The sequence below is a fragment of the Danaus plexippus genome, chromosome 15 (genome assembly GCF_018135715.1).
Source record: "Danaus plexippus chromosome 15, MEX_DaPlex, whole genome shotgun sequence".
NCBI classification, from domain to species: domain Eukaryota; kingdom Metazoa; phylum Arthropoda; class Insecta; order Lepidoptera; family Nymphalidae; genus Danaus; species Danaus plexippus.
Genome location: NC_083547.1, coordinates 5,588,549 through 5,732,727, shown reverse-complemented (window position 1 = coordinate 5,732,727; position 144,179 = coordinate 5,588,549). Strand labels below are relative to the sequence as shown.

At 31.3% G+C, this 144,179-nt stretch overlaps 5 protein-coding genes across 5 annotated transcripts; 3 read left to right on the top strand and 2 right to left on the bottom strand.

Annotated features, from left to right (window-relative positions):
- The first annotated feature begins 36,505 nt into the window (after positions 1 to 36,505).
- Positions 36,506 to 85,370, top strand: LOC116766179 (teneurin-a). Its single transcript, XM_061522766.1, is given in 26 exon segments — positions 36,506 to 36,654; positions 44,886 to 45,170; positions 49,559 to 49,618; positions 55,359 to 55,606; positions 63,292 to 63,411; positions 63,498 to 64,178; positions 64,266 to 64,460; positions 64,536 to 64,745; positions 64,814 to 64,999; positions 65,175 to 65,321; positions 65,422 to 65,629; positions 71,675 to 71,794; positions 77,681 to 77,845; positions 78,305 to 78,479; positions 78,757 to 78,999; positions 79,080 to 79,307; positions 79,398 to 79,588; positions 79,688 to 79,923; positions 79,995 to 80,723; positions 80,856 to 81,259; positions 81,352 to 81,811; positions 81,814 to 82,359; positions 82,362 to 83,235; positions 83,306 to 83,459; positions 83,534 to 83,888; positions 83,987 to 85,370. Coding segments are annotated over 25 exon segments (8,055 nt in total). The 5' UTR covers positions 36,506 to 36,654; positions 44,886 to 45,042; the 3' UTR covers positions 84,979 to 85,370.
- Positions 85,371 to 86,188: 818 nt separating this feature from the next.
- On the bottom strand, positions 86,189 to 98,330 carry LOC116766449 (transcription factor SPT20 homolog). Its single transcript, XM_032656290.2, has 18 exons — positions 98,151 to 98,330; positions 97,808 to 98,056; positions 96,938 to 97,093; positions 95,548 to 95,787; positions 95,126 to 95,344; positions 94,451 to 94,603; positions 93,873 to 94,182; positions 93,472 to 93,611; positions 93,334 to 93,395; positions 93,186 to 93,246; positions 92,888 to 93,106; positions 92,655 to 92,780; positions 92,407 to 92,539; positions 91,864 to 92,075; positions 91,088 to 91,258; positions 90,076 to 90,274; positions 89,695 to 89,859; positions 86,189 to 88,758 (listed from the first exon to the last, which is right to left on the bottom strand). Exons 1-18 carry the CDS (start codon positions 98,184 to 98,186, stop codon positions 88,667 to 88,669), a joined length of 2,943 nt encoding a protein of 980 aa, XP_032512181.2. The 5' UTR covers positions 98,187 to 98,330; the 3' UTR covers positions 86,189 to 88,666.
- A 4,422-nt stretch (positions 98,331 to 102,752) lies between these two features.
- On the top strand, positions 102,753 to 116,018 carry LOC116766513 (brain tumor protein). The gene is given in 10 exon segments (XM_032656393.2): positions 102,753 to 103,001; positions 104,923 to 105,096; positions 105,460 to 105,604; positions 105,684 to 106,863; positions 106,866 to 107,042; positions 107,113 to 107,393; positions 107,463 to 107,651; positions 107,771 to 107,939; positions 109,119 to 109,351; positions 109,526 to 116,018. Coding segments are annotated over 9 exon segments (2,592 nt in total). The 5' UTR covers positions 102,753 to 103,001; positions 104,923 to 104,983; the 3' UTR covers positions 109,631 to 116,018.
- A 49-nt stretch (positions 116,019 to 116,067) lies between these two features.
- On the bottom strand, positions 116,068 to 119,124 carry LOC116766514 (N-acetylglucosamine-6-phosphate deacetylase). Its single transcript, XM_032656394.2, has 6 exons — positions 118,697 to 119,124; positions 118,241 to 118,515; positions 117,726 to 117,944; positions 117,406 to 117,541; positions 116,812 to 116,988; positions 116,068 to 116,396 (listed from the first exon to the last, which is right to left on the bottom strand). The coding sequence occupies exons 1-6, from the start codon at positions 118,899 to 118,901 to the stop codon at positions 116,215 to 116,217; spliced, it is 1,194 nt and encodes a 397-aa protein (XP_032512285.2). The 5' UTR covers positions 118,902 to 119,124; the 3' UTR covers positions 116,068 to 116,214.
- A 22,057-nt stretch (positions 119,125 to 141,181) lies between these two features.
- Positions 141,182 to 143,261, top strand: LOC116766229 (chondroadherin). Its single transcript, XM_032656011.2, has 2 exons — positions 141,182 to 141,325; positions 142,131 to 143,261. The coding sequence occupies exons 1-2, from the start codon at positions 141,182 to 141,184 to the stop codon at positions 143,178 to 143,180; spliced, it is 1,194 nt and encodes a 397-aa protein (XP_032511902.2). The 3' UTR covers positions 143,181 to 143,261.
- The last annotated feature ends 918 nt before the right edge of the window (positions 143,262 to 144,179 follow it).

Below are 144,179 nucleotides of genomic sequence, written 5' to 3'. Positions count from 1 at the left end.
ACTTTAATTAACAATAAATGTTAATTTGTCCCGTCACTTGTGACTATCTTCTGTTTTATATATAATTATACGATAATATTTCAGAAAGGACATAAATATGTTTTTTTAAAGGTCATAATTTTCTGTTTACTATGGATCAAAACTTTAAAAATATTGGCAGTACCGTTGTGAAATCGCCTTAACATTGTTTGAAAGCAATTGATCATTGGGTGTCATAACATGATGGAGTGATATTTTCATTGGTAATTGAATATATAATATCAATGCTTTAAATTTATTTCAGATGAGATTTTACCTTAAAAATGATATCCAAGTTATCAGTTTCCATTCCAACAAACAAGTTCTGAGCAGTAAACATGAATAGTTCAGTCTAAAGCAATGGCGCCTGTTCTCGAAGGAAAGGCAAACGGCAACCTGCGGTGGATATTGCTTTGTAATATTGTTTTGTATCTGTTTAATCAAGTGTCAAATTCAAACACTTTAATAGTTTATCGGTATTATGTTTAACGTTAAAATGGAATATAGGAACGAAAATAGATAAATGTTAACGGAACATATAAATATTTATTTATACGCGATTAATCAAACTTCTTGCTTCTTAGACTTTTGGAGCTATATATAATATATTTTAATAGCAAGTATATATTTTGTCCAAACTTTATATTTTCTTATATGGCCTCCTATATTTATTTTATGTACTTGCAGTATATATTGTTTTAGCATGATCAATAACCACATCAATTCTCAACGAAGGGTAAGCTTTAATGAGAACGGCTGTAGAGGCGTTCAAGCGGAGTGCCAAGCGAGCCGTGGCAATTTCGTCAACCTAAACATTCGTAGTATATATCAAACAAACCAAAAATTAATAAGATAATTTAATCTAAGCACCCTAATTAAATTACTATTCGCATAACAAAAGCCCTCAACTTAACATCCCGCCATTGACTAATACTTGATTCAAATTAGCTTGTTGAGTGGCTAGTACTGCTAGTAATAATCCTATCTACTATTTAAATTAAATTTAGGAGATTAATTAAGCTGGCGAATGAACGTACACCGCGTTCTGTCACAACCGTCAATGGCAGCCGCCGCACTGTTTTATTCTCGCACTAACGCCATAAATGGGAGACGAAATCGAATTTGCCAAATGACGCTCACACTAAACTGGTGAAGAGTGATTGATTGAACGCGCCACACTAAAAGCACTTACAAGGATATTAATTTAATCTGAAAATTCAGATCGAGAGACTACGCATACAAAAAGGCCTGCCTTTAATTCCTTTAACCATATCAATAGAAAGTTAATATTTTTTTTAGCATAATAAATAATTGAAATATATATTCAGTCAAGTCAATATTTATATGCCGCCGATTTTTTTTAAAATTAAAAATTCGTTAACAAATATATTCCTTGGAACCATTTTAATTCAATGAACCTGCCAGCCGTAGTACCCGTGACCTGACACGCGATATTAGTCTGATTAGAGCACCTTTTCAAATAGCTTTAAAAATGTCGCCCAGTTTAAACTAAGTTAGCTGTGAAAATGGTTTGCCTCTCATACTAAGCTCTTCTACTCACTTAGGATGACTATTTATTTAAAAAATAAATGAGGATTTTTCTATATGCACATATATAACATCCACAGTTGTAAAAATTGTAAACAAATCCTTTATGAATTATTAAGAATCTTATAATTGTAAAAATTATATATTTTTTATTACTAAACAAAAAAAATTGTTTATATTATCCATTGATGAAACTTGCATTAAGCGAAATATATTCGAAGGGTATGAGTAATTTTAGGTACATTCAGTCCATGGTACGGCCAAGCAACCCGACTGTAATTAGATACGGCGCGCTTTTACAGCAACGCGACGCTGAATACCCACTAAATTGCCGCCCTTCCAATCCTGTTTATGCCGTGATGCCACTCTGAAGCTTTTGCCTGTCATATTTTGTTTTATTTCGTTCGCAAATCTATGGACTACGTTCTGTGAGTTGAGTGTATTATGAAAATTGGACGGCTGAATTCAATTTTCGGATTTTATTTTTAAATATTATTAGCACCTTGTCGCTTATAAATTAATTAACAAAGATAAACTCTCACTTAATATCACATGTTCCAATGATAGTGATTTTGATTTAAGTAAGTTTAACAAAACTCGTTTTGTAAAGTAAGATAAATCTAATTGATATTTTCAGTTTCCAATTAGTGAAAATCTTGACCTCAAATTCTCGATTGCTTACCTGCAGAGGCGATGCAGATAAGAAATAAAAGCTTGCAACTGTTGTAAATTTGCAAGTTATTGCATTTGGAAATAGAGGTGTATTAATTTCCTAGGAATATATTTTATGCAGCTGAAATGAAAACAATATATTTTTGCTTTAAATTATAGCTTTAATTGGTGTTTCGTTATTATGAAAATGCATATGACTTCCGTTCTTGAAATATAATTTATATATATAAATATGATATTAGAGCTCGGCTATTTGCTTCATAATATAAATTCAAAATGAAACTTTAATGCACAACAATTGTGGGTACAATATAAAATAAAGAGCCTGACTACAGACAAGTTTTCTATATCGTGACACATCAGGTCGTAAGAGCGGAGTGAATCGTCGGAGGCGCGTCACGAAGCGGCTGTATCAGATAAGGCGGTAGTTTGTATGGGAATCCTTGAATCATTTGTTTACTTACGGTGCAGGTAAAATGTCGTGACCGCGTAGGCGCAACACGTTCATTAAACGACGTCTGGATAGCGTTTATAGTTGTTTTTATATGTTTTTAAATTATTATAATGGCAGTTCATTACAAAATTACCTTTAAATGAATGTTAAGTTGTCACATTAATGTATAAAAATGTTTTTTTTTTTTATATTGCTCTTCTCTTTAAGGTTTTATATATTTCTGTTTTTTATGAAAAATTTAATTAATACTTTACTTTTGTATTTCTTTACATTGATGTCATATCAATGAATGGCATTGCTGTTTTCGTACACTCCTGTCATCACCCACGCACGTTCAATCCTCTAAAGGAGCAAATTGCGTTGGCGCATGCATAACGTATTTTAAAGTTGTTTCACTAACTTCGTTTGCTTTCCCTATATCAACTGGCGTACATCAAAATACCTTAAAAGGAATTTGAAATTATAGCCGTATTCTGTACCTTCTAAATATAAGGACAGTTTATATAATACATTGCATTGCGTTGTGTTAGTAAAATCCGCAACAATTTAGTAATTATATTGATATTTTATTAAATAGAGATATTTCTGAATAGGACAATTTCTTGATGAAGATTTTCTATAAAAATATTTTTCTTCCAAAAAATTTTGGTTAATAGTTAACAAAATTATAATGTGGGAAGATTTTAAGATTCAAACAAACAATGGTCGTTGGCTACCGAGTCTCATAAAGAGGTCACCGTTCGCCTGCCTCTTCAACCCTGACAGGCGACGGATCAAGCGACATACAGACAAATGGACAGCAAAGTGATCAATGGAGGTTTTCTTTTTTACAGACACTTAATTAACCATTTTTATGGCTATATACATATATAGCTACATAAGTGTAAAGATAATAAGTAGGTTTGTTAGATTAAAATCTTGTAAATTATTCTCAGTGCGTTATTTCTGTAAAACTAAAATGTATCTTAAAAACATTTCAACATTTTTACTATTGCGATTTTTTCTGATTTAGTCTGAAATTAAAGCTATCCTTGATACTTGACAATTTATTCATATGTAAATAAATAAAAATATACTCTCACAATATGACATTATTTATCCGATTCCGCCGGTTAGGAATCCCTATAGGACTAAAAGCATATGCATCGTCTTTGCACTTATTTTAAACAGTATGCGGTTATTAGCTGCTAATATCTAAGTAAACTGATGTTCTAGTGAAGATAAGCAAAGATGATGATATTAAATTAAAGGCAATCTTATACGGGTATCGTGATTTGGTACATTATCTAAGAATTTTTGTGATTTTTACGAGCAATTTAATCTCCATTTTTTTTTTAATATTAAAGTTTAAATATGAGTTTTTTTTTTTGGATTAAATTTTAAAGTAAATAAAGTCCATTATTTTAAATTAATTTTAGGATCTTAAGACTTAAGATTATTTTTTTCAGATTAAATTTCTTTTACAATACAATATATCTGTATATACTTTTAAAACATGTAACATGTTGTTTTTTGTACTTTGCTTATCTAGAAATAAAATTGTAAACCACGACACATTTGTTATAAATAGGAAATATTTATATGGTGAAATATTCTTAGAACTTCTTCTGCGGTCTGAGTTTACTTTAACATTATTCACTGCTTTCAAATATATTTTTAAAATAAAATGGACATAAAAATTCTTGGGAAACTTCACAAAGTTACTGCTAGGTTGTTATTTCAAAAACCCCATTAACGTTACAAACGCATCTACAAAGAAATTCATTTTATTACAGGTACGTTAGAACGAAGGTCAGCTTCATACAGCGATGTTATTTAACTAACATCAAAATACGGTAAATTCTTTTGATATAAAATTTTCAAAGGTTTTTTAGTAGAACGTACAATTAACTCGCAAATTGACACAGGAGACACAAGTGGCGATTCTATCATATTGAATTTCCATTTAAATTGCGTATGAAAATCACTCCTTTGAAATGTGAACTTAAATATCTTTTACAACTACTTTAATTATAAAGCACCTTATGAAATAATTTTAACATAATCATATCTTAATTAATACAGTACTTATCGCGGCCACTTGCATAGCGCTGATTCGTGATTTTAATTAACAGCAGTGCTTCCTTAATTCCATAAGCCGCTATAACAAACGCAGATATGTCCAAAACGATAGAACTTTCACCCTTTACTTTTAGCGGAGGATTCTCATTACGAACTTTTTTAATCGTCCTTTGTGCCAGTGAAAAAAAATAAATCCGTTGTGATGCGAGAGACGGCGTGTCCCGCTCTCGTAATTAAACAGACACCGTCCCCCGGGACGAGTTTTGAATGTTATTAGAATTTCTTTCACACCGTCGCCTCTGATTGGAAATACTTTATAATACAATTTGATATCTAACAGACATTATAAACATTCAAATGCACTCTAATATTTTATAGGTATTTGTGAAATAGATTTGCAACAATAACAGCAAAAACACAATCGGCACAGGTTAAATGTTAAACGATGACAAAGAGGGTACAAATTTTGACTACAATTTAGGTCAAACCAGTGAATCGAAACAAACGAACGACATTCTACTGATTGAAAAAGTGAAAAGAAATAATAGTTTAATATCATTATAAATATAGAATTGTACAAAGCGAGATTTGTTTACGTATAAAACATAATATAAACATCTTATTCCAAGTCTATAACTTAAACTAATAGATTATTTATATAAATGACAATAAAATACATACAGAGGCAAAATCTGTCATTAGGGCGATAAGGACTTTATATTAAAATGACTGGACTAAATTATGCTCTATTTTATTTCAATCACAAAAACAAAATTAATTTAATGTCATTTTTATTCATGATTGACGGAGTTACTTACATTAAACCGAAATTCGTCCGTTTATTTTTCTTTCAAATGAGCGATCTATTTTTAATGCTCCCGAAAGCTTCAAGACTAATTTCAAAGAACAACAGATCATTTATCGGGAGAAACTACAGCACTACTTCCTCAGTCATATCGTGTCCTTATCTTTCCCTGAAACATTAATGAAATTGTTGTGACTGAAATTTAACTTGTATATGAATGTATATAATGTCTGAAATATATTTGAAAGAAATCCGTTCGTCTTAAAAGATATCATTATCTTCAAGGTTATTTCAATATAAATAACAATTCTAAAAGTATATATGTAATGTATATATTTTTTCTAGTTAAAAGCTATAAAATTAAACGATTGTGTGGTAATCCTTTCGACGACAAAAATGTTAATTATTGCTTTGAATATCCTTTCACAAATTAGGCGGTATTAATAAATTTAGAAGCTTTTTGACGAGTAGGAAGCTGGCTCCGAGCCAAAACGTACCACTTTCTCCCATACTCATGGCTTCTCTTTCACTCACATCTAAAATTTCTCTATTCAGGACTACATAACATATTGCTTCGGATTCCTAGAAATTGTATATTCTCAGTAGCGTGTTAGAAACGGAGATCGGAAATATTTTATGAGAGATAAATTGCTGAGAAATTGATAGATTTCACAGAGTTCAATGATACAAGGAATCCTTTTAATATTATGTTGTATTAATAAGAAGTCTTTAACAGCATGAATTATAATAGAAAAAATGTATAGCACCAATACCTACAAATTTAACAGAAACAGATTACTATGAACCATTATTGGAAATATTTTGTTAGCTTTCGCGTCCGTATTAGCTTAGATAATGTAATGCAAAATCATAGCCAGGTTCAGTTTATTATGTATGCAATGAATAGTGGGACCAGGACAGCTATCACTCATTATACGTAAAGTGAAATTAAACATTTGCTATGATGAACGATCTCGATATACGTAATGGCGTACATTTACACAATTGTTTCGCTTCAACAGCTGTCATAACATATGAAACAGTACCCTACACCTGTACTCAAACATTTTGTTTGTTGTTTCGTGATTTTAATTATTTAATTAGTGCCATTAAAACAAAATATGTATGATTCTGTTTTTCCTTTTTTTTCTGTTGGAGTTATTTAGTATTTTTTTCTTTTTTGGTATCGATGGATTTTCGTTAAACAAAATATCATACATTTTTACTGTGATTATGTATGAATAACATTTTAATCAAAACTTTAGACCACAGATTCATTAAAGACATCTGAGAACATTGAGGAAAGCTGTTTATTATTGAGGAAGTCAATAAAACGTATCACGGTACAGACAGAAAACTTTCCACTTTCTGTGTTTCTTTATTATATTCAACGTCATTACATCTTGACGGGAAACAAAAACAATTTTGTAATTCATTCCGTTTTAATAAACAACTTTAGATGATTTAGAGCCGAAATTAAGAAAGGGGAGCATTGTTTTTAAAGAAACCGAATTATTTCTCGGTCACATATTTTCAATCAGAACTGTTACAAGTGAAAAAACAATATAAAGCGATCTACGTACGAAAAATAGAAAATAATAAAAATCCTGTTTAAGAGATTTAAACATAACATAGCCAGGAATCAGCTAGACTAAATGTTGACAACGCATTTGTAAACCACATCATATCCTAGCGAAGGTCACCACTTATCATCAGTTTATCCGTGTGCTTATATACCTAACGTACATAAAAACTTGTAATTTTTGTTATTAAATATATTATTTCAAAATAGCATAATTAAGCTGTGAAAATTTGTCATAACAAAAATGACGGTGGAGTCAGTGGATCGGAAGCTCAACGTCGCTAGCGGATATTGCGTAGTTCAAAATTAAATTTCCAGTCTCGGCCACCTAATAAATTCATTCATGGAGTTTATTCGAACAGATTTACATATGATATACATTTAGTATGTAGTTTATGCATTGTAAAAATCAGTACTTAAGTTCATATTGTACTTAATAAAATTAATTACATATATAATGACGTAAAATGTAGTGACAATAACATTAAAGACCCTTTCTATGTCGACTGGGATGATCTTATCCTCTCATAGAAGATTGATGAGTCGTAGGTATGATTTCTACGTTTCTTCTAATGAGCGTTCAAGTCCATTTATCTAATTCCCATGTTCCCACATCTTCTGTCCTCTATTCAACACTGAAACAATAACCTACAGGGTGTTCATACACCAGGAGCTGTATTAATGATGAATGACGATTGTCACCACTAGACGGTACTCTTATTCTCATTCAATATCATAAAAATAAAGATCATTTGTCTTGGAAGAAGTTTTAATCATTTTGATGTTATTTTACACAACAGGAATTTTAAGAACTGTTAGTGCAGAATTTATTACTTTTCATTACTCATTACGCAGAATTTTCAGTTGATAATTTAATGTAAAAAGAGGTTCTCAGTTGGTCAGGAATAATAAATATTTACAATACTTTTCTTATGTTTGACATAACCTGTATGATGCTCTATTTAATTTATTGCCATTTACATACGAGCCTAATATTTATTATCAAATTCTAGGGCTAATAGATTACTAAATAGAGGAGACTTACAATCTACAATACATTGCTTTTATTGAAACATTGATATTTTCCCCTTTCAAGCCTCACACATAGTATCAATTAATTATAAAAAATGTAAATTTATAATTTGTTTAGCAAACTAATTCTTTGATGATATATTCTGCATGATTCTAAACATATTTTTTTAAATCTTGGTTTTTATTTGTAAATCTTGCTTTTAGTCTATTTATTTTTTTTTTTTTTATATTGATGTAATGTAATCGATACACTTTAATCCTTTTATTTTTGATGTTTGACAATTATTTTCTTTACATGAGTTTCGAAAATGTTCTATTAAATAAGTAATATTTAATGTTATTTGAATCGTTCCTGTGCCACATTTAAAATATTACAACTGAACCAAACTGCTAGCGTTGTGAGTCATCTCTGAATTCATTAAAACACATGCAACCGTTACCAGCCAGCGTCGGAGTCTCGCCATACAACGAAGACTGTGGATGAGAGAAACAAAGCACCCAGCTACGTAATTCAATATTCTTAGGTTGAATGATCCCATATCAACTCTGAGAAGCTTCATTCAGCTCTCGCGACAGAAACATAATGCACTTGGGCGCAAATAAAAAGTCGAGCGTCGTTGTGATGACATTGAGGAGACAATGATGATAAAATTGTTTGGGAAATTTCACTATACAGTTCATAACTTAAAACTACTATGTGCATTTTAACATAATTGCCATGACATACTATCTAATTTATAGATTTTGCAAAATATCACTATCGGAACGGCAAAATACACTCGTAGTCTTTAGCAATAAAAAAATGTCTTATTACAAGACCCTTGCTTGACAAATTCCCTCAAAAAATATGTTTTACCTTACCTATGTGTTCATATTTTTAATTAAATTTTATAAAAATACTGAATCTCTGAATGAGTATTCAAAATGAACTGAAGTTTAAAGCAATAATTATTTTGTCATGATGTCTCCTCTCAAACAAGTTACGACGTATAAATAGTGAAAACTAATCAATGAATCCAATAGATCGAGCACACTTTCTGTATCCTTCAACTGGATGATTTCAACAGATATTAGCAATCACAAACCAAAAATTGCCAATGACAGTTAATCGTAAGACCCTTACATAATTGGGTTCGAATTCGATCTGTAATTTTTGTGTGAGAGTAGATTAACTAATACAAAATGAGATTTGTGCGAAGGGGGAGGATGTATTAATAGCGGACGCGTAATAAATGCGACACTTACACGGTCCGTCGGGGGCTGAATGTGACGATCCCACGGAGCAAATCGAATCGGCACTAGACTACGCTTCGCACGTGCTGAATTTACCGTTTGACCAGGTACAAAGACAAACCGAAAACGTAACAAAATAAAAGAGGTAATTGAAATTGTTGAAAGCTCCCAGTTTTTGATGAATTAAATTGTGGTTAACACAAAACTAGCCAATAAATTTTACTTACGGTATGAAACAAAATTATACATTTATTTAAAGATAATTTCATAATATGATTGTATTTTATATTGTGAGCGTAGAACAAAGACGATAGGCACATATGAATAGATATTTATACATAGTATGATTTTATAATGGCTCTTTGTTTTGATTTCCCTCTATAAATCACGCCGAAGAAAACAACTTAAAGATTGTTTATAATGATACGTATTATCCTAGTACAACGACTAAAACGTCGTTGTCTATAGTATGCAAATCGGTGCACTTTGTTGAATGCCATCGATAATCGCGGCTATTATCTCGGCGATCTGTTTATTCGCAGGGCCAATCAAATCAAACATTTAAAGCTTTGCTTATAGAATAGCTCTAATAGACTGTCTTATTATACTGTGTTTGTCTTTTTTGTCATTTAATTATTCGGAAATTAAAAATATCATTATTAAAATTATTCTCAAGACAAATTGAAAATATATAATTACTATATGGACCTCGAAGTTGGAGCGCTTATTATACTACATCCTAGTTGCATTTTTAAATGTAATAAATACTTAATAAAAATTCAAGTTTAATTATTATTTTTTAATAGAAATTTATAGTGTTTTCACAATGAAATGTATTTATTTACAATTTCGAAATACAACAAAATAAAGATTGTTTCCTGTCCTACCATGTGCAAACTCTACTGAAATCTTCAAAAACGAATCATCACATATAACAAAATCATTCGAACACTGATATAATCAAATGGATATTATACAAGTTTATTCACCTATTCTGTTTGTCATTGTTTGGAGTAAATGTAGAAAGTTGTCCGAACGAGGAGTTCCATTGAAAGTCAATTTTCGAAGTTGTCCGTAGCGGAATGCGGGGCGCATCTAGAGCAAGTCGTGTCCGCCCTTTGCATACGAGCATCCGCACGTGATCCTGAATAACATACTCGTACATGCGACGAAATGGCCCTGTCTATCTCGCTGCGAATCTATCAAAGTATTAACAATCTTATCAAACAAGAAGCAGAGCTTAGTTTTGATAGAGTGTCACATGAATATTTATTATATATTAGCCTTAACTAAGTAATAGTTTGCGTTCTATTAAGAAATCAAAATGGTATAGTTGAATATACATACAGATTATAGAGTATATAGTGTGTCTTAGATCGCACCCCAAAATGAATTTGAAGAGTAAAACTGCTAATTCATTGATATCGTTTTTAGAACTGGTGATGGTACTGTGGTATTACTTATCAACTTTAATGTATTGTAACCATTAAAGAACTGAATGTTGATATAATCTGAAGCTTTTATGAATTAAAATTGTCAATAATACTTAAACAAACAAAATTTTACAATTTCATGCAACCATTTGGAGTCGGACTCATTAGATCAATAATTAATATCAGTAGGTACTTAATTACGTGATAAAGATTACAATAAAATTATAACAAATATTAAAACATTTTGATTTATACCGAAATTAAATATCAGAATACTGGAACTATATTTTAGTTTCAACTTTTAAACTCTCATAAAATATTCATCTCCAAAACTATTATGATCAAACGTTGTAATTAATTTCGAAGCCATTATAAATTTAGTTAATGCTTTAATATTTTACGGGCACTATTAATCGGTCTTTTCATCTAAATGATATTTTTACATACATTCAAAACCTAACTGACCGCTAGTGTTTACATTTCTAAGGTTTATTGAGGATGTGTTGGCAGTGGCTGGCAGATGGTTAACGTGTGTGCTTCCGTTTCCGAAATCCGCCTTGACTTCCTCGAATAAAGACAGGTGGTCGACTAATCAATGAGCATTCAATACGACAACGTCGTCGATGTAATCCTTTTGTTTTCTATAGGCTATAACTATCGTTGTGTATTTATGAACTATGAATATTTATGTATTACGAAGGATATCTGGCTTTGTTATAACATTTTATTGTCTTCGCGTTGATATGAATAATTTAAAACAATATTGTATGTATATCACACATTTCACATTTCATTTGACGTCTGAATTAAATTGTCGTACAATTTTACTTAAAGTTTTACTTAGTAAAATTTACCATCGTTCTCTGAATCATACGTAGATATTTATAAACATTTTTTTAAATAACGCTAACATTTTTATAAGTTGCAGTGGCTTTATTATGATTTATATGATAATAAATCCAAATTACTTTACAAAACAGAATTTCCGAGGCTAAATTAATGTCAGACCAAATTAAGTCTAGCAGAAAACGAGCGTATCCGAAAAGATAAATACCACCAACTTCATCATTAGACTTAACGGTAAAGTTTGACACATTAAAAACAAAAAACATAGTTAAAACATTTTTATTAGTGTTGTCATTATGTTAAGAAACCATTAATAATTTGAGCACTTTAAGTCACTTTTTATTTGAAGATGGCTTAATTTATAAAATTAAAGGCAAAATTACTTGTAAATTTTAAATCATATGAAAGGAAATTAAAAAATACTGTTGCACTTTATAAATAAAGAATGAGATCCCCGCTGTTACTCATAAAGACAGAGACAAAAAGAGCAAATATTTTCAGTCGCCACCGTAGCGACTCTGCAGTAAGGGAATCCGTGTGTTGTTGCAATTTTGATGTTTTTTATTATCGTTTAGCGTTGATGAGAACAGCGGAGATGGAGGAATAAGAAACTGAGGACAATACTAACTAAATGTGTGCTTAGGGATGTCTTTTAAGGAAATAATATTATGAGATACTATCGACAATGGCACGTAGCAAAAAAATCATAGTTATGACTTATTAAACGAAGCATTGCAGTTTTTACAAATAGATTTTTAATAATTTAATATCCTTAACTATATCCAAGGCATTTGAGATGAATATATAATTTACGCTACCACCGTCGTTATATTATAATAGGATAACTTTGTATGAAAAATTATGAAACTATTATCTCATATAGTGGTAGCCCTAGCTCTGACCGTGATGCAACCAGGCAATGTTCAACTGTAACTTCGACAAAGTAGCTACTAATAATGTCCGTGGATGAATATCGTGCTTAGATTAAAAGGACACTCATTTGCCTTCGTCATGACTGGGCGCAACATTAAGCTACTTTAAAAGCTCATGTAAAATTAAATAAGAATTTTAGAATAATACTGACTTTAGCAAAATTTATAATATATATTTTTGCATTATTGTGGCTTTCACTATCTGCAGTTGTTTCAATCAATATCCTTAAGTTGTTTTAGCGTTGTCTTTAATATGTTTTGGGCAATCAAATCGGTAATATTCTTATTTTATTATCATATGTAAATAAATTATATTAATCACCCCTACTGAGTTTCTGTATGGTTATCCATCAATAGTTACATTTATACAACTTAATCAGTTACATTTATTTGACGTTTCAATTTAATGTACCACCATATTTTTTTTTTTTTTTATAACAATAATAACACGTTTTACATTAAAAAAATACAATTATCCCGTAATATATTCTAGACTAATTTTCCATTAAAATTTCTAAGAAAAGCACTTACTGAGAAATCAAAAACTCTGTGTACAAAGAAACAAGTATTGTCAGGCCAAATAGGCAATTTATATAAGACGCCTAATTAATGCCTCGAGGACGATATAATGGGCAACTATGGGCAGTCAAGCACCTAATGGCCACGTGGCGTGTCTAAGGAACGTAGCGTATCGATGCACTCAGTTTTGTTAATATATATTTAAATAAATTTTGTTAACAAACTCATTTATATATTAAGGCTAATTATAAAATTTTGGTTCAAAGATTTTTTCACAAAATATGTTCCTACATGTTAAAGATATTCAGTTTTACGCAAAATGATTTATTGGAATGCGTTTTTGCAAAAACCATTTTTATTCATGATCAATTCAGTATTGCGAGCTTTCATAACATTTCTGGCGCGATATTTCAAACACCTCGATAGCAATGTACATCACTTACTGACACAATGCTACATGCACGATTTATTGTGTACAGCTTGCTAAGATAAAGCGGAGACAATGGCCTATCAGATGGCCCAACTATCGGCAACACGTGTATGCTTTTAGCTCTAAACTTCGACACCAAATTACGTTGTTACTGTCGTCACTATAATTCATCACCAGCAAACGACCTGTTTTTATTACAGGAGTAAAATCTTTCCTTCGGACAACGATTATAAATTATATCGTTGGTAGAGAATTCGTATAAAAGTTCTAATACTAATTTATAGATTTAGAATGTAAAAAGGTTTCGTCTATTTTATATATAGTATCTATTTATTTCAAAGCCAATTACAGATAACAAGCTGGACCAATGGAAATTTGAAAGCAACACACTAACTAACACTTATGCATAGTTTATAAGAGACATTCGAATAGTGTTAATTTAAGATGCGTCTTAAATTAGACTGGTAGCAGTAAAATCAAAGAATTTATTGCATTAAAGCGTCAGGTTTATTTTATTAATTACATCCGTCACAGTTACAATATAACATGCGGTTTTCAAATGTTCGTTTAGGGAGGGTGAGAGTTAATTGTATGAAAAAAAATCTTAGGAGCTATAAAAGTCGTATTGTGTCTAAAGGTGAAGTGGAAAAAAAACGGAGTGTCAACGGGGGTGTACTCCCGCCTGCAGATATGGACTATGTCATTAAAAGACGAGCTCTCTATTGCTCGCGTTTCCTCCATTTTTCACGCATCACTAGTTACGTTTTATACGGTACGTGCATATCTTACATGGGTATGTACTGAGACTATTGATCAAGGAGCGTAAACAGCAGACTGAGTAAAAGGCTTTTGCTTTACTTAGATTATAAGAGCGTATGTGTAAGACTTTTGATTTATTAACGCCTGAAATAATTAAAAACGAGGGTGAATGTTTTGCAAAATTAATACACTTTAATAATTATGGGTGTCATTTAAGAAATCAGATACAAAATTTGTGTATCTTCCTAAGAAACTGTCAGGATATACATTGTATTTTTAAAATGTATGAAGAAACAATAGACAAAATAAATGAGAAAGGTGAAAAGGTATTTTAAGCGAGAGTAAACTGTCATAAAAAATACATAAAATATGTTTTATTCGAACTGCTTTATGTAGCAGAGAAAGTGTAGCATAGAAAGCAATTACTTAAAATATAATTGATAGCGTATTCAAATTACTAGACATATTGTACGTCACGTAAAGAACAATCAATTTTGTTACAAAAATAATGGGTTCGATGCCACAGTCTCTCCCTTGCGACATATATTGAGGCCGCATCGTGTGTCACAATACCGATAGACATCAGTTCCCGTCGCTAGGTAATACTAAAGTGATTTTTATTATGTTAGATACGCTCTGTTCACAGAGATTTTTTATATCAATTTATAAAGCAGGTACTATTCAGAAGCAAATAGGTTATTCATGTAATTATGTACTTATATTTTATATAATAATTTCCACATGAATAAAACACAGATGTGCAAGTAACGTAACCCTGTATTTGATAAGGTTTCATAGTGATATGCTCGCAACCTTATGTCGTAAGGGCACGCGACCGCAACTTGCTTAAGCGATGGCTTCAATGCGGCTAAGGTTTTAAACCATTTACTTACAGAACTTAAATGTCTTCCAAAAACGCAATACCAACCACACCTACAGATTTACAACAAACTTACAAAATCATTTTATATTAAAAAACACAATTTCATATTTAAGATTAATTCTATACTTTCACCGATAAATATACAAGCAATTTCATCTTTATATTTTAATTAATAGTATCATATTCCAATGATTATTCCTAATCAACATTTTATATTGAGCTTAGTTTGAATGGGCGTCTGAAAACGGCAGTTCAATGTAGAGCTATAGAGAACGTACCTCGAGATAGGCACTCTGCAGGTTTGTAATTTTAGATATCAAGCCTCCCTCGGTAAACCCCCGCCTCATCCCGACTCCACTACGGATTACAATGAAAATACAACGCTTTATTATCTTCCCTTTGACCGTATGTCTTACCTTTACCGACCCACTCTTGTTCTTTTTACGGATTAAAAGATAAAGGCTTTTATCGCTATAATCATAGAGATATTTGTTTCTTATTTTGGAAATATAACGTTACAGGCTTTTTTAGGACATTATAATGCTTATATTGTATTATTTTTTTACATTTACATTACATTACATTTATTGAAGTGTATAAAAATGAAAAAGACTTCGTTTATCGCCTGAATTTTATTATAGCTGCCTTTGTCGAAATTATTAAATTTTTTATTCAATATAAGATTCTTTATCTATATTGACAACATTTAAATATTTTTTTTATTTTACAATAACAAATGTTACACTTTTTGTTTTACTTATTTTGTTTTCTGTTCGCCGAAAATGAACTTTCAACTACGAGGAATAATACAGAATGGCAATACTTTATCATAATACACTCGTGTGGTATGTGGCTTTTTGCATTATTACACGTTTATGTTTCAATAGCGTGAGGAACCACATAACACTATAATAGATAAACACAGAATTGATACGAAGACTTTTTGTACATCATCAAATAGAAATAAGTTTCATTAAAATGATATTCATAATGACATTATTATTCAGATTAACGTGAAGGATTTTTGTTTAAACTTTTTAATTATTTTGGTAGTCATTTATTTCAAACGACAAAAATGATGGCATACTTATCCATTTTTTCAAATGTTGATATTTGAATTATTGTTGGATCAGTGTAAATTTTCGTCGGCGATGTATTTCTGCGACAGCAGATAGCTCTATACGCGACATTTATCTGCTTCGGCATTGGGGTGTCTCTTTGTTAAACGTTTGTGGATGAAAGATTTTCCTCCTTTTATTATTTCACACGTAATTTATGGCACTTCTTAGGTTCAACGTTTCCTCTTGTAAAGGCCCTTTACATACAAAAGCAATTTTATTTTTGTCCCGACTTTTCGACGACCTCGCGAAACACGGTTTAAAGTAACTTATTTGTAGTTTCATTTACATGAAGATGAGTATAAGCGGTGAGAGCGATATAATCATAGGAGATAGATTTTGATTCATTCTATTTTTAATTATATCTCAGTGATTTAATACGAACCAAGTGGGAGATCAAAGGGGTGTATGTATTATATTTAAGTTTCATTCACGCCGCGCGGCTACCAGCCCGGCAATTTCCTTTTCAATTACCCCTACTTGAAATAAAAAATACAATTTTTATTTGTGCCGTGGTAATTAAAAAGGGATTCCATAATAAAAAAAGGTATACCGCCAGTACTGGGCGCTCCTCTCAATTTCGCTTCCGTTTGTTTGTTCCACGAGAGCCACGCCTTCGGGGACTAAAGCAAAGGGTTGCCATCAACTGTTTTATATGCGACGCATGTCAACAAAATTAAACCGTTGATGAGTATACGCTTGTCGCTTTTAGAATCTGTGTTATTTATTGAATTGTAACACATTTAATTGTAAATTTGATACTTAACAATACTATTTCATTAATTTTCTATATTATAAATGAAAACTTTCGTCATCACATTAATTTAATTATATTATCAAAATTTCTACATTGCCATAGGGTATATAGGCTATATAGGTGACAAAAGTAAATCAATCTTTATGAGAGTCATAACAAATTTTAAACGGAGTAACAAAACAAGGATAAATCCATTATTTAATTGTACTAGAAGTTGTATACAAGGAATAAACAACACCTACGTAGATTAGTAGCAAATGCAGATATACAAAGCCGCGTCGGATGTACGCCGATTGCCGGCTCGATCGTGCTTCCTGCGCCTCGGGAAATACTTGCTTTGAGAATCTGCAATTGCACGCCGGATTACACTACCGACTTAAGACACTATCGACTATTTAATGCCATGCGACTGAGTAATGTTATATACAACTGAAATATTAAAGTCTCGTCTAGTTTCAAAGATTTCCAAAATGTATATATTTTTCATGTAATGCTTTCACTTTATATCTTTTTACAATAAATTAAAATGTTTTTCTATCATACTTTTCTATAAATGACATTTTCAATTTTTTTCTTAATTGTCACCGAGCCTTAGGAAGTAGAAATTCATCAACGACAGGTAATATTATAATTTCAAATCTATCTTCCTATAATATTCTTTTGCTGTTGTAAATGTATAAAATTCTATGTTTAAATTATTCTTCCCTTCCCAACCATCTACCTTTCTAACTTAATGGTTCGATGTGTTTTTCGTTATGAACAAAGTTTATTAGCTCCTCCTACATTCTGTTTCATATTCGTATGAAAGTAAGCGCCTCCGTATTAATTATTAGTAGCGGAGAGCATCCCACCCGGTTATATTTTATTCATTTTATTACGAAAAATGCGGTGTATCTTAGAGCAAGAAGTGACTTAATCATAATCCACCCGAATAGAAGAGTCAACGTACTCACAACTAACTTGTACTTGTCTATATAAATAAATATTTATCTTATGAATAAATGTTTTAGTGATTCATATTATATTAATAATAACATAATGCAACTTAAAACTGTAAATATAAATTGTAAATAAAACTTGAGTAATCGTAAGTATTTCTGCTAGTATAGATACATATTTTTTATTCATACATACAGATAAAACTTTCTTCTAAGTAGGATTTACTCTAGACGTTGTTGACAAGCAATTGACATCGACAGCTAATCGCTCGTTCTTAGTGACATCCCGACCTAAGTCAATGCAGCCAACTACAATAGGATGAACATGAATAGGGTTTTTAAATCATACGGAATTTCATTTAACAAAAAATATATTATACATATTTTAAATAGGTTGGTCTATAGTCACATGATTTATCATTCCTTTCCGAACAAATGCTTTTTTACATATTTAAATTAAAAGTTAAAACAATTTTTTTCACAAGCCTGACTCTTAGGATATTATCTAAAAGTGTTATACTCTCTATTTGTATATAAAAAATATTGAACTTAGTTTTATATTTATTTATTTTGTATGGTTTTATGTAACTATCACAAATGAGATATTTGGATGAATGGTTTTGTGTTATTCTATGTCGACCAAGCAGCTGAACGCATATGGCTTAGATATTGAAGGAATATATACATACGTATGGATAAGTAGGGCAAACAGAACTTTTTGTCAAAAACAATATTGTAATTTGTAACAATTATACTAGTTTCCAAGCCCCAAAAAATAAAGCATTTTTACAAAAAAAAAAACTAAGCATTAAGACATTAAAAAGAAGTATTAATAAATCAATTTATCTAAATATTTGTAAAATAAAATGAAATGAAAATATAACAAAATGTAAACCTAATAATCACATCTACAAGTTCATAGTAGACAATAAAACATACCCCCAATTAAAGCCTATTAATTTTTAAATTAAAATTTTCTTCTTATTACTACTTGAATCTTGAATTTTATAAAGAGATAATACTCTCGAAACACAAGCGACCCTCTTGAAATATTCTAAGAAATTTGCGATTCAAATGCGTAAAGCCGTTTAAAACGCCTAACAAATTAAAGGCGGACGTCGTTAAAGCAATTACTGATTACATTATGAAATAATACGCAGATATAGCTATTTATAAATTATAACATAAACATAAGCCAATTATTACATCTTAAATCAAATAATTATAATACACAGGTGTATTAAAAGTATAAAATTCTTACTTTAACAAATTTATTTATTATTTACAGTTTTTTTTTTTTGCTGCTATTCATAACGTTCGTTTAATATAAATCGCAAACATAAGATTAACCTTCAATACAATGTTTCTCATTTGATTTATTTGATCATGTTTTTATGTAAAATATAAGCATTCTTTGTATGTTTATTAAAAGTATAATATTTCTAATTCGGTCGGTTTATGGAAAACTTCATGACGATACCCGCATTCAACGCATGGTGGATAGTAATATGATATGACATAATAGAGCATAGTTGTATACCAACCATAATTGAAAAGGGGTCTTCGCTTGGATATGAGCTGTATTTTGGACTTTTATACTCAACTTACGGAAAGATCTAATAGAATTTAACGTACGAAGTTTTTATTAAAAAAATATTCTTTATCAACCTCCTTATAAAAAGTATATCACTTAAACAAGTACCATCTTATTATTAAAATAAAAACATATCTACTATTATAACACATTGTTATAAAATTGAAGCGAGTATATGCAGAAACAAAAACTAAATTCATAGACATTTCGTCGAGGACTCTCCAGTTTTAATACTTAACTGAAAATTCAATCTGAATCGCGGAGTGTATAAAAACAAACCCTAATAAATGTGTTGCGAGTTTTAAACCTGTTTGCACCGCTAAAAGCTTATACAACCTTAGTAACACTAAAAGAAACGATGCTTACAAAATCTAGTGGGAAAAGAATCCATTATATATACAAAGATAAAGTGAAGTAAAGTTGTCATTTTAGTTCTAGACTCATTTATAATCCAACGAAATGTAAGGAAGTAAAATAAACATTGAAAAGATTTAATCTGTAAGCGTTTCTCTGACTGTTTAAATAGAAGTCACAGGAGACATCGTCTTATCGGCAAAACCGTTGGATACCTATTTGGCGACCGCGCCCGAACGACAAACGCGCACCCAACGGTTACTACCCTTGTTTGCGAACGGGTATTACATCTAGCGTTCTACTTTTCATCAGACGTCTGTACCTCGATATTGTCATATAAAATTATCATATCACAAGACACCTTCAATTGTGGTAGTAGATACAAAAATTGAATTTTATGATATCATACGTCTGGCCCAAGGGTAAGTTAATACAAACACTTTTCTACAGTCCTAAGATATTCAAATTTATTTAAGAAACACAAAAAAAGGTTAAACCAGGCGGAAAGGTAGTGGATAGCGTCATCGGACAGGACAATAGCCTTTAATCCATAGCACAAGAACATTCTTGAAACGACTTTAACCACTTTATTTTAATATTGATATACTCGTATGTATGAACTAATTCTTTATTAACTGTTCAAGACGTACTCGATCCACATAGAAGATAAAGTACGTGACTCACGAATGTACAAGCTATTAAATCAATAAAAAGGGAATATAATTAATGAAACTGTTCCAAACATTTTTTATTTTTAAACGATGGTACGTCGAGTGATCGATTCGGGAGATTTATTTACCACTGAAAGGTCTATACTCTATAGCAAACAGTGAGAACATAAACAAATGCACGTGTAGACATATGCTGGAACAAGTGCAGCGGGTGTTTGCAGTGGGGTGGTGTCGGGTGAGGGAGGGAGAGCAGGACGCTTGACGAGCCTTTGTTTAGAACATAAAATTATACGACATCAATAAATTCTTTGTTTACTCGATTAAATGAATGTGCCTGCCAGGATAAGGTATTGATCACACAGGAATAGATTTAAAACATTACTGAACGGTAGGAAATATTTTTGAAAATCGTCGATGTTTCCTATTTCTATATATGTCGTTTGTATTCTAAAAACTAAACCATTATCGTTCTGTTAGTAAAATAAACAATAGAATATAAACAAATCCTTTGCGTTAACGAACTTCATATAAATACTTGACATCATAAAGGTCAGAACGCAGAGTGTCAACTCTACGGATGATTTCTATTACAACATGATATACCTGAGATCCCTTCTAACAATGGCATCGTTAGCAGATGTCTCCTCAAAACAAACTCTGAAGCAAATCTTTATGGTGGCGAGAATAAAAAATGAGGGATTAATTATACCATGTACAGTCGGTTGTACACAACAATAAATTGTCATCAATGACATGAAACGCGGTACAAAATGTTAATGTCTGGTATTATGTTTGATAACAATGAGTTATTGTGCGAAGTTTTAGGGACCACAGCATGTTGCCGACGAAATGTTGATGTGACGTTATTTTTTTCTCTAGAGAAGTATAGATGCACTCCTTTCTTTAAAATTTAAGAGGAACATGTCCTTTATTCTCAACCGAAGCGAATTAGCATTTTATCATTTTTATTTTCTCAGTTACGTCTACAATTTCTAAGGTTTGTTTTCTTAATACATATTTGATGAATTTAATTTTCTTTAGTCAAAAAAGATGTTGATCATTTTATATTATATTTTATTGAGAGAATAAATTTAAGTAGCAAAAACCTTTTCATCCGACATATCAAAATAATAAAATTATATTAAAAAAATATATGATATATAAATAATTAAAAAAATGTAAAAAATATTATCTTGCAAATACTACAATGATAATTGTATACATACTTCTACATCATCTGTAATTTAAATCTCTAACTTTAATCCCATAACGCAACAATTTACTTTATTTCCAAACATTTAAACTGTCATATGTTTAAATCGTAAACAATAAGTTTAATCCCCATTGGTGGTTTCCTATTACCAAGTACCTGCATCGGATGACAGATCTTTAACAAATATAGAGAAAAAATCTCCTTAGAATCCTTAGCATTGATGTTAGCAGATACCTTGCAGAACTTATCTTCAAGAATTGTACAAAATACCGACAAGATAAATATTTACCTGTTATTACTTACCTTTCTTTTATGCCTTGATAAAAATAGAAAAAAAAATTGTTTAAAGAAATTTTACACTACAATTTTGTTCGGTACATAGTGTTTTAATATTTTAATTTACTTATATATGTATATGACGGCGCGCCGATTTTGAACTAGTTTAATAATAAAGTGTGCAATTATTGCCTTACAATTTATTGTTAATTATAAATCATTTTGACACCATTGTTTCAGTTTTATCAGTAATGTCTGTTATATTTAAGTGTAATAAGTAATTCAGTCAATTTGATTCATAAAAAATATGAGCGGGTAGTTCCGAATAGGGTAGTTAGTGTCACTGAGAGTGAGAACGGCGGACATTGTATGGACAGCCGTCAAACGAAGTGCACATGTCTAACCTATTGACTCGTTATCTGTTTTCATCTGATTAATCGAGTTGATTTTAAAGAAAGTTGTAACGAAATCAAGTAATGAGATATTGGACAGTACAAGTGTGCTTTTATTTTTGAGTTCCGATCGTTACAACACCCATAGTGGATATGAATAGCCAAGACTGCCCTGAGGCACAATTCTGCCACTCTTATATATATATATATCTTCCGTTCCAATACCGTAAGCAAAAACCTTATTACTTAAGCGAACGGTTATAGGTTCGGTCATATGTAACTTGTTTTGGCAGAGTAAAGATTGTTTACGTCGGGGACTTCCCTCTGCTTGACTTCATCAAACCATAGTGAATTCATATTTGTATGGTTACCCTGCACTTCGATATGCTAAACTTAAAGATATTAAACTGACCATGCAACCGCCTCTTTATAATATTACACTTTTTATATAAGCTTTTATAATTTTTACTAATAATTTCTGAAAAGTCTGATCTTGATAAAATATACTTTACTACATAACATATACTTTAATAAACAAACAACTTTAATATTCTTTCCTTTCAAAAAGTCACATGATTGAAATCAAACGAATACAGTTGTTTGCATTCATATATCAAATATCAAAAAATACATCGAAGTTTTGAAATACATATCTTTTACGTTTATATTAAAGTAACAACCCTTCTTGGATAAAAATTTTCTAGCGAATCATTCGGCGGCACTAGACTCTGAATTCTTTTAACAATATTGTCTTCGTATCTACACACAAATTGTACAATGACCTTGTGTATTTTAAATAATACGCAATTTTATCAAAGGAATTGATCTCGATAATTCACGTACATTATTTACGATTCGTTTAGCGTCTTTATCTGAAGAGATGATAAGATCGATACGCCCAATATTGTCTCGCATTACTATTGTTCAGAGAATAATACACCAAATTCTTATTCAGACAGATAGGTACCGACATTTAATATTATTTAGCACTATAAACGGACTTTATCAAAGATTACATATGAAAGAATAAAACATGAGTATGTAAAATGATATTGTATGTTGTATTGTTTTATTTATTTTATAGTAACAGATGTTAAATTACGTAATTATATATTTAAGTAATTATCAATAAATTATTCAAGAAAATAACAATCATGTAATACAATGTTTGGTAACAAGATCCGAATTTCAATATTCCAATAAATTATTTCATTAAAATATATTTATACAGTCCTATATCGTAACTAATTCTGAGAGGTCGCGTCGTCAGTGAAGAATATGGATACAATTTAAACACAAATATTAATTAATACGACTATTCCATCTCACCTAATTCGAGAAGTTGCCCGTATCTGAATAAACAACCTAATTGCAATGTCTCTTCCGTTCGGTTTGCGACATTTACACATAGATCAAATTGAATATTAATTTATACTTTCAGTGAAATTAAATCTATTTACATGCTTAGTTAGCTAACTTCGTTAAGAGATTCTCAGAGTATTGTAAGTAAAATAAAGTAATTTTTTTATTACACGTAGTACATCGTTCAATAGCATATGTTTAGGATGTTTTTGGCTTTAATTAAATGAGCCTATACAGTATTAACTTCTATTTTACAGCTTTAATGAAAGAGTGTTTCGGATGACCATCAAAATATCAAAACAGGAGTAAGCGTGGCTGACGAACCGTGCAAAATGATAATTAAGAGAAACCGCTCGGTCATCATTAATGCTATAGCTGCCATGTAATTTACTGCATAGCGGTGTTTATAACAATGGCCGCACTCGATGGTACTCATTAAATTGAAATACTCCGAAAACTTAAAAAAAAAGCGATGAAGCTGAAAAGTTTTTAATTATTTTCCATATCTAATTGTGGAAATATGATCTGAATTTACGTGATTATATTTACAATTCCTTTAATGAGGGTTACATGTCCATATATATAATTATGATCGCGTATACTATGAATATTTCATATCAACTGATTAATACAAAGAATTTATATATGTATATTATTAAATGTAAAAATGATTGTTCGAAAAGTATAAGTAAAATATCAAATAAATATCTCTCTCCAGCAGTTATATTCTACATTCTTTTATGGCAAATTTCATTTTCAATCATAAAAACGTAGTTGACAGAAAATCTTTCACATTTATTTGTATGAATTAAAGTAGACGGACAAACACTTCCATAACTTAAAAAATAAGTCTAACAGATGTAACATAGTCTAAGCGGAAAGTTGGAAGCAACATACATCGTAAACGAATCTAATGCAAGGCTTAAGCAAGCATATGCAAGGATCTAGTTGACGACTGTCATTCTACGTTTACGAATGTACGGAGAGCACTCTGCATTGTTGCATGAGTACGGCTTATGAAAAGTTATACTCGGCAGACGCTTAACATTAATTAATGAAAAATATGTTCAAGCAACTCATTACGTAGTTTTCAAATCTTTTATGATTATTTATTAATTATATTAACTGAATATAAGTGAAAATATCGTTGTGAGTTTGAGATTTTATCAGTTAACTTTGTGATCTTAATGTAATTTGAAAGAACTATATGTATATACAACATGTAGGCAAGCGCTTTTCAAATCCATACAGATGTTTCGGCGGGAGACAATTATATTATGCATTTACATGACAATACCGCAACCAAAAGCGCAACGCAATACTGTAAAATATAAAATATTTTACACAGCGTCGCATTGAAATAACTGATAAATTGTTTTGTTTGTTTACATATTCCAAGCATACGACCAAATCCATTAAATATTAAATAGGTATGTTTTCAGGAATAATAATAGACTAACCGCGCTATGTGTCATTACTTAAATATAATTTATATTGAATATATAATAAAATTCATCGACAACCATTTTTTTATTTATAGTTGGAAACAATGTATGCTTCTTCGGTTTCTGGAGTTACAATGCACCGGTTATTTATCTTTAGAGTTTCTAACATGACCTAAATGTCGTCACAATATACCTACATACCTAATCTTATAAAGGTTTTACGTCCACTCCAAAGGTTGATTGTGTTGTAATTTTTTTTTATTTCACACAAATATTTAATCTTCTTAATAATAAAATACAGTTATTAATTCATTAAAATATTTTATTATCTGTAAATCCCGTTGATTGAAATGTTTTCATATATTGACTCCCGGATTATAAGTTGTTTCACGTTATTGTTAAAAAAAATATTACGGTATTACCAACTTTATGTGTTAAGATTTAATTTAAGAACCGGTTTGAGTTAATTATAAAACATTCAAACGTAATATATTTGTCCTATGTAACTTACGTGGACAAATGTTCCCAGGTTCCCTCAAGACTTACCAAGTCAAGCACTGTGAAGCAATTTAACCAATTTAATGTTGTTCGCGCCCATTCACCGTTCCCGGACTCTTAATATGAAAATAGACGCCATTGTGCTGCTCTTGCGAAAATGTATCACATTATATATTATTACAGAGACCTTTAAAACGAATTGTTTTCTAAAATAGATATTCAAGAATGTTTTTTACAGCTTTTGATTTACATTAAATAATTTTAATAAAAGAACTAAAAAATGTTCTTATTATGAAAGATATACCTTTCCCCTTTCTTTTTTTATCCGTCTAAAACGTGTTAACGCGGCAAAGATACGGTGCTTTTCTTAGAATATGATTTAAATAACCCTTAAAAAGTCATAACCAGTAGTGAAGACACAATTATTGCTTAATAAAGTTAAACTATAATGTTGACAGTAAATATTATTTATATGCCGAAAGAAATCATTATTATTACCGGTGATTTAACGGTTCACCAACCTTTTATATTTAGAGTTAAAACTATTTTAAGAAACTGAGTATAGTAAAGAAGGTTTCAACCTAAAAGATGTTATTAATTTACTGGCCGTAAAGAAAATTTAAAACAAAATATCGTTTGTAACTTTGCAATAATATTACGTTTTAAATAATTACAGTTATTGTAGTAATGATATATCTTGATATTAACTATACAGTCCGACTTAGTGCTTAAATATTTTAATAGTGGATAGTTCAAAGGACAAAAGAATTCATATTCAAGTAAGCGGTAGGTCGGTATAGTGTATTATAATGGAAGTCGTCACACTCTCATGCTAAATGTTAGTGAGATGCCGTGGTAAATGAAATGTAACTTACATTTATCTCGCTCGTTAAAATATTTACGACTGTTTACCTTCAACCATAAATTTCTGAGTGAATGTTTTGATGGCTATATTGTGGTCTGGATCCTGGAGACATGAATTGTATGAAAAGTTACATAATGTTCATTGTGACCTAAAATATTCTAAGCGAGTATGTTATTTCCTTTTTCGGACAACCACATGTATAAGCTTAACAAAATAGTAATTATGTGACCTTACGTCATCAGTATATTTGTTGTAAATAGCACTTAAATTCGTATTAATAAAAGCAGAAATCACTTTCTATACAATGCTGATAATTAAATGCCTTGGTCAATTATAATCAAACATATCTCACTTTTAGTAAGGAACTCTTTATATTCCAGATATCAGCACATATTGTGGAACTGTAGTATTTTTAATTACTTTAAAAGTTAACATTTTATAAGTTATATTTCAGTCACTTATTTAAGAAATTAAAATTTTATTTTCAACAGCTTATGGCCGTTTGTCACTAGCAAGTTAATACTTTCATTAGCATATTATTTAATACATAGCCAAGTACGAGTACATAACCCTTTTCATGTTACCACTAATAAGATCTTTATAATACGTCAAGATTTATAACTAAACGTAAATATCAATGTACGTACACTGTGATAATATTAACATACAATGGGGCGTAGGCGTTAAAGCCACCGTTATTCAGGTCCTTTGCTGAAATATAATAAATCTACCATTAAAGGCCCGAGCCTTGCCATTACCAAAATGTGTCAATTAAAGAATTGCGTTGGTTTTATACAGGTAAACATTCTGCTTACCCCACACCAGAACTGGCAGCCATCTTGTTTCTAGGGGTCAAATTAAATTGACATGCGGTCTGCAGGCGTATTGTGTTTGTATGGCATTGTACTGTCGCCCCTAATTATACAGATCCACTAATCGTACGAGATTAGACGAGAGGAATCAACGTAATGTGCGTTGCGGATTTAAAATTACCATTAATTGCGTTACATAAATAACGTCAGTTAAATCTTGATTTGAATAGTGTCAATTTTATACGAGGACTTTACAAACTTCACAAGGATTTTGTTAAATATATACTAGAAACAATGGGGCGTGGGCGGTTTGATTTTAATGTTAGAAGGCATTGCTATCGTAGCACGGGTATAAAGGCATATGGAGATAATATCTTTAACGTTGTAAAATTATCGCCATAAAGGCAGCCAGACGCAACGTCAGCGAAGCACGCAAGAAGTTTAGCATATCGCTTGAGCTCGCTAAATCCTACGACATAATACAAACGTTCACCCCCTAACGCCCTGTAAAAGCCATTATCGAACCCTAATACTATTTTAAAAATGGCCATCTTAAACTGAACGCTCGCAAGGAAACTGTTCGCCAAGACAATTAATAGGATTGGATGAAGATGGCGAAGTAACAAAGCGTATTCTATAATAAACTTTTACACGTCTATGGAATCTCTTAGATCAACTTGAGATGGCGTCTGGAGGAAAAATTTACATTTTAATCAATAGTATTTTACAAAGTAAACAAAATAGACTAAATCAAAAACACTCTGGAAGCTAATCACAAAAACTCTTACCTTAACAATAATAAATTATAATCCTAATAACAATCTAAGAGAACTTGTCTATTATCCTCCTCAAACAATAATAAACTAAACAATATATTATATTGTCTAGATGCCATTTAAAGTCAAGCGTCTGTAAAGTTTTGATTTTCTTTATTCCAATTCATTTAAACTTAGTTAATTATTGTAATGGACTATTAAGTTGCGATAACCTAATTCAACAACTAAGTGTCGTTAAAGAAAATTACGTTACAGAAAACTGCCATTTATTGCATGTTCCCGGATATATTTGTAATAGCGACATGAAGGTACAGACAACAAGTTTTACTAAAAAAAATCTACTGAACAGATATTAAATTAATAATATGTTTTTAGCATTTAAAGAACGATTTTGATATTTATTTAAAGGTTGAATAAATACTGATATCACACAGTATCATTACATGGATAACAAAATAAACGAATGTAGATAATGGACGGCAGAATCAATACAAAGTAATCGGGAACGGATCCAATAAGCTGAACCAAAACAATGGGGGGTCGCTGTGGACGATCGAAGTCTACTAGCCGACAACCGAGCACGGAAAACAATATGGCGGCATGCAAATAGCTCGGCCATTATCGCACCTGGGCAGTGCGAGCCGCCCGACGAGTAAACAAGATTACGGGAATTGAATGGCTAATTAGAGGAAAAGAAGCAGCCCCAGCCAGCTGAGTTATCGCACCTCGTCTCAACCATATTTCACGATGCTTAAGTCGCCTTTATTGTTTGGGCGCCTCTTGTTTAGCTAAACAGGCTTGTTAGCTTATCCGTTGAAGTCTAGAGTGCATTAAATACGATCGGGGCGGCAAACCAAGATTTAGTACAGTACAAATATGCTTACATAAATAATAATGACACTGAAAGCGACGATAAGCCACCGTATAATCTCATAAACCCGCATGTTTATACTGAGTAATGAATTATAAAGGTATTTACATTTTATAGTTCATTGCAGGGCCATACACATATAAATTTTAAGAGCCACGCGACTACAACTAAGATATCCGTCGCTTTAATTCAGTAATAATGCCTGCGGTCAAAATACATCATACAAGAAAACTGTTAATCATTGTTCAATTAATTAATTAGTGACTTTTATATATCATAAACAAATTTACGAGCTGGCTTCGTTAATTCAGTATTATCAGTTTAACTGCGTGATCCCCCAGCGATGACGTCGGCGCCTCTGGCGCTTTAGCTCATAACGCTTTATATTTTACTGCCATAACATATTTATGGTTAATAAATATAAATAAAAAAATATATTTCATCCATCATAAAATATGAAATTTAATACGAATAAAACTGTTATGGAACAACACTATAATATAAATTTTTCGGGCGCAACAACTCGAATGCCATATACAAAGTCCGAAGTGAACGAGTTACCAATAATTATACCTACTTTAACTTCAAATACATCTATTAGCAATAACTAGATATCTGAATAGATATATTTAAAGTAGGAAATATTATTAAAAAAAATACCCGATAATATTTATTTTTCGTTCCTATTGATAACAAAATTTAACCACGGATATGATTTATAGATGTGTATCCTGTCCGCACACGCCACCAGTAATTTAATAACAAACATGTAAAGCTTGTCGTGCCCACACGAAATCTATTTTAATGCAACACTAATGAATCAATATTAATATAAGATGTTATGTTGCTAATAAATAAACGTCTTGACTTTTTATTTGCTTTATTCACGATGCATGTAAGAAATATAGAATGTTAACTAATTAAATTAAATCATTGAAATATTTATGAACCAGATATTTATTTCTAACATATAATACCGGTGAAATAAAATACAGAGAATTCATACTGCAACTAGAACGAAAAGCTTTCTGTGACCCATTGCATGGAAAAAAGATTTTTACGAGTCAGTGCCCAGTACGGAAGATATTTTTTTTTTCATATTTTTTTTAATGGTGCACTGCAATTCTTTGTCTTCAAACTTCACTATGTACAATTCATGTATACATATAAGATGTCGTTATTCCATTTTAAATATTTTCTTTAATATTAAATATTTTAATAATATTTTTGTTTCAAAACTTTCAGTGTAACTCCTTAAAACGAGTTCCGTCGGACGTTATTATTAAAACCTGATCATCAATTTTAAAATGCTACCATTGACCTGTTTTACCGAAAAGCCAAACACTTTGTCTAGAAGAAGGCACAAAGTTCCATAATTTCTTTGCCGAGATAAGAGGTGAAAGTTCACGCAGGAGCGGAGATTTATGACATCACAGTCGTTCCTTTCACTAAATAATAAAAGGCCTGCTGTAAAACGCGTCGGAGGCATAAAACTTTTACGTCCATACAACCCGTTGGTGTAGGTAAACGGGTCATATAGGGCGTGCCGTGTTAGGATGCCGAATCTCCATAAAAGGCAATCAGTGTAGGTACAAAATCTATTTTTCGTAGCTTCGATAAATTGTAATGTACTTTGAGCCATCACATTATTAATAATTTGTTTTGACTGCGACGTGAAATTTACAGCTTTTAATTTTCCACTACACAAAATGAATTTTATTGACAGTAAAAACACCCGAGTTGAGATATGTGATTTCTTAATCTAGTGCTTCATTTATTACAGTAGCCAAATACACTTTGATGAACAAATAAAACGACAATTATTTTGGATTAAGAATAATGTTTTTGGAACAATTAATATCACTTGTTTTTTTTTTAATTGTTTTGTTCAATAACGATATACCTTTTAATATTAAACAAATCATATTAATATTATAAATAAAAAGTATTAGGAATATAATTATAAAAATTGTATTGACATAATAGTAATAACTATTTAGGTACAAAACCACAGATTAATAATATGAAGCCAACGATAATTAATATTTATTAGCCCATGTACCATATCACGAGTCAGTTCCCTTATTTAAAACACCAAAGCTAAAAACATTTTTCATTCAAACAACTATCGAAATGAAAGAGGTTTAAGAGATAGAAATAAAACCTTGGACTTTCAGGTTAACGATGAAATCACGGACGAGGCACACCGAAATCCACTTCACCCTTAATTATAATGCCCCTTTGAGACAATACAGCCCCAATGGTGCCGTCCTATTGGATTCAACCAATTGTTTCTTCTTCATCTATAAGCACACATAAAGAATGTTTGTAAATAGAAAAAGGAACTTCTTATTTATTTCTCTGTTAAATTATAATGTTTAGAGACATCAATAGGCTCAATTAGAAAATAAACAGAAGATTTTGTTTGAACGCATAAAAAAATGTGAAGTTGATTTTTAAATTATATAGAAGCGTCGGTTTATTATTTTGAATTAAAATTGTTTGTCTACGTAGTAATTCGAGACTGGGCGAATTTATACTCGTATGAACTTTTACTCTAACAATGCTAAATATAAAATAATCACATGAAAAGTAAAGTTTTTAAGTAGAAATCTATGTGGATACGGATCAATTTTTTCTAATATGTAGTGATAATCAGGAGTGTCTCATACTATACAATGAGTTATATAGTTTTCATAACTATGTTTATAAAAAACAGCACATGTGTCTCAAGCTTAGTAAATATTTAATTTCAAAACATCCAATCTTTAACTTCCGAGATAGACTACGCTTTATTATATTGGATTATAAATACCAGTTTCAAATATCTCAGTCACATTTATTTCGATTCATCTTAAAAAAATATCAGCTTTCAAAAAAAGCCGTCATCTTTTCATCCCGATATTACATTCATTTAAATCAAAAGTCCATTGTAAGTTACAGCTTTGTTATATTTTTTACAATATTAATTATTTTGTGTTACACAAGTAGCTGTTATACAAGAACAACCGCTTGCAATTGTGTTTTCATTCCGAAGAACGTATACAAAAAACGTTGCTACGCTCGACTAAAGGTTGGAAGGTTATTTGTTAAATAAATAATGGATTTAAAACTTTATTTTTTATCAAATAAGGCTCAAAATAAAGCTAAAATTTTTTAAGTACGTGCAAAGTCCGTTGGAACTTAGTGCTAGTCTGCTGCAGCTATTGAACATTGCTTTTATGTTTTATTTTTTTTAATATTAATGGTGGTGTAATACAGACAACAATTAGAAATTTAACATAAAATATACTGGCTGGATATATTACGAGCCAAAACGTGATCATCACATAAATGTATTTAAAACCTTTATCGATTGACATTATTTTTATAGAATAACTTATAAATGAAATAACTCCAAAGTTACGCCTTAAAATTAATAGACTATAATGTTATAATTTTTGTTATAAATTTCTATAAAATAAAAATATACTGCGAGAATATTTTATAACAATTTGTTCTAAAAATATTGCTTACTTTTTTAAAATATGTTGTTATCCAACGCTTGTGTTATCGCATGATCGCTAGAGGAACGACGAGTGACAAACAAAATTCTTACCCGACGTTTATGCGAAGTCATGGCCCCTCAATAGAAATACCCCGATTACTTACTTTTTTATCTGGGGACATTTTTTACTTCCATGTCCAGTTAATGGTGTCCATCCCTTTATATAAATTATTAGACGAATTAACAAAAAACATAAATTTTTCTACCGTGAAATCGACATCATAGTATATCTCTTAAATGTATTGTAACATAAAAGTAGGTATACTTCAGTCACATTTATAATTTAAAGTAATATTCGAACGATTTCCTTAATTAAATTTTATATCGACCACTGAACAACAAAATCGTTTCGTTCAAATTGGAAAATACTTGTAGGAACTGTCATAAGTGGATGTTGTTTGAAGTAGATTAGTAAACACAATATTGAGTGAAGTTTCGGGGTAAATACAGAGGCGATCAGATTGGAACGAAGACAATACTTTCGCAGCGAGGTGTAGGGAGCCATTGGTATGCGTAATGGTAGATCGAATTTCGTATTTGTTCGTGAAGTCGTTAACAGCACCTTCACGGTTGTTTATAAAGAAAACAAAACCCTTTAGACAGAGGGGCCGTCGGGGAGGCGCTACCCTTCCTAACTCAGTAAATCCGTCGTAAATATCAAAAATAAATTTAATATTACCATTGTTTTACCCTAATTAATTCACTGGATATTATGTATATTATCTAATAAACAAACTTTATTGTAACATTAGTGATAGATAATGAAGGCATTGTGTCCGAAACTATTCAATATAACTCGTTTTCAAAACATTCATTAGCTCTATAGTGAATTAATTAAATGTATAACGTACATATTCGTGACAAAATACTATGAAAACTTCATAATAGCTTCCCGGAGCTTCGACAGCTCAATCACATAAATTTGTTAAAACAAACATTATGTCTATAAAATTGAGTATATTATGTAAGCTTCATCAATTCATAAAAATCCGTACATTAGTGATGTGTAAAAAAGAAAAAATATGTCCATATTTTAAAATCTCAATATAAATATAGCAGGTTCGTATTCAAAGAATATAAAATTTAGATAAATAATTTGGAATATTATCTGTATTTAAAGGTCATTTGAAATTATTTGGACCAACATATTTAAGGTCATATTTAAAAAATATGATGTCACATCGTGTTGTAATGAAAAATCAAAAAAGCGTGAACTAGTCACGCGCTTAAAACGTTATATTCACACCAAACAGTGCGTACGTGTTTTTCTTATCCTAAAGGTTTTTTTGTTATAAACTAACCTGTCCCATCTCCTTACGCTCTAATTAACGGTGTAACATTTTCAATGTATAATTAATATTCATCAATATCATATTCAACTAACCAGAAATGGCCGTTAACCCAATTCGAGTGGTTTAATTTTCTAGGAACAGACCTCTGTAAGTCATTAGAAGAAACGTCACATGAGTTAATTAGTTATATAAGGTGTTAATGATCACCACTACGGTCATGTTTGTGAAGGTACCCTCGGGTGTAGTGTTTAATGCTGCAAAGATTTAAATAGTGGATAAGGTCACACTCCCAGATTTAAGATGCTGATTTTCACCATATAGCGGAATATTATTATATTACAAGAGTATTAATCTTAATATCGTGGTAAGGATCTGCTATAGGTTCAAATAACTATTTAATGTTAAAGTTATAAGCCGGCAAGAAAAATTCTAAGACAATTTTTCTAAAAGAAATCATTAAATAAAAAAGTTACAAGGAATAATTTAAAATAAAATGTATAATAAAATCCCGCCTGACATTAGCTTTATGAAACTGATACGCCCATACTTTGAAGCAATATTGCGCTTTGTATCACGCTAACAAAGCAGAAATGGTAATCATTAAGGTATTGCATCCATTACGAAATTGAACTCTAATTTGCATATGCACAAATATTATTTTAAGAATTTTGAATTAAACGTAAACTGTCGAAGTTCGTATTAATTAGAAAACATTCCTTCTAACGCTTAATTTTAATAATTAAAAAATTATTATCTAGTTCTTTCTTTTACATTAAACCCATTACATAAAAGACACATAGTTAAGACAATTTTAGTTGTTTCAATAGTGTAAATATATATATTTTTTAATAACTAATATTAAAGAACCTTTGCAAACAATCGTTAGGATCTAAAGTACCTTATAAATGCAATGAATTATTCGTTTGGAATCTTACCGTCCTCTCCGTAATCTAGCGTTACCCATATCAAAAGGGTTATAAAGAAAAAAGCTAATCCGCTACCTTGAGACGGTTCCTGTGTAGACAATATTACAATATTGAATTATATTTACTATATTCCAACGCCGCAAACTCGTACAACACTGTTTAATCATTAGGAAACAATTTTAATAGTAGGATTATAGTATCATGAAACAACATAGATAAATAAATTGATTCGTATAAATGTTATGCAAAACAAACAAGTAAAATTACGTAAAATTTTGTAAAATATCTTCAAACATGGAATCATATCTATTCTGAAATAGTTTATATTATTTTTCTCTAATTTGAATTTAAGCAGTATAAGAGTCTTGACTGGTATTCCAATTGCCGTAAATTATATTTTTAAGATGCGACTCCTACGCAATAATAACCGAACATGTTGAAATATTAAATTTATGCACATTTTTGACGACGATTGTACAACCTGTGTCATTATCATGGACTGGTTTATTGGATTTTGAGATGAATTGAAAAGTTATGGAGGGATTAACAACTTTATAACATCTTTCTATGTAAAATAGAATTTTGATGCGGCATTTTCAAGGTCTGACATTATTTTTACTTGGGAAGGTTGTCTCATTTATTATCGCTTATGCGAGGGCCCGGAAATGCCGTGTCAAGGTTAACGTTTTCATTTAAAAAGCTACGCTCATTTGAATTGCTGCAATTAAAGTTCCTACAATTTACTGAATTATTTTGCTCACATTAAACTGCAACATAATATGACCCCTTTAGGAATACTTTACAACATAACAAATATGAGTTCATCCTTATTCTGACAGGCAATTTGTAGTTAATCAGTAATTTAATTATTCAAAGAAATTTACTAAAATTCAGCAAATTTCTTTACACCTAATTTTATCTTATCTTATTGTAAATTTAGATGTTGGGTATCAGGTTTCAAATAAAAGTTTTGGTTTTAAAGTCCTTCGAAATGGAAAGTTTTGTTTACTATATATTTTAGCACAGTTTAGTGGAGCAGCATAGGCTTTGCATATGCGGTGTCAAGATCACGTCGTAGCATCGCGCCGCGGGTGACACGCGCTACAACCGCTCCGTGCCCCGTACACCCTCCCCGGACCCCCTTCCAGCCCTATGACTACCCTCAGCCTCGCACCACGCATGCTCCAATTACAATCCCTGTAGGGATGTACACCGTCGATTAAAAATTAAAAATAAAATATCACTGAAACTATTTCCTATATAAATAATATACAATAATAAATTGTATGTTATATAAAAACAAAATTTTTCAATTGCATTATAAATGTGTATACAACTTTAGGTTATAAAGGACGTATGGTTAGATAGTAATGATGTCGATTTGTATGAAAACAAACAGGGTCACATGTAATATCCACCCGTTGAGGATAACTCGATATGTTGAGACGCGATGTCGGACGGCATTAGATGATCGCGTAGAATGCGCGCGCAGCAGCGTCCCGAGGAGGGCTTCAAATCGCCTGCGGAGGGCGAGCGGTCCACGCGCGTTGTGCTGTCTATCGCGCGGTCACTTGACTCAACACCTTTGACGGCGAGGTACACTCGGTACTCAGTGCACGACCTGAACCGGTCACTGACCGATACCGTCGCGATCGCAACGACCTCCGCCCTTAGAAGGCGCCGTCCGACTTTACCACCGTGTGTCCCTTTCGTTTCCCTGTACCTTACTTGCTACAGCAGGTAACACCAATAGCGTGATACTTACCAATTTATCGTTAGGCAATCGTCTTTGATAGTGCGTTCAAGTCTAATTTGTTTTTTATTGTTTGTAAGTGTTTATTATTCCTCTAATATAAACTGTGTTTCGTAATGGTATACCTCGTGCACGGCGCTGGAGGGCTCTCGTGCTAGTGAGTTACGAGCCTCACTGAGATAGCAGCGTACAGTGAGTTTTTATGTACTGATCCAATTTTTCTATGAATGAGTACGTGTCGCAGTAAATCCCAGTAATTAAAACGTATGACTCAGCTCCAGTAGACAACGAACTTTATTTTATAAGCGGTCGGTAGTTTCACTATGTTTCTGCTTTGTATTTTTTACATTTTCACAATGTAGCATTATTAATTTATGTGACTAAATGGCAATTACATATTTACTTACTACTATTGCAAAGTGGAAAGATATTTACGAATCTAAGTAAGGCGGATAATGTTGAAATAAAATTAAAACGCTTCCTTTAACGATCGGATCAAATAACTCGTGCGGTAATAACGTTGTAATATGTCTTACTCTAATTAGGCCAACTTCTTGAAAATTTTAAAATATATGAACTTAATATAATGAAAATATGGAAACACCTCCAAAATGTTTATTTTGATTTTCAACATTCACCTATTTCTTTTCATGTATATATAATCAGGAGTACAGAAATAAAAAAATATCATTTTTATGGAAACTTCTATTCGTTACGTTTTAAGTAGCTTTCCAAGTACTGAAATTCAGTAAAAACATTTTAAATCATTATTTTATTTTTATTAAATTGTAAGGACAGCCAAAAATACATAAAATGAAAAATGGAACTCTTTACTCTTATCAGGTAAAGCCCATCCATCAGATAAGATAATCGGTACCCGCACACTTTTTTAAAACACTTTTTCTTTAGACAACACAAGCTCTGCAACACGAGCAGACAAATTGCACCCTGAGGGAGCCATTTAAAAATCCGATCATTATGTACTCGTTTCTCTTTCGTGATGTATCGCATGTGATCCATTGTAGCGAGTTCCTTTTAAACACTTCTACTAACATTAACATTAAAAATATATCAAATATCTAGATTCAAGGATGTTTGACGATAAAAAGATCGTACTCAGAATCTGGGTTTGTCAAAAACAATACGAATTACTCTTCAAATTTTGTGTTTCAAACCAATTCGCGATAAAAATCTCAAAGAAAAATATATAGACCAAATTGACATCATTTCATCGCAGCATAATTCAAAATATATTGGCAAACGGGAACTCGATATTGAATTTTATTTATAAATGCGACGGAAACAAAACTACATATTTCTTATTGCGACTTGACGTGTACGTTTTGTTTGAGTTTTCCGTGCCATGCACTTTGTATGCACGAATGTAACCCACTTCGAACAACTAACGATATATTGAGAAACTATATTAAAATATTTATTTTATATAATCTTCGTTCTGATGATTTCGCATTGAGAATTTATTTTAATTAGCATTTTTTTCTACAACATTCAGGGAAAAATTTTTGAGGTGTGGGAATAGTCGCGATAAGTACCGATTTTATCGTACCTTAATTGTTTTATTCCGACGAAAGAAAGCAAGCATTGAAAGATAAATATAAAATTACATGGAGTTTTTTTTATATATATACAATAAAAATATTTTTTAACTTCATATTTTAATAAATTTCATACACTCGATATATATTTTAAAGAATTTACTACAGAAGAAAATATCGACGAGTTTGTTAAAATCTTTAGTATTTTAGAAATCGTTTGAAAGATAAATGTTCACCCTATAATTACAGTATTTTTTGCTGTCAAAGGACGATTTGGTGCCAAATGACAGCATAAAGACTATATGCACCGTCTGCTACAATTATCCTTCATACGCATACCTACATAGAGCCGATGGCAAATGTAAATGGAAGGGGAGTCGACGAATCAAGCCGTGATCATTATCTTTAACCGTATTTCAAAAGATTCTTTTTATTAATTTTCACTTGATAAAAAAATATGTGAGATATAATCACAATATTTCAGTAGTTACACACGACATATATCAATAATAATTTTGGATAATATCTTACGCGTGTTATTCGTGCTTACATTTCGGGCGACAGAAACCTGTTTGGACATTTAACGGCATCTTGAACTAAGACCCGAAGTCAATTAGGTTTGACTTGTACGCAATTATGTACTCAAACTAAATTGCTGGAAAATTTGTCGATATCTAATGGATAAGTCATAACCGTGACACAAGAAGATTGCATGCACGTTCACACGCAATTACTAAGATAAGGTACATGTTCTTCTCTTAAAGCTAAAACACAAACAAGTAAACATAATTTATTTCACTAAACGTAATATGCAATCGGATTTAATTGATTTTATTAAAGCAAATATAAATAACATGTTTCAGTATGATGATTTCAAGTGCACGTTATCATATGTTTATTTTTAAGGTACAATTTCTATGTTCTTTTGTATAAACCACTTTAAATTTTTTAATAACTTTATAATATCACAATTTCCTTTTTTTATACGTTTATTAACATTGTTACAAATGAAATGCCCGCACACATTGTTTGCAAAGGCCGGACTAATGTCCTCGCCTAATGCGGCGGTGGCTTGACAAGAAGACAATTTCCGGACTAGCCCCTACCTTAGTATACGTGCTAGAAACAATATTCAAACAATATAATCATTTATAACCCACCCACCAAGATCTGATTGGGTAAACCCATTCAAATGTACCCTACAAACGTGTTCTTCACAATAACTTTTATGAATTTATACTGCAAAAAGAAATATACGTATTTAATAGAAATTATTAAATCAATATTTATATTTGTTATGAATACAAATTAGATTTAATATAAAAATATTCAAGAGGTAAATTCTTGCTATGATGAAAGCTCTCATCTCAGATATATAACTATATGGATATAGTTATAGATATAAAATGTTCAATAATACATTGGAGAGTGAAACAAGTGCATCAAGAGCTATCAACTCACTATCCTATAGATATTATTACTCTGTCCCTCTCTAAACTAAATCTATCCTTCAATCATATTTTTCTAGCTATTTCATTCCTACGAAATCAATAAATTCATATATTAAAATTTATAAAACATATTAATTCAGGAATATTTTTAAGCTCAAAGTTTTTCATTGTATTTAGATTTGTATTATTACAGTATAGATTTATTAATTATATGTATATATTTAGTATAAAAGCAATATTCTTATTACAATGTAATCCCTACTCCCCAAAATGAAAAAAGAATTTAAATGTGACCTTTTACACCCATGGGATTTCAGTGACAGTAAAATCTTTTAAGTTGACAGATGCAGTGTTAGAGACAAATCAGAGATTATAACTTGTTGAAAGACGGAAACAAAACAAGAAACTTTCATGTATATAGTTTTATTTTGCGTAGACGTTTGTTTTGAAGACGCAGAGTTGAATGTAACATCTCTCCGTTGCCCTCTTCAAAACAACTGCGTCCGTTTCTGTCGGATGCAATATAGCTCAGAGAGCGTTTGATCTCTCCTTATAAAACTCTTCATACGTCAAATTAGAGGCGAATTTATTTCGTTCATCCATCTAGGCCACCGCTAATTTAGTCTTTTTTGAGTATATAAATAACTCAGAAGTCATATTCGACTCTATTTGGTAATGAAATTTTATCACATAATATTGATATACACTTGAATATTTTTAATCGTTACGTATTTAGAAATATATATTTAAATTACTTTTAAAATCATACTGTATCTTCCCTATCTATACAATCAATATAAATAATATCAAAGACAACTTTCCCTTTGATTAATTTAGTATTAAACAGTTACATGAGTGAAAATTTTCGCACGAGATCGTGGCTTGCTCCCACGATAATTACTGTAAGTAATGTGTGCTTCAAATCACATACTCCAAAATGAGGCATAAAATGTTACCGTAGATGCTTTGGAATGAGACGGGAGAACGTAATTACCCGTCGAGAATGTGGTCGAGTCCTGCCGACGGCCAGCCTCAGACCACGACTAAACTAGGAATAAAGTGCTGTCCTACCCTTAACTCGTAAATTAAGCCTGGTAACTTAATTCGCGTGTCTGAGATTCTGAAATTCTGAAATAAGAAATTAAAAACACGAAAATGTGATATATCTTGCCCATTGAGTAATAATGCTTAGTGGTAATCTCTTAATTTTATTGAGAACAATTGTGATGGATGAAACTTTTTTCATTCTTAATCAAGTGTTAATAAAGTTTGAAGTGTCTCATAACACGCAACATTTCCACAAATCGACCCCTTGATGATCACGTACTTGCACTTATCTTGAGTTTTTTCTTAAAGCAATGTTGTCTGAACAAAGAGTGTTGAAGTGCTCGCCTCCTCGGGGCATCTATTAAGCAGACAGGAATCGCTTCTCACAGCCCACTCTCGGCTCGTCACGGAATCAATATCGTCTTCTATTTTATAAAACGTGCTCCACATACACACACATGCTATAAGACGCCAGCCCCCACCGCACGCCGCGGAGCCCGTCTAGGGCCGTAACACACAAGAATATATGAACAAATACAAAGAATATCACGTTAATTAAAGAAAATTTTCTTCGCTCATCGCTGTATTTATTCCTTTCGCCTTTAAAATCTAAGAACGTTTAATTAGTTTTCGGCATAGCAATATTAGTTTTCAATTTTATTATTTCAATCATTTTCTCAGTTATATTAGTGTTACTCCTTTAAAGTAATTTAAATTACTTGAAATTAACGATATTTTTTAGATGTGATTTAAAAAAATGTCTTCTCTTTGTTAATTTATTATATATTATCGGTATTTGTAATTATTAGGTATAGCTTATTTCACATCCCTATCTAGTTATTACCTCTTAAATACTTCTAATATAGCAAAGACCCCGCAGATGTCAAGTGTGCTATTCATTGACATTTTTACGAGAAGAAACTTCAAACCTTTACGCCAATTAAAATAGCTGAGTAATTTTTTTTTGTGGCGCAGCGACGGATGCTAAAATAAATTTAGGTCAGAAGGAAGATTAATTAGGTTCAAACCAAGAAATGCTTTGTTAATGTTAATGTAAATAGACTGAGTAAAACGTGTTTATTAAACTACAACTGTTCTGAGTTCTCTTAAACAGGCTGCGGAGATCTTAAAATGTAAACAATGCAATGTTAATTGCTGCAGTGTTATTGTACAGCATTGTTTTAAGAGAACCGAGCTTGAATTGTTTACAGGCAATAATAAAACGTTTGATACTACATAAATAAGTACTTGATGTGAAACACTTCAGTGATGATGAAACACAGATGTACAGAACAATATTAATGTTATTAAATTTTAACTTAAGTACTTTAGCTGACAAATTGAAATGTTCCTTACCATATACTTTCTTCAATCAGGCTACGATTGGGTGTTTAAATTGTTATTTTTTTATTATTTTTCCAAATAACATATTTAAATTACTATTACCTTGATTTGATTTCAAGAAAAAGTGTTTACACATAAGCAACGGTATCCTTTAAAATTTGAAACGTCTACAACAGAAAACTTTCAATTCATTTGGACCGTACAACAAACTGTCGGGATACATTTATTTCAAAATTTTATAACTTAATCAAAAACAAATACATTTTTTTATATTTTTATTGCCTCAATACGATTTTAATTAAAATAGCAATAACAGTGATATAGCTGTTGCTTTGTTAATTACTGTTTCATATTATTTTTTCACTATATTTTTTCGGTTAAAATAAATAAAACCGGTAACTATTATTTTAACATGTCAAGGAGTAATTTTATCACATCGGTAAATATTAACTGTATAATATCCTAGTTCACAAAAAAGTTTCACCGAAATACTCAACACAACCATAGGATCATTTTACCCATTGCGTTTTAAGCTCAAATTGAACCAGAGCACTATTAAAAGCGTTAGAAATGTTTAAGGGTACATTACTCATTCTTAAGTGCAAGACGTGCTGTAGTGTACATAAAGTATAGCAGTGGCAAGTTCAAGAGCACGTATATCAGGTCAGCACCGACTGTTCGATGGGAAATCTCCCGGCTTCTTACAAGCCTTACAAGTACAAACCGTTGACTAACATCAGAACAATGAAATAACATGCTGTATATACATTGGACGTTACAGATTGATTTATGTTACTTGTATTTTACTGAATGTCACTACATTTGTCATGAATGTAATAAATCGGCTAAAGAGATGAAATTCAAAATGATAAAATTAATTTGTGTCGTTGATAAAAATATTAAAGTTATCGGCAGTCAATAACACAAATAAAATATTAAAATTCCAAGCGGTTGGAACCACGGGCGTTCCTATAATTACGTGTTCATTAATTTTCGAATTAAAGTAGAAAGATCTTTGTACGTTTCCTTTAAAGGAATACTCATAAAGAACACTATGAAAAGAATATTCTAACCTATAAGATTGTACTTTTGAATTTATTGAAATTTAATTTCCCTTAAAGACTTTTCCAAATCGAGTGTTGGCCAAACTTTACGATTTACCTCATAGCTCCACGACAAGTAGCGCTTCAAAGACTGAACAAAGTTTAGTCGCAAGGGCTTTAAATTCCCTAATGTTTGTCAAAACATACTTAAACCTGTCACGAAGCGCTTAAATCAATTTATTATACAGGTACTCCACGACTTCAGAAACATGTATGTTTACTTACATGTGTAGTATATATGTATGTATATATGCAAATCTTGTATTCGCTGCTTCTTTAAAAACGGCGCACGGAAAACTCGAAGGCTCTTTTATATTCTCATTCCTTATCCTTGTGGGATAATTCGGGCCCATAGGACAGGTTTTACATAATTTCATCCCAACCCTTTGCGTGCACGCGTAAATGTTTGCGAAAATTTTTGTTTGTGGCAACGGACGGTTAAATTAACAAACATTCAATAAATCATTATTCATAATTCATAGTGCCTAAATGAAAAACTGATAAAGGGTAACGAGTTTCGGGGACAATTATTTCAATACGTGAGGGTAACTATCGTACTTGACATGAACAACGTGAGGGGGTAATTGTTTAGCATGCAAAGCGTCGAGATCAACAGCCGCCATGCCAGCTTGGAGGGAGTCTAAGAGCGACATACACAATCTACATAAAACCCACTACCCTACTTAGAGTTGCATCAAATATGGATATACCATTTGCTTATAGCTTACAAGAGACTTTGTCTCTTTTAAATCTATTTATATACTACTACTTTAAGCAATCTTTGAAACGGTTTTAAGTTTTATGGGAAAAGAAAATTATATATGAAGATAAAGTCGGAAACTATAATTAATATAAATCTTATTCGCTTAACATCATTAATTTAAATATTACGACTGCAATAACTCTTGAGATACATAACGCTATCCTAATTGCTGAAAACAACTGGAAACCTTCTTGTCGAACTTTTACATAAGATAATTAATCTCTAACACATCTTTATCTGCAAGTACCTTATCTTTGACAGTAATTTAACAGGTAAAATGATACAGTACTGTTAAAGTTATTTCAGTTTTATGGCATATAAAATTGTCAGACATACTAAAATCTTTTTATTAGAACTCTAAACTCTGCTATTCACTGTCGCATTGTATCATTTATGTTTATAACAAGTTAAGTAGCTGCACTTTATTTTAGAACATTTCTCCATTATATAGTATCAAATAAAAACAAAGGAATAATTTGTATACCTTAAATGTAATAATTACGAATAGTTGTATTTACAAACAGATATTTTATTAAATATATTATTTATTTCTTCACTGCGGAAGTAAAAAAAAATCTGTCAATATATTTGCTGATATAAAACTGTCCGCAGAACAATGCCATTGTTCACATTTACAACACGAAGTTCGTAAAATAAATTCAAATTTCTCATATTGAACACGGCAGCAGCGATCGAGCTTTTTTTCTGGTTGCGTCAAGTCTATTACTTACAATATGTCTTTCAATTTTTTGTTTGATCGCCTAATAACTCGACGAGCTTTTATGGCACCTCGGCGCGAGCGCAAAAACTACAAAAGATTAGACTAGGGTCGCGCGGCAACGCGGTATAGCTTAGCAGCAGTCAGACGCGCTCACCCGCCGGGATAGGACGTACGGCGTAACGTGTTAACATTACAACACTTATTATTTATATTTTATATCGTAAATATTACAGAATAAGTTCCTCGCAGAAATTTATTATGGTAAACGTTTAGAACACATCCTTTTAAGTGAAAATGTATATATACGGAACAGTGCAGCGATGTAAGTGTTAAAGATTAGTTGTGATGTTGGGCTAAGACCGGATAAATAGTGAAGTGAACTTAGGCAAAATGACGATGAAATCGCTGAAGTACAGCGAAAGGGAGGATATGATGGAAGGCTTTAGCCCGGTCCCTCCGCCGCTGCCGCGTCGTCAGCCCGTCAGGAATATTTACGCAGAGCCCTTCGTTGATCCTAGGTAAGTTTTAATTAATTATTACTCACTTTTTAACATCTTTTAGGCAATCACTTATTCACTAGGTACAAGAATTTTTGCAGCACGTAAGTATATTGTAAAGTTTTCGCTATATTTCATCGCGATATGTAGAGCTTATCGTATGGATTTTATATTTTATATACACGCTACATTTTATATTTTTGCAGCTCTTCTTTGCAGTTTTTACTATTTCAATTAAAAATAACGCGCCTCTTTTCTTAATTAAGAGTATCAACTAGTAACATATTGAAGTCAATAAACGAAAGATACGATATAAAATGCCGACTGACATAAATTACCAAACTTTAATAAAGCCGGCTTTATACAAATCCTCAGTCGGAACATGAAACGTGAGTGATCGCACAAAAGATTAACATTCCCACCGAACTCAAACTTGTTACACGAAATGTTGAAGCAAACATTGGGTGAAATTAAATTCGTAGAATGAATCATATTAGTGCCGTGAAAATAGTAATTGCACCTTTTGAACGCATATTTTTTAAAATATTTATGTATCAAAAACGAAGAGATCAGATCAAATAAAAAGAAAACGTTCATTCAATAGACTAGTGAAATAAATTAGTAGCACTTGTTTACCTTCGAACCCTAACTTTCCGCCCTTCCCCTTAAAGTTGTACCCAATCGTGACTCTTGAAAGTAATAATAAACTGCCTGAAGCCAGAAAACATCCATTTCATATTGAAACTCTATAAACATAACGTGGAAACCCCACAATACTCTAAAGACCACAGTATTATAAAAGTAAGGCTTTACACAAAACTAATTCCGGGGCACTTATTTGGCATGTCCTTTGGGAGTTTGGAGAACACAATAGGACCAACCCAAGGATTTCGTTTCAAAGCAATTTAAGTTATATAATATTAAACCGACGTAATAAAAATCAACAAAAATAAAACTAAATAATTTTAACATATATTTAAATTACCTTTTCTTTTAAATCGTCTCATGTTCGTTTTCCTCTGATAAGATATCAGGTAATTGTATATACGGTAGTGTAACTTCATATTGTGTCGTAAATCATATTTTTGTACTTGGCGCACGTTCTGGCGACATAGGGAAGTGCCGAGAGCAGTTACGTCCATCTGCTACACCCCTATCGTCTCTCAATTTCATCATTTTTTCGGGGGAAACCAAAAAAAAATTATACCATTTATCTGTACATATTTAAAATCTGTCGGATATTATACATACATATGTAATAAACTATTATTTATTTTAAAAGAGTAACAGAAATGTTTATTTATATAAAATGTTGATCTTAAAATATAACCTGATAAATAATTTTACTTTCAACTCCTCTATCATTCTTCTTCAAATGCCTAAAAGTTAAAGAAAATACTTTAATGTTGCTTTTACTCTCGAATGCAACATAGAATAAATTATAAGAGTTGCTTTCTGTAAACTTTATGCAAATTAAGGTTATTTATATTCTCTTCCTATTATAGAGAACGGTTCTTAGTAAACTTGAATAAATAACGATAACAATCGTTAAATAAAAATAGGTTTAAAGTTAATTTATATCGGCCCTAATGACAGCAATTCGACATGCTAGAGCGGTGATCAATAAAGGAAATGACGTTTGAGCAGTCCCTGTGTGAAGAATGTAATTTCCTTTACGATGTGTTAACAAGGTCTGAATACAAGCTCAAAGTATGTGACGGTTAAGTGCACGCAACAATAGCTAACAGATAACATCGAGGGCGCTCACTACCAGTGCGACCTATCTTTATGGAACAGAAATTTTACCTTCAAAGAAACAAACATCCGCTAACAACAAAGCTACATAGCAAATGCTATAATGATACAAGAATATGTAAATTTAAATAATAACTCATAACCTTTACTATTTCAAATAAACCGGACCTCTCTATCAATATTGAACAGCGGTTTAATATCAAATATTTGTTCATTGAAACGGAAATTCGTCCGAGCAAGAAATCATTTCCATATATCTCAGGTCCAGACAAGGTAAACGCCGTTTACACATCAAAGTCCTCAAACCCACGAACTTAGTTAATAATGTAAAGCTTTTATGTATGGAATCAGAGTTATGTACAATTATTTGAGTAGCAAGGATTTATATATATTATCACTTTCATCTTGTCTACCCGTGATCACAGTTACTGTAAAGGAACCCAGAACGTCGACATAACGTAGTTATAAAATAATAAAAAACGCTGAGTAGCCGAAAAAAAACAGATTTCATTTATCAATATTTATAAATACTAAAATAACTTTATGATGATAAATAAAAAAATATGAAAATAAGTTAAAATGAAATAAAAATCCATGTATTCAAAGAAAATAGTATAAAATGCCATACACGGTAATGTGAATGGCGAATGTGATGAATTTTATCGAACTTTACTCCATAGAACTTTAGAAATGTTCGATTCAAAAGAAACACTCGGCCAGAGAACAGTGATGGATTGTTTTCAAAGTCTCGGCCAGTATCTTATTAATAGTTCGAATAATTAGAGGAAACGCCTCATCAAACTGAACCGTGTGGTCGGAGTGCGGCTTATGAAAGGGGCACTGGATACTGTGATCTGTAGCCAACCAATACAACTCGTCCAGGAAATTCAATTATCTTCTTTCAACGTTAATATATAATATCGACACAATCATTTCATTAAACTGAATCTTCGTGGTTCAAACGATTATAATTGGACCTATAAAATAAACCAATTACACCAATAAAAGCAATATCATTCTTAACAAAAAATTAAGGTATTCTTAAGTTCAAGTGGATCAAGTTCAATACACACATTTAATTTAAATAAAATAATAGTTATTCTATATTTCTAAGACATTCGACGGTTTTGAAACTGACTTTAATTGCAGAAAAAAAATAGTAAAATTTAGAAATTACAATACGAACTAGCTAACTCTGCTTCAAAATAAATAAATGGAGATGTAGTTAATAGTATATCATTATGGTATATTACAGAATTACTTAAAACAATTCCAAAGTCACGAAGCCAGATATAAATCTTTCAAGTCGACATCAACCGACGGTCTGTGTTCCCATGTGATAGATGCACATGAAGTTTGCCGTCACCAATAATCCTTAATAAGTATTAAGTTTCTGGATTATCTGGCTTTCATAACAAACCATTTTTTGTTCAAACAATTTACGTGAGGTGAGGTAAGGGTCTGAATACAATGACACAGCTCTAATAGTTTCCGTTTTGAATAAGAGATGCCTATTGTCTTTATGGTATCGATTGAATAGTCCTCCCGCAATTTGAACACAGCCACAATATTTCAATGAAAGGGGCTTTCAAGAAATAATAGCGTTATTTTATTTAATGAACGTTTTTAACAGGTCCATATTTGTTCTTAATTTGAGAATCCCTAGCACGCATTGTTCTGAAATAATGAACTTCTATATATAGAGACAAATATTTTGTCGCGACACATACTAAATCAGTGGCATGAGCTGTATCACTGTCATCAGCGCAGCTGTAAAGATATATTCTAGTTATGGATCACTGGTCGCTTATCTGCTGGTGTATTTTACCCCAAACAGTTTTAAAATAAACAAACTGTCGTACTGTCCGAATAAATACGAACTGGCTTTGACACTGCCTCCTATAAATAACTGTAATGAATAGGCAGCTGGCATGACCACTACAATGTATGTAATTTCGAAGTATCCTTATTTATTTTTTAAACATTCTCTTTTAAAATTTAAAGTAAAAAGCAATGAAAAGATTAAGATATTTAGAAGTTGTAATATTACTTAACAAGAAAACATAATATATCTCAGAATAATCACGCAGTTTACTCCAGTTCAGAGTACATTAGAGGAATTTGAGATCAAAATGTACATATTTGGTGAGAGTTAGCTAAACAGACCACACAGGATGGCTCCATTTGTCTAAGACCAACTCCCCAAGAGATAACAAACGTGCATCAGTGCTCTTCGCTACACTTATCTAAACACTTAAAGCACATCATACATAAACAAAGCTGCGCCCCAACTCACTTTTTACCACGAAACGCCTTTTCTTTTTACCCCTTAGGAGTTCGCGGTATGGCATGCTTTGCGTGTCGAGTGCCTTTGTTTTATCCGGATATTTATGCATTTTACCGCAATGTGCAGTTAAGGAAGATACATACTTTAGCGATAGAATGTCTTTTTGGTTTTATTTACGACACAAGACCAGTTTAAAAATAACATAAAAAGTGGAAAATAATCTGAATTGGTTAGTAAAAAAGCTTTATAAGAGAGAGCACATTATGCCTTCGATATAGTATTGATCGAACAAAAAACCTTTTAAGACAAGTACCTACAAAAAGCTGCCGACGAAATCTTTCTAATAAAAGTTTTGGTCTTGTCCAAGGTACACGTCACCGGGCGTGACTAACGAATGGCTCGCCCTACAGACCCTAAATTCTGAGTCGTAAGTATCAGTGAAACTTCAACGCCGAAGCTACATATCTACGGAGGTTACCAAACATTACCATAACTCTAACCGAAGCATATACGTAATTAGAGAAACCAAACACTCGGGATACATTAATCCCCTTTGATTTGGAAGGGTTAACGCTCCGTGCCATAAGGCGTGCATCATACATTACGGTCTATTGATTACTGATATATTTTAAAAGTGTAAAAAGTGGAGAATAAAACTAACTGAATGGGGTGCTTTTAATACAGGTTTATTCAAGTAATATTTTTCATTATTTTTAATGTAGTCGCATGTATTACATCAAAACTTTAGCGTTATTTATTGAGAGATTGCTTTCATTTTTTTTACTAACACCTAAATATAAGCCGCTATTTTTTAATGCATCAGCTTTTACGCATACTCATGTATAAAGTATCTAATATTTTCATTTAAAACTTTAATCATGCATCTATTTAATTTTATAAGATATGAAGACCTTGCCAATCTATTTCAATTCACAATGGTTAGAGGTTATCTCTGTGTGTGTGTATAATATGTGTAAGTACCAATAATACGAAATCAATTCTGTCTTTATTAAGGAACCTATGACCCAATACCCTGTCATCTGTGAGCGTAAGTGAACCATAGAACGATGTGTGGTACTTATTTGTTTTCACTTAGATCTCTGATACTTACAGTAGACAATAAAGAAAACTTTAAAGAATTTATTAAGTTACTTAAGGTAAACTATTTATTTCATTAAAACATCACTTGTAACAATATATCAAAAAAACATTTTTTATAAAGTTACTAATACAAAACGGGGGTACAAATACCATGATGTAAAACCGTTATCGAAACCAACCGTGTTTAATTGATAAAATATTAAGCAATGAATTGTCCTTTAATAAATTTCACGCACCATGAATTGTGTGTGGGGAAATACAGATGAAAGAAATTTTCAATCTATTTTAATTCAAAAGGGGGTTGAATACTGTAGAATGAGCTAATGTACTGCAACCATAAAATTTCGCATCGTTTCCTTATATTTAGATACGTAATTTATTATTATTGCTTCATTACTTATTCTCATAAATATTAAAATGAACATTTAAAATTTTATTTCTATCATAGTGAATCGAGCGTCCCTAGGTACTTGAATAACAAAATATTTAATTCAAACTTATATAAGTTATATGTTTCATGCTATTGCACATTACGGCATTTTTATTTTAATACGGCTTTCATTTTAAATGTCAAGTAATTATATATGGGTTATAAAATTTTACTGCTCAATTTTCTAAAACTCCAACTATAAGATGGGACTTAAACAAACCGGCATACATATTTCTTATTTATTATTTTCAAAGTGCGGATTCTATTTTCGTTTAATAAAAATGTATTTTACTAAAATAAAGTTACCTTTATCAGGAAAGATATAAATTCTATTTGATATTTGGTATGGGGGTGAGATGAGATAAAATTTTTCAATCAGACAACCGCCGAAAAATATTTACAGTGTAACTCAAGGCAGGGAGGAGGACAATATTGTTGAAGGATACGAGAGGAGCCCGCGGCGTCGGCACGGGCCATCCGTTTCTTTGTGCCGCGGCCGAAATAATATTGAACCCAGGGTGAAATACGATCGGCCGGGGATTCGCTAGCGAAACCATTTTTCCGTTCCACTGAACAATAGCAACCGTTTAAGTAAGACTTGCGTTTCGCACTGAATCGAGGCGTCGATGCTTATCTCAAATAAAATTTCGTATTACTTTAGAATTTAAAAAAGCAGTTGCTCTTTTTTATTTCCAACTAACAATGGTAAAGTTCGCCTGGTGAATCCGATACTATTACAATATTTTAACGAAATCTTACTGTTCAAGTTGTAAGCCATCTCCTCGAACACGCTATTCTTGTTAAATCTATTGCCGTACTAAATTTGCATTCATTTTGCATTAACATAATATATATATAACTTCAAAGAGACAACTTCGTAATAAAAGGTTATCACCGTCGCATACGGGATTTCCGATAGGAATGGAAATTGGAAGCGTTCTCCCTTCTTGGTTCGACGGTTAGCTAATGGAAAATTGTTTATCACCAGCGGGTTTCTGCGCGTGAGCACGATTATTTACTTGCGTGTCCTTTCGGTATACGACCGAGCTGTAATTGGCTGGGTATTCAATATCACCTCCATCCATTTGTAAGTTATATACTAAGGGCATTAAGATTACAATAACTTACATATATTTTATATTATATGTGTCTGTGCTTTGAGTCCGATTAGTTTAAGCATATTTATATACTACTAAATGCATCTTGGAATAAAACAAGATTAAAATTTATAACATCCTTATACTGTGGAATGAATTTTATTTGTATGTAACTATCTCTGAATACGTTCTGTTACTTAATTAGATATTCCGAATTATTTTAATATATCTGCGTCAAGCAATAATTCATAGAGCTTCCGTTGCAACTTATATTTCCAAGAAAATTGTGTTTGCTAAATATATTCCGGCGTGACGTTCGCTAGGCACGAAGTACGAACCCTCGCCCATTCATGAATCAACTTCAGCATTACCTAACCGTACCCGAGGCGACTAAAACAAACATAGCGCTATAAGAGTTATTAATAAGAGAACCGAGTTCAATGATTCCCGGGGCTGCATCTTGATATCAAGCATGAATTACGAATATCCAAACCCATTACCTACACTGAGCTCTCACAACTTCATATTTGATTGAGTAATCCCACTGTATTTTGAAACAAACATATGTTAGATAAATAGCCAACAATATTTTATAATTTTTATTACTATTCATTTAATGAATGGAATTCCTAATTGGAGAGCCATTTTGACAAATGTTTTTAATTAAATCCATGGGCGTGCTCTCAGTAACACCACCTACCAAGCATACTATTTTTACTTTTGATATTTATTAATTCGATAACTTTTATCTTGTTTTAAAACAATTTCTATCGAGCCGCACCGGTTTTCAAGTGTTACGTCAAACTTCAAATATTCCGTCTGGCAACCACATGTTAGAAAGATTATAAAAATTAGATAAATGTATTTAACAAATAGTCTTATATTTCAAATATATGGTAGTAATGAGACGTTTATTTTTGCTGATGATTGACACTTATTATAATGATGTGATTTAAAAACTTGAAAATTTTCAAGTCTTTTCCTAAATCTGCTATTTTGTGCCCGTTGGCCGTAGAGTTTTTTTTTTGTTTCGTTCGGTAATGCCGAGGGCGGAAATTAGCGGAACAGGGCAACGCCATTGTTACACATTTCGTTTTAAATTGAGGGGCTTTCTTGAATTTACACCAGTGACTTGCAACGGGTGGGGGAAGTAGGGGACGGGTTCACAATCCACTTACAAATTCACGACGATCGATATACTTACCATTTATGAATTCCCTTTGTTTAAACTCAGTTTATTCTGCGTTTTCATTACTAAAAACAACTTGTAAGTCACACTCTCCATATAATTAGTCACAAGAACACAACATCTACCGGAAGACTAATACAATGGATTAATATCAACAATCAAAGACTGCAATCACCATTCAATATAACTCGCCAATCTCTCGGTTATTAATGTTCCCATTCAATTCTTGTAGCTACTCATTACAGTATTATAAGAATGTGGACGTTCTTGCACTCTGTAATTTAGTCTATTCACAATTATGAATTAAGTATTATATTTAGAGGTTGTATACGTAATAATGATTTATTTTAAAGCCGACATTCAAACTTGAAATTATTTTTAATCAAAATAACGTTGCTATGACTATATGTAAAAACTTTTTGAATAATAAAAAGGTGTATATTATTGTCCCAAAAAAGTATAAACTCTAACTATACGGCCTATACGGCAGTCTCAACCTATATTTAAGGGCACGATGCAATAAAAGCACATCGCTGTCGGTCCATTCCAGCACGACTGTGCAAGATAAATGGACGGTACGAAGCGGCCAAAGACGAGACGGTTTCTCACGGCCCGTGCCTGCATTTTTCTCTTTTTGTTTTATCTGGTTTCCGAGTTAGAGGTCGTCCAGACCACTTCAAAACTAGAAGTTACCGCTAGTCGTGCGATTACAACGATAAAAACTGTGCGATTGTGAAGAAGCATGGATGTCTAACGAGTCTTCTACCTGCCGAGACAACAACAACCTATTTTTTTCCTTACATACCTTTTCCTATTGACAAAAAACCTTTACGGTGTTAACTATCTCGCGAATGACATTTTTATTTATTGTATTGTAAAGGCTAAGGATCGTAATACAAGTATTTGTATATAATTTAGTTGTATAAACAGCTAGCTCTCACGTTAATTAGTCGCGGTTCTCTAGCTGCACAACACCTCATTATTTACCGCTTCATTAAGAGCTCACTCACGACAAGAGTCTGTCAAAATCCTAACGAACAGCCGTCCCTCCGCGACGTGAAATATCGCGGTATTCTAGAACATTCCTTGTCGTCAGCTTCGTTAATTGTCTTTTCTACTTCATTTTACTCTCTAATTGCTGATTATAAACTTTAATCATTGATAGTCTATAATTGAATTTAGCATTACAAATCACATCTTAAAACATTCTATTTTCCCACATATTTATATAACATAAAAAAATGTTTGCCTCATTTTAGTAACGCGCGGAAATGATGCGCTCATAGCAATAATAGTACCCATGTAGATTACAACGGCACAAAAAAGCTAATAACTATTTATAAAATGAAATCAATTTTGTTTATAGCTACATTTGGCAAACAGAAAATTATTCTTACAACTTTTAATAAACATATTTCAGTCATATAAATTGAAGTTTGAGATAATTATGAATTAAATATTTAAGTTTTGGAAATAAAACAAAATTTCAATTAGTACAATTTTTGTACACAATTAAGACAGATTTCTGCTCATGACTTAATAAGTCTGCACTCCGCATGTGTCTCGAAAATTACAGTAAAGAGCTTTTCAAAGTCTTTGAGAGTCCCTCTCCATTCTTTTTAAACCTGGACCAATTATTTCTGCTTTTTATTTTATAACTTAATTCTTTAGTTCTTTATAATTGCGTCAGTTGGAAAATACGTTGGACACCATATGCTTTAACCGGCTTTGAAATTTAGTCGTGACAGCATTTTGAGATAATTGATTAATGTTCTACGAGGCGGACATCTTCAAATGCTCGATTATATTTTTTGTCTCACATCCCAGTTAATGATACGTTTTGTTTGGCTAAAACGACCATATGGTGTGGAACACAGATTTATGCAACAGATGTTATATATAACATAACCAGTAACAGGTAGATTGTACCTGCTATAGCTATAGGGAATTTCTTATTAAGGTCTTCTAAACACGAAGGGTAAAATTAAACCATTTTTAAATCACTATTAACAATGCTTATTTGGGATTTGATATTCACAAACATGTATCTTAAATTATTATATTCATTCAACTTAATGAATCTAATAATAATTAATTTTAATATTTTGGTCATAATAGGAATGAACAAAGTACTCCTACCACAAAAAAAATTGTAAACAATTTTTTACAGTTAAATTTTTTTTTTTTCATAATAAAATTGTTGTTGTTGCTGCAAAGTAACCGAAAGATCGGGAGTATGTAGTTATTATAATAATAAAATACGCGTAGTAATCCGAAAAATATTAGTTTCATTTAAATGAATACTCGCGAAATGTTTTGATCTCATTTTCATAATATATTTTTTTCACAGAATGGGTGGAACTGGTATGACAAGCGGAATGGGTGGTGGTACTCTGGGCCACTGTCAGCTGGCAAACCAGCCCCTGGTGATGCCAGGGTTTCCTTTGCGAGCCAGCCAACCGAGCCCTGTTCCAATGTACTCGCCTTCAAGATTCCATATAGACAAGCGATGTCAACACCGATGCACATGGAAATGTCTAGCCATAGCCATGATTTGCCTGTGTGTCATTCTTGCGGCCATGCTAGCCTACTTTATAGGTAAGCTACGTATTTTTTACTGTTATAATTTAATATAAAATTCATTGATTTATTATATTATACTAGTAATGATAACTTAAATTTTTATTAATATCAATCAAAAATTTATCGTCCGTATATAATTTGTAACTGATTGTAACATCAGTGATTGGTAGCAACTGATGAAATGTTTGCCTAATAACGAATAATGTATAGAAGTCAATGATTAGTTATGAAGTCGTTAAATGAAACGTTATGAGTGCAGTGTTCAGTCATACGATGCGTCGATGTGAAAAGTTAATTAGAATGTGACACATAATTATGAGGTCGCTATGATTGGATAGAACAAAACGGGACGATTATTGCACAGAAATAGAAATAAAGTGCATATATAACTGTGTCTGTTTGGTTGAAGAATATATTACTTCTTTTTGACGCGAGTATATTAAAAAGGACAATTAAATGAAATAACGAAAATAACCAATGTTCCAATTTCTTTCATCGTCTAGTATTTCAATATAAGTCTGTTCTATTGTAAAACGATGACCTAAGTATAAAAACTTTATTTATTTAATGGAAAGACATGTCTTAAAGTTTTAAATGATATCTATTTCCTTATAATAACACTTAAAACGTAAGATTCTCCAACCATACATGAAATCTAAAGACCAATTATAATAAAACAAGGTTTGACTATTATATTTTTTCTTCTACAGAGAATGTGACACAAAACAATTTTTAATGTAATGTCATGTTAACTACGTTAGGGTTAACAAGGCCATATCGTATTTCATTTAATAATATATGGAACACTAACAACTTATAACCATTTGTCAATAGAAGGGATCGTTAAAACAAAACACAATATAATATTTCTAATATTTCAACATAAAACCCCAGCGGGAAGTCAGAATCGTTAGGATACTATTTTATTAACTAGCTCGGAATGCAGATTCCTTCTAAACATGAACATTATTCATTTCTTAACATGTTAACTTATGATTTAAATACTCTCATATATTTTTGTTCAATGAATATGGTATCATACATATGTTTAGACATTAAGCGTAGCTTAGCTTGCGTGTTCGAAGCATCATAATTTTGGAGATTTATGACTCAAGAAAATCTATGTGTTGTGCCAGCAGTATAACTACGTGAACGTAAAAGTTATTCCTCATTCCTAATACATACACACTTTCTTGTGTGATTGAGAAACAACAACAAACACATAAGTTCACAGACATACAATCAGTTATTTATAATTAAACTATGACATGTATAACATAAAAATCGTTTGTACTTAACACCGACAGCTTTAATGTAAACGATCAGCTATATGACATGGTCAAAGTTTATTAAGAATACAAAAAATCGTACTGAAATTATAGCTATATATATAATATGCATATAATTCGAATCGTTGTAATAAACATTTGGCAAATATAATTAGTACATTTTTAACAAACATCATAAACAATAAATCGTTTTAGTATTTACATGTCATTCAAAATTCAATGATGTCATTAATGAAATGTAGGGTCGTGAGTGACAATTAAACAAAATTGTACAAGCGCTCTTCACTTTAACACGCTCGCATTGGCAACATTCCTAATTTAACAGACTTTAATTTATGTTTAATTGGAAATCAAATGTGTTCTTTATATATAAACTTTTTTTTTTAATATGCATAAAACGAACCTTTGTTTCAATAAAGACAGTAAGGAATTGTTATACTGAAATTTATTTTACAGCGCTTTGCCATGACGCTTCGATACCAAGTAATAAAATATGTATATATTTTTTAATGCAATATTGTTAGTAAGGTAATACTTAATTTGATTACTCTATTAAAATAAATTTTTTTTTGCTATTGTCGTTATAATGGAAATAAAATAAGTTTGTTGTAAACATGTTAAGTTAAATTAAGGAAAATTAGTCTTTGAACCTTTGTTATAAAAACAACAATTTTCTAACAAAAAGTTTTTAACAATATCATGTCGTACAATTTACATTTAATATACTTTTGAAGTGTGTCAGAACGTATTTATTTGAATCACTAGTAAACCTGCAAGTATGCAGACATATACATCAAAATAAACAAGAGTTTATTTTTGCACATTGCGTATATATTATGTACTAGAACTCATATTGATTCAAGTCGTATCCAGTTGTATTTTCATTAAAAACCGAGTGAGTATGCCCCGCGGGGCGGCTTTACTCCAATAAGGGACAGATTTAATCTTTTCTGATTGGAAATTTATCCAAAAGAAATGGCGGATTATATAACGTTTCGCCTTGCGGCACTCTGACAATCTGCAACAAATAAATACTGCTATGTCTGCTTCTTTTCCTAAATCATTTCTTGAAGGCGATATTAAAAACTGGCTTATCGTAAAATTTTAAATTTTAAAATACTAAGATCCGACGTCGAATGCAAATGAAAACATCAAACATAGCTTTCGCACGGAAAACAGGCATCGTCCATTAGGCTTTAATCATTCTTTGTTTGGATCTCGCAGCCGTAGTTCACAGAGGGATATAAAAAATAAACAAACATCAGAAAAATATAAATGATGCGTCTAACCTGAGGCAGCGTGGTGCGTGCCTCAGGCCCGCTCCCGTGTTAACGTTGTTATAAATTATGCTTGCCTCTACGTCTCGTATAATTTTACTACTGATATATCATCCAATGGCAATCTCTGCTTATATCCGTTGCGACTAATCATATTTTTTCAAAATTTATTTTAGTTTTACGATTAACCATGACATTTTTAAAATCAAGAAATGTTTTTTAACTTTTAGCCTATTCTTGTATACAAGTAGCTTTTACTGTATAATTATGATATCAGTCTTATTTATTAACGCTAATACGTTTTAAAACAACACTGAAAAATGTAAACAAAAACGTTGGCACGTTTGAGATAATCCCTTTATTATTTGGTGTGTGACACGCGGTGACAAATAACGAAATTGAACGTAGAGATAAAAATTTTCGTACTTAATAAATTTTGTGGAACAAAAACGGAGCTGAAATAATAAACAAAATGAATAAAATGTAATACAAGCGACGTTTTTAATGTGACGATGGGAAACGGTTTTGTTATTTTTGAACGTTATTCAATCTACCGCCCGCAAGTTCTTACAATAAAATTTTATACCGCAGACACATTTAAGAGATCGCAAAAATAGCATCAAAGAAGATCCAACCGCCAGCAGTGAGATAACTACATTTAACCTAGTTTTTTCTTGCATCCATCCCTACGATGGAGTTTCAATCAAAACTGTTTCTTGTCATATTATATATTTAATGTACATTAAACTTTGATTTATACTTAAGATAGAAATACATTTTACTATAATAATAATATATATGACCAAGCGTTTTATGATAATGACGAAACATATTTTTTTTCCCTCTTTCTGTTTGCTATTAAAGCATAGGTGACCCAAAAATACACAGGGTCTCATCATAAAACTCTTCCTGAATACAATCAAGCAGCAAAATAAGTATATACTTATTTGCCCTATTTTAAGAAGTGATTTTGAGAAGTGCTTATGTAAGCAGCATATCAAATGGATATAAAATCTATTGCATGATATACGAAACAATTCAGCTCGAAACTTGTCATTTATATCATAAAATACCGCGTAATATATCATTGATTCCTCTCATTTATTCAATATATTTGGATCGTTCATCGTCTGTAATATTGTTTCAATCAATCAATATTATTTATATCGACAAAATGTTTAAGATTATTTTATATAAAATAATAAACCAGCTTTAAATAGTATAAACAACTAAGTATTTCCTTTATTTTGACAACAAAATGTTTTTTCTTTGCTGATAACTTTGCATTGACGTGTTTGTAAGTAATTTTAGCATTTTTTTTACCTTAAAACAATCTAAAAACATTCACTATAGCACTTACCGCTTCTATCACATTAATTGAATAGAAAGAATCATCAATTTAATTTAGCTACTCCATTTACTTACTCCACTTATACGTAACTGCGAAAAAATGCAATTAACATTATTTTAAAACTAGGACAAGTTCCAGCATTAATAATTTATTTCACAATTTAATTACTTTAGCTAAGTGAAATCCATTCTCTAGTGTTGTGTTTAATGAATAACAAAGTCGACTTACTTATCGATTACTTTATAGATACAGGTAGTTGAATAGTTGAATGGAAGTTTTCTTTTCTCGTAGAAATGAACCGGCTCTATATGTTAAAGAAGTTATCGTACTTGATCTCTTCTCATTTAGATAGGCATTAAATTGTGGGGATAAGAGATAAGGAACGTGTCGCATATTGATGCGTCGGCACCAATTTTTTTTAATGATACAAGTATTTTTAATTAAATAACTTATCCCTTTTGAATCACAACGTTTAGATTTTTCTTGATATTGGTGATGTAAAGATATCAAAGGAATACACCGAACCCATTACATAGTACGTAGTGAACGTTACTTTTATGACATTGGATTTTCTAATTTATAGGATTTAGACAGACGGCTATCTCCCAAATCTTGCTTAATCCGTCCATTTGATTAAAATATAAAGTGGCAATTTCATATATTTCATTTTTAAATACTTAAGCCACATGAAAATGCTAACGACTACATCATAACCATCTTAGATTATGCATAAAAACTTAACTGAAAAAAATTAACAATTTCATTATACGACTAAACTTTATTCAACTACCCAAATTATGATAATTAACGTTCCCGATCGACAGTAAATTGTTCCTTTAAATTTAAAACTTCAATATCGAATGGATATCAAATAAGTTCCCCAACAATTTCATAAACTAAAAACCAGGCTTAATAAAACAAAAAATTAAAGCTATTCATAAATCTTATCCGGCTTTCAAATAATAATTTAGACGAAGAACACAATAAAAATATTTGTCGAACACGCCTCCCGGCGTTCCGGATATGTAGCGAATAAAAAGCATTCCGTAGCTTAATCCGACATAAATCTCTTGGTGTACAGTAGTTCTGCCGGTGTAATGAAAAAATGTAAACCATCTGTTGCACCCTTCATTACGTCCAAGCACGATGAATGGGTACGAATATAGCTTTGTCAACTTTTTAATGTAATTGAAATTTTAAAGACCCCTAACATTATTTAAGCGTAAGAGTATCCTAGCCTTTAACTGTAACTACAGTATTGGCGACATATGCAACACATGGCAACAATATTAAATATTGCAAAATACATAAATACAATGGAACACAACATTGTTATCTGACCTCTCTTATTAGTTTCCGTTGTATTATTTACTGGTGCACTTCTATGTGCTTAAACTAAAATACTAATATTTTTTTCGTTTCTGTTTAATACTTTAAGTTATCTGAACTATTATTAGGTACACCACTTCATTTCATATTAAAAAAAACTTTGTTTAAAGCATGTTCAAAGTAATGTTAATAAAATATGTTTCAAAATATAATTAAAACCCGTAGTCATGTTACAAAACTTTTTATAAAAATATTAAATTTGCACTCAGCGGAGATAAATTTGTTCTTGTCCGCACTTCTTAAAATAGGGCAAACGAGGCCTCGACCCTCCACGAATGTGTATCATATTTACACTAAAAAGGGACACGATGATAGACTAGTTCATATAATAGAAAGAGATAGTTTGACGCACACGGAACAGAAGATTTATCACGTGACTAATACCGAGTCAGTGCGACGGCGCGCCTTGTCCCCAGGGACTCCATCAAACGAGTTTTCTCCCCCTTGCACGATGCAATCTATGCTGAATCGTATTACAATAAATTGTATTAACTCGAAAAATACTACAGATAGCAAACATTGTCCATCTGCACACAATCGTCCGTGCATCGCTCAGACATATTCAACGACCCTCTATTTCCTTGACGTCGTTCTGTTGCAAAAATTTATATATTTTACGAGGGATCATTGGGAAGAGACGAAACTTACCACATATCGATATATCATTTTTGTGGGCGGAAATTACGTCATCTGCGCTTGTTTACGTTCAATTCAATGTTGTTTATTAGCTTTTATTCAGAAAATAAGCACCATTTATTATATGTTAGAGTATTTTCAGGATAAACAAAAAGTTATTTTTGCTCTTCCATGTTTTTTTTTTTAATGTTTAAGGAACGGCTTTCGAATTTCTTTTAATTAAAGTATATGAACAGTTTCAATTCGACCCATATGCATAACAATTGCAGCTTATCTGAATTCTGCAGCGTTGGATTTAAAAATCAATATGACTTCCCACTCTTGGCCCATGAATATAAATTACTGATTTATACCCAGATTGTTGTAGCGATAAAAGTTATTGTCGCTTAGTATCGACCCCAACCCAGTTAAATTGTCCAATTCACAAGTCAAATGACCAAATGGCGTCAACGCATCGTGATGCTTATCTCCCACTGCATCTTTTAAACTGTCAAGACTCGATGATAATAAGCTAATTAGCAGTAACTTTATTAAAATCGATACTTTAAAGTAAATAACAGAAGATACAGTCTAATATATTATTCAAACAGATCTCATGTTTGATAATGGAGGCGTTTTAATAGAATGATAAACTTATCACTACATTTTATATTGAGGATTAAAATTTTCTTTGTTGTCACAAGATATATTTAAATAGGGATGGCCTAATATTTCCCACTTTCTTTACCCCTAAATGTGTATTTACTCGAACCTATAAATTACCTAAAACATCCGGCTATTTACTTGTATATCCATCAACAAATTGTGGACCAATAATCAAACCTAAATGTGAGGCAATTAGTCCAATTCCGGCTCGCGTTACGTCAATTAAATCTTATGACGATTGACATATGGCTTTTATTTGAGCCAATGTAACCAGATCCTTGCCTGTGCACGCTCCAAAACAAAATAAACATTGCATCTTCAATGGCGCGTCACTACCTTACTCGGTAGAATTCATAAAACGAATGAAAAGATATGTGTATATCTTAGATTACAAAACAAAAAGCTTGTTTTTTTTTTGTTTTTGTTTAGAGTTCATTGTTTTCAAAATAGTTTTAAGTAAAATGTGGGTAATTAAAATCTAAAACCAAAGATCAAACAATTTTAAAATACTGTATAGAATTCCGGGTATTGATAAATTTATTTTATGGTTGAACAGTTCTGTAATTTATCTATCTGTCTCCAATCTCTAGTTAAAAAATAATGTGGTATAAGAACTCGTGCTCCTGTTACTTTAAAGCCGTAAAAATTATATTATTAAATTGATTTACATGGTTTTCGGTCATTAGTAACAGTCACATAATGAATAGATAGTAGAAAACACGGTATCAAGAAATGATTGGGTGCTTTTGAGCCACCAACGTTCCTGTGTTCTTCTGGGCCGTTGCACCGTAACCAATTGCTTCGTCACACAGCCACGAAATGCGCCTCGACCATGTCTCGGTTAATTAGAAGTCGGTGGGATGTCACGACACTTACTCATAGATGCACTCCACAAACGTCACATTCTTGAATGACATTTACCATTGTATCTTCTATTGAACGTCACTCAAAAAAGATCGATGCACTTTTGATTCAACAATAACGTTTCATTTTGACTTTTTTCTACCACGGATTGCGTGATAACATCTTTTAACAAATTTGTATGATGTAATACCTTTTTATACGAAAATAGAAACGAATTTTTTTATTTATAATATATATTTATTTTTTTAGCATTATCGTCAATTAAAAGTAATATAGACAATTCAAACTGTATTCTGGTACAAGACGTAAAGGCAGTGACCCATTCTCACGGTGTTAGAGACGCTCTTTCGACATCCTCACCATCGGACGGTATGTAATAATGAGTAAAAGAGTTCTATCTAGATCTATTTATTATTAAAACTAAAACTTTTCTAATAATTCTTACACTTTTACAGAATCTATATCAACATCATCATTGGGAGGCTGGTCAACAACTGCGGAGGCTGCACTTGAATCTGCAGTAATACCACAGCAAGCGCAACAAGCAGCTCCACCTCCTTGGACTCCTGCTTTAGAACTTAGAGAATTTGATGAATTACACAGTGTTACAATACCTGCTTATCAGTTTTGGAGTTCTGAATTTCGTAACAAACAACCGGCGTTCGTCAGTCTTAACTTCACCGTTCCTTGGGGAGCTAATTTCGCTGTCTATGGTAGAAGAAACGTTGCTCCTAGTGTAACCCAATACGATTTTGTTGAATTTATCCGTGGTGGTAGAGTTGATCACAGACTACGAAAAAGAAGAAGTCTACACGAATCAGACCCACATGATCATGTTTTTAACGGCTTTGAGTCATTGTTTAGTACATTTAGCCCATTTGATAGATGGAACCACACGATAATCAAGAGATCTACAGATATGAGGGTTAATGTCAGTATTATTCAATATCTTGATACTGGTAGATGGTTCATATCGATATATAATGACGAACTTCAGCCACACCACGTTGAAATGATTGTCTCAGAAGCTGAAGGGGTGACAAACTCTTGCCCTGATGACTGTTCTGGTCACGGTTCTTGCTATTTAGGAAAATGTGAATGTATGGATGGTTTTGAAGGTCACGATTGTTCAAAAAGTAAGTTTAATTATCAAAACTTATACCAAATTTAAAGTCTCAAATCTCAAAATGAAAACGTTACAAATTTTACTATTATTCTTTAAGGTGTATGTCCTGTTCTGTGTTCTGGACACGGTGCCTACGCTGGCGGGATTTGTCATTGTTCTGAGGGATGGAAAGGAGCTGAATGTGATGTACCGGCTCACGATTGTGAACCAGCAGATTGTTCTGGTCGGGGGCAATGCATAGCAGGCCAATGTCAATGTAAAGCAGGATGGAAAGGAGCAAAATGTGATGAAGGTATCAATATTTAATGTGACCCAATTTTTTTTGCATAATGTATCAGAGAATATCCAATCTCATTTTTAATTAAAGAGGATTGCTTGGATCCAACGTGTGGTGGTCATGGATCTTGTGTTCGCGGTCGATGCGTCTGTCGCGCTGGTTGGCGTGGAGCAGCTTGTACTGAACGCGATGCTCGTGTACAACGTTGTCTGCCAGCATGTTCTCAAAGAGGCGTGTACGACTTAGATGCTGGAAGATGTGTTTGTGATCCCTTGTATACAGGCGACGATTGTTCTCAAGGTAATGAGACTCAAATTAAATGTAGTAAAAAAACAATACATTATATAATATACATTCCATACTTACAGTGGTATGCTCGTTGGATTGCGGACCTCACGGTGTTTGTGCTGAAGGAGTATGTCGTTGTGATGATGGGTGGACCGGTTCATTGTGTGACCAACGACCATGCGATATTCGCTGTCATGAACATGGTCAATGCAAGAACGGTACTTGTGTTTGCACACAAGGTTGGAATAGTAAACATTGTACACTGCGTAAGTATTGTGACTATTAAAATTTATGAATCCTATGAATAGTTTTTGTTTTTTGTACAATACCTTAATAGTGAAAGGGTCCTCAAACGAAATAATATTAGTATTAAGGCTTAAGATATCATGAACATAGCAATTTTTTTCTCAAAATGTCCTAATTGCTTATCACAATGTGTAGCCGGTTGTCCAAACGGATGCTCTCGACACGGCCAATGCCTACTGGAGGAAGGAGTCTACCGATGTTCCTGTGCAGATGGCTGGGCTGGCACAGATTGTTCTATTGAGTTGGAACTATCCTGCAACGACAATGAAGACAATGACGAAGGTACCATTTCAGTTATAATCTTTAAGAATTGTCAGACTTACCGAAGTGCCAGCATTAGTAGTACAAACCTGCATATGACAATCGACCTACCATTTTGAAGATGGCATGACGGACTGCTCGGACTCTGAATGCTGCAGCCGCCCAGAATGTTCTGAGCACATTATGTGCTTAGCTTCCAATGATCCTGTTGAAGTATTACTTCGTAAGCAGCCTCCATCCGTCACAGCTTCCTTCTATCAACGTGTCAAATTTCTTATTGAAGAAAACTCAGTACAGAGTTACGCGCACATGGACGAATATTCTGAAAGGTAAGTGAACTCAGTTTTTATGCGAAAATAGGCATTGTTAACACCAAATCACTTCATGTGTGAAAGATATTGCCGATATTGATTCAGGTTATTTCAATTTCTGCTGCAATATCTTTTACCTGTTAGTTAGGAACTGTAAGATTACCCTGTCGGTTTTGCACAGTTATAAGTAATATTTTGCACTTAACGATATTAGTAGCTCTGTAATATCATTGCCATACAATGTAAATCCGTGAAAATGAAACAAAACCTCTAATGACATCTTGTATTAAGGAAATAGCACACCTACCCTTAAATCCTTTTCATCTTCCTGCGCCCCTCCTAGGATTTGGTGTGGTTTTAATTTTATATGAAATATGTTATATATTAGTTTTTCACATCTGGTGGAAGTGTTTTGATTTTCCTATTTTTTTATCTAAACAAAATTATTTTATTAGTTATTTGTAATCCCAGCATGGATTTCAAAAAAAAAACGAAGTTTTAACTTTTTTTTAATCGTTATGTTTTCACACCAGATCCGATGTGTTGTGTATTGTCTAATGTTTATCCCTTGTGTGTGTCTTACCCTACCTGTTTGTCTAACAAAAAAAGCGTCTTATTAAAATACTAAAATGAATATAATAACCAGTCTATTGAGCGCTCAAAAGCTTTCGAACAGTTTTGTTTGTCTTTCGTGAAGCTAATGGTCTATATTTTAATTAGATCCATCTAAATTGACTCAAATTATGATAGACTTTTAACAATGACAGCAATTATAAGATCCTATTCTCGTTTTACTAAGTTAATACGTTCATTCATAGGTTTCTCTCATGATCTGAGTCAGTCGAATATTAGTCGTCAAAAGATTCCTCCTTTTTTCTCATTATTGATTTCAATACGGAATAGAACAAGAGATAAAGTCTAAGATAAATTTATACAATCACATTCAATAACAATAGAAGACAAAGCAAAACTGAATAAATAAAGTAGACAACCCACCTCGCTTTATATGCAAAAGCGCCTCAAAAGTTTGTTTGCATTAAAACACGAGCCGCTTAACTATTTTATTTGTGTTGGAAAGTCTGGAAGGGTTATATTGCGTTCTGGCATTTGTTTCATTAAGCCTAAATAAACTTGTAAGTAAAAGATATTCACATTCACCATCCAGCATGTATTTTTGTTGAGTAAATAGTGATCAACAGCTTGGTGCAACCTGCATTCTAAAAAATTTAAATTCTATATAGTGGTGGTGTTGTAATGCAAACGGGCTTTCATTTTTCGATTAACAACAACATATGAAAGTTATTTTAAATCAATCATTAAAGCAAGTGTTAAAACGCAAGGTAACCAGCGTAGACGATCGCAATCGGCCGCACCGATTGCATATCGGGGTGGGGTTGCACTGAGGGATGTAGGTATCTGTGTAGTAATCTGTCCTGTCTTTCTGTGTCCCTGTGCCGCCGTGTGTCCGCCACTCCTAGCGAGTTCTGGAATTCCTTTACACCATGGTAAGTGTCAGTCAGCCCGCCCTCGCCCCTCAGTGTTCAGTATATGTTAACCTATTCCCTTTTGTTGCAACTCCTGCATATATGTGTGATGCCGACGCCCGCCGCCTGTCTACTAACTGGCACGCGAACGGCGATACTAACGCTTTTCAATTTTTGTTTAATCCTTTGTCTGTATTCGTTTCATTCTCTATGTGTATGTAACATCTGTATGTCTGTCTTACATGTTGCTTGTGGTTGCGACAAACCTGTTTTACTATTTATTATATTGCTGGCAGAAGTGTACATAAATTTAATTTGAAATATGATTTGTCGCATTCACAATTGTGTTTTTGTAATATTTGTACTCGTCTACTGTGCTTCTAATATAGCTCACATATATACTATAATATACTTACTTTTGTTACTATAAAATTTAGGAAAATCATTTACGCTTTCACGCAAAACGTTAAAACACATTCCGTAAAACGTCGGGTTGTAAAAAATACGTATTAAGACGCGAAAAATAACGTCTTCAGAGCTAAAATTTAGCGAACACGCAAATTAGCTTCAAATAAACTTACCCTTTTATGTGTTCCTTACCCTTTGTCTGCGTCTATCATCTGTTAACCAAACCCTTACCCTTTGCCCAAGCTCTTTATGTGTTTAGACCCTGAACCTGTAACTAATCAAAACACGACATGTGAAAATACTTTGGCAGCGAAATTATTGCAGCCTTGTCGACACTGTACATTACTACCATTGCTTTCATATACCGGTAATAGATTACATTTGTTATAAGAAGTACACATTGAAATTGGTGCAATAAATATATATTATACTTTTAACATAAAACTGTATTACATTTAATGTTATTAAATAGATGAACAATATAAAACATGCATACTATAGTCATTGGAAATAAAATTTAAGCAAATTGTCATTTCATATCATATGGACTATATCAAATATTTCTTATAAATCAAAATAGAAGAACATTCCGAAAAAGATTTATATTTTTAAGTGCTTTCTTTAGGTATAGGAACAAAATATCAAGAACTGTGAGGACGCCGTAAGTATATATTTTATAAGTAACATTGTAAAAAGTATACTCTAAGATGTTTTTATGATGATCATAACTATGTTTTCAGGTAACTCATTCAATATTTCCATTAAAGGTTATAATCATTTTTCCATTAATTTTTATCAGTTCATTTTATATTTATAAAACCATTGATACGTTGGTGATTTCTTAGAAATAATAAAATTGAAATTTTGCATAGCAACATATTGAGAAATACATTTTTATATAGAATAATGATTTGAAACACTTCGCTATCAATACAACATTTATGTACAAGTAAACAAAATAATGTTTAGAAGAAAAGATTTAGACAGGGTGGTGAAATTGAACGATATAATTAGCATAGGATCCCAATATAAAACGACCTTCACCGAGATGCTTATTTGATGAAATATTTTTATATTCAGTTTAATATGTCAATAATTATATTGCGTATGGCTTGCCTAATAAATTTCTGTCCAGGATATGAGTAATTAATAATCGAAAAAAGATTTTTTTTTAATATTCCACCGGTTTGACTATTAAACAATTTCCATATCTATCGAAAATATGAAGCTCATAGAATATGCAAACGTTAGGTAGCCTATTCTTTTCCAGTCATAACTGTCGGGTTGCCAGGTAAACAGGTAAATTGCTAGTTGCATTTTGCAACGATCTCATAATTTAATTAAATTTAAATAAAAATAGAGATAACTTCATTATGAACACGTTGGTATAGGGTTGCCTGCGAAAAATTTGTCCTGAATTAGGATTGTCGAATTTTGAAAAGTGAAATATTGCCGCGAGTGAATATGTGCGACAGAGAGGCCTCAACCAACCGTCCCCTGAGACAGAAAAGGAGAGAACATAGCAGCTCCTTAAAGTCAAATTAATTGAATAAAAATGTTTGATCTATGAATTTATAAACTTTTTAATTTGCGTCGATTGCATTTGTAGGTTATCGTGTTACAAAAAGTTACCGTTTTGAATAAAATAATGAAGAATCCGGTAATTTTTGTACAGATTATACAGTAGCAACATAACAATTGAATTTTTAAAATTATCTTAGCTGATACAACTTTATATTTTTTTCATGATTAAATAATTTTCAGTAAAATTCCACTACAATATACTACTTAATAAACAAGGACTTTAAGGAGCTGTTATGTTCTTTCCTTTTCTATCGCATGGGACGGTTGGTTGGGACCTCTCAGTCGCACATATTCACTCGCGCCGGCAATATTTCACTTTTTAAAATTTTACAACCGTATTTCAGGACTGATTTTTCACAGGCAACCCTATGCCAACGTGTTCATAATGAAGTTATCTATATTTTCATTTAAATTTTATTAAATTAACAGACCGGTGCAAAATGCAACTATCAATTTACCTGTTTACATCTGGCAACTCGAGAGTTATGACTTGCAAAGAAAAGGTAACCTAACGTTTGCATATTCTATGAGGTTCAAATTTTCGATAGGTATGAAATTGTTTAATAGTCAAACCGGTGAATATTAAAAAAAAAATCTTTTTTATTTATTAATTAGTCATATCCTGGACAGAAATTTATTAGGTAACCCATATGCAATATAATTGTTGACATATACAATTTAATATAAAATATGTTTCATCAAATAAGCATCTTCGCGAAGGCCGTTTTATATCTGGATCTTAGACCAAATATTCTTATAAAGAAAAATATTTTGTACACATTGTCAAAAATAAGGTTTTCTATCGTATTATTTGTCTTTAACTGTTTTTTCACTGTTAGTGATAGTAGTGGATCTGACACATTATTCTTTTCCAAAAGCAAATTATAATTTATTATAGTTTTATATTTTTATTACATTTATTAAAATGGGTATAGGAAATTCATAAATCCATAAAAATTATCATCTTTACCTTTTTGTTATTTTGTTTACAGCTAACCTGTTCTTAGTAACTTTGTACTAATATATACATTTAGTATTTCACGTAAATTGTTCCTTAACAACTGTTTCGAATTAAAAAAAAGCAATGACAACTTCATTACTATTGCGAATGAACTGAATCTGGCATATATAATGTTTTACATGAGCTCCTGCTTTAAAGCCTTCGGGCTTCCCTCAAAGTGTGGTTCTACATAAAGCCAGTCCCAAAAATAATTTGGTTCGTTTTCCTTCAAAAAAAGATTTTACCACATATGCTTTATTGAGGTAGACGAGCGAATCGAAGTCGAATAATTGAAATCACAGAATAAAAGCAACAGAACTTTTGGAATAATTAAATCAACATGAAAATACTACATTTTTATTATTTCGTTAAAGTAATGATGATCTGTGAATATTTATTTAGAAAGTGGAACAATTATTTTGACAAATAATTAATTGATAATAATGAATAATCTTATCTGTCATGTGTCAGAATACGTCTGAGTCTACTCCTGTAAAAGGTAGTTGCAACATTTTATTAAAATTTACTAAATCCTAATTTAGAATATAATATATGATAACTGAATAAAATCTCAGTAAGTGAAATTTACGAAATCTGTTTTCCAAAAAAAATTTCGAAAAATTATTAAACTACCAATTTACGATAAGAATAAACACAATTAAATAATTTAGAAAAGTTATTTTTACATGATATGTTAAAGTGGAGTTTATTCGATCTGAATTTGAAAACGGTCAGTCGTTACTATAGATACATACCTAATTGATTACATTTCTTTAAAACAAATATGTTTAATATTTTATAATGTAGTAAATTAAATTGTTTTTTATAAATTTTGCATATTTTTAATGCACCAATTTCGTGTGTCCTAAAATGGAAACTGTCATGAAACACTAAGATCCTTATAACAACGAATTATCTGTGTGGCAGCTGTTACATGCATTATACATACATACCTATAGAGATAGTAACTTTTCCGAGTACATACATTTATAACTTATTTATATGTAAACGGAAATTTTTACTATACTTAGCTAAACCTAAACAGAGAATGTGCAATGCTAAAAGACTTCTTATTTTATTTTTCGATTTTTATTTTCATACTTCCCTCTCACAGATTTCATTGCAAGTTAAACGCAATAGCACTTTATCTCAATATTAAATGTATTGAGGTTACCCACACGGCGATATGATTCAAACAGTACCTAGTTACACATTGTTTCTTATATTTTATATTAATTAAATTTAATTCACTGTTTTTAGTTCATGTAACACGTTGAGATCACGAATAAATATAAATGAAAATGAACTACACATCAATAAAATGTAGTCCGTAGTTGCCGCTTTATTAGTTTTATCGTGCAAGAATTAGTGACTAAAACTTTTATAAGGTATGGTATGTATGTCAATGTTATAAGATTACAGCGATAAAAGAGTATGTTATAATATAATCACATAATAATAAGCTAAATCATTTCATTTAAACATATTAAAAATAGTATATCTATTCGTGTTATATGAACCGTAAGAATCATATCGCCGGACGGCTGTGCTATGCTCGGCTCCAACTAATATCGGTGTGATGTACAGTCGAGTGTCGGTGATGCGGGGGCAGGTCGTATCGCCGCAGGGGCTGGGCATCATTGGCATTAGAGTCTCCGTGGATCGAGAAGCCAGGTTCGGATTCACGTTAACAAGACAGGGAGGATGGTAAGTTATACTTTGATTATATTACATTCTATAGCATTTCAAAATACGTAAATGATAATAAAGAGTTCAACATCAATCAATCAAATAAACAACCGTTATATTTACATATGTACATTTATTAACGGTTAAATTTGCAAACCGGTCGTTAAAGATAAGCATACAGCTTTAAAGAATACAACCTGGGGCCAGGTGTAGCAACACGCGCCGTCGTAAAGTACGTAACACACACGTACATTGCAAACAATTAAAGTACACCTTGCACACACTCATTTATCCCGTTAACCTTCCACATTTTAATATCTTTTACGGGGATAAATTAACAAATTAGCATCACAGCTATAAAATAAAGATATAAAAAATATCTGCTGGTACATAATCCTTATACTTCGGATATTTACAGAAAGGTTTTAGTTTAATAAGAAAGTAAGAATTTTCTTAATGGATTATTGAAAATCCTTAACTTAAAATAATATTTATTATTTAACTACCTATAGTTATGAATCATAGTTTATGAATATTTAAATAAAATAATTTTTATTTTTAAGAAATCAATAATAATAAGTAGTTTTTAGATGGTGTACGAATTCTTAATTTTAATGCAATATATCGCCTGATATAATAAACTCGTTATCCTAAGTTTGTATTTCAATTTTCGCTATTAAAAACTAAATGAAAGTCTGTAACAGTTGTGTAATTACCATAAAATCAAACATAAAAAATCACAACTTAAAGATACATACAATAATTCCTGTCATATTATGTAAGATATTAAAAAACACAATATGTTTGAAAACTTCATAGGACATTCATATTAATCATTCATAATCAGACAATCCAAACTCGATATGGATTAACCATTAACCGGTAGCTTTAATTTCTATCATTAAACTGTAACATACTCAGCCACTAAACATTCATACGCAAATAAAAATAAATTTTATATAAATATGAATTAATTATTACTATGACTGCTTACAATGTAACCCCCATGATCTTCGTAACACCTGAAACGTAATTATACTGTAAACACATAATGTAAATATTGTGTTGATGTGTATATACGTTTTTCGTGCAAACACATAATATAAATATATATATACGTTTTTCGAAATAAACTTCGAAAAAAACAATTTTAATGAACTAGAGAAATCACATATAACATGGAATTTAATAAAAAATGTTCATGTAGTTAAGTTTGGTTAAAATATATTATTGCTCACTTTGCTGTAGCTAGGATAATATTTTATATATTGATTTTTTTTTTACTTTATAATTCTATAAATATTTCCTTCTTTTAAATAATAAATAATTGTCGTCTATATATTACCAGAGTAATTTTATCCTATACGGTTATACAATTTAATTGCCTAATCCTTTCACTAAGATTTTTTTTGTATTATAATTATTTTGGTTTTGTAAAGACAAACTCTCAATTATTTTTCTAAGAATAAATTCGAATAAAAAATAGCTTTATTTTTAACTCTCAGACTCTCACGTTTCATGATTACAAGTAGAATATTAAAACAGGTAATACTTACCTTGCTTTAAGTTTCGGCCCTGTTGCATTGTCTGTGGTCGAAAGTTTACGAGACTAAGTGTTTTAGCAACTCGTTAATCATTTCGAGTGCTAAAAAGAGTAATATTCTAACCAATTGATTTCCCTTTAAATAAATTTTTCGTATATAACAACATTTATACATATATAGAAATATATATAGTGAGTACAGTCATATTTATCAAAGCAGACATCACATCTACAAAAAATGATAATGTGGACTCATACAATAGAAAAGAATGTCGCAATCTTCAGACGATTCACAATGACTTATAGCTCTTTATAGGCGTCAATTCATCTCACAGAAATATAACTCGAAGAATTTTAACGTCTGCCTTCTAATTTATGAAAACTTATTATACTTTTTCTCTTTTGAAAATAAAAAGAGCGAAGACGTTGTCACATATACATTTTATATCACGATTATCACGAAAATAGTTCAAATTACATGGTTTCTTATTTTATAATATTTTTATTTAAACATTCACTGTAAATAATTTATAATTCAAAAATGATTTCATTTGTCATTCTGAAAATTTAACGTTGAAATTGTATTTATATTATTATCTGTCGAAACGGCTACAAATAGTTCCTTTTTTATATACGGGTGGCTCGATATTTACTAATTGGTTTTTCTGACTTAACAAACATTTTTTACTATTGTGTATGTATGTATTATTAAAATACCTGTTACTTCATAGCATTAACAAAAGTATATGTTATTGTCCAATTTAAACCTTTGTAGAACGTATAGCAAAAAATATGTAAATGCATCTGTACGAGTATGTGACATAAACACATCATAGCGCATCAACTCCAGTATCCGTCAAATACTCACAAGAACTTAATTGTTATCAACAAAAAATTAAGCTTACAGTCCAAGATCCCAGGGTCGCCAAACCTTACCTATTTTCTAAAGGACAAAACATTTATAATAGGTTAAAATAAATGTCTACAGTAGAGGTAAACATATCTGCTAGCTTACACCCAGGGCCAATTCTCTGGTATCAGATGCTACAAGCAAGGAAAAACTGTACTTATTTTACTTATCGTTTGAATTTTACCTATATTATAGGAAATATTGCAAATCATTTCAAATTGATACTGCCAGACACCTTCCGTTGGCAGGATTTTTACCAGACACTTTAAATATCGACAACAAAAACACAGTCTTACTTACAGTCTCTTACTTGTTTTCCAAATTTAATATTAAGAGGCTTTTTAAATGTAATTTCTTAGGAGGCTATTTAGAAGTTGCCGTCCAATACTAGGGGACAAATATCCATCAGGCATTCATCCACCCAGCTAGCACGCATGATAATTAAGTGCCTTTTTGATACATTTTCATTAAAATTATCTTGTAATTTGTTCAATGAAAGCTTTTAATAATAATTAAAATATTTATTGTCATCTAATTGTCCAAACGATTGGAGAATAATGGTAAAATCATAAGAATATTTGTGATTTCTTGTTGTCGATATTTAGTTTCTGGTAAAAATTCTGTCAACAGAAGGTGTCTTGTGGTATCTATTTGAAATTATTAACAATATCTCCTACAACATACTTAAAAATCTGACCTCCGGCTAAGTAAAGTGAGTACAATTTTTTCTTGTAGCACCTGGTACCTGAGAATAGACTGTCGATATAAGTCAGCAGAAACGTATATTGTATACGTTTAAGTTTAATGTTTTGTCCATCAGCAAATTAGTAAGTTCGAGGGTTTTTGGGATCTTGCTCAATTAGAAAGTCAAATAATAAATAGAACAAATTATCTCTTATGACGTTTCATTTAACTCAATTCCAATGTTTTGGGTAAAGTTTGACATGAACGTTTTGTATACAAGTTTTTTAATTTTGGTTTTGTTATTCTAATTTTATATTGTGATCTTACAATCTCAAATTGAAACATAACGGTTCATCACTTTGATGTTCCTGTTAACTGGCTCATAATGGTTCTTCCAGATAAATATGTTTGAAATCAATTTCTAGGTCGCGGGATGTGTCAAACGCGGAAACGATGATTTTGCTAAGCTATGGCTTCATTCACACCGGAATTGCGGAAAAGGAATTATATCGACCATTTAACTGGCAATTAAATCTTTCATAGTAATGTCATCGTTGTATTTGTCTGTTGTATCTGTTTTTAAATATCTTCCAACTACGACGTATCTTATCAAAATATGTTTATAGAATAAACTAACGGAAAACCGTAACGAAACTAAACAAATGCAGAATCATTTAAGTAAAAGAAATTTAGGAATATGAATACTTATTATTCTATCTAAACACAAGCACACCGGTTTATATCAATAAATACTAAATTGTTTGGGGTCGCAGTTGAATATTCCAATCCATTAAAAAAAATGACGGGACCGATTTCGATACAGATTTATTCTAACCCTCAAACACTCGCTATGAATCTTTAATTTGCTTAAATATATTTGTCTTATAGCCGTATCAAAGTCATCAGATCTTTCTTATTCGTTCTGTAATTTTATTCTTTATATCAATTGATCAAAAATATTTAACTAGTTAGAAATAAAACATTACATTTTCTTGTCTAAATTAGAAACTTTTTGATCTCCTGATGCAATGAGGATGATTTCGATTAAAAAATCATTAATCAGACATGTATCAGCATTTGTAAATTTTCAAAAAGTGTTTAGTTTAATCACTAGTATTCGAGGTAATAATGTTAACATGTTTATACTGCCGGTATCATAATTAATAAGAATTAATCTTACAATTTTCATGCATATGCAAATGCATAGAGGATATTTCTGCTAGAGTAAAGCATATTAGTTATGTATCCGTAGTATCTATATGAGTTACTATTGCAATCAGGACATCTAACTGACCATGAAACTCATTAAAATAATTCAACAGACACATGTCTTGGCCGTTTTATTGAATACACGTAAAAAAATATATGTACACATATTCTGAAATTTAATAGGATCTTTATATTAAGTTTAATCTTACTCAAAGGGTATTAAAAAAACTATGCTGAAACTTCTGTGGCCTTTGTTTCTCTCTCAAAGCTCTATTCTAACATAACGATATCCTCTTGCTAGAGCTACCGCCGCTTCCGATTTTAAAATTTTCACATAAAGTTGTAACATCTAAAATAACTAGTTTTTTATTTCATAAAAAATATAGCTAGTCAGTTCATGGTAGTTTTTAAATGTTAGGTATTTTATTACATAAAGAATAACAACATTTGTAAATTATTTTTTTTGGCATTCAATTTACGCTTAGTTGTTGACGTTTTAAAAAGTTTTCATTGATATAAATTATATTACTTGAATTGTGAAAAATAAAAATAATGTAATTCGTCTGTTTTATGTTACATAACCCGAAAGCTCGACTCTATAGTTGTTGTTACAAATATTTGATCTTAACAACCGCCAAGTCATCGTAAATCCAAGTTACGGTTATTATACATTTTACACGTGTTAACGTTTGATGGAGTGTATATTATACAATAACTATTCGGTTAATTACGGAATAATTTTACGGTATATTATTTTGTTTCAATGTTTATTTAGTATCACGTCACATCCATGGAAAAATATTTTACTGTAAGAAATAAAACGTAAGGCAATAATTACGCAATATTTACATTTTTGCAACTGTTTCAGTACAATCATTGTAAGCTAGACACAAACGTTGAAAAGTCTCTACACACCAATATACATATTATGATATCAATCTTCATAATAGTGATAACAACGTAATGGCATTTAATTAATAATCACCTAGATATTATTTCTACATATTTCCGTAAAGAACATATATAAAACTAGAAAAATCAAGATTTTTAAAAGATTACGAAAAAACTTTATATACTTATCGAGTATATAATTTTCATTTCATTTCTTTGTTAACATTTGTTAACACTGCTTTTATAAAAAAGAAATGATTTTTAACATTGTTTGTAATATAACTAAAATGTATTAAATTTTAACACAACCCTACACATTAATTCTCATTTAATAAATGTGCTGGCACGAGGGATGCTTTTAATCGGGCAATAATACGGAAAAAATGCGTTACATACTCGTAATTTCATAAATAAATAATATAATATTAAATTAAAGACCCCTTCATGGAAACGGGCTATAAATGAAATGAGACCCAACGAATTCTGATTATCTATTTATCTATTTGAGAGCCACGATGCAACACATGCACACATCATCTTTAAACCTATAACACTAATACAATTAGTAATACGCAATACGTCGAAAGTTAAAGTAATAATTCCATTTGACATTCCATTTACATAAAAATTACATTGTACATTTATAAAACCATTCAATTTGGTAAAGGTTCGACGTTTTGGTGAACGGTGGTGGCGCGGTTACTCTCCAGTTCCAGCGATCCCCATTCAAGCCTCTTAGGAAAACCGTCTTCGTGCCATGGAACCAGATAGTTGTACTCCCGCCCGTCCAAATGGAACTCAGTGATGATAACATTAAAGTACCCACACCTAGGTAAGATTTACCGCAAAAGAAAGTCATTAGCCTTTATTATCTCGGATTACTAGTTAAGTCTCACAAAATAATTAAATTCTTGGTTAACTAATTTGCTTGAACATTGTTTTTGATCTTGAATATTCGAGGTAATTAAATTACAGGCTACGCCGTTGAAACTTTAGGTACTAAATATCGTAAATCCTGATAAATAGATTAAATTTCAATAGAAAATTACGTTTACAAATATTGAATATTCTTCATTATTTATGTTCAAATTAAATTCAAAGTAGTCACTCTTCTTTGAATTAGCTTTAAATAAAATAAATTTACTCCATATTTAATCTTCACATTTTATTTAACAATCTTCAACAACATGAGAAATAAATGCTATGATTATCTTTACTTTTGTTTTCAAACAAACGAAATAAACGAAATAAGTTAAGTCGATTTGGTTATATAAAATTATAATAATTTCAGAGCCCCAGTCGGTCTAGACTGGTCTCCAATGCCACAATGGTGGGAGGCAGATATGCCCCCATGCACTGCTCATGATCACGAACGTCTAAGACCTGAGGTTGTGGCTATGCCAGCTCTGGCAGCACCAGCTGCTTCTTCGCCAACAACCTCTACTGTCATATATCCTGAAGCTCAGGTATGTATCATAGTATTAATATATAAAAAGTCCTCGATTGTCATAAATGTAGTTAAATTTCGATTTTTTTAATGGCAAAATATATTCAAATCATTGTCTTTAATATGTTCTTATATTTAAACAAAACTAATGTGATAACAATATTTTTTTAATATAACCTTACATTTATTTAAAATAAAAAGTTTTAATGAAACAAATACTCGTTCTTGTTATTTATAAATTTAACCAATATATTCTGTGATCTGATGTACAGATAACGTATTTATTAACTTACCAGATCGTTAGCGAGTCAATCGGAATACCAGGGTCATCAGTCAAACTCACCTATCGCTCGTCACAAGCGGCTGGCTACTTGTCTTGCGTACATATTCAACTGACGAGACGAGAGGTGCCCGCGTTCCTCATTCGAGTACACGTTCGAGTGGACATCGAGGGTTCTTTACACACTCACACCTATGAAGCGGACCCCGATCTCACTCACGTGTTTGCGTGGAACAAGCGCAATGTATATAAACAGAAAGTATGGGCTCTTACCTTTTTTAGTTTTATACTTTTAAGTTTCTTATAAAGGTTTTATAAACTCTTTTTTCGTTTTCTTAGGTTTACGGCCAAGCTCAAGCAAAAATATCAATTGGCTATGAATACACAACATGTTTGTCAATTGTTTGGGAAACGCAAACTGCAACTCTATCCGGCTTCGATGTGGATATTTCTGATATTGGAGGATGGGGCTTGGACATTCATCATCATTACAACTTCCATGAAGGCATTCTACAAAAGGGAGATGGAGCTCTATTACATTTAAAGCAATACCCAAGAACAGTTCAGGTTAATTAAAAGATATACCAATTTTTATATCTTTGTAATTATTTTAAATATTTAACAAATAAAATAAACCTACAAATCTCATATTTTTAGGTGGTAATGGGAACTGGTTTGCAAAGGCCCCTTAACTGCCCTGATCATTGCAATGGTAAAGCTGCAGATTCCCGACTTCTTACACCAACAGCTCTTACTTCTGGACCCGATGGATCACTATATGTTGGAGATTTTAATCTTGTTCGTCGTATTACTCCAGAAGGAATGGTTACAACTGTTTTACAATTAGAGTATGTACTATTTACTCATAAAAAAATATTAGTATATGGATTGGAAAATTTAATTACTACAAAACAACAAATTGACATATTATTATTTTTTTATTGTAGAACGACACAAGTTGCATATCAATATTACATCTGCATATCTCCAGCGGATGGGTATCTTTACATATCAGATTCAGAAAGACATCAAGTTAGAAGAGTACTGGTATTAGATAAAGTACGTGATCCAGCAGCAAATTCAGAAGCTGTTGTTGGCAATGGGGACCGTTGTGTACCTGGTGATGACTCTAATTGTGGTGACGAAGGACCTGCTATAAAAGCAAAGTTGGCCCACCCTAAAGGTATTGTATGATTTGTAGAACAAAGTATCGTATTAGTATAAAGACTCTTATCAATGTTATAAAATTTGTAGGTCTTGCTATAGCAGCAGATAGAACTATGTACATCGCAGATGGAACCAATATTCGTGCCGTTGATCCAAATGGTATAATTCATACACTTGTTGGTCATCACGGACATCACAATCACTGGTCACCTGTTCCTTGCCGAGGAGCAATTCAACCCTACGAAGCCCAACTACAGTGGCCTACTGGTGTAGCTTTATCGCCACTAGATGGTTCACTGTATTTCATAGATGACAGAATTATATTAAAATTAACAGTTGATATGAAAATTAAAGTAGTTGCTGGACAACCATCACATTGTCGTCTTGGAAGTGATGGCAAACCGATTGCTAAACCTACTAATAGAACTAATGGAGATATTAGGGAAGATTCTACACTTGGGACTATTCAGGCCATCGCTTTCGCTCCTAGCGGTATACTTTATATTGCAGAGTCAGATTCTAAAAAGACCAACACCATAAAAACGATCGATCCCTCTGGTAAAATTTTACATTTTGCCGGAAAATTACAAGAGAATATGAAAGAACTTAGCTGTGAATGTAATACATCGAATTCAGCAACTATTATACCTACAAACAATCGTGAGGACGTCGGAGGATGTCCTTGTAGATTAAGTGTTGCAGCTGGCGATGAACCACCAACCAATACTGAAACATTGTTGTCCTCGAACGCAAAATTCCAAACAATATCTGCCCTAGCTGTAACCCCGGACGGTGTTCTTAATGTCGTTGATCAAGGTAAAGTAATAATTCATAAAAATTTTATGTCTGCCTTTTTATCCATTCATAATAATGAAGACATTGTAAAAAAACATAAAATCACATATATTGTTATTGTTTAGCTATATTAAAGATGTATGTACTCTGCAGGTTCTTTGCATATTTTGGCACTAAAACATTATTTACCAACACATGATGAAAATGGTGAATTCAGAATACCGTATCCACCAACTTCAGAAGTTTATGTATTCAATCGTTACGGTCAACATATAACTACGAAAGATTTAACATCTGGTAAAACCAGATATTCATTCCTGTACTCTAAAAACACAAGTTTCGGTAAATTATCTACGGTGACGGATGCATCTGGAAACAAAATACAATTGCTAAGAGATTACAGTAATATTGTGAGCTCGATCGAAAACACGCAAGATCATAAACTTGAATTGAAAATATCAGGAATTGGCTACTTGACAAAGATAACTGAGAAAGGTACTTCAGAAATAGAAATGGATTACGACGCAAATACAGGACTACTTAATAGTCGATCAGGAGTGAGTATTCAATTGGTACTAAACTAATAATTATAATGAATTCCCATCTTCATTTGTAAATTTTTTGCTAATATATTTTTTATTAATTCCAGGCAAGTGATACAGTTATTTATAATTATGATGAATTAGGACGAGTAATAAGGATCATTATGCCGTCGGGAGAGCAAGTGCATATAACTTCAGGTCTCGCAAAGAATTACGGACTGGCCGTCACAGTAGCCAATCCAACTAGTACCATTCCAGTTGGTGTAGCGAAAAAATGTGAATATGTATTACACGGACAATCCTTCAAACAAATCACTATAAATAACGGAAAACAAATTACAGAAGGTCGCATTTTTACTAATAACTCCTTGATCATTGATACACCATGGTCAGGGAAATTTGAAAGCATAGCGGCTTCAAAACATCCCCTTCTCGAGGCAGCTTTGCCAATTGAAGCTGAAATGTTACACATGTGGTCGCACCAAACAACGACTTTTGGAGACAATTTAATAAACAATATGTACTCATTATATACTCTTGTAGGAGATGTAAGGAACCCACAGCAAACACTAATCGTGAAATTTGGGTAAACGACTCGAGAGTTCTGATTATAGAATTTGATCAATTCAAGAGTAGAGAGACGTTTTTCAATGCAGATCGGATTCCATTATTTACCATTGCTTACGATGTTGCTGGTTTGCCATTATCATTCACACCTCACGGTGCCGGCGTACCTCTCAATATCTCCTATGACAGATTCTACAGAATAAATGGTTGGAAGTGGGGTGTAACTGAGGAAACTTATAGCTATGATCCTCATGGAATGCTCTCAGAGATTACAAGTCCTCAGGATGGTACCAAATTCATTTATTACAACGAAGGTAATTTAGTTTCTAAGATTACATTAGCAAGTCAAAGGAGTTTTAAATACAAATATGACAGCGATGGCGGTTTTACTCATGTCATATTACCGTCCGGTACAAATCATTCGTTTAGTGTCCAACCATCCATTGGATTTTTGCGAGTAACGTATACACCTCCTGGCTCCCCAAGGAAATACTTGCAACATTACTCACATACTGGAGAACTCCTACAAACTGTATTCCCAGGGGATGGTGCAGAATTATATACAGATACTTTACAACCAATAAAATATCCGAAGTAGTTCATGGTGACGGACAAACTCAAATTCACTATTCAGAGAACAGTGGGCTACCGTCAGAAATCCTCCATGTGGATCGTGATGTTGATTATCGTTGGGAGTCAACATATATAGGTGGTTTGCTTGTAGAAGAGCGTATTGACTATGGTGCAAAAACTGGACTGAGTAACGCAAAAATACTATACGAGTATGATAATAACTACAGAACCATAGCAGTTCAAGGTCGCATCGGTGGTCAAACACTTATTCCTCATCACATCATTTATAACAGCAAGACAGGCGCTCCAGATGTTCTAGGTCAATTTACTGTTTCTAAACAAAAATGGAATGAAGCCTCAGTGTATGACGGTATCGCTATGTTTTCTCGTATATTGAATGAACAGTTTCTTGAAAGGGAGATAACAGTAAATATTCATAGAATGGAAGTGTTCAGAATGGAATTTGCATATGACAGACATGGTCGCATATCTCAAACAAGAACACATACTAGAAATGTAGGTGTTAATACATACACCAACGTCAAGAATTACACTTGGGATTGTGACGGACAACTGACTGGGGTAGAAGCCCAAGAGCCGTGGGGATTCAGATATGATGATAATGGAAATATGCTTTCCTTGACTTACAGAGGAAATACTATTCCGATGGAATATAATGATATGGATCGCATTATTAAATTTGGAGAGGGTCAATATCGTTATGATAGCAGGGGACTAGTTTCACAAAATGCTAGAGAAGAACGTTTCCAATACAATGCGAAGGGATTACTTATAAGAGCAACTAAACGTGGAAGATTTGATGTGAAATACTACTACGATCATTTGGATAGGTATGTTATCAAGAGCAAAGTTTTATTCCAAAACAATTATTTATTATTAATTTTTGATATATTTTTGCAGGTTATCTACAAGGAAAGACAATTTCGGAAACGTAACTCAATTTTTCTATACAAATAAGGAAAAACCTCACGAAGTCAGTCATATATATTCACCTCGAGAAAATAGATTCATGACACTTGTTTATGATGATAGAGGCCACCTTATTTATACACAGGTAAAGAAATAAGGTATATTTAATTAAAAACGCAAATGACATTCAGTTTAACTAACAGTGTTTTTATATTTCAGGTTGCCCGTCACAAATATTATATAGCAACTGACCAATGTGGAACTCCAGTAATGGTTTTCAATCAATACGGAGAAGGGATTCGGGAACTCATGAGATCACCTTACGGACATATCGTATACGATTCTAACCCGTACCTTTATTTACCTGTAGATTACTGTGGTGGATTATTAGACAAAGTAACGTCGTTAGTACATATGGCAAATGGTAAAGTTTATGACCCTCTTATTGGACAATGGATGTCTCCACTTTGGGAAAATCTTGTTGAAAGAATACATAACCCAACACAGTTACATTTATATAGATTTAATGGCAATGATCCAATAAATGTGAGGCCCCAAAATAAAAAGCCAGCAGGTATAAACTCTATAAATTATTATACGTACTTATACATATATATATGTAAATTAATATAAATTTGAACCTTTTTTTTAATATTTGATTAATTGTTGCAGACCATTTATCCTGGCTTAAATTATTGGGATATGATACAAGAAGTTTGGCACCTCAACTCTACCCAGATGAGCTACCAGGAGGCTCTATATTGCCCAACATACCTCATGGCCGACCAGTTTGGGGAACAGCACCCGAGGAAGGAGGTCCTGGAATACCTTCTACAATGTCATTGCTACCGACTGTTACAATTGAATCTGGATTCTTATCCCATATGTCGAACAAAAGGATAGCTGATTTCCGAAGTCTTTCTATTCCGGCAATGTCTGCTTTAAAATCTGACGCCCTACATCTTGCACCTAAACGTATCGGCTCCGATTCAGAACCTCCTTTTGGACGTGGTATACTTATATCTCGTAATTCTAGAGGACGAGCTGTGGTTAACACAGTACCCTCAGCGAACGCTATATATCGAGATGTATACACGTCCGTGTTTAACAGATCTCACTTACTGCCATTTTCTTTTGTGGTTCATGGTGATCAGCAAGACGTATTCTATTTTGTCAAAGAAGATACGTGGCGTGCAGCAGATGATAAACAGCAACTGAAACGGATGCAAGGAAAGCTTAATGTCACATTCCATGAAGTCGCCGAAGGAGGTCATTCTTACGCCGATGTTAAGATTCATGGTCAAACTAGTATTGTTAATTTACGTTACGGTACAACCGCGGAGAGAGAACGGCAACGTCTTCTGCACCACGCTCGCTCGTCAGCAATACGCAAGGCTTGGCATCGGGAACGCGAGGCACTACGCGCTGGTTTAGGCGGATCGCAGGACTGGTCGGCAGCAGAGTTGGAAGAGATACAGAAGGCGGGATCGGCGACTGCCTATGAAGGCGAATATGTCCACGACGTGGCCCGTTATCCAGAGCTCGCTGAGGATCCGTATAACGTACGCTTCGTGAAGAAGCGGACCGACCGCGCTGAACGCAGACGACGAAAGCGTGAGGACTGCCACGCTCCCTGGTGGCTCGCCTGGGATGACCTCTGCTAGTGTTTGTCGCCATCAATATGCCAAATCGTATGAATGTAAACTTGGTGTGTGTGAACGGTGACGGATGGTTGTGTAAGTGTGTTCGTAAAATATATTTTGTAAATAGTCTCTATTAATTGTTAATTGTTGATGTATGTATGTATGGTAGATGCGAATCCCTATCGCTGTGTAAATATAAAATTTTAATTTGCAGGGAGAGAATGGACCTTTTGAGAGGACTGATATAAAATAAATGTAATGTATGTATAAAATAAGACGATCTATGTGAATATGAAATATTATTTATACTTATTTATCGGTAAAAAGCTTCAATTGTGTCCAATGTTCTTATAAAATTTAGATGAAAACTATTTGAAAGAATAATAAAAAGCATACTTTTTTAACCAAATCAATGTGTTGTTTGAAATCCCCATTATATGTAGTCCCTATTTAATACAAGAATAAACAATTGTTCATGCTTCAAAAAGAAAAAGATTTTTTAATACAAACCGAATAAAGACAGTTAAACTTTTTTAAATCTTAATTTTTACTATTTAAAAACTAAGGTAGAAGATAGATAATAGATTTTAAAAAACTGGGCTTAGTACTCGCATATCACAATTTGTTTCGAATAAATAATTAAAATATTTTTTCAATTGTAAAGAAACTGTGTATTTAATAATTTCTGGTTGTTGACTAAATAAAATACTGATATTGAAAAATAGCTTCAGAGAAACTGCATCAGGCGGCGTTGAGGGCACCTTGTCGTTTGAGGATCCATTCATCAAAGAGGGGTCCGAACTCTTACCGCTGTTAGCAGCGAGCTCGATAATTGACGTGTTAATATTCCCTTGTCAGTTGATAGCATCTAAGACTTTCGCGAGTTTTATTCATTTAAATACCTTGTCAGTTTATATAGTAACGATAATTAAACAAGAGTATGAAAATTCCCGGCTCTTAGGTCTTATCGTGCAAATTGACTTACAACTATTGCTGAATAAAACATTCATATTTTGTGCGTGGGCATTAGAGTGGTTTTTATATATCACGATTTTCGGTGCCATAGCGCATGTCCCTTTCACTTCTAGACTATTTATTGAGCACAGAACTCCATCATAACACTAAATGAGGATTCATCTAGCAACAAAAGTGTTCGTCTCAAACAAAACCTACCTATATAAAATATCAGCAGTGACAAGTCCAGGTACACGTGATAAATGATTAGAGGCGCTGTGTAAAAGTTATTTATTCATGTTCGTTACGTCAATCTCGGAACAACGACTCGAGTTAATTTACAATATCAATTTATACATAAATCCAAGTCAACGCATCCATATAAATTTTATTAAACAGAGTCATAAGCGTAACTTTGCTTATAACAAATTACTTTATATTTACAATGTACTACAATAAACAAAGCTGACACTGGAACTTTACACGTTAGTCACGAAAATGTATTATTTGTATAAAAAAAAAAAATCTTTATCTAAATTTATATACATATACAATTTTTTAAGACATATACAAACGGATAAATTTAGGAGTTATTTTACAATATAAAAAAAAATCCCCTAGGTATTGAGCTACATGTTCATAAACAAATGAGATCAACAATTCGCACTATTATCGAACTACCCTCAGTGGCCAACTTATTATAACAGAAACTAAACAATACTGAAGTGATCCAAACAGAAGTGTTCAATACATCAGTGATATATAGATATGAGAATATCTGTACAAATAGCATTGTGCGACTGACAACATTGACAACAATAGGATAACAGAAAGTAAGCATTCTGTATTATGATAACAATTGGGAACTAATTCATGGTTATATATAAAAAAAATATAAGTAACAGCAAGAAAAGCAAATTACAAAATTATTTAATGAAATAGAAGTATCAAGATGATTGAATTACAGTGAAACATATTTTTGACATTATTTAAATCCTCGTTATTGCACTGAGCGTGTCGCGTGTGAACGTTTTAAGACACAGTACAAGAGCTTTTGTGTTTGATCTTTTATAAATTTTAATCAGTTGCAATTATTTCTTTCATCTACTAACCAATGAATAGCACAAAATGTGTTCAAGGAGACAATCTTAGGGCCCTTGCAGACTTCTTCTTTCTTTTCTTTCTTCTTTTGGCTGTTCATATTTAGAAGTATGTGACCCATATCAGTACAGCCAAAGACAAAGTGAGAAATTAAGTTTAAAAGTTTGGAATAATTCTAATATTATTAGAATTATATTTCCTAATGACTTAGTTTTCAATCAAATCGATAAAAGAGAGACATCGTCTTTCGAAATGTCCATACGAATAGAACCCAGTACAAAACAATCCGATATTGTTATGGTCTTCATTATAGGAAATATGCAACCTTTTTATTCATTCAAATAAACTGCTATAACGCATACCTTACTTATTATTCGAAAAAAATATACGATAAATGAAACAGATTTAATGATTGAATGTAAAAAAAAATTGACTATATTGAAATTAAGATCAAAAATGCATATTCCCCAATTTATAGATACAATTATTTGTAAACTACCTACCTAGCGATTACTATATCAATTAGCACCGGATTGAAGTGGATATTTATAGGAATTCAGAGATGGTCGTACAAGTGTTGATGTAATTTTCCACATTAAACAGCAGCCACAGGAAACAGCATGTACTAAATTTAAACGTATCAATAGAGTTAAAAAATAACCCATACGAATGGCATCATCTGTCAAACACAACCTATACATGCAAAAAACATTGTGACTTCGACTTTTAAAAAATAATATCAATAGAAATAACAATTTCTTTGTTCAATATTCAACAATACAATACTATATACAAGTTATACGTTCAAATACTATTATAATTTACGGACACATAAAACTTTCGATGTTAACAAAATAATCACATATATCTGTTATATCAATCCCATTTACAAGTAACTCTTTACAGTACCGTCGAATACCTACTAACTGAACACATAGCAGAACTTAATATATAAGCATCTATTATTTATTTTTATTTTTTTGTGATGCACAGACTATATTACATATATACAATTAATTTTATACATTGTACTTTTATCATCTTAATATTATTGACAGTTTTTTTTTTTTATTAACTGTACGAGTAATGTTCAATACAGAAACCAATTTTAGTGTCGACTCTATTACTGTATTGGGACGACTCATACGAATTTCCCATACAAATTTAAGTCCTTTAAGTACTATACGGCCATCATCTGAAGGCATTCCATATATTATTTACAAAACTAAAACTAATGTATTTACAAAACTTAATCTACAAGATACGAATCTTTCTTATCGTCGGCTCATCATTTCTATTTTTTTCAACTTATAATTTAGAATGTCATGAATCATGATACCAATTAGTTAATGTCATTGAATTAAAATATTATTATGTTTTAATTATTTGTGACATAAATAGACATGATTATGTAATATTTTATGAAATAATATTAAATACATGATAAACACAGAAAAATAAAAACATAAGCATTGAATATGTAAATGTCCGAAGGAAATTATTACTTAATATTAATTAATATCCTGACTGAATTTCGATTTGACTGCCCTAGTCTAGCTTATTGCACGTAGAATTCTATAATAATATACAAATTCTATCTAAACTTATGGCTATTTACAATTTATTTGCTACGTCGGCAGTATGTAGGTATTTACTATGAACTGTCAGGGTTTGATTTTCTTCGCACCTGGTGGGCGTTCAACACCTGACTCTGTCCCTGCGACTGGGTTATAAACTGAGTTGTGCCTGGAACAAATATTATAAACATAAATAAATTATTTAAAAAAAAATAAACATTAGTCATCAGTTATAGATAAGAACGCTGTATCTTGCTAGAATACGTCTAGCCTTAGGTTTATTCTTATTGAAGTGTCTTAGAGATGTCCTTTAGTTAAGGTATGCCTCACTTACTATGTAGATGGGTTGGAGAATTTCAAGGAGTTTTGCAAAGTAACAAATGCACTAACTGGATTATAAGAAAATTAAAAAGGATTTTTTTTTAATTCTCTCCTATTTTTTCCTAATATAAATATATTATTTAACAAATTCACAATTTAATGGTTAATACCCAAGAAAATCTAGGAGGGAAGAAATACCAGGCAGAATTACTAATTTATTATAGGATCATAGACAAGCAGACATACCAGCTGTTGATAACGATAACCTGATATCGGCCTAGAGACTTCTAAAATAGGTTTAGGGGTATTAAGAAAATAGGATTTGTCAAATATTATGGAAAAACTAATTCCAGCAGCCACTTTATATTTTTTTTTGTGAATGATTGATACTTCTGCCATAGTAATGTAAAATTCTAACATATTGTGAAAACCTAGAAGTGGTAGATTTTGCACCCACTTATGGTAGAGCGGTGTTGGACATAATTATTGATCATGATTGGCCAAGTTCCGTAACAAAAACCCTGACACAAATTATTTCATTGGATATTGACCACTAATACATAGACAAAAATGATTGAAATATTGGAGGTACATTGAGGTATATGTTAAATTTACACTCGGCAGTCTCATCTGGAGAAGATAGTCTTTGGTACTCTGTTCGTTATATTGGTGACACCAATCTTCCTTTAACTTGCTATTATAAGATATTCATAATTAAATAAGAATTATGGAGTTTATGGTACAAATTGTGTATTGTACGTAGAAATCAGTACAAAAATCTCACCCGGAGTGGATGGTATGTTCGTCATGTTAGTGATATTGGTGATGTTTGTAATATTTGGCAGCGACGGCCGGGTTGGTCGGACTAGTCTCGCCGGTCGCGGCGCTCGGACCACCTGAACCGATCCACTGCGGACGCCACCCTTCACACCGCCGGACATCAGTTGAGCTGGGCGAGTTTATTGTTATTATAATAAATTTATATACTATAATAAATAATCGGTTCATTCAGACTCACGCTGCAAATAACGGTTCATTAAATTGTAGTTAATTATAAATACAGAAAAATTATGTCATTCGAGCACTTATGTATTCGTGGGGACGATCTGAACGTAATCAACGCCTGAAAATGTTTATATGTGACAAAATAAATATTTGCACCTACCTATAGGCAATGACAACACTGAAGGCTGATTTGTGAGTACCACAGAAGTAGTAGGCGGCACTGAGACCAACAACCCGCTGGGTGCACCTGACACGTTCAGTGACAATGATATAGGCGCAGACAGACCAGGTATCTGTACTTGAACGTTTTGCAACCCCTGGATACTCTGTAGGCCCTGAAGCGATGTTAAACTTAGACCCTGAAATAAATTTATATTATTGTGTCAATTGTGTTTAGGCTTATATGCTGGGGAATGATTGGACTCAGGTATAGCTTGAAATCGAATAAAATATTAATAGTTAGAAATTGAGATTATTTGCTGCTTATTTAAAAGGAAATTTGATGGTGTGGTTATTTAACAGACTAACTTTTGAGCTTCTAGAGATAATTATATCAGAACTTTACGAAGAAACAGTGTTATCCTTATAATAGTGACGAGTAATAGTCTTATTAATAAATTTATTATATTTTATAAATACAACAATCTGTGAGAATGTATGGGATATGTGGATGTTTTCTTGGTTTTCACACAATTATCAAACTACTTCACGATTTTGATGAAACTTTTTAGGAATGTAGCTCAGACATCAGAACATTGACATCAGAACAATTACCGCAGAATCTTAAATTAACCATTTCCTCTATGACAAAGACGCTCTGAGATAAATTTTTGGATTTATGAATAGATACAAATATATTTGTTGCGGATACCGTAAAAATGTTAAATAATCCGCTCATTAATTTTAACTGTTAAAAAATAGTAAAATTATATTACAAATTTTGTGATAGTATTTTGTACTCTTAATCAATAAACTAAATAACATATCAAACCTAAAAACAAGATTATAAATAAAAAACAACTTTTCCTAGGAAAACCTATCACGTGTCTCACTTAGACTTAGACATATTAACAAAAAACGATTTTGTCACGATTACGGATACTATTTTATTATATACATTAAATAGTTTTGGTTATATTTAGTGAGCTCCAAAAGAAGTCTAGCCCAGATACCTGCAAATGACAGACAGGTTGTGGTTGTGGTTGTGGCTGTGGTTGTGCCGTCTGTGGCGTCTGAGACGGCGGTGTTGAGGACGGCTCGGGACCCATCAACCTCTCTAGCAAAGCACTCTCACTACTAGACACGTTCGTTGACTCGTTCTCACGTGTGTAACCAGTCATTACCTTTAGACATTAATGTATCCATAAGATTATCATTATATTAATAGTATATTCAAATTATATAAGATATGTGACCTTTTTGAAGTGAAACTTCTTATGCGACTTACGACAAGGTTGCGTTAAACGTTTAACGCTCCTAGGGTGGGGATAAAAAGAGACAGAGCTAGAGGTAATTCGTGCCGCATGAACGCATGCAGGCAATCAATTGTGACTTGTAAGTGATGTTAATAAAGTTTGTTTTAAAGAAACCCAAAAATTCCTTAAACATCAATTTCTAACCCCTTCCTGTTTTCATGCCATCATAACTTCTTCCGCTCAGAGAGACTTCAGGCACAATAATATTTTTTTTATATCTTTAAAAAAAAGTAAAACGGGATACAGTAAAACACAGAAACTGTATGTCACTGTGAAACCAAGTACATTCGTTACATATAATAACATTATTAAAATGTTTAGGTCAAAACTGCTTAAATACAAAAGATACATCACACCAATATTTTTCTTATATGCTATAAAACCTATAATAGTAATAAGATTTTTTTTAAACATATATTATATATATATATATATATATATATATATATATATATATATATATACAATCTCACCTGTTGTGTATATGTAGGTAATGTATGACTGCTCGTCGAAGCTATGAGTCTAGCCCCCGCTATAGAAACAGTTCGGGTCAGAAGCTTGTGTGTGTCGCTATCGCTGGTGGTGACGTGAGTCATGGCAGCCGGTGCGCTGTTCAATAGATTCAGGATGGTAGCGTTACTGCTTGAAGTGCTCACCACCGCTTTAGCCGCATTTTGACTTGCCGCTGAAATTATAATTCATATTCGTTAATATTAAAGGCAAAGAAAAATTATGCTGAGATAATAAAAACTAAGAACGAGATATAGTAAAAAGATTCTTCGAGTTATTTTTCAATGATCTATATGAAAAGTTATATATGCAATTTTCGATCAGTTTGGACATTTAAAGAAGGTATGATAAGCAATGGTATTGTATTTGATGTAGATATCATTTCTCACAACTAACAAAATATATTACTATATGACAGCTTTAGAACATGTCCTGTTTACGAAATTTATCTCGTCTTGTTGTCCCAACAATGATATCACACATGTACAACTTCTATCAGGGCTTACCTTGCTGAAACTGTTGCGCTGAATTCATAAGACTAGTAACGAGTGCGTTGATCGCTGGGTTCGTCGACCTCGCTTTAGTTATAGTCGTCTTCTGCTGATTGGTCGTTGTATTTGTATACTGTATACTCTGAACCTAGGAAATACGTAAAATATTTGAAACTACTATATTTATAAATACATATATTAAACAGTATACTTTATAGCGGCTACAGTAATCGGTAGAAAAAAATTGTTTCTTTGGTATGTACCTGTGATGTTCCCGAAGACGACATCAACGGATGCTGTATGTGTATGATGGCTGATTGCATCTTCTGAGGGTTGAGAGGTTGCGGCGGATTAGTGAGCTGTTGTGCTAGCAATTGATTCGTTGACGCCTTTGAATATAATAGAATGTTAATTAAATCTATACATTGATTGATAATCACTTATTATTAGGAATATATTCATTATATCGATATTATATTTATTTAAGAAATATAACCTGTGGCGAAAGCCTGGGTGTTGTTGGAGATGGTTGCTGTTTCAATGCTTCTGTTACACCGGTCGCAGGGCCAACATTTACCACGTTGCCAACGGTGCCCACGGTGCCGACGTTGCCCACACTGCCCACTGTGCCCACGTTGCCCACCGTGCCCACACTGCCCACAACAGTGCCCACGGCTGTCACGTTAACATTGCCAACTTGTTGCAATTGTGCCTGCTGTTTAATAATAGTAGCAATAAATTATAGTTCGTTTATAAGAATTTATACTATATAAATGTATTAATTATTAACGAACCAGTATAGGCAGCTGTCTTGCGTTTGAATGGGCATTGGGTGTAGCAGCTATGGCGGAGGTTCTGGAACAGATAATAAATATAAGACAATTCTCTTCACTTAATTTCTATTTATTTGCAAATTTAATTATCTTTTTATTAAACACTTACACAACAGGCACGGTTGTGGCATGAGTCTGAACTGTGGAGTTGTTCGCTTGTGCTGTTCTTTGCTATAAAAATAATTACATATGTAAATTTCACATTTACAATTATATCTTTGTAACCATATATTAGTTTATTACTCACCATATCTCTCATGCCTCCTGTGAATGAAACTCTCGGTAACTGTCCGGGCACAATATGCTTTATCCGAACAGATTTTCTACCTTCCTCTGTGAAAATTTCTGTGAACTGTTGTATGTATTTGTTGGCTTGAAGTCGCGAACCTAAGACGAACAATTATATAAGGATTTTAATAATGTGTGTAATAGAAAGTTTCTATTGAATTTTCACAATAAAATGACCACAAACGTTGACCTGACCGTGACCTTATCTAAGTCATTTATATATTGAATACAGAAATTTGTTATTTATCACACAGCATTTTTCATTTGCATATAAGACTTCCTTTTATACTCATACATCTTGAACCGTTATGTAGATTACAAATGAATAGAGAAGCTTGTTATGTAACACATTATATTTACCTAATGAGAATCTACAGGCTGCTCCATTTCTTTCACCTTCCACGTGATCTCTATCAACATACAATTCACCAAGGAACTCTTGGTCGGATGGCCTCTGTAGTATAGACAGTTTGATGTGGAAGAAACCAGCTCCGGCGTGCGGGGAGCTCTTCTCAGTTTCCAGGATGTACTCTTCCACCAACTGAGGCTGGCAGTCCGGTGTGGGGCGTGGACGCTCATAGGCGCGGGCCAACCGTAACGGGGCGTTCGGTTCAGACGGTAACGCGAGCGGCAACGGATCCATTTTTGGAGGTTCTATAGGTTTGAACACCTGAAAATAGTATTAAGATATTATTTAAACATACATCTGAATCATATTGATGTATCAGAACAATGTATGACTTAAAAATTACTTTGAATTTATTTTTTATTATTATTTTTCAACACTCGCATAAAGATACATATATGCAATGGTAATAATTAAAAAAAAATTATGTTTATTAATACCAAAGTTCAACAATATGTTAATAAAAAACTGTTATTTTTAATTATCAGTATGGAGAATTAATTTAATGAAAATATTATGTATAGTTAATTACCTCCGGTGGTTTCTTTGGGAATTTCGATGTTAACCGTGTGTGTGGAACAGTTTGGCGGCTGTTTTTCGCTCTCTGACGGTGTATTAACTCCAACAACTCCAGACCATGATAATGAGTGAACTGGTCCAATTTCCTTTTTCTATTAACCGACACCTACAAGAATATATTCACATTAATATCTGGTTATCTCGCATGAGATATTGTATAATAACGACTATAACACATTATAAATGTATGATGTATTTTAGTGATTATTTCCACAAAACTTAATATTTTTATAAAATAATATGTATTAATTAAAAGTTAATGGTTAGTGCTATTTATTTTCTAATCCCAAAACATTGTCAAGAGATATGTGAGACACTATAATTTTTGTTTTTATAAAATTGATATCAATTGGTATAAATATAAAATAAAAATATGTTGTTAGTGTAATTTTTGAAAAAACTACTTTTTAGAAAGACCGACAAACAATAAACTATTTAGGTTTATGTCTCAATCTCTACCAATTTCTAATTCCCATTTAGATATTGTCAGTAACTATTATATATATATATATATATATATATATATATAGCATAAAAAAGTCTCAATCTTAATAATTATTAATTATTATTAAACTAAAATAGGAATGCTTATACAAATTTATAAGAATATATAAATTTATAAGCCTACCTGTGAAAATCTCCGAGCCTGACGTCGTATCCTCGGTGTATTAAACAGTCTTGGGGCAGCATGAAGCCTGGCCGCTAGCAGACCGACCGCCGGCCGAGGCTCTAGACACAGCGGGGGCGCGGCCGCGTGCACTAACGCTGCCTCGACAGCCTCCAAAGCCCCCCGCTCTTCACCCGCCCAACCGCTTCGACCGATACACATCGCATCCGTTATTATACTCTGTAATGTTTACAAACACATATTACATTTATTTATTTAATGATAATTATATATTCAGATGTCCAATACATCTTATTATAGTTAATATACATTTATAATGAAGATAATGTAAAGGAAGCATAAAATTTCTATGCAATACTAATCCTATTATAAATTAAAAATTTTCTTTGTTATTATTTTTAAATCAAATAAATTCCATTCACCTGGTTTGTGGGCCTTAAGAGCACATGGTGTGTATCACAGACAAAGTTTGGATATGCTTGCCTATAATCTCTTATCTGAGCTATGATGCAGCCAGAGTAGAATAAACACGAGTGTTCGGACTCAAGGAGATCTAACAAGACTACGGGCAATTCTTCATTATCTATATAACTTAATAACTCTTCTTCTTCATATGGCCAACGAGGAGTTTCTATTAAAGTTTCTTCTTGACTTGATGATGCCTAAAACATTTTTAAATTAGTAAAGACTAAGTAAGTAAGACTACAAATTCTTTAATAACATATATACACTTGAAGACAATTTAAAGGAACATAAAAAATAAAATTAATATTACAACACATCATCATCATCATCATCATCATCATCAGGCTGTAGGAGCCCACAACTGAGCAAAGGCCTCTACAACACAATTGTACAGTAATACAAAAAATGTGTAAAATAAATATTATCCATATTTAAAAAGACGATGCAGTCAAAAAGTTAATATATAAGATAATGTGAGTGAGTTAGTGTCTAAATCATAATGAGTTTTTACCTAGCACTTTCTTCATAAGCACAGTATCAAGTCAAACTGTAAGGAGTAATGCGTGATTATATATAATCAATAAAATCCTTATATTTGTCCTAAACCAATTAGCTTGCACTAAAATTTTTCAATCAAACTATTTTCAAAGCTTATGTCATTACAATTCTGATTTCAGTAACTTTTTTAACCACAATGGGCCAAATTTTTCCTCAACAAGTCTATTATAGTGAGTAAAACTTAAGTCTGCTATTACCATAGTGCTGTCTTCTGACAAACTTTTTATAGCATATTTATTTAATTTTATGAAGTACCATTTTTTTACCTTATAATAAAACTTTAGACACTTTTTCCGAACTCTTGTCCATTGAACCTTTTTTCTCTATATTTAGTGTACAATAAATTTGGATAGTATTATTTGGGAACTAACTCTGTCGCAACTAATAGGATAAACAATGTCCATTACAACTTACACCAGTCACCTAACCAACACAATGGTTTGACATTGTTTGACTTAATAAAAACAAATTTTAATTAAAAGTCAAAAAATAATAGATAAAATAATAATAAAGAATTAGGTTAAAGAAAAAAATATCAACATAAGAAATTACAAGCAGCCAAAATAATAAAGAATATTTTTTATATTTCCAAGTTCCTCTAATATAACAATAAATATAACAAAATGAGTTAAATATAGAATTAAGATTTAAGATTAATCTTAAGAAAGAATTAAGATTATAGTATATTCATGTTCTTTTGTATAATTGTATAATATCAAACTTCATCAATGTGTAGTTTAAAAAAAATATGCAATCAGCAAACACTTAATAAATATCAAATAAGCTTACATTTGCATCCGGTGGGTTTATGTTCTGAGCAGTTCCATTTATCTTAAGGGACAGAGAGTAACCCTTGTTACCAGGATATAAATTAATTATTAATGTATTAAGGTTGTAGGTTGCTAACAACTTTTCCAATAAATATGATGTCGTCTTTAGCCCTTGCTGAAATCCAATGTTTATGTGATTAGGATATACATGTTCTAACAATTAATTTGTCATTTTTAAAAATACTTCCAAAAGAAGTAATAAAAATAGTATTTGCATTATAAAAACTAATATAAATAAATTAAATCACATGACATATATTGTAATTATTGTAGTATAAGCAATGATTGATAGAGCAACAATAATTTTACATATTTGATATCCAATCTATAGTTACTGTTTTTCAACTAGCCTTTAATTTGGTCATTAAATCCTTTTCCTGTTAATCGATTTATCTGAGGCAATATCAAATACATAAAATTTTTTATAATCAATTTTTGTCACAAAAGTTTTCAACACTTAAAAAAACAATTATATATAGACAACATAATAACGTCTGTAACATATGTACTTATGTAAAGATTCAGTTCATTATATATTTCGCAATTGCTTATTGAGAGCAATGATTAATTTTTAAATATAATAGTAAAATTAGATATGAATTAAATTTAATGTTTGGCAATATATATATTGACTTATTGGCATATATATATTGAATTATTATACAATAATTTCGGTGATATATAACAAGGATGTATAATTAAATAAAATTTGTAACATTCACATCGATGTGTGTTAAGAAATTTGTTATAAAATTATTTACAAAGAGTTGATTGATTATAAATAATAAATTCATGTATGTTTGCTTCTATTCTGTGCTTGAATACTTACATAGTTTGCTTGTGAAGTTTCATCTCTACTTAACTCGTTGTACAATTCATGTAATTTCTTAAATAAATCAAATTTTTCTGCAGTTTTTGCTGAACCACTGACAGAATTTTTCTGAAACTTCATCCTTGATTCATCAACAGTTTCCGCTAGGTGCATCTTTTCTTGGGTCCAAGTCATTTTATGATCTGAGACACTACTGTCAAAATTTGTTAGCTTTGTATTCACATGTTTAGCCCGGTTAAGTATTACCTGAAAACGTTTAATAAACAAATAAAATAATAATTATTATACATTATTGGTAAATAAAGGCAATCATAATTTGTAAAATTATTTAGTGAGTTACCTCTGCTTCCAATGCCGCGTGAATTAAACCATCCATAATGTCATTAATTAAAAAGAAATATATAAATGGCAGTTACGTTTTTAATTATATTATTTCATTTTAACAGTTAAAGACTTGAGTGTTAAGTCATGATTTATTGAAAACTAATACGCTTTATTTATGTTTCACACTGCATGACAGTAAAATAACATGTCCAATGTCCATCAACATTTTTGACAGTTCGTAGAGCTGTCCGAATTAATAGTGTTTGAATCACACAGTACCAATAGATACTTATTTGATTAAGTAAATATAGGAATTAATATTTATTTAAAATACTACAGGGTTTAAAAAAAAGGAATTGCAATTAACGTTCATCTTTAGGATTATTAAAATAAAATTTTATGTGAACATATAACTTTTTGCAAAATTAAAAAGTGGCAACTAAACAAATTTCAGTAACTGCATAACAAAGTCGATAAAAATACAGTACATATATCTGCATTACAAAAAACCAATGTAGGCATTTAAACTTATTAATTTCAATTATTTTTAAAAATCTTTATTACGTTGCTTCAGTTATTATTAATTTAATCGGATGAAATAAGGATATTTTATATAGATTTTTTTTTAAATTTCTTTACAAGTTTGCTACTCCTACCGATAAAATTATTAGGATTAGCCTAGTTTTACATGCCCAACGGATTAAACAAATTTCAATGAAAGTGATAAAAAGACCCAGTAATACCATTTATTTTTTACAGAATGCGCATGAACCAACGTTAAACTATTTTATTGTTAACTATGAATAATGTCTACAAATTTATTACAATGATATTCCTGTCTTAAATCCTTCTTTCTTATTCGTTTATTTTAAGCTGTGGTCTACAGCAAATAAATTATAATCGTTCATCTATATATTTAAAATACGGGAATAGTAGCAGTAATTGGTCTATTCATTTTTTTCTTTGAGCTATCGCTATACTGTCTGTCTGTCTATGCTATTAGGGATATTTTATTTAGTAAAAGTAATGTAACATAAAAAACACAATTAAAATCAATTCTATTGAACAAAAATCTTTCAAAAGAGAGTTATTTTCTTTACGAAGTCTGTAATAACATTTCATGATTATTTGGATATTTAAACACTTTTTTTGTAATATGATCATGACAAAAATCTGTAAAAGCATTTAAAATTTAACGGCTAAGCTGTTTTTCAATATATTTAGTAAGTAATTACTTTTATACATTATAAACTGTCAATCATCTCAAGAATAACGAATATTATCTTTACTGCCTCAATGTACTCTTTACCTAGGTTTTGGTAATTCCATTTTAAAATAATTGATTATTATTATACTTTAACTTCTTACAATTTTGATAATAGAATATTTAGCTGTTTCGACTATCAAACAAACAAATTGATGTTAAAAATAGGAGAAGTTCATAGGTAGTTCGCTCACAATAAGCAGTTTATGAAATAAGTCGGTATAACAAATTCAACAAGACTAAAAACAATTTTTAAAAGAAATTATTTAATCATAAGATCATATCAGTCAATACATTTGCTTTTGAAGTCAACAACTTTATCATAAAATTCGAAGGTAAACAGGACATTATAGTAAACGGGGTGTGGAGTATACAGTATACTCTGAAAATTTATGTCATACATTGCGCATGGTCATTAGTTTCGTATAATAAGAAATAATTTGGTAACTATATTTTATCAGGGCTTCAGGAGTAAATAGCAATACCTAACGCTTTTGTCTCAAGTCTAAAAACAAATATTTCATTGAAGATGCTTTGAAAGACCAGTGACAAAAGTATTAACTTGTTCTAATTGAAATTAAAACAAACTTGACATTTCCTTTTGAAAATTTTACGTTACGTAACTATATCGATCTTTTGGGCTATATTGTCCTCAGTTATATTACTATTTCGTAATGATTATACTTAATACTTTAAAATAACGTCAATAATACTAGAATTTTAAATTACATATATTGTTAATTGAGTTAAATAATCAATTGAAAACGAACCTTTACGAAACCAAAGCAAATTTCATCTCTTATTTTGTTCATGAGATTAAAATAAATCTATATGTTGTTTAGTTATCAAGTGTAAGAAATTGTTTCCATTCTACTATGGTAGACTAATTTTAGTTGGAATGCATTTAAAGAATACCAAAATTTTTTCGTCACCTTGCTAGCCCCTTGGACTGAACAAATTTGTATTTAATCAATACTTTCATGTGTTTTAATTGGTCAGTAACAAAAACCGGGATTAAAGTTACCTAAACTTTTATTTTTTTTTTTAAAGATCAGAGTCAAATCCCTAGTGGAGGTTGTAGAGTCCTGCTATAGTTATTTGGTTGCTAATCGAATGTGTTGACACGACTGACAAGGTTCATCCTTTCCCAAATTAATGACAGACTTTTGCATGACTTTGATGAAATCTCCGAGTTTGATTTGCAACAAGTTTCCAACGATAGTGAAGAGACCATATTTTTGTAAAAACTGTCTGGTTGTGCCCATTAAAATCCTAGTATATATTTACTGCTGGTGTCGCTCTGACAACTTCCATTTCATTTCCATGACAATTATATAGTGGACAATTAAGCCCCTTGCCCATTTGTAAAGAATGGAAAGGTGGGAACGGGTCTGAGTTCCACCTTTGGTGGTTGTTGGCGTTTTTTAAGACCAGACTTGGATGTCCAACAAAAATCTATGTCACATGTAGTCGCTATCAATATCAATTATTATAAATTGTTATGTTGAACATGGGTTAGATCCGTCTTCTTGTTCAATCCAAAGAGTGACTGAAACCTCTCTAAAACATTTGGGTAAAGTGGCAGAGTGAATATTCTGATATATTTAATTTAAATTGAAATCTTTATACAAGCAGTCCTCAATTGAGCATGTTATTGCTGATACAGTATATTAGAGTAATAAAATAAAAACAGAAATTAAATAAAAATTATTCTCTCTTTTCTCTTATCCAAATGATACTTCTCCATTTATACTGCTAACCAAAGGCCCACAACACTTTCAAAACCCGTAATCATACATACATATGGGTGACAGTGACTTCTTCCCATCAGGTAGGCTGTCTTGTTTGCCTGTGGAATATATAAAAAAAAAATTCTTCTATACCATTTGTTATACCCAGAATATACATTTATTTTGTGAATAAAGCTATGAAATTTTCATGTATAGATATATACTTTCTTTGAGATTATAAATGCCTATTGTAAAATATGTTAACTTACTACATTCTTAATTGTTGTTTTATAACAATAACTCATTTTGGTTCATTACTAACAAAAATAAACCATTATTCCCCTGCATGTATCATATATTTGTATTTTGTTGGTATAACTTCTTTGGTAGTAAAAAATAATAATATTTTTATATACAAAAAGGAAACATTGTAGGTTTATATAAAAAACTTTATTATGGTAGTATTTATTTACATGAGATACTAGTTATCATTGGATGCCATGTGTCGTATTAAGTTTGATATAAAGTTATCTATCTTTCTAACATCTTGTTGAACTTCTGTTTTGTACAGGAGACACTGAAACAAAAGTAAAATCAACATAAAAAAACAATAATAAGGTTTGTGAAGCAGAGATACAATATTACAGGTTTAAAAACATCACGATAACAATAATCATGACAAAATTTAAGTAATTCTTTTAACAAACAAATTTTTACCTTTTTGTTGTCCGTAATTTTTACTATAACGATTCCTTTGGAATGTGAATATTTGAGACTATACCGAGTGTTAAGCGGATCCCTTAAATATAACATTTCTGCTGATTTCTCAAACTCTTCCCAGATCGTTATTAAAGTCATATTGGATAATAATAAATATATTAATAACAAATATCTGTTCACTTAATCTGACGTTAACTCTTTAAAGTAAACAATGAGTCGTTTTTATAATTTATATTCGGATTAAACTTATTAAATTTGTAGCGCAAGTCAAATTCACGATACATGAGTGCCTAGTACCTAGTCAGTTTCGACTTTCGACGTTGACAATTTATTGAAATGTTGTCAATTGTCATTCCTCTAAAGGCAAATGTTTAATTTCCAGTTCGAGTGAACGTGCGTTTTTTAAGGCTAGGTTTACATATATATATTCGTTCCTTTAATGATATCCCAAACTGCGAATTATAACCACGTTGGCATCACACAAACATTACCATGCAATTTTTTTTCTTTTTTTCCCACAATTTATTATGTAAATTTTATATCTATCATTTTTCGTTAATCTAAGGTTGAAGTAAAGTAATAAATAATATGAAATCATAGTCATACTGCAATATAATTTTTATAAGGTTACGTTGCATTGACTGAGTTAATATTTTTTTGCAAAAGGTAAGTTAAAGAAACGATTTTGTTTGATAGTTTTTATTTTTTTAACCACTAGCCAGTTATTTTAAAGATTTAATGATATTCTTGAAGTCTGAATATTTATTATTAATTATTATTTTAAAAGTAGTATAAATAAATTTTTTGAACTTGGATAAAATTTAGGAAACAAATAATCATAATAATATTATGAAAAATGAATTGAATTTTGTTGCCATAACTAAATATTTACCCAGAGCATTTTGAGCGCAACCAACGAAGAAAATCAATACCGAAACAGTGATGTATTCATTCGTCTTTTTAAAATGAGAACATGACAAAACATTTCTTTTAATTCATCGAAGAAACTATTTTATTTTAAAAATATATCTGTTGAAGCTTGATGCTCATTTTTTATTTATTTACATAGTGATGAATATTCTCATAGTTACGGCGTGGTAGAACATTCTGCGTGTTTGAATCTCGCCCTTTCCACAAAATATTACTGTTAAAGGTTAGTAAAAGCTCTTAAAATTTATTTTTGAATCTATAATCTAATTACGACATATTGAAATCGAATTTAAGTGGACTATCGACCTTCGCCATTGTCTGCAGCGTGCATGGTGCATTGCGTTTATGATAGGTACTTCATTGTATGTATATAGTATGTAGATACCTTCAGATACTATAGATTTGGTACATTTTTCTATCTTTTTGTATTAATTAATAACTCAGGCCGGTGTGTTAACAATTTATTATCTTTTGTTAATTTTGAAATTGATATAACATTAGCTGTCAATATTTTTTGGACAATAATTGAACAATTCTTTAATTTGTTATACATTTCGAGTAGTAATAATGATCTTATTTTAATGATTTGTGCGCTGACTAATTTGTCTTTATATATACTTTTTTGTGAATATAAAACCGTTGTCTTGTGAAGTAACGTATTTTTTACATACATAAAATAATCATGAAAAATCCAAGGGACTAAGTTTACAAGTACTACTTCTTAAAAAAAACATATCTTATGCATTTAATATACTATAGCTTTTAATATGACATAATAAACATCTGTTGATTATATTATTACTTGATTTTTTCTGGAGTGACTATCATTTTTTTTTCAAATGTTTTGTAGGTACTGGTATTGGTATATATATTATACAGCCTGAAGTTAAATAATGAATAATAAAGGGATTTATTGTGCCATAGTTTTTTCAATATTAATACCAAAGGATGTCTATAAAATCATAGAAATAATTTTAACTTAAATTTTTTTTTTTTTGTTAACTTACTGAACAAACCTTCAAAATGAACTTTATTTTAAATACCTTCTTACTTTTATGTAACAAATTTATTTTATGACATTTATGTAGAACTTTCTTTACCAAATATATAAAAAATGAGTGTGTTGTAATAGGATGATATAATAATTTTTTACAAGTCTTTTATCGTTTGTTTGAATAATTTTTTATTCTATTAGTCTTGTGATAATTGAATAAGATTTCCCACACTATATTGTAATTTTTTTTAATATTTGTATAATTATTATTTATTTGTGTTGTGTTGTTAAATTTTCAACATTTAGAACATACTCTTGAATTTAAAGAAATAAAGATTAAAGTATTGTTCAAATTTATGTATTTTTATGACAGTATTTTTTTTATAAATGTATGATCATGTATTGCTGAATAGAAATATTTTCAATTTCTAGCTATCTCTTGAAATAAGGATGATTTATAATTGCAATAACTCCACAAATCAACTGAGACTTTTTTTTATAGTAATTTGTCGAATGTCCAAATGGTTTGTTTTTTTTTTATTATCAATGCCCGGATTGCAACACATATTAAAGATAATCAATATTTCTTTATTGGTTCCTCCAATCCACAATAACGATTTAAAATTCTAAATTATATTCAATGTTATTATTATGTTAAAAAAAAATGTATTTAACTTTACATATAATTGCTATGACTTTTCAATTATAATAGTTTTATTGCTTTTCATTTTCCATAACCAAGTGCTTGCTTGATATAATGTTTATTTTATTGATATTATGTTTCATTCTTGTACAAAATTTGCTATCAAAGCTATCAATATGCAAATTTCCATAAAAAAATATGATTAAAATACTCTTTATGTGGAAGTGTAATTATAATTAATTAGTGGTATATTATCATGGATTTCTTTTGAAATTCATAAAAGGGAATAAATAATTAAATTGTTTTTTGTCTTAACAAGGAATCATTATCCTAAAAAAATATTTTTCATTGCCTATTCTATGGGCTCTATGGTATATATTACCTCTTTAAAATAATATTATATTATACATATATACTTACACATATATTTATTTGATTTATATTTGGTGTTTATGTAAAAACAAGACAATGATTTCCAGCATAGTATTGAAATTTTTGTTTTTTCAGATTATTATTGTTGATTGAGGTCGAAAGTATACATTATACAACACTGTAATTATAAGTTAAAATGGAAGAAATTAACGGTGAGCTTTTTGGCGATGGTCTTGTTAGCCTTGGAGATGAGGGTTCATTGGAATCTACTGATACAGGAAAACAAGAACAAAATTGTAAACTTTGCGAGTGAGTTTTAGTTTAGATTACCATAAATAATTTACCATAGATATGAGGGAATGTTAAGTTTGAAAGTTTGAGTTAATGAACTAAAAATTCATGAATAACCCGAAGAAATTCTGTGGGTGCTATTAGTAAATAGTTTTATAAATTCAGAATAAATTTATTTTTGTCTTTAATATAAAATATAAAGTCATAAGGGTTTGAAGCAAAATGACAAGCATTATAATAAATATATTTTGACTCATTGGATTTTATTAGATTTTTGTGTAAAATCAACACAATTTTTCAATTAGAAAGCAATACATATTATTGACTTTTACAGCTATACATTTTTAAATTGATCTGTTTATTTGATATCTTAAATTGCAGCAATAAATTATGCAGTCCTCGGGTTCTGTCATGCCTTCATGTATTCTGTGAAGCATGTATTGACAAGTTAATGGTAAATGAGGCTGGGGATTCCCTCAAATATGATTTGGCTGTTGAATGCCCCCTATGCAAACAAGAAACTAAGGTGGTAATAATACATTTATTTAATAAATTTATTTACCAACAATACAAAATTTTACTTATACCATGTTACCTTAATGTAGATGCCAGGAGGAGGAGCTGCATCACTTCCATCGGATTATGTCCTAACTAACATCTTGGATGTCTCTGCCATGGATCAATCTGTGGTTTGCACCTGCTGCAAGAGTAAGGAACCTGCAGTTGCCAGATGCACTGATTGCTCGCATTTTTTGTGCTCGAACTGCAACTCCGCTCATGAATTTATGCGATGCTTTGAAAACCATCGCGTTGTTCCATTTGATGCTTTGAGATCTTCCAAAGAAAAGGCTGCCGTGCACAAGCCGATATTCTGTACTCGTCATGTTGGAGAAAGTCTTAAGTATTATTGTTGCGAGTGTGAAGTCGGGGCTTGCACGGAATGCCTGACAGTTGATCATAAAGTCGGAGAACACCGCTGCGAGCGGATTGTGGATGCTGAACCAAACTTACGTGCGGAACTGCGTAATTTCATTGTAGAGGCTAACGCCCGTGCCGTCGCTGCTGGAAGCGCTTCGGCGAGGCTAGACGACGCATTGGGCGACTTACAACGTCAGAGGGATGATGCTGAAAGTGTCATCAATGAAGCTTACCATGCTTACAAAGCAGCCCTCGAAAGGCGCCGTGACAAAGCTCTAGAAGAACTTGAGCGTCTACACAAAGAGAGAGAGCTAAAAGTGATGGACTTATTCGATCGCGTTGATAAGACTGTGCAGCGTATAGATTGCGCCTGCAAATTCGCAGCTCGACTTCTTCGAAGGGGTGATGGTACTGAGATTGTTATGTTAAAAAAGACCGTTGCTTCCCAGTTTGCTCGGCTTTTGGAAGGGGCCCCTGAATTTGACATCGATTATTCTCTTGAGTATGTCACCAAGATGGATAAATTTGATGCTATCACAGAGGAGACATTTGGCACATTCCGTACTGAAGCTACGCGGGCCGAAGAGAGAAAACGAGCCAGCGAATCCTCGGCTATTGTATCTGTAGCTTCTAATTCTCATTCTCCTGCTGTTTCCGTGACAAATGCACCTGTCTTCGATGACTTCCCTCTTGGGAACGTTCGCCGTGTTACAGGAGGAGTTGGGAGTATGGTTGGAGTGGGCGTCCCTTCGATAGGGGTACCGGGAGTTGGACCGGTTACTGGTGTAGCAAACTCTGGAGTTCTTCCTGGGGTCGTTGGCGTTAACAGTGTGGGAGTTGGTGGCGTCTCAGGAGTACCAGCTCTGCCTTCATGGTTGAATATAACCTGCAACAACTTGCAAGCATTGCTGAAAAGGAAGTTCCTCCACCGCCGCACGCGTCTCCAGCGCCATCCTTCACACTCGCAGAACTACTTGCTGGCGATCTGAACTCTCCTCAAGCATATAACAATTTACAAGCTCTGGCTAAGCTCGGACTTAACACTGGTAAGGTTTTAACACTTCATTATAATGATTGGGTAAAGAAACTTTTTAACCAATATTTCTTTTTTTACAGAAGTGAATGGATTTGGTGGGGTTGGTGGTGTTGGTGGCCTAGGCGGAGTAGGCCCCCGGGGAGTGTCTCCAGGTAGACCACTACTAACTGCTGCTGAGGAAGCAGCGTTGGTCGCACCTCCAGCGCCACTAGTTCGTGCCACTAAAGCAACACCGATGCACATAAGGTTCAAATTTGGTCAGCTAGGAGGTGGCAAGGGACAGTTTAATTCTCCCCACGGATTCTGTCTTGGAAACGACGAAGATATTATAGTTGCAGATACTAACAACCATCGCATCACGGTAATTATAATTATTTTTAATTCGGATGAGGTTTTATGAGGCTTATATAATAAGTGTAAACAATTTCAGGTCTTTGATAAATCTGGAACACACAAGTTTAATTTTGGTGTTGCTGGGAAAGAAGAGGGTCAACTTTGGTACCCACGAAAAGTAGCCGTAGTTCGCGCTACAGGCAAGTTCGTGGTTTGTGATCGTGGCAATGAAAGATCACGAATGCAAATATTCACCAAAAATGGACATTTCTTGAAGAAAATTGCTGTAAGTAATTTTACATATTTGACATGAGCTATATAACTTTTATATATGTTTTGCTGTTCATAAAGTACAAGTGTTTTGTTGTTTCGAATCAGTCAAATGAATTCTGATTTATTTTACAGGTCCGATTTATCGATATCGTAGCTGGCTTGGCTGTGACGGCTGAAGGATTGATAGTGGCTGTCGACAGTGTTACTCCTACAGTGTTTATCTTATCTGAAGAAGGCGATCTCTTGAGTTGGTTTGATTGCAGTGAGTGCATGAGAGAACCTTCAGATATAGCCATAAGCGGTAAGCTAAAGAGTTATGTGATATAGCTAAGATTTTTTAGATCATTCTAAAGATGTTTCAGTTGCTACTGAATCATAGTTCTGGTGTTCTTTACTGATTTGTATTTAGGGCTAGCATAGAGATTTCAGGTCCTACCTTTCCCACTCTAGACAGGATGTATGAGCGTATTTAATTTATTTAAACAAATATCAGCAGCATTCTGATACAATTTTCATATACTGTTAGAAATATAAAGAATTATATAATTACAAATCATTCACTTCAATAAACATCCAATGCACATAAATAATAGAATAGCCATTTTACAAATAACAGTACATCCTTGATGACTCACACTCGCGTAGGTTTTTACACACACATACAAATATTTTATGTATACAACACGAGGTTTGACTTGAGTCGTGACGCATTTTTTTTTGACAATAAGCAGCAAGTTGTAGGGCTTACAGTCACATTGACTGTAATGCGAAGCTAGTAGCAGACGGTCGAATATGTACCCGTTTACTACTAATGGATGGTACTATTCCCAAATTATAAATCGAGTGGAATTAAAAATACCTGTGAACACTCGTATTGAGTGATTATAAGTACACTATACGAGTAAGAATTTAACAATAGCTTTCACTGTTTTATGTGTTTGGTATTCAACGCTCATTTGTCACTAAGGCGTGCACACGACTTATTTTAATAACTAAATTTCTTTTATTGTCTTAGTTTTTCGATCTTTTAAGGTTAACTAACCTTGCTGTGGGGACGCATGCTATCCTACTAGTATTATATATGCCAAAGTTTGTAAGGATGTATGTGCGAATATATGGATGTTTCATATTTGATGCTCTTTCACGCGAAAACTGCTCGAAAGTCGATTAAACTGTACAGTTATATAGCTTAGAAAGAATAAAACAATAGTAAATTAAGGCATAACAGTTGTATTGACTATGCAGTTAAGTCACACAGACTATACATGTTGCTAACGGTTATTTACATTACATCTATTGTGTTGACAAACTTTATCATTTCTCTCTGAACACAATTCCGAAGTCCCGCGGAAGAAGTCGCGGCCAAAAAGATAGTTGTAGTTTTTACACATTTCTTAAATGATCATATAATTATATAAAAAGTTTTAGAACTAGTTAATAATATATTATCATTCAATAGATATTTTCCATGATGTTTCAGGTAAGGAGTTCTACGTGTGCGACTTTAAGGGTCACTGCGTAGTCGTTTTCGATGACGAAGGTCGCTTCCTCCGTCGCATCGGCTGCGAGAACGTGACCAACTTCCCCAACGGAATAGACGTGTCTGACGCCGGCGACGTGCTCATCGGAGACTCACACGGCAACAAGTTCCATGTGGCTGTATTCTCAAGGGATGGAGTGTTGGTCACTGAGTTTGAGTGCCCCTACGTTAAGGTAATCAAATAAAATACTATTTAGAGCGTTTTCTATGTAAGGGGCACTATACTGCAAGGGCCATGTTTGAAACAAAACAATTTTGCAGTACTTTGATTTATTTTTCAATTTTTGAGTTAAAATATTATATCATAGCTTAGTCATAATGATTTATATAATACTGTTCAATTGCAGGTGTCTCGCTGCTGCGGATTAAAGATAACATCTGAAGGATATATCGTCACTCTGGCTAAAAATAATCACCACGTTCTTGTCCTCAACACCCTTTACATTGTCTGAGGAATAACTCAATGGCTGTAAGTCTGCATACAACAAGATCTCACATTTATTCCCTATATTATTATATTTAATTGCTGATTTTACAAAGCTTAACCTTTTTGCTAAAACAGTATTTGACTACTTATTTTGTTGATTTGTGTTCATGATAGTCACATTTTATCCATTAGCAGTGAACCGTAGTGATTCCAACTCTCCTATTCCTTGTATTGTTTATTGTAGAAATTATTAATTGGATTTATTTCACTGCCAATGGATATATCGATCCCAAAGTACTAGATACTTGCGTTTTTGGTTTAATTCATTTCTCATTTTTTTTTATACTATGGTTGCATTTAGTTTTATAACAGACAATCCAAAGTTTAGGCTAATATTTCTATGTTTATATATTATGTTTATGTTCCAGTTAATATACATGTGGAAAAGATAAAAAAAAAATTACCTCTGATTGAAGATCTAATATATTTAGCAGTGTAATGTTAAAAAATATAAAATTTTAAAAATTTGTTTATATGTTGGTCTAAACAATTTTGGCAACGAATAGTATTGGAAGGACATAATTTTGATGCTTAATATAATTGATCTCTAATTAAGGTTATTCATGCATGTTATCGGCTGGAATTTGTTTTTGTTTCTAAATTTAGCAGTTGGTATGGTTCCTAGTTCGAGTGAAGTTGATAATACATGTCAATTAGGGGTCTGCGTGGGAGTGTCGCCTCACTAGACTTGCATTACTCCAATTTCCACACAAAATTTCTGTCTGCAGAGTATATTATTGACTATGTTCATAATCTCTGAGAGGCAGCCACGTCAAAACGCACAATTGAGTTATTGTTAGCAAAATCTTTTTTTTTTATTACCGTGACCAAAGAGGCGACACTATTATAACGTGCCATCTAGTTTAGGTTAATCGCGTATACAATATTATATATTGTCCGTTAAAATATATTTACCATTTACAGATTTCTTGTGTCTATACAAAATGTTTTTTCCATGTACTCTTGTTTTAAGAGCCTATATTGAAACTTTTTCATTACTAGGCTATTAATAATGATATATACGGTTTGGTTAATTTAAAATTATCTGATGCTAATTATATTAAAAACCACTGTTACTAAAGTTTTAAATAATTTTTGTACTGATAATTAATAATTTAAAGAATTTTTAAACGTTACTGTTTATGTGGCATCTTCGTGAATGCGATGGATATTGGCATTGATGTATTACGGGTAAAAAATTGTCACAAAAATATATATAACAACAAGAGCAACAAAAAAATTAAAAATTGCGCATTAATCAAAAAAACTATAATCCATGAAAGTGCCATTATAAACAAATTTTATTTCTACAATGTGTTTAAATTCGTATACAGTTCGCCAAAGTAAATATTTTTATATCTATCCACATTGAATAATCAAAATTGAGATGCGTAATGTTTTAGATAGTAGAAAAAAAAAAAAATGTTAAAAATTGTGGTTAGTAGAGTAATATTAATGTCATAACGATTTCGCTTACAATTCTGTTTGTTTCTATCTCATTTAGACTTTACGTACATGTGTGGTAAAAAAAAAATATATCGAAAATCTATTTAAGGATAATATTATAAATAATCATCTGGCTTTCTAATTAGCAATGCTTCACATTAATTTGTCGTTAGTCAAATTCCAACGTATAATAAAAACCTGTATTAAATTATTTTCTTCATCAAGCAAAAGTACTTAACCAGACCACCTAAAATTGAATGTGATATTTATTTTTAATTCGTTATACATCGCTCTCTAATTACTCTGGATATATCTAAAACTTAAAAGACAAAAAAGAATCTTACTTCGAAATATCAGTTATTGAACAATTTCAGTTCCTCAATTCCTATATAGGTCGTTAAGTTTATACAAGACGTTTAATTTTAATTTATACAACCATGAACCAAAACGAGGGTGTATCGCTGAGCCATATATAAAATTATCTATTATTTATTTGTATTTGCAATTCATAAGTAGTCGTGTAAACTAAAGTATGTACTTAATTAGTGGTATTTGTTTTTTTTTATTGTTGTGTATTAGAACATTTCTAAAACATTTGCAACAATGTGATATAAGCAATAATAGAGACAATTTGAATTTCGAATGGAAGACTTCAACCAATCAGGGCAGGTTTTGTTGTGAAGGTATTAATTAGTACGGTGGCGACATCTGAACGCCGCTCAGTACTCAGTACTATGAGGACGGGTGGTTTTATAAAAATTAACGTTGAGTCTTGAATCCTCTATTTATTAGTGAGTAACTTTTGGGTTTATTTTTCTTATTGTTTTTAAGTTATTTTGTTTCAGGATTTTTGTCCCGATAGTATTAGGGAATTTTATTTTCTTTTATTTTTTTATTAGGCTATAAATGAGTCTACATCCCCTTGGTAGATGATAGGTGTCATTAATACTCTTGTTTGTTCATTAATTTGTTTTTTTTTTTTTAATATGTTCCGGGCCTATATTTGTAGTATTTTTGGCCAGTGCGATAGGCCTTTAGAGTTACGAATTTTTACTGCCAAATTATTTTCTTACGATATTTGTGCATGCACATGGTAATTATTTTATTGTATAATAATATATGTAAAATTAGTTACTAATTGTTGCCATTTTTTTTTTTGTTTTATTAATATTCAGGGTTTTAATATTATTATAATGTTCGATTTTTATTTGTTGGCCATTGATCAAAATTATTGTGTGTTAGTGACGTAAAATTAACCGAAATAGAAGTTATAAGCCCCAAAGGGAGCGTTTGACGCTATTAATAAATATTGCTTAGGGTTGCATAAAAATTATTAAAAGTGGTGTGATAAGTTTTGGATAATTTTACAAATTATACTATTTTATGTGTGAATTTCAATATTAATAAATTTGAAGTTTTAAAAAATGTGTAATTTATCGAACGATCCACTGGCTTTATTATTTGGCCGTACGATCGAAAGTATTATAATTTGTATATTAATATTATTTATCCTTACACTTAATTTTGGTGATATATCGTTGACAAGGTTTCCTTTTGTTCTTGCCATGTATCTTATGTAGGTGTTGGCGTAGAAGTTTAGTAGAAGTTAGTATTTTTCAAACGATATACAATAAAATGAAAATACAGTGTGGTGTGTTTGCCTCTCGTGGTGTTGTTAGATGATGTTAGATGTTGTTAGCTGGACGGTAGAGGGGGTAGCGAGGAGTGGGATAGAGGAGGGAGAGGGAGGGTAGGGAGGGGGTCGTTGGCCGTTATTGGTCTCAACCACCGGCTGTACATTCTTGCTGTAGCAAGTAAGCAGTAAGCACTTAGTCATGGGGTAATGGCAGGTCAAATGGTATCTATTGTCCATTGACATTACTTGATAATAATTGTATCATTAGAGTACATTACAGTAGCCTTTCTCGGGAATCTTAAAAGTTACCTATATACACTTTAAAGCAATTTTTTGGTAAATATATTTCTCTTGAATCTATATTCCCTTATGTATCCAGCAATAAATTACTTCAGTAGATGTAGCTATTGCATAGCTTGGCACTAGGTATCGCGTTGTCGGTGATTTTCCAAGGCCGTTACCACATTGGTTTAGGGGAAGCGGGGTGGCAGTCGTTGCCGCAGTAACGTTTAGTGCCAAGCGATGCGATATTAGTAGGGTTCGCAGCGCACAAGGTGAGCTCTAATGTTACCCTCCCTATTGGAGGTGGGCGTTTTGCCTAAGTTGTGGCACCAAGCACAGCTCGATGGTTTTGATGGAGTTTGTGGCGAGTGTAACATAACACGATACGGACCGTCTTCATGTGACTGTGGGTGGGGTTGGCCAATTTTACTTTACCGTTTACGCCTTCGGTCTGGTTAGGGCACAGTTACGCTGATCACCTGCTTGCCTGACAAGTATAGTGATCAAATATAATAGTGGATGTTCTTTTAATTGTCATCGCTGCTTGGGGCAGTTTTGGTATGAAAAAGATAACCCGAACTTATATAGCGAGTATATTGTTCACACACTATGATAACGTATAGTTGTTTAGCATGTTTAAAGTAAATTAGATTCTTCACCCACCTTCTATCACCGAATTTATTTGGTCTCCGCTGTTCAAAAACCAACATTTAAGGTTGTGAGCTCTATATTCCGGACGGAATTCTAAGCCACAGAGTGCTTGTGCAATAAATATCACAGTTTGGATCTAGGCTTTTAAATTATTATAGATTATATACATTGTTGAGCTGATTATAAAAATTTAATATATTATTATACCTTTTAATATTGTTAAAGAATTCTAATTGCATTCCACATCTAGAGTGAACGAATTTGAGAAGACCATTTTCAATCTACATTATACAAGTTATTTTTTTTACAATTGTAGGATTATTAGCAGTTGCCAATGTTTTTTCCTTTAGTCAGTAAAAGTACAAATATTTTAATATACAATTCTTGGTATTTACGTATTGTAATATCTTTTTTTTTTTAATTCATTTGATTCTATAACTATAAGCATAATTTTTTTCACGTTTACGGCCATTCATATATTACCATCACGCAAATTATTCAGTAAAACAAAACATATCATAACTAATCCATGTATCTCACAATACGCCATCTGTAGACAGACGTGTACCTTAAAAGTATATATAGTGCTGTGATTTCCATTTTATTTTTCATTCGGATTTCTTGAAATCCACATTGGGAGTGATACTACTGCACCAATGCACGCCCCCATTACTTTGCTTACATTTGTCGTAATGTGAGAGCGATTTTTGTTTCATTTGAAAAAAAAAATTCAAACATCTGTGTTTCTCCTCGGTTTAGATATACGTTTAAAATGGCTTTTGTTTTTAAATTAGATTTAAGTATATCCTAGGTTACACTTTTTTAATTTCTTGTCATTTCTATGTTTACACAATTGAAATTTATTGTATGTAATTTTGTGTTTGTGTGGAAGGTGCATGTTCCAAATGCATATTTTAATTTTGATCCAAAGATTTCTTTTAATGTTTTTAATTTAATTAGGTAGTTATTTTTTTTATTCTTCTTGATAACGAAAATGACATTTGTGGAGTGTGCATTGGTATTTGATATTAGAATATAAAGAATTTTTTCTGTAGATTTGGTGCAGCCGAGCAAATGTCTACTATATTCTCATAAGAATATATTTGCTCAATAATTTTATTCTGTTAAAGTATTTTAAACTTAGGTGTAGTCCACGTGGGGTGTACGAATAGTGGACATCAGTGACACAAAAATAATAATAATAATAATATATCTAACAGACAATACCCTCCGTAAAGTTGAAAAATAACAAACGTAAGGTTAAAAGTTTTATTAGATGTAGTTGCCTTGTATGCGGCTTGCCCTAGAGATGGGTGGCCGAGGCTACGGAAGCATCCAACACCTGGGAAGTCAGGCTCTGAAAGCATTATTCTAAGCTGCTACATTCCACCATTCCAAAGCTGTTCCTGATTATTCCGGTCCAGTCGTTCTGTTTTAATGTTTTTATTGATATATTACGAACAATTTTACCAATTTGTTAGCAGTGTTAGATAATGACTTCAGTACGTATTGTGTGATGGTGTTGACTATTATATTATACTATTTTGCCCCCACAGTCAACGAAAATATTGTTATCCATACAGGAGTCTTTGCTGCATTGTGCCTAGATCTTAGAAGTTAATAACGAGGTAGAGTTAATCTCAAAATATTTTGGCTCTTTGAATATTCCATGATATTATTTTTGTTTTTCATGAAAATGTATTTACATTATTATACATTCATACACTTAGTAATTATTGTATACATGAATATACATTGCGTAGTTTGTAACTTGATTTTATTGTAAAAATTAAGATGCCCAACTAGTTGATGGTTGCCCACGCGTTCGGGAGGAATTGATTGTTGCTACTACATTGAAAATTACATACTATTATCTCGTGGACACATTGATTTTTTAAATTAGTTGCACATCTTATTTTGACCAAATTTATTACAACGCCGCCGATGTTACTTGAGAATTTGAACAGCTGATATATTAAAGGACACGTCCCTTTTATAGGCGAATGGAAATTGTCACGTGACGTTTGCGGCTGTATAATTATTAAGTTTATTATCTATCGAGAACTGTGGCCAGGATAACAACAGCACAGAGCAGTGTAATTCAGAGCCTGCCTAAAATATATTTTTGTCATGATTTTATTTAGGTATATACATGTTATTATTCACATATTACAGTTTTCTCAATATTAGCTTGTATTTTTAATTAAGAAATAATCATATTTAACATTGCCAGGTGATCAGCAACCTGCACTTTAATATTTTTGGAAACTATTGAACTTAAATTGTACTGACTTTATAAATATATTTACTTCAATAAAGATTTTCCATGCCACTAGAAGGTGTTATTTATTTATGTCCCATTCATTCAGTGATAGACAAAAAGAGAATTGTAATAAAGTATTTTAATTTTTGAAGTATAAAAAAATATAATAAAGCACTTTGTGCATTATAAAATTATGAAAATAAAATGTTTAAATTTATCACAATAAAATATATGCATGTCACTTATAATGGTAACCATAAATTAGTTTACACTAAGAAGATCGATAGACGCATTCGCCAGCAATCCAAGTGGACAAAACATTCAGAGATTTGGGATGTAAGATGACGAAATCTGCGTCGAAGCCAAAATTTAATTTGCCCTTCCTATCATCTATTCCCAAAGCCTTGGCTGGATGCAGAGTTGCTGCTTCTATAGCATATTCCAGTGAACATTCTGGAAAAGAAAATATAGTCAAGTACATTAATAATATATTGCTTGGGAAAAATAACTAAGGTCAAACACCTCAAATGTCTTACTTGTGATTAAGAACGAGTAAATTAAAGGATTAAGTTCACAGAACGTTGAATGTTCTATTAAACGAGCGAATCACGTGTACAATATTTTTTTAGTTGTGAAATTAATAACGAGAACTTTTTGAAAGTAGGTTAAAAAGTGAGTTTCGTTAGTGCACTTATTATTCATAATGATTTGTTGAGAGTTTCAAAATTCAGCATAAATTTTCTACAAGAGTATGGAATTCAAAGGTATGGTAGCTTCACCAAAGAAAATTAGCACTCGAAACTTTAACGTTGTGAACTTTTTCTACGTCAGCTATGAGTGATATGAAATTAATTAAAACTTTATATACCTGTGGCTTCTTTGAATGTTTTAATTGACTGGTCCAGGGCAGTAGTACTGCCACAGAGAGTTTTGGTCCCAGCGACATATGCGCGGCCTTCATTGACATTTACAGCTTGAGGTCCGATGCGGTATGCACCATCTGGTAGGCCTTGCGCGGCTACGGCATCACTCACTAATATCAAACCTGTAAATAAAGATTTGTAAAATTCTCTGAAAGTTCTCCAGGCTATCATTAACTAAAATAGAAAATTACTTATTAAACACTTCCTACATAAATTGTTTAAATATTTTGTATAACTTTATAACCCTTACTAGTAGAGTTACTTAAAAATATTTTTTAATAATTTATTATTATTATAGGCTTACATATTTTTCATATTATTAGGAATACCATATAGTTATGTATTACATTACTAACATTAACCATGTCAGCTGTGTAAACCATGACAAAATGTATATATGTATATATATATATATATATATATAATCTATTTATGATTTTAGACTTTGTTTCCATCATATAAAATTATAATACTTAATATAAAACAGTATCAAAACAAAATAATACTTTTCATAGACAATTTTTTTTTATTTATTGTACCTTCTTGATTCGTTCGACAAGCAATTCTCAAAGCTGCAGGATGAGTGTGAATGCCATCTGATATTATCCCATAATAAACTTGCCTATCAGTCTTGGAAGCAAGTAAGCCCACCAAACCAGGGTCCCGATGATGAAACTAAATATCATAAAAATTGTTACAGCAACGTTTTATTTGCAAATGTACTTGTTCTAGACAAAGTTATCATTAAGTCATAGTAAATGTTATCATTGTGGTTGCAAAAATACAATGCACATACACATAGGTTGTGGTTTTAGGTATTTCATAGATAGTAATAATAAAATAATTTTTTTTAACTTACTGGAAGCATAGCATTGAATAAGTGTGTTATTAAGTTTGCTCCCTTTTTAATGCCTTCTTCACCTTGAGCAAGGCTAGCAGATGAATGGCCTAGGGCCACTTTGATGCCCATGTTTGATAACCCTCTTATAGCATCCAAAGCCCCAGGCAATTCTGGGGCTATTGTAACTAAAATTACATTGTCTAAAGATCCATACACTTCTTTAATTGATTCGAGCCCCTGAAATTACAAACAACTCATATATTTCATGTGAACAATGCCTTATATTATTATTTTAGCTCTTCTGCTAATAACAATATTGTTTGTCTTTCTGCCAATTGATAAAGAGTTCAGTCTCGTATATATTTAATCTATACAATAAAACTAGGTCATTGATAAATTCTTACCATATAATAAATATTGTAAAAGTAAACATAATTTATTTAACATAATAATTTAGAGGAGATTTTCTGTTATTGTAATGTTCAATTAAAATCAAAAGTAAAGTTAGTCAACTATCTTCATTAGTTAATTACCTTTTCAGGATTTAAAATATATTCATCTTTGTGTGCACCCTTTTTTGCTAAACTAATAAATGGCCCTTCAAGATGCACTCCAAGAACCGTAGCTCCATGTTCTCCTCCTTGCCTTTTTTGTATTTTGGGTAAAATCTTATAATATTTATCTTTCTCAGATGTAACCATAGTTGGACAGAATGAGGTCACTCCATGAGCCAATAGCTGTTTTGATACTTTCTTTACCCCTTCTTCAACATTTTCTGAATCGTAGGAAAAATCTACACCCCATCCACCTGCGTGCCATAAAGTGAAAAAATTAAAAAAACATTTTTTCATTATTTTTTTTTGGAATGACCTCGATAATTAAAGACAAAAAAAAGAGATTTTTAATATTATTGAATTTATTATTTAAAACGAGAGGAAGTGAATAGAAAAAAATAAAACATATTTTTATTTTAATCAAACACCACCTACCATTTATTTGAATGTCTATGAATCCTGGCACTATGAGAGAGTCTTCGCTGTTTACCGTTATGTCAGCTTCTTCTTGTTCTACATAAAATACCTGTTCAGGGTTTACAATTTTTCCATTGCGTATCCATAAATCTTCTTTTATAATGTTTCCGTCACGCAAAATATAACAATTAGAAAATCTTGTTAACCCCGATTTTGCCTTCATGGTAATAGTTAAAAATTTTAATAAACAACTTTTTTAAAGAAATGGCAAAATATAAAATTAATTGCAAAACACTTTCATATAATATTAAAAAATTGGAACACTTTATAAATGATATTTTTCTTTTTAATATTATGATTTTAAATGCCACAAAGATTACACAATTCGTGCGTTTGTACTTAAAGTTAGTTATTAACTATTCCATGACCTATGTTTACGAAATAACGCAACCGATCATTTGACATTGACAAAAAGAAACTGTCACTTAAAAAAAATGTCAAGCACACAACATTTTTTATAATTTTAGATTTTCTGTTATAAAATATCATTAAATAATTATACGAATTTTAAAAAGCATGAGATTGTCATTTGAAATAATAAAAAAGGAACAAAAGTAGGCGTTTGTAAACTGTGAGTAATTCAATATAAAATCGCGTCCTTATTTAACTGGAAGGCCAACAGATAGAAGATAGAAGAGTCAAAATAAGTAACTGTTTCTATCAAAAATTATTTTTATTTGAATTTAATAAACAAAAAGTCTTTAATAACAATTAAAATAAACATTATAAGAAAAATATATTTATATTCTAGTTTTTATTAATATTTTAAATGGGTTAATAATTTTTATATTTGAATGTGATATATATATATATATATATATAATATAATTGAAAATTTTTAGGGAGATGTGGATCATAGGAATATAACAAACTGGCGAAAATGGAAACACGTAAGAAGTAATGTTCGTCTAAAAACTAAAATACCACTAAGAGTAAAGAGAAAAGTGTAGGTATACAACACTCGTTAGACCGGCTACGCTTTATGGCCCCCAGTGTTAGGTTTCTATGTACAAATTAATTTGGTCATCATTATGTTATGTTACTGTAAAATTGTTGGACATTTGCTAACTGTTAAGTCCAATTTCAAAGCAACCTTGGAAACTTTACCTATGAATCTTGAATATGTCAATGGCGATTCTTACTTAGTTCGTAAGAATCCAGATTTTATCTGCAGAACTTACCTAGCCTAGACAAAGATTCTGCTTAGAAGCTAGATGTTTCGAGTCTTGGAACAAGTAATTGACCATAAATAATTTATACCAAAATGTTTAATGAACAACCTTGAACAATTTTATTCTATTAACGATTAACCCCTTTCCGGATTTACTTACTTCGATTAAGGAAAATATAAGAAGGGCATTCCAATTTTACAAAAAATAAGAATAAAATTATGAAAACTTGCCTCTAACAACAGAACAACTAACTCAATACGTGTACAAAAATACTAATCGTCACTTTTGAATCATTTTTATGAATCTTAATACCTTCCAGCCAACAACAATCCCAAAAGTTAGACATTGTCCAGTTGTGAGCCTCAGATAAACTTAACGAGTGACATATCGAAGTTGGCTGCATTATAATTCTTATGCTTTAGATTAAAATTAATTGTGTTTATATTTAAAATTGTTTTCTAACATTAAAGATATCTTGCATAATATATCACGAATATTGTGATTTCTAATACAGATTGATGTTAAAGTGCCATTCTTTAAGTATGAGAGAAGAGTTAGAAAGCCAACAGGTATAACATATCTGCACTACAAGTTTGCACTGTTATTTTGAGTTCGAATGTTTTCAGTTTATCACTGATATTCTTCACACATGGTAGTATCAATATTCGTAGGTTTGTAAAAGAAAATTTTGAATTAACATGAAAAATTTGTTTGATGGGTACTGATGATGTATGTAGAAAAAGTCTGTGTTTGTGAAAGCTATTAAGACTCAAAGTTTCCATTACATATTTTTTATTTTAAACTTAAAATATATACTTGTAATGACAATGTTTAACAACTCAAATGGTACGCTACGATTTATACTTACGTTTGAAAATACTGAGATAGACGTACTTTAATGGAAACGATCATAAGGACTACAAAAAGTCCGTCGAGTAGGGTTAAGTGGCCCCCAGATACTTCTCGGAGCGGCCTCTTTTGTAAAGACCGACCTATAAGCAAATATCACCATGAAGGTTAAGGCCTTTTTGATTCAGAACAACCATTTGGATCTTTCTTAAACCTAAGCTCAAAAATATGAATTTTCAATTAATGTGCATATTAAATATAAAACAATAACACATGGCTTTATTTAATTGATTTTTTTATTGACCTGTAATAGTGTTAGTGCCATATCGAATTTAATATTTATGTATTTAATTAAATTACTTATTTATTATAATTTTTAAATAAATTGATGCCAACGATACGTACTCTTTGTGAAATGTATTAGACTACCATAATATTTCATAAAAAAATAATATATCAATAATTTATGATCCATGGAATGCATCGATAAAGTATTTCTTTTAATATAATATGGGTAAGGTTTAATTACATACGTACATAGATCTACAAAAAATACATTGAATGTCGAGATGTTTTATGTCTGTATATTTTATTGCTATCTAATTTTTTTTTATTCAATTAATAAAATACATATTATGTATCAATGAACCCCAGGTGACAAATATTTTGCGCATTCTAAGTTTTAAAACATATTGTTTGATTTAAATGAAACTTATATATTTCGGATATACTACGCGGATTTTATTATTTTAAAAAACTACATAATTCCGACGTTTCGGTTACTTTTCAGCAACTGTGATAACGGGCAGACGAGATGTGTCATCTGGAATGTGAAATCTCAATGTGAAAAAACTCAACGTGAAACGTCGGGATTATGTAGTTTTTTAAAATAATAAAATCCGCGTAGTATATCCGAAATATATTAGTTTCATTTAAATAAATAGAACTCGCGAAAATCTTAGATCTCATCATATTGTTTGACTTGTTGATTTCATATATTAAAAAAAAAACTACATAATTCTACACCGACGCATATGTGTATTTAGATTAACATAAACTGTTGCTCCTCAATTTAAACGATGTTTAATGGTATTATGTATATTTTTTTCAAATCGTGCTCACATTTAGAAAAAAGACATTGATCAGCTGTAAAATATTGCTAAGGTTTAATCTCTAGTGCTTACGATCCTAGCTGGTAATTAAGCAAATTCAATTTACGATCGGGTGCCAAGATCCTTTGTTTGAAACATCGTATCTTCCCTATTGTCGGCATTAAAATTGTTTTCATCTACCTCGAAAGTAACATTTATTTGTGACATAATATTAACATTTCGTTATTTTCATTAAGTATTTGTTTTAAAAATATATATTTATCACCCTTTATATAAATTTTAACTCATAGAGCACGTTTGTAAATTAATTAAAATAAAAAGAAATATTCATAGTTTTAGACGGTAATTTATTTATTTGACAGCTTTTGTGCTATACTTTAATGTAACATTTATTGAAAACTTTCTGAACCTTCTGCTCAAATACAAAATGTATTTAGTTTTCTGGAAAATACTATACTATATTCATAAAACATATTCTACATTATTTTATCATATTAGTAAAACTGTAATAAGATAGTATATATATTACATACGCAAGTACAACAAAAATATTGTTTACTTCAAACAAACGTTTATTTAATAGGAATATACTTAAAACTTTTTCTACTAATACATTTTTATCAAGTCATCAGTAAGAGTCTTAGAAAATCATTTTTCTTTGAATTTGTATACAAATAACGAAAACACAGAATGTAAAACATGCATCAATGTCATTAAGATATATCTCTTTTAAATATCGAAACATCTGTATTAGTACTAAACAACTAAGAGAATTAAAAGTAGTGTGTTATGAAAAATATACCTGCAAAAAGCATGTGGTCTGTTTATTTAATACATTTTACTTTATTTTGAAAGCCTTTTATTATAAATTGATTTTCGAATAAATAACGAGGCTTTATACATATGTATAGTACATAGGGGTTTCAATATATATAGTGTTATAAAGAGATAAACATCCTACTTTTAGGGATCAGAATCAGAAACTTGGTGCTGGACTCTGATATAAAAGTCATCCAAGTTTCTCCATTCTGAGCTTTCCACGGCTTAAAGTTCTTGAGGATCGGTCTGAGATGCATCCAAGCTGTACTGATGTTATTTTGCACGGTCTCTAAAGATAAAATGATCTTACTGCTTTTTATGTCAATACTTTTGAATGTGTATCTGTATATATGTATATTTTACATGTTTGTTTGTTTAAAATATGTCATTTATTTCTTAAGACTGCTTTAAGAAGAACGAGAAAACATCATATTTTCGGTTGTAATAATGATGTCTAGTTACAACGTTTAAATAAGTTTATTATTAAAATTAAAGTTTACTTTGCAATGAAACTTAAAGACTTCTTACACCATTCTGAAATAAGTATAGTACCAAACATTGATATCAGTAAATATTTTATCACTAATAAAATATAAAAATTAAAAAAGGAGATATAAAAGATAAAAAATTAAAGGTTTAAAATTGTCGTAAGTATTTGCTCATGTGTACATTAAATTCGAAGTATATTTAACTTAACTTCAGGTTGAAAATTCATATAATTTAGATGCAAAAGATGTTATAATTTCAAAAAGTATTTTTACTCTGCAGGCGCTCCAATAAATTCCGACACGTTGTATATATCGCCTAAATATTAGCTTTTTCTTATATTTTAGATTAACGTTGACACGTGTCAGTAAAGCTAGAAGGAAAGACTTTGTGGAAGAAAATAGAAATAGAAATAGGCAGTGTTATTTTAAGGAAACCAGCCTAAGCCTGTTTTATAAATAATTTCGTTATCCTAATAACCGTTTGACTTTTTCACATCGCAAATCTTTAGACAGTTGTAAAATATTGATAAAACAGTTGTTATATATTAATAAATATGAAAAAATGACTTTTTATTATCATTGTTCTACAGACACGTATAGTTATGTTGATCAACATATTATTGGTTTTAATACATTCATAAAGACAGCTTTCTTTTTAAAGCTTATTTATACGTTGACGTATTAATACATGGTAAAGTAAAAGGTCCTTCTTCTAAGCAACAAATATAACATCATTTTCATTTTACATACTTCAAAAAAGTTTAACTCTTTTAGCAAAAAGGCAAATCAGGCAACACATGCGATTAAGCAGTCCAGAGAGATTAATAAGTTACTTTAATTGCGGATTAAATTATAAGGACATATCATAAATTCATTCGGACTTCCGACTGACATACATATCTAATACACACCAAAATCGTTAGTGCCTTCAATTGTCTTGATTAGTGTTTGCATTTGTCCCTAATAGAGCATCAAGATAGCTTAGTAGTGGTGCGGCTGCGCGGTCGACAGTTTGTAGAGGATCCGTAGCACTGTAGCCCAGCTTCAGTCTGCTACTTGCTACGGCTACGGGAGTTGTTGACTTCACTCGCTACGAGTGTGACTCGCGTAATGTTCACAGCATTCAATTAGTGTTAAATTGTGACGTAAATATAATAAAAGTGAACTTTGTTATGTAAATGAATTAAATATGTACGATGATTTATGGATGGTTGGAATTTCTAGGAAACAACTTTTAGACATATGGAATACAAAGTTCGGGTATGTTTGTTAATGTTTAATTTTTTTTAACTTTTTCTCGTGTTTTGAGGTTTTATTTTACGGTCAATTTAATATAAATGCGTAACTAGTTTAATAAAACTGAAACTTTGCAAGAAATATTGTCTTACTTCATAAAAGTTAAATGTATCACGAGAGTTATTAAATGAAAAACGTGACACTTGTAACACTTTGAAAAAGTTTATTTTTTATCTTTAAAAGTAGTCTATGGGGAGGAATCATTCAACTATTAATTAAAATAGTTAAATTAATAACTCTGATGTTTTTATAACAAAAGAAATTATTTATTTTTTAAAGAAAATATTATGTTTGTATTACGAATGATTTTTAATGATTATTTTGAATAATTACGAACTCTATTATGAGTAAAAATTGAAATTAATCATATTGAATTAAAAATTCAACAAGTATGCTTTGGATCTTTATCGGATTTCATATTTTAATTCAAGTATGAAACTCGACTTTGCTTGATTAAGGTAATACTTTTATACAACTCTGTTTATTGTTGTATATAACGAAACTCTCTCTAATCGGTTGACTATTAAAAGTATCGATGTTTGATAATTTATCACATAAATAATCAATTGCAGTAGCGAAATTCTGGTCAGCTAAGTTCCATTTAAGGGAAACCTTTATAACCACAATATAAATCGATTCATTTTCATTGCATTTAATTATAAGCTCAAAAATCAAGATCTATAATATACTTAACTAAATATGGGATTATTTTAAAGAATAATTAATCATCTGCTTCTATATTCTTCCGCACAATATTGATTTGTAGGAAAAATATACCGATGAGAAAGGAATTAGTCGAAGTAGTTTATAAGGATAATCTGTAGGTTTAACATCTTAGGCGAGTTTTTTTTACCCATGAGCGTGAAAATAGAATCGATAAAATAAAATACTCCAAGAACTTCTAATGTTATTGTATTAAAGTAATTGGATAACAAGTTGCAAAAACATCTCAGAGACGACGCGACTGAAAATAAAACTTGTCTTTATATTTTTTTTATGTCTATAGAGAATAATAACGTCGTGTCATTCAACGTAAGATTACAATGGGGAGTAAAATTATATGTATGAAGTACATATTTACAATGGTCTATTGTGAGAACTGAAAGACCAAAATGGAAATCTACAGAAGTGGAAAAGATAATACAAACTTTTTTTTAGGAATGTCAAAGGTTTTGAGACTAATCTACTGAGAATACATTTTAATAGAGGTTTTATATGTTTTCGAAATTCAGTTCAATTTCGATGAAATGTCTTTATTTATTCTTTTTTATATTGTTAATGTTCGTTTCGGTCACGAGGAATTAACTTATTGTTACGGCTGCATTCATATTACATATTGAACCTTTTCCGTATTATTTACGAAATATAATTTATTATTTACAAAAGAACATATTTTTTTAATATTAAATAATCGGATGTACTTTTCAAAGTCCATGTTTTGACGAATTTTAAAATGGTATTAATTATTTTCAAAGCAAGGCTTTTCAGTTACGCTACTTATAACTTACCAGCGCTCATGATATATTAGCTGTTACCTTAATTTATTAAAGCTTAATATAAAAGCTTAACAAAATAATCGAAGCCTTTAAAAAACATATAATAACGACATACTTGTTACATACATTTGAAATCCAATTCTTAATTAATGTCTTTAGGAAATTTATTTACTGAATGACTTGCTCAAAAACAAGTAACCTTTAAATGGCGCTGGTGTGGAAATTGACAGTAAATAGGATTTATAATATCAAATCTTCCATAAATTCCTTTGATCTCCAAAGCCATTACATTTCTTGCGTCTCTTGACAAGTAACAGACCCCTGTTAAAGAAAATAGAATACTGATTTTACATTATCCAAGTTTTAGTAAATTCGTATAAATTTACGTCTTTACTTATATTTGTTTCTTCTTATATGTTATATCCAGGTGTAATTAAGTAGGTACATTTGTTATACTAGACTAATAGACATATTTTAAATAATAAATATATATTTAATATTATTATTCTTTTAATTTTCAACCATCACAATTATATAATACAATAGAAAATGTTTTATCTTATATGCTATAAATACAATTTTAATAAATAGTGTCATTAGGAAATATCTTTTAACAAAAAAATTAATGAAGATTGAAATTGTGAAGAATTGAAAACTGTGAGTTTAATTTAGCAATAACTTGATATTATAAATTCATAAAATTTCATTTTTTTTTCATTGATAACCGTTTTCAGGAGACATCTAGAGTTTCGTATTTTTGCTGAATTGAATTTTTGAAACCATATGAATTTTTGTATAATTTAAAACCGTACCTTAACAGCTTTGGTCAGTGGTTTTTAATTAGACCGATTGAAATTTCAAAACTAGCACTAAAATACAACATTTCCCATTTCGCGGTTTCACATGGACTTGAGGTTTTATTATTTATTGTCATTATATACAACCCCTTTCATGTTCGTAGTAATTAAAAAGATCCCATCAAATTATAATCATTAGCAAGCGATGTTAACGTAGTTAGTTTCCGTAACAGCTGTAACCTTGGAAATGTATATCGACGTTCAATAACTATTAAATGGTGCAATTTATAATGAAGAAACCGATAAACGTAAACGAAATAATGATGCAATAATTAATAAGAGAATATTTTATGAAATTCATTACGCGAAACAAAACATTTTTATATAAGAAAATTGATTTTAATAATGTTATTTATAGATAAAATACATAATTGTTTAAAGTCAATTATGTTGATAACGATATTGTCTTTAATACAAAAGACGAAAAATAAATAAAAAGTGTCGTCAGACGCAGGTTTTGACAGTGACTTATGCGAACGTCCGCCCTTCCGTCGCCTTGCGAAGTCCTTACTCATTCAGTTAAAATTTCTCTTAAATTTATGTTAACCTTAGCCACTTTACTTCCCAGAACGCTAGGAATTAAAAACGTTTAAGAACCTCCACTCCACTCTAACTAATTTGAATGTCAACTGTTATAATTAAAAGGGCAATAAATATAAAGGCTCTTCATAAATTGTTAATTCGTTTCCGTTTCACAATAATTATGAAGATATGATATGACTTCAACGTGCGGTATTGAGATGTGGATAAAAGAGATTGTAAAATTATAATTCGAACTCAAATCATTTGGTTTCATATAGAAATACTGAAACATAACTCAAAAAAATATTACTAAAAAAGGAGAAGTTGAAACGAATAAAAATTTATTTGTTATTTCTAAAGAAGAAGCAAATTGTTAGATTCTTGAAAATGAAATTATTAAAATTTTATGCAGTTATGCCGAAACAAACGGAGTGAACGAGTTAAGGTAGGCTGTATTTGTTAGTAATATTTCTGAAACTCGACCTTTAAGTTTAGCGTACCGGATAAGTAAATTATTTGTAAAATAGTACACTTTACTTAATTTTAATTTGTTGTAACAAGTGTTTTTACCCTGTTCACCACGAATTCATCTGTTTTTTTTTTTTATTTAAAACAATTTGATGGATTCACTGATTAATACACACATGCATTAATAAAACTATTTTATAAAAGTGATATTTCAAGCCAACTTCACTTAAATAAAAAAAATAATCAAAAATATGATCCGAAGTATCGCTTTATTTTTATTTGTGAGTGCTACTCATGAAAATATTAGATACTTTTGGACAAATTTCCAGAGAAACTTTCTCTTTTATAATATTAATGGTATTGACTCAATTTATGAATCCTTCCTGATTCTCAGCAGGCGCGTTCATCGCGAGCACAGTGTGACGTAATATAATATCGTATCACATTTTCATAAAACGCCGCTAGCTATCATTTATCAGGTGTTGTATACCGTAGGGAGAAAACATTTTACAAAACATTTATTTGCAGCGCCTGCAGAGATTTACATGTGGACGACAAACATTAATCGCATACTTAATCCCGGGAGCTCACCTACAAATATTTTAAAAACACGACTGGGTTTAAGTTCCATTGTAAAATATTGGTGAGAATCTTATATGAAGTGATTGAGTTACATTTTCGTTGATAAATAAAGAGTTAGTTTGGCTTTTATTCATAACAGAAAGTATATATACATATAATTTATTTGAATATTCATTATGTAGTGGTTAAAAATTTATTTTATTTACATCACGATTTTGCAAGTAATGTTTTTATTTTTCTGTGGAAACGTAACAGAATTTTAAAAAACCATTTTGAAAACTCAGAATGGCACGAGAGCGGTGAGAGGTGATTCGTGCATGATATATGTTGTTTTTATACCTTTTTAACTATGCTTTAAATAAAATAATGGAAAAGGTAAAATAATGCTCGGCCATTGTTTTTCTTGTCCCCAATAACGTTTAAAGTGATAATTTAGTACGCAACTAATATACGTTTGTCTATTGGGTAATTTTATAAGTAATTATTGATTAACATTGTAAATAAAGCGTTTTACATAAATGCTAGAATCAATGGAATAAAGTCTTAATAGAACTGGTTTTAATATTCATACTACGTAACTCTGTAAGAATATTATATTTTTTTCATTATCTTTTTAAAATCGTGCGTGTTTGAAATAAAAGACAAGACAACAAATAATAGTTTGTATTTAATTTTTACTCCTGATACAAACAGAGTGGCTTAAGATTTTGACGTCGATATATACATATGTAGCTGTGTCTGTCTGTGTCATCGTAACTCTTAAACAGATTAACTGTTAATAACATATTATATACTTTCTTAATAACGTATGGTGGTGTAGGAGCATCAACTCTACAAAATGCTGTAAGGCATGTGTCCAGTATGAGTGTGAAGTGGTTTATGCTTACTCGTACAAGCGTTAAATATAGTTAAATAATGCTATTGATTTTGTTTTAATTTCACAAAATTTTGTTATGTATAAATAGGAATGGAGTCAAATTACGTGAAGAGATTAATTATTAACGTATGAAACTGTCAACGATATTAATCTTTTGATAAACACAATAAAATGCTGCCTATAAATTTTATAGCTATTTAACGTGTCATATACACAAAGCCTTCTATGATAAACACACACACTGACCAGAGCAAATTAGTTATGTTGCTTGATTAATGCCCAGGGTCATAAACTGTAATAAATATAGAGCCCAAGTTTTTAATTGTTTTAATTAAACCACTGCATATACGGTTATTAAATAATACAAGGAACTCTTAAAGTAAATGAAATAAGGTTTTATTCTAAATAATGTTTAGGTATTGTTTCGGTTTAAAGGAAATTAAATAATTTGTGTTAGTAATACAAATTAAGTATCAATGAGAAAAGAGAGAACGAATTTAACAGTATGCTGTCTCAATAAGTCTATGTATTTTATATAATGTTTTTTTTTTTTAAATATACAAAAAATTACTTTTATGCTTCCTTAAATCCTTTTTGGATCGTATTGTTTTAACTCTCAAACGGTTCAACTTTACGATTTAACAGACGTTTACAATTGAAATTGTTATTTTCATAACGTTCTCTCCCCCGATGGGTTTTCACTTGAACGTTTCCTAAGTGAGCAAATATTACCTCTCTGTCAAACAATAATCTAATAGTATTTTCTTTTCGCGACTAAAGTGAATGTTGCGAGGAAGTGGCAGGAGCAAAACTTTATACTTACAAAATAAAATGACTAGAAATAAAATTTTCCATTCTTATAAATCTTGTAGTTTTCAGCACAAAGTGAATTTGTAAAAGAATTTCTAAACGCAATTTTCTTCAGTAATGGAACTTAGCATTATGATGAAATAAAAAAAATACTACATTATAATTTAAGACAAGAATAACGTTTTCAAAGAGTGTCGACCGTTTCGTGCTTAAAAATAAAAATGTTTTGTGAAAGGAAATATGAAAGTGATATTTAATTTTCAATCAAAATTATGTGGCCTATAGATATATTTGCAATATCTAATTAGTCTTTCTGTATACAATAGACGATAAAAATCAAAACCCCTATTGTCTTTTGATAAATAAATATTTATTTTGAAAGAATGTTCTTGAATTTATGTGTATTCAATTTATTATTTCAATAAAAACTAAAATCGGAGTTGCTGTCATGTCAAAGTGAACTCTCGATTTTTTTAAAACAGTGTTATATAAATATAACTTATATTTTTCGGATTACTACCCGTATTCTATTATTTTAAAAACAACATACTTTGCAGTAACCGAAACGTCGAAGTATAGTTTTTAAAATAATAAATTATGCATATTAATCCGAATAATATTCGTTTCATTTAAATGAATACTCGCGAAAGTCTTAGATCTCATTAGTTTTATATATATATACAGTAACACTTACTACAAGAGAGCCTAAATTAATAACTGAGAAGATTCGTTCTACAACTGTTTCATAACAGAAATTCATTTAAGTGGTATTAACGTTACAATGAATAAGTCCTTAAGTTGTAATTTAGCTTCCCTAGTTTGAAATTGATGCTGTTTTTTGCAATCTGATTTCATTCATAAAATTATATAATTGTCAAGTGGCATTCATAATATTTCTGTTATTTCAATAAAATAAAAATAATTTAAAGGCTGAGGGTTAGCAGTCTGTCAAAGAAATGAATTTTGAATTAAATTTAACCCCGTCAGGACAGAGAGTTAGATAAAAGTTATTGAATTTGAAATATCGTTGACTTTCGAAATGTACCTCATATTCTTGACTACTGTCTTACATTTTTAATGTTTTGAACGTAACTTGCTATCGAGTGCAGTTTAGCAATCTTCTTTAACATTAATAAAACAAGTAGAAAGCCTTAAATCTCCCTGAAATTAAGTTTTGAGAGCAAGATAAAACAAACAGACAGTATTAAATACACAAACGTATTCATAGTCAGTATTGATTTTGGAAATTTTATTGTGGTCCTCAGAAAATCATAAATTTAACTTACATTGAAAGTTAAGTTATAAGTTTATGATTTATACGTTTCGAGCAATTGTACTATAGGAAAATAATTATAAATCGTTGCATGTTCTAAATTTTTATTTTTAAGAAAGATCAATGGATCTCTCTAGTAAAATGAATCTTTAAAAGGAGCTCATTTTAGAACAATATATCAAGAACTTAACAGTGATGGATATTCTTCCGGTATGCTCCCGGACTTAAAATATGAAATCGAAGTATAGCTTTTTCATTTCTATATACTTTTCTGATATGGACTAAAAACTGGACTGAGTAAGTTCAGGAAGTCCGCCTTTCAGCGGGTACGTGCAGAGGTTTTATTTTGTACAAAGTATTGTTACAAGAATACAGAGCTTGAAGTCGCGAGGCCAGAATGCTAATCAAGACGAAGGGGACGGTGGCCATCAGTAATTCGAGTTGGAGCGATATCTCCCGAGAATTACTTTAGCGTCTTGGATAACATTATTAGCCCCTTTTCAGGTTCAAGCTGCTCTTTATTCGATTGTACTTCTTTATTGTCAGTTATAGTTGTGAATTTCAAAAGTTCTATTTCTCTGTCTCAATAAATTTTATTTCTGTGCAACGAAGTCATCCTATAACTTATACATAATTATAGTTTTAATAACAAGTTTGTATGTATTTTTTTTCGTGTGTTTAATTTAGCAGTCATTCAATATATACACGATTCTAACTAAATATATATAAATTTTAGGATGGTAAAGATAAAAGTAAACTAACTTAACGCTTAAAATAATATAATTTTAACGCATACATTGGAAGTACATAATTTTCTAATTTATAATTTCCCTCTCGTAAGTTTGAAATGTGATGATTCTATTTAGGACGTGGTAATTCAGAATTTCTAAAATATTAATCTTTAATTTAATTCCGTGAAAACAATAAGTCAACGTAATGAATTATTTTGTAAGCACTTTTATCTCATTTCAATTTCTTAAAAAAATCTTCGCCCCTTGAAATACATTAAAAACTCGAAAGCCTCTTTTAATTTACAATGTATAAAAGTAAACAGACACATTTTACAGATTAAAATTCTCCTCTCGTATATTACCGTTCCAATTTATTTCAAAGAAACTCTGACGCGTCTTTTCTATATAAAATTTTCACTTAATGTTAAAAAGATCTTTGGTCTAATAAAATTAGGGGATGTTTTAAAAGCATTTTTGTGAGCGAATTATAATAGGACGGTCGTCATCCGAAACGCTGGAGCTCTCTTGTTGGGGAAGGATTTGTTAACGTAACCGAGATATATACACCGGTGCATGTAAACTTCCAAACTATATACTAACTAACAATACATGCGGTTCCGTAATATACGTAGTATTCTAATGACTTATCATTATAGCAATAATAAGATGTAAAGAGAAGCACGAGTAAACAGGCCAAAGCAAATTAACTCTAGGCAACCTAGACCCTTTTGTTCAAGTAATTAATTGTCGGTTGGAATAAGAATATACAAAATACAAAAACAGATATAATTTAGCAAATTAGACTAAAAAAAAATCATATTCTATTGAATTATTCTATTTATTCTATTGTCTAGGCTACCATTATATTGAAATTCAAAAACGTTAAGTTTGTTTAATCTTATTTCTTATTAATAGACGGAAATGTAAAAAGGATACTAATTCTTTAAATAAAGACAGTGAAATATATGTATGTAATTGCTGATATTCAAAAACAACAAATGAAGTTTCTTCGGAAAAATTTTATGAAATAAACAATGTACAATGTTTTTATAATTGAAAACAAGAAACGGCAATAAGATTCTCCGTATAGATGCTAAAATAGTAGAATGGAAGGTAGTTCCAAAGCATGTTGTTAACATTTAGCATCCTAACAATAGCGTATAGAAGTTAATTAAGATTATATATAGTGTCCGTGATTAAATAATACATAATTAATAAAATAATCTAAAAATGTGTCGTGAATTATTAATTTGCTTATTAAGTTTTCTATTTAATTTTTATATTTATTTTTGACAGAAAGACGAAGATAATGGAAAAATAAAAATGGACAAAGTGGCTTACACAATGTTTTTATAATTTATATTTATTAAATATATTTTTCTTTCTATAGATATTAGAGCGTATACTGAATTTATTTTATATGAAATTAAAAAGCTTTTATTCCTAGTTCCAATGTCGACGATCAAGAATAAACACAATAGTTTGAAAAGGCCACGAGTTAGTTCTGGAAATAAGTTTTTTTCTTTATATTTTTACGGGCATCTAAGAATACTGTATAAATTTTCCAAACAAAATAATATATTTTATTTATTTAGAATTAGAATGTCCTCAAGATAGTAAATTTCTTAATGGAGGGATATTTTTAGGTTGGTTTTCAAGATTTCAATATGGACGTCACGTAACACGTCAGGGCAAATAAATTTTTGAAATTAATTTAATGAAACAAAAAAAACAAAGTTCGACATTTTCAAATCTCTAATTCTGACTTTCAAAGTCCATAGATTTAGTTATCTTTTCTACTGCTTTTTGGTATTATGAGATATACAAAATATTTTCTATTTTTATCGTGCTCGATAAAAAAAACAGTAAAAACAATAACATAAAATCTAAAGAAAAATCTATTGCATTCTTATTGCTATACTTTATGTAGGATGGAGAAAAGGTAATCTTATAGATGTCGCGTATAAGATTACGTATGTCAACGAATACTACCTCGTTTGTCTTAAAATAAGGGGCACACATTTATAATGCAGGGACTAGATACAATGATCTTGAGATAAGGGCGAATCATGTTAAAATTCCCTTCGTATAATGTCGTTGCAGTTTACTTTTTTGTAAAAAAATAATTGGAACAGATTATTTGATATATATATAAGTATAAATAATATTTTTTTTAATTTGGTTTCCCTCTTTCCCGTTTTTTGATCAATTATTTTGGTAATTTAGCATTCGGTGGATGGATTAATTGTTTCTGATAGGTATTTACAGTTTCACTAATTGTTTAGGATCAGGTTTACGTAGTTTAAAAACCTTTATGTAAACCAAGGCCAATTAGTATTATGGTTTTATTTAAGCTTTCTCATTAAAAGGAAAAGTAAAATAAATGTAATGGTCTAATAGATTTTCTTAGTGCCTTTAATATATATATATATTTTTATGAGCACAGTACTACTAACATATATTGTTTTGCCGTAAGGTTTTCAATAAAAAGAATTTAATTTTAACCCATCTCGCTGTCTTAAAGCAGTTAAGTGGGTTGCATATTTCAGAAAATTTTTCAATGCATGCAAAACTAAAAATTCTCCTTTACATACTCGTAAGTGAAACGTCAAAAAATTACCGGTCTTCAATCATAAACCTCTGTTAATATATTATACTTTCAAGACGTTTTAATTGATAATTGATAACTATGTGTTTGGAAAAAGAGCAATAATAATTCAAACATATTCTTGAGTAATCCAGATATTTTGTTGCACTTGGTGTCTATATAAAACAAGACGGACTTTTGAGCGGCTATCTACAAGAAGAATGCTGTTAGTGAAATTGCGCTCGGAAGCAAACAACTGATCATTTTGAAAATTTAAGTTTATTTCTGTATGTTATTCTTGGTTTGTTCAATACGATATATTTTCGTACGTAATCCAATACAATAGGAACTATTTTTTATGTCAATATTGTAATCTACTTTATTTTGCTGCTAATTGGAATTTTCATTCACTTTCTAAGAAATTCGTTATTCAACTAGACTTCGCTAATTAAATTAAAACTTTTCGGTTATATTTAATTAAAACTGATTACTTTTCAGTTTTATTAATTAAAATTTGCATTTGAATGTACTGAACGTACATAAACTAAGATGTGCTACTTTTTATCTTTTACTGTAGTTTTCATTTAAAAACTATTTTGTTTTGTCGGATAGTAAAAAAAAATCTCATCTCAGACATGCATTATATGAGAAGATTAAAAATTACCACTAACCCGTAAACATAAAAAAATATTTAAAATTTTTAAATAAAAAATTTTAAAATTGCAAATGATCAATGAAATAATCATTTATATTTTAATGATTTTATAACATGACATGTAAAAAATTATAAAAGTAAATTAATATAGATTATATTTCAATAAAATAAAGAAACTATTAAAAATAAAATCTTTTAAATTATAATAATTTCTTGTCATTTTAACTTTTGTATACGCCTGAGGAAGTGACTTTAACGTAAATGATTATATATTTGATATTTTTTTTCATTTCTTTCTAGAAATTTTCAAATCTATTTTTCATTTTTAAGAATACTCATAATATCCATCCAGTTGAAAAGCTACTGGCAAAACCCTCTTGCAACAAGAACTATTTGGGTTGCGTTTGAAATGTAAAAGGCTCAAAGGCAAAATCGAGATAAAATTAAAGTCGTCTAAGAGAACGTGACAAATGCAAAAGAAAAACCTCTTTGAATGAAGTGACGCTTTTACTCATTTCAAATCGTTGTTATCTTGATGCAATCTGGAAACATCTTAGCATTCTTTACATTTTTTATTTTAAAGTGGACACTTGCAATTCTTTAAAATCCATTATCTATTAGAAGATATTTAAACCGTATTGAACTTTCGTTTTTTTTTTAATCTGAGACTAAATAAAAATAATAAAGTTAAAATTATTCGGAACCAAAAATTACATTTTTCGGATAGTCATAAAATATTTTTTTCAATAATATATAAGAAGTTATTTTGAAATATAGTAACTAAATCTTTATTATCTGCTCAGATAAAACGAATTGATATAATTGTATTTTTTTTGCATGGTTGATTAAAAAGCAACAGCAACATGTTTAATTAACAGTGTGTCTATGTGTAAATGTTTGCCATCGTAAACTAATTCAAGAGGTTGGCATACTGAAATCATAAATTACAAAGAGGGTAAACCACTTCGGACTAACTTTGTGTTCGTTTGCTAATCTCTCCCTGTCCTAAAGCTTAAGCGGCGAATCGAAGTTACCTTATATTAATTATCATTTATTTTCGAAATTTAATACTAAGTTTTACTGTTATTTTGTATCTAAGCACTCGTACATTTTGTCTTGTAATTATTGAAAAAAAAATATGAAATAATATATGCGCATAATTTAATATATGTTACAACATGTAGATAATTGAGAGAAACTTTGTAGCAAATCTTCTCGACTCATGCATAACATTTTAAGTACAAGAATATTAATAATTTTCTCATGCCAGTACTAAATTTTCTTGCAAGAGAAAATGAAAATTATTCATTTAATACTGAAGTTACTAGATAGAGTAATACGATTATATTATATCTTCGGTTAGCTTAATTCGCTCATATAAATATAAAAAAAAAATAATGAAATAAATAAGCTAGACATTTTTTCTAAATAATATTTTCCAATGAATTAATACATTAAATGGACTTAAAAAAATTGTGTAAAAGAACATTACTCTTATGACAACAAAAAACTTTTCCATATTAATGTCAGATATTAATTAGAATTTCCCAACAATTCAAGCTTGTTCTGTCTCATTTTCTTGTTGAAATGGGAAAGTTGGTCTTAAGTTAATCCAAGTGTAGCGCATACTTGTAATTGCGTGTCATGCTTCCTTTTCTCTATAAAAATATTAGGAAACGCTACATCATAACTCTTCTTAGTGTAAATATTTATGTATTTAGTGTAATGTACCTGAAGCAAAAAGCTTTCTGTCTTATGTTTAATATTATTTTAATTGAATGGTCTATCATTGCGTTATATACCTTTATGTAAACAAAGACACTTTCCTCTAAACACCTTTATCTCTCGTTGCCTGAGCACTAATTAAACTCAACTCTAAACATTGAAATCGATACAACGATTAAGGATGAAATAACTGTAGATCACATTTATATAGAATATATCTGAGACAATGCCATATAAAATAAGATGGGATTTAAAAGAGAAATTCCGATTTTAAAATTTGAATTCGTTATTTTCGGAAAGATAGTAAAGAAATAAAAAAACTTAGCATTACCAAAAACATGTCAACAATTTTAAAACCAAACATAAATTTAAACCCTACACAAGCAGAAACTCGTTAGCATGTGAAAAATGTGGGCTTATGTGCAAGGTAGTGTTTCAAATGACGTTAAATTTCGTCCTACATACCCGTATTTAAAACAAAAGGTTTTTGATATGGACTGTCTAGTTTTGTCTAGTTCTATGCAGAATGTCATGGTTCACTACTTCTATGATTGATTGTACATGTAACCAATTAAAGTGGTCCACTACGATGAACGCTGCCAATTTCGCTAAGATTAATTGTACGAACATTGTTTCATTATGAAATTTAAGATCGTTGTATAGATGATATAAGATACATGAGTTTTTTAATGAAACTACATTATTCTTTCTATTCAAATTTAATTTTACAGAATATTGATTTGAATATTCCTGAAATTTATAAATGAAAACGGTGGAACAATTAAATTAATATTTTTTTATTTTTAATAAAAGCTTTCGTGAACAAGAAGACTTCATAAGAAAGTTTGCTCTTTCAGTTTAATTAATAAATATATTAGTCATTTGAGAGTTCAATATGAACCTGAAAAGAAATTTTAATAATAGGCTCAATTGAGTCTTTTTATGTTTTACTTAAGGGATATTTTATATAAATTTCATCTCTTGAGTGTTAGAAAGTGCTAATGAAAGGAACAGTATACTTTACATATTTTTGGGCGTGCATCACGCTGTAACCCAAGACGTTATCACAGAGTATGTTTATTTATTAAGTAATATCTTTCGCATAATATAAGCATGGTTTAGTTTAAAAGCGTATGTCTCGAGTGGGTGGGGTAAATATACTCAGGGGGACAATCTCTGGGGGCCTCCACGCTAGAGTAAACATACTCTGCAATTTTAAGTTCTTGGCTTCGAACTCAAGCATTATTCAAAACGACGTTTTCGAAGTCCGCAGCGCGCTATTTTTTATATACGTACTTATATTTCACACATGACATCCTTTGCAATGATTGCGTTCATCGGTTACATTGTCATACGGCTGCATTAAACATAGGTACATGTGAATTGGTTACGGTATGTTTATCATGCAAAAACGTGTTTATTGGAGTGTCCAATGTTAACTACATGCACGGGTCAACTAATGAGCGCTGACGATGTTATATAATTACCAACATTGCTTTAGCAGAATTTCAAGTCTGCAGAGGATATTTTTTTATTATACATTGAAATAATTAATAAAATTACTATGACATAATATGTCAACGTTAATGTTTTTATGTCTATAATTTCTTTAAAGTTTTACAAATTAAAGGGTCGGTTTGTTACCGGAGTCGACAATTATTGACAGCGTCTGAAGGGCTCTGTTCGGACCCTGTTTATGTCGTGTTGTTTAGTATTTGTCCTTTTTCCCTTTTTAAGTCGTTATAGATAATTCAAAATTAATATTAGTACAATGGCCAATACATTTCTCACAGGATGCGCCTGTTTAGAACGAAGACTTACAAATAAACAATCTGTTTTATGGACACATAACATTATTTCTTATTATCTTGTAAAAATATTTTAGTGTATTTTTGCAAAATAAGGCCTAATAGGTATTAAATTTCGCAAATTTCTTCATTGGCAAACAAATAGCAAACAAACAACATTATGAACAATTATGTTCTTTAGTAACTATGTTCTTTGGAAATATATAGGTATATTTTTTTGTAGAAATTGGTTATGCTAAGTTCATTAGCATAACATTGCCATTATTTACAATCTTTACGTTTACTTCTGATTACAATTTTATTGATCCTTCAATTACTATTATTATTAATGTATCTATAAGTACGCTTTCTTCATTAAATAATAAGTCACTTACATATAAATTGTATCGATAATAATTTTCAATATTTTAGGTATTTGTTCTGTAAATAGTACCTATACTTAAAACCGAGGAAAACCTTGGAGAAGTCGTGACAAAAGCAGTCATTACGTGTGCAAAGAACTGTTCACGACAGTTATATCGCATCGAAATGATAATTTGAGAGAGCTATTGATTCTGTTGCACAAATTTAAAACTATTAAACGAGTTTGAGTGTTATCTGTGCAATAATAATGTTTTCATGTGTATGAACTATCAAAAAATCACCATATCATTCCAGGAAACAGATATGAAATTAACACGAGGCCATTTATTGTAAATCTTTATAAGCATATGAATATCTCATATAAACCTAAAATTTAAGCTACGTAACAATTTGATTTATGTATGCGAGGTACGAGAACAGTTAGTTATTGGATTGCAGACTCATCAGAGTCTACAAATTTATTAATTAACGTACTTATACATCACCAAAACTGTTTGTTAATATATAAATGATTCTTTCCCAGGTCGCGCTAGAGACTCAGATGGAATTGAGTAGGTGAGAGCGCTGGGCGGGCGTCGCCTGTCAGCGCCCGCCAATGGCATCGTTTTATATCAGGTTACTTATTTTTGATAAAAACACTGCTAATTGTAATACGAAACTTGTTTAAATTGCCGTATTGCCATTCTGTTGTTTCATAGCACTGTAATTTTATTTTTAGCAGAAATCAATCCAGATTTTTATTTTTTGCATTTGTCATATTGCGCTTTTAAAGAGGTCAACTATAAAATTGTAATAAAATAAAAGAGTACAAAAAATTGTATTTAATATATGAAACATATTTATATATATAAATATATTTATAAAATAATATATTACATTTATTTAAATCTCTATAAATATATAAAATTAATAAAGAGAATAGTTGGTTATAGTTGACAGAGAATTTAATAATTACTTCATTACCGTGAACAGAGGGCACGCCAATATTAATTTCATTAACCTCAATTTTCTAACAAGGCTATTCTCTAAATACTCTTTAATTAGGTAACAGCTGATCAACGGAGACGGATTATGATAAATTGCAAATACAAACTTTGACGCTGTTTACAACTTCGTGGTGGATTTCCTCGCCATTATAATTAGTATTTTTCCTCATATGTTTTTATTCTTACTAAGTTCTAATTGCATAAGTATCCTTTATTATAAACTTAAATAAATAATAATTTCATAACTCTTTAATTACCAATGTAAAGGTTTTAATCGTATAGTACCGTTTTGAACATTTAACTCAGTTCAGCATTCGATAGCAGATTTGAATCTTGCGCGTGTAAATTTTTCAATCTAAATTAGATAATTAAATTTATCTCAACTAATTCTTCGTTACCCTCATTCTATAAAGCTAAAAGTGAATATCGTCGTTATATATTCTTTTAATTACCTGAAACAGTATATGGTAATGGATCGGGTAACAATATAGGCGTTGCGAAATTCATTCTAAAAACGATTCCTCCGTTCTAAAACCATTGCGCATGGCCTGAATAAAAAATGTATTTTAATGTCCTATGGTTAGCGGCCCTTCCGTTTGTTTATATAAATTTAACTGACAGTACAACTGCTTTTGTTACAAATGTCGCATACAAAACAACGTTTCTTGCTTTAAATGCGAACAAATAATAGACCTTAAATATAGCTGGCTTAGTAAATATATATAAGCAATAAAAGAATTGTTTAGTTCTGTAATAATTATGCCAAAAGTTATATTAAAAACCTTTTGGCTAAAGCAAATAGGTAAGATATGCCAATCTTCATCAAAACGAATGCATCCAATAAAATTGATGAAAATCAATCAAATTAATAAAGTAAACATATATTTTGTAAAAAAAAGTAAACTACAAAAATACACGTGTTATAAAAATATTCCAAAATCTTAATAAATGTGTTATTTAAGTAAAAATGAATCATTTTAATCGCAGGGTGGCTCGCTGGGTGGCGGCGACCCTGGCGTGGGCGGCGATATGCGAAGCGAGCAATGTAGCTTTGACTTCGACACTGGTGCCCTCGTGTCCGACACAATGCATCTGTCTATCACAATCACAGGTAAATTCAGTGCTCCCCTACTATTTAATTTCCCTCATATAATTCGAACTTTGAAATTTTGTTATATTGACCTAACTGTCATATTTATTTCTATTTATTTGTACTTCGTTTTTAATTATATGAAAAATAAAAAAATATAAATATAATGTGTTAAACTTTAATGTCTAGTTCTTTGATTTCTTTAATGATTTTTTAATTTTGAAAAAAGTCTAATAGAGAACTTTTTGTTGAGTAACGAATATTAAATTACCTCGAAAGATTATTTCGTACAGGCTCTGATTTATTTTATTCCAAATATATTTTTATACATAGTAATATTTGGCACCGTTTCAATACATTATTCAGCCGGTATATTAATCGCCACAATGTATCATGTTGAAAACATTGAATTCAAAGGATAACGATTATATTATAAATTGTATTGTATAATACGCAAATGAAATTGATATTGGTTATTTGCAAAGATTAAGTTTGGAACCATTCAATCAAAATATGGCAACGCTACAGTACCATGGGGATATTCGGGGTGGGATTAATTTTATTGACAAAACAAACAATGAGAATAACGGAAACGCTTCAATTGCTACGAGGCATTGATCGTTCATTGAGTTCATATACAATTATATATGTGCGATGTTTCGTCCATTTCGAGGGACTGCTATTTTGTGTTTATCTCTGTTACCGACGAACACCTTTCTTTGTTGGTTGTATAAAGAGATTTGATGAAGTTTATTGTAATTTCTGTTATTTAATTTTTATGTCTTACCCTTATGTTAACTTGATAATATTATGAATTTTTTCTCAGGTGGTATGTAACAGCGCTACGTTACGTGGAGTGCCGTCGGCATTGAGTTCTAGCGTCACACAGTTATCACTGTCGCGAACTGATCTTAGAGTTCTGCGCTCTGACGCCTTTGCACATTTACGTCAACTGCGTCGTCTATCACTTGATGCTTGCAATTTAACTCGTATCCGCCCGTTTGCTTTTCGAGGACTGCCACGACTTAACGAACTATACATCCAACATACGCCACTAGCAACGGTTGACGCTTTTGCATTTGCCGCCCTTCAAAATATATCGTCGATCATTTTGACACACAACAGGATAGCGCAAATTGAAGGATATGCGTTTGCTGGGACAAATTTTATCAAACTTATTTCCCTGCGAAATAACCCAATTAAAAAAATTTTAGCTCATGCATTCTCTGGTCTCAATGATGTTACTCAGATTGAGTTACCATCCGGTATAAAATCTATCGAACCGCAAGCGTTCGCGGGATTAGAAGGCATTGGAATATTAGAATTAGCATATATGGATTTACCGGCACTTCTACCTGATACTTTTCATGGACTAACTAGAGTTGGACGTCTGGCTTTGCGAGAGTCCGATTTAGGAGTCATAAAAGTTGGAGCGTTTGATGGACTGCGGCGAGTTGATATTTTGGAGATGTGTAACAACAAAATAGATGGTATTGAAGAATTGTCTCTAATACAGAACAATAGCGTCCGGACTTTTAAATTAAGTGGTAATCACATGCTTGAAACACCGGAGGCTGTGGTTTTAGAAGTGGAAAACATCGTGATTCGCGGAAACCATTTACCTTGCGAGTGCGGACGTGATCCTCTCGTTAATCCATTGGCATTGACACCGGATTTTGCCGAAGAAAATTTATGTATATCCCCTCTAAAAGTTCGTGGTCGCAGTTTGGCGAGTGCTGGAGGTGCGGCGTGCCGTGGAGAAGGCGCTGGTAGTGCACGAGCTCGGGCCGCGGCGGGTGCCTCCCCCTCAGTATATTCCCTCGCACCCCGTCTAGCCTTCTCGCTAGCTGCGCTCGCTTTCCTTGCAAACAGCTAACTTCCCTCGGTGTTCAATTACTCGTATTATATGTGTCTGTAAATATTGTAACATAAGTGAGTGTAAATGCGAAATTTTACATTGAATGGGTCCGTTCATTCAGTATACGTTGGACCATGAATAAAATTTGCCTTCGGAATATATGTGTTTTATTATAAAAGCTTTGAATAATGTATTAGCTACGCATAATAAAGTATTGTACAATATTATGAAGTCTAACAATTTTATTGGATGCTCCAATGAATTATGAATTTTTATAGGCTAATTAAAACAACATAATTGAACAGTTGGGAGTCAGGAAAAAAGAATGTAATCAATTGCTTAATCATAATAGTTCTCATGGGGGTAAATATCTATTTTATCAGTATTTCTAGTCAATTAACAAACGCCATCTGATAACGCTGAGTAATGTCGCATTGTGAGCGTCGTTTGTGGCGTCCGATTCAACTGTATCAGCTATCTTAGTTTCAAGACATGTTACTAATTGTATTTGTATTCCACTTAAATTTACTTTATGGCTTGACAAAGTTTTATTTCAAATAATGTCTTAAAGGACTTGGGTAGGAAATAAATAAATAATTGTAATTGTTGGCAATTACAACAAATATGATTTAGAAATCTATTACCTTTATTTTAAAAATGTTGTTTAATAAAAAAGATATATATATTTGATTTTTTTTATCCTTACACATTTGTTACTCTAAACAAAGGCTTATATGCTTAGTTGAACTTGTTGCTGCCATATAAGGTTTGTTTAAAATATTTTACGAAATTATGGAATGAGTTTCGAAAGATATAATTTCGGATGTATTTGTATAAATCTTTTCTGCGTATGTATATGAATACAAATGTTGCATAAACGGTGAATTAATTGCTAATATGCATATTCCACTAACTAGCTATGGGGATGGTAAAAAAAAGGTGGGGGGCTGTTTTAAAACTAAAGAAATCTGAATGTAAAAAAAGTTTATAGAATGAAAAGTAGCAATCGTCACCTAG

What these genes read in the sequence shown, in the direction of transcription:
- LOC116766449 (XM_032656290.2), bottom strand. Translation starts at nt 98,186, where the DNA reads ATGGATGGTTTAATTCACGCGGCATTGGAAGCAGAG. An exon ending in TAAACCCACCGGATGCAAAT is followed by an intron (nt 95,788 to 96,937) that starts GTAAGCTTATTT and finishes AAAATGTTTTAG; the next exon opens with GCATCATCAAGTCAAGAAGA. An exon ending in CAGGAGGCATGAGAGATATG is followed by an intron (nt 93,396 to 93,471) that starts GTGAGTAATAAA and finishes TTATTTTTATAG; the next exon opens with CAAAGAACAGCACAAGCGAA.
- LOC116766514 (XM_032656394.2), bottom strand. Translation starts at nt 118,901, where the DNA reads ATGAAGGCAAAATCGGGGTTAACAAGATTTTCTAATTGTTATATTTTG. An exon ending in TATTCAATGCTATGCTTCCA is followed by an intron (nt 117,542 to 117,725) that starts GTAAGTTAAAAA and finishes TATGATATTTAG; the next exon opens with TTTCATCATCGGGACCCTGG. An exon ending in TTGTCGAACGAATCAAGAAG is followed by an intron (nt 116,989 to 117,405) that starts GTACAATAAATA and finishes CTTTATTTACAG; the next exon opens with GTTTGATATTAGTGAGTGAT.
- LOC116766229 (XM_032656011.2), top strand. Translation starts at nt 141,182, where the DNA reads ATGAATCATTTTAATCGCAGGGTGGCTCGCTGGGTGGCGGCGACCCTG. An exon ending in TCTGTCTATCACAATCACAG is followed by an intron (nt 141,326 to 142,130) that starts GTAAATTCAGTG and finishes ATTTTTTCTCAG; the next exon opens with GTGGTATGTAACAGCGCTAC.